The 144179-nt window shown below is 38.4% G+C and overlaps 1 protein-coding gene across 6 annotated transcripts; it reads left to right on the top strand.

The window, feature by feature from the left end:
• Window positions 1–23236: 23236 nt before the first annotated feature.
• WAPL (WAPL cohesin release factor) lies at window positions 23237–119941 on the top strand. 6 transcript variants are annotated; one of them, XM_072628550.1, is made up of 20 exons: window positions 23237–23486; window positions 23944–24014; window positions 25842–26362; window positions 54105–55139; window positions 60391–60509; window positions 82588–82683; window positions 83892–84044; window positions 84363–84499; window positions 86983–87094; window positions 94305–94532; window positions 105199–105310; window positions 106014–106111; window positions 107186–107262; window positions 108128–108303; window positions 108700–108815; window positions 109144–109305; window positions 113082–113289; window positions 114474–114562; window positions 117089–117184; window positions 117530–119941. In XM_072628550.1, exons 2-20 carry the CDS (start codon window positions 24007–24009, stop codon window positions 117593–117595), a joined length of 3609 nt encoding a protein of 1202 aa, XP_072484651.1. In that variant the 5' UTR covers window positions 23237–23486; window positions 23944–24006; the 3' UTR covers window positions 117596–119941. The 6 variants fall into 6 exon arrangements, 5 of the variants coding, with proteins under 5 accessions (XP_072484651.1, XP_072484654.1, XP_072484652.1 ...); XM_072628553.1 differs by lacking the exon at window positions 23944–24014; XM_072628551.1 differs by lacking the exons at window positions 23237–23486; window positions 23944–24014 and adding an exon at window positions 24045–24165.
• The last annotated feature ends 24238 nt before the right edge of the window (window positions 119942–144179 follow it).

The raw sequence follows: 144179 nt of genomic DNA, 5'->3' as shown, positions 1-144179 counted from the left end.
CACTGCCTATGTGTATGTGTATATATGTATATAGAATATATGTATGCACATGTGTGTGTATATGTATATGTCTATATGAGTATGTGTGTATGTGTATACATGTGTATATATATATATATATATATATATATATAATATATATACACATACGTATGCATATACATTCCTTAACCAGTTGATTTTCCTGCCCATTCTTTACCCTTTACATTTCCTACAGGAACCCTTGATATTATACCAGTGCCTCACCTGTGGACTTCTCTTGACCCTAGAAAAATCTCTCTCAAGTCTCTGGTCTTTGACCTATGCTCAGAAAGGGGGGGAAAGTAGGATGGTAGGGTCATAGATTTAGTTCTAAAGGGGGCCTTCAAGGTCAGCTCAACTAACTCCCTCATTTTACAAATGTAGAAACTGAGGCCCAGAAGGGTTGTGACTTTCCTAATGCCTCACAGTGGCAAAGATGGGATTCTAGAGGCAGAGGTGGTAAGGACCTCTTGCCTTGGGCTATGTGGGTGTGAATATCTGCCTCTTCCATAAGGAATCCATTAGTGAATGATTCATAGCGTAGGAAAAGAGTAGATGACCTTACTGTATTTTCATAATGTCTCCAGAAAAAGGAGCAAAAAGGACAAAAAAAGAAAAAGAGTATGTCTTCATTGAACATGTGTTTTACAGACCAGTGAAAAGGGGTGATCCCTCCCCAGTTTTCTCATTAATGAAAACCATCCCCTGGAAGCAGAGAGGCAGTAGCTTTAAACCAACCCCTGTCTTTTAAGGGCGACCTCAATCTTAATGTGTTTTGTTTCTCTAACCAGGTGCCAAATGATCATGTCTATCCTCTATAGCAGGAGTTCTTAACCTTTTCACATAGTGTGCCCCTTGGATGATCTGGTGACACCTATGGACCCCTTCTTAGAATAATGTTTGTTTCCTCCACTCATAGTTGAAGGAAATGTTAAATTTTAGCTAGAGGCTGGTAAAAATAAAGATGTAATTTTTTTCCCCAAACAAGTTCATAGACCCTTTGGGGGCATTCATCAACCTCAGATTACAAAGTTCTATAGGGAAATGGTTTCTAAAATCTCATCAAGTTGATTGGAGCAACTTCAGTGATCACCCTTACACCTAAAGTCCCAAAGGCTAAGCTCCCACTGAACCCACCAACTTGTTAAGAAAACTAACTCCCTTGATTGTCCCCCTACAAATGAACAGAATTAAATTCAGGTTCAAACTTTCTGTGATCTTGTGTTCTGAGATCCCTCTTAGCATCAACATTCTAACCTTCTATGACTCTATCTGTTAAGTTTCTTCCAGCCTACACATTCTACTTTCTTTGTTCCAAGGTCTCTTTCATATCTCTAGGCCTGAATTTATGGAATGGGGGTCTTACATCTCTGTACAGTGGAGAGAAATCCTAAGTATGGTCTCCACTGTTTGGTGCTCTCAGTTCTGGTTTAAAGTCTACAAGCTTCTGGACAATTTTTAGAAGATGGTGGTAGCGGCAGGCAGGCGAGTGCTGATGTTCCTGGGCCAGGGCCGATCTATAGCCACGCGGACAGTCTCAAGCAGTACTTCCAGGAAAGGCAACGAGGGGGGTTCTACCCTAATGTGGAAGATGCTCACTTACTGGATTGCACTCCCCACTGTGGGGGTCAATACACTGAAGTGCTTTAAAAAATCCAAGGATCACCATAAGAAACCCAAGTTCATCCCCTACAGCCACCTCCGAATCCGGACTAAGCTCTTCCCATGGGGAGACGGTAACCACACTCTCTTCCATAACCAAAGAGTCAATCCTCTGCCAAGTGGTTATGAAGATGGCTAAGGAAAGTCTGCACCACTCACTCACTGCACTAGTACTGGGACCCACAGCAGCTACTTCGACCATCACTTTCTCTGTGTGGATCCAGCTATGGAGTTCATTTCCCTTCCTGATGATCTTTCATCATCATGCTTGGTATAGGAGTGGCTTAAGTAAATAGTTCTTACCTTAGACTAAGTTGAAGTGTTGAATTAAAATCAAAACCAAATGTTCAGGAAATTCACACTGATACAGTCTTTTCTGAGCATCAGGGCTGCCCTGTTTAGTGCCTTGGGGTACGGTTTATGCCACTGACAAAGCATTAAGCACTCACATGGCATATATGATGTCAGTGATAAACCTTTTCTCCTTATGCCAGGTTACTCCTTATGTCTGTGGTAGATAAGGGGCTAACAGGGCAAGGAAATGGAAGCTAAGGAACCCAAAAGCCAAGTTCTTGTGACCTCTGCTTCCCTCAAAAGCAAAAGAAGCAGAATGATGTCCAGTTTTACAAATGAAGTATGTCACCTGAGAGGTAAATGTTTTGAGTCCTTCCCTCAACCTTAAGGGAAAAAAATCTACCCCCACAAAATTTCTGTCCTAAAAAACAAACTTGCCCCAAGATGGTAGATTTCATTACGGACTCATCAGACAGCCTTGAAGTTAGTGCTGTGCAAATATCCTTGGGGAATCAAGGCTATAAGTACGATTTTGGTATTTACATATACACCTATCAGGATAAAGGTGGCTAGGTCAGGCTTTATTCACTGATGCATTAGAGGGGGGGGGTCTTAAACTTTAACCTGTAGCCAATAAGGATCAAAAAGGTTACGGATCAGTCAGGAAACCCTGGTTTTGAAAACGAAAGTTTGCAGTAAGCTCAGAAGTGGGAACTATTGGCAGTGCTAGTTAGAGACACTCAGAGCAATCTGAGGAATGATCGGTTCTCAGAAAATCTAAATCCCCTCCATGCTGTCAAGAACTAATCTTTCCGACCTGAAAGGGAGTGAATGCATTGTCATCTATGACCCTGCTGTTGCTCTTAGAATGGAATTTTCTCACTTTCTGCAAGAAAAGCTCCTGGTGTCTGTTCCCTCTAAGCTTATAATTTTTAAATCCACTATGGACCTAATGATGACTTGACTATCCTCTTCACGGAAATCCTGTTCAAAGTTATTCTACTCTGCTCTGGAAATCAGTAAATCTGAATATTTTTATCTTAAAAAAATAAAACAAAATAAAGCAAAAAGCAGTTGTTGAGTGGATTCCCAGTTGTCTTCCTGCCCCACCTCCAACTCCCAGATGCTCAAGTGATCTTTGCATATCTCTTCTCCCATTTAGGGTTGCCTCCTTTTCTTCCTTTGTTCACTTCTCAACTCTTATTTTCAACCTTCTTGCTCAACTGAAATTTCATTCTTCAATGTTAAAAACCATGTCTTATTTGCTAAATCTAATGATTTTTTTCTCAGGACTCACTCTTCTTGAACTCTGACAACCCTTCACTCCAGGATTCTGTCTTCCGTTGGTTTTGGGGATGTTGCCTTTATCTTGGTTTTCTCTTACCTTTTTGGGGAGCTTTCCCTTCATAATTTCATTTGCCAGAATATCATCCAAATCAGGGCTGGAGAAACTGCAGCCTTGAGGCCACCCCTGATTCAAATGCTTTCTCCAAATTATCGATACCCTCAAGGCTCTACCATGAGTCCTCTTTTTGCTCTTGACATACTCTTCTGAACGATCTATCTCTTCTTCCTTTGATCTCTCTCCTCAGCTCTAGACTTACATCAAGTACTTACTGAACACCCCAGTTTGGATGCCGCTTAGGTCATATGGGGCTACAAAGTCAAAACATTTTCCCCCCCCTTAAGCCTCTTCCTCTTCCTGATTTCCCTATTTCTGTTGAGGGCACCCAAAATTCTTCTGACCATACAGATTCTCAACCTCAAAGTCATTCTCTACTGGTCTCTCTCCCCCTATTCAATCAGTTGCCAAGGTCATCCACTGCATTCCTGGCAATCAGTAGACGTCCTGACTTTTGTCCTGTAACTATACTTTGATGACTCTGAGAGAGAGAGGTGCAATTTTGTGCAACTTTGCCTTTTAAATCCAATTCATGGGCAAGTCAAGCCATCACTGGGGATGTCATTGGTCTTCTTCCAAAACAAATGAACAACCATAACAACAAGTCCACACATAAGAGGGGAGGGGAAAGGAACAAGCTTTTTTATAAGTGGTATACTATATGCTAGGTACCATCCCTAAACCTTTTCAAATATTATATCATTTGATAAAGCATATAAGATATATAGTTAAATTTTTTAAAAAAGGTATTGGAGGGGAATACCAACACTGGAAAGAATCAGTTGAGTCTTAAAGACTCTTTGAGTAAGGAAGAAAAATACTCCAGGCCTGGAGAATAGATCGCCTGTAGACCAAGGCAAAGAGTCAGGGGAGAGAATGTGGTATACTAAGAGCAGCAAGAACACTGGTTGAGCTAGACAACACAAGCCAGCATATAATGCATGTATGTGAGGTTAAAAAAAATAAAAACTACATTTCTTCAAACAGACCAAAACTGAAATGAAAAAAAATGAAGCAAAGCTAATTTCCTAGCCTCATTTATTGGGAACTAAGAACTTATGTATGAGGAGCAGAGAAAGAACTGAGGTCATTCTGCCTGATCAAAAGAAAGCTTTGGGCTGGGGAGGGACAGACATGATTATCTATCTAGGGCAGTCCAGGACAAGGAACTACAGAGCCAGAGGGCAGAGGAGATACCAAGTCAGAAGTCTGCTCCACATAAGGGAAAACTTCCTAAACAAGAGCAGTCCCAAAGTGGATTGGGCCACCTCTGTAGAGAGGGAATTTCCAGTTACTGAGAATCTTCAAGTTGAGGCTTGGATGATTTTTTTTTTTCAGGGAAACTGTAGATCATTTCTGCTCAGGTGTGGTTGGACCACGTGACTTCTGAGGTCCCTCCCAGCCGTGAGATTCTGTGAGTCTGTGAAGTGAAAGTCTGACTTCACTGTATGAAAAGACTGATTCCTGTTTATGGAAGTTATCCTTGAAAAAAATATCCTCTTTCACCTAGTTAATGAGTTGCTGGGGTAACAGATCAAAGGGCTAAAGATTGATTAGGGCTTGTACTCAGATAAGGAAGTCAGTGAAACTTGTCTCTTTCAAATTCTCTGCTAGCAGTTGACCCTCTTCCCACAGACATGTGCTGCCTAGAACCATGTCCCCAGAATCCATAGAACTTGGGATCTTTCAAGACCATTGGAAATAACACAGTCTTAACTGTTTACAACAAATTATAGGCACGTGGGCTCTTTGCAAACAAGAGTGTAAATTGAATAAGTGAACAAAATTAAAGATATTGATCATATTAAGGACAATTCTGCTGAAAGGTAAGTATGTGAGTCATTGTTTATTAAAATGGAATTATATGATCCCCATTCCTGGTATACTACCCACCTCCTGAGAGAGAGAGGGAATGCTGTGGGCTCCAGGAGAGTTGGGCCTGTTTTTGCTTTTTTTTTAATAACTCCAGTGCCTGGCATATAGCAGGCACTTAACAAATGCTAACTGCCTGACTGGCTGACCCACTGACTGACTCAGGATGAAGAATGAGACATCTATTCTTGGACATGGTCAATATAAGAATTTGTTTTGCCTCACTATGAGTATTTGTTAACAAAAGTTTTCTTTTCTTTTTCAATGGGTGCGGAGGAAAGAGGAAGAGAGAGAAAATATAGGCTTGTTAACTTTAAAAAGTTTAATAGAATTTGCTCAGTTAAACTTAGCTTTAACTGTACCTAATAGTGGTTCATATATGTTAGAGCCCAGAAGAGAATATAGAAAGAAGGGATAGGAACCAGGGCTCATGACAGGGAGAAGGTCCATAGACACATATACAGAACATGAGGAAGAGAAGCAGATGATACAGTTTGCTGAAGGAAGTCCCTCCAGGAAGAGAGGATCCTTTCTCAGGGTCCTCCCCCACCCCCACCCCTGACCATGCTTGCTGGGGTGGTCTGCAACTCCAGGTTAAGTAGAAAAGATGGATGAGATACTTGAGAAAGAATGAGAGCGTGTAAATGTATACTCAGGCTCTTTTCTGACCCAGGAAAAAAATATACACACACACACACACACACACACACACACACACACACACACACACACACAAACACATATACACACCCCTCCCCAGAAGACAAAATAAAACCCCATCAAACAACGTATCCCCTGTTCTTCAGTTTTATATATTTTTTCAAACTTCAAAACCTGTAGACATTGTCAGCATCCCCTCACCACCTTGCCACGGTAGGCAGGTTATCAGAAGTATTCTTTGTCCTCTTTCTGTTCCAATCTGGCTTCACAAATATTTGTTTCTTCTCTACATAAACAAGCTATCACAAAAAAAATCATTCTAGAACAGGTAGGTTTCTTCTACTGGGACCAGAACGTACTGTGTGTGGCAAGGGCAAGGTCGCCTGTAGGGGGATACTCTGAAGACAGTATTCTGCCAGATTCTGTTCTGGGAACCACATGGTGACCTTGCATTCTTTTACTGGGACTAATCTCTTTTCGTTTTATTTCAAACATGGGCAGGAGAGCTTAGAATTATCGATTCCTGCTGCATCTTTAAAAACAATTTTTTAAACTTAACAAGCATTTGTTTTCTCTCCCTCCCACCCCCAACACTGGGGGGCAGGGAAGAAGCAAGGGAGAAGACAACAAAAACAAGTTTTATAACAAATTCTAACAAATTCCCACATTGGACATGTTCAAAAATGTATCTTGTTCTGCTTATTTGTCCATCCAATCTCTGTCAGTAAGTGGAACTCATTCTTTATCTCTGGAATCACGGTTAGTCATTGCATTGACCTGAGTTCTAAAGTCTTTGAAAAGTGCACATTTTTACAATGTTGTTCCACAACATACTGTCTGGCCTTCTTATTTGCTAACTTTACTCTGCATCATTTCATCCAAGATCTTCTAGGTTTTTCTTAAAAGTGATTGCTTTGTCCTTTCTAACAGTACAATATTATATTGTTATATTTGTGCCCAATACATTGTACCAATTGACTTTTCCCCCGTTTTAACTGGTATCAAATCATTGTGATTCTTACTGCTTTGCAACGTAGTTTGAGATATGATATTGTGAGGGTTCCTTTCTTCTTGCTTTTTTTCATTACATTTCTTGAGAGTCTTGACTTTTTGTTATTCCAGATGAATTTCATTATTACCTTTTCTAGTTTTATAAAGTGGTTTACTGGTAGCTTGATTTATATGGCACTGAATAAGCAAATTAATTTAGGAAGAATTATCATTTTTATTATATTGGCTTAGCCTATCCATGAACAACTAATATTTCTCCAATTATTTAGGTCTGTTTCTCTTACCATTAAAATTGCTTCTTACTTGTATTGACATAGTTCTTCTGTGCATCTTGGTAAAGAGGATGATGACTGAATATTTTATACATTCTGTAGTCATTTTAAATGAAATTTTTCTCTCTCTTCCTGCTGGGTTTTGTTGGTAATACATAACAAATGCTCATTATTTATGTAGATTTATTTTAGGTTATTCAGCTCTGATGAAGTTATTGTTTCAATTAATTTAAGGAATCTCTCAGTACACCGTCATATCATCTGCAAAAAGCTCTAACTTTCTTCTTCCTTTGCCTAGGCTTACTCCCTCAATTGCCTTATCTTATTGCCACAGCTAGCCTTTAAAGCACTCTATCAAACAGGAGTAGTGACAGTGGACATCTCTCCATGCAGTATGTCCTCTGGTTATCCAAGGAACACAGCAGTTGTCTATGGTCAACTGGGTTGGGAAAGAAAAATAGTAGGGTCTTGAGAAAAATTCTACTACCATCTTCCCAAGGCAGCTTCTCTTGACCTTTCCACTTCCTCCTCCTGGATGGCCACCTGAGACTAACATCAGTTTCATATAGCATTCATCTAAAACCTACTATGTATCAGGCACTGTGCTGAGCACTTTACAAGTATTATCTCATTTGTTCCTCACAACAACACTGTAAAGAAGATGCTATTTTTATCCCCATCTTACAGTTGAGGAAACTGAGGCAAACAGAGGTCAAATGACTTGCCCAAGGTCACAGAGCTAGTGAATGTGAGGCTGGATTTGAACTCAGGTCTTCCTGAGTCCAGGTCTAGCACTCTGCACTATGGCCCCATCTAGTTGCCTCTAGATGGATGGGCACCTGAGAATGCTTACTATAACTTGACTCCTCTTTTATAAAAATTTCAGCAAGCAGCATGTCTGGGAAGAAAGCTGGCTTGCTGTCAACCTATCCCTTACCTTTTCTTGCCAAACTGGGAAATCAGAGCATGTCACCAAACAGAGACACTGACACTATGATCACAGGATCATAGGACCTCAGGGTTGGAAAGAGCTGCCGAGTTAATCCTTCCTAAGAAATCCTTGAGCAATAACCATGAAGAATTTCTGCGTAAAAGAATGTGAAGCTGAGCCCTTTGAGGGAAGAAGATTCTGTGCAGCACACTCAGAGAAATTACTCAGTGCTCTGACACTAGGCCCGCAGAGTCCACCAAACCATCTCTGTGAACCAGGAGCCCAGGCTTTGCCTGGCCACCCGGAGGAGTTCCTCCATGCAGGGCTGAATGTCATGGGTTCTCCCTCCTGTGTGCATGGGAGGAACAAACTTCCTTCTCAATTAACTCCCTTGCAAGCACAGTAAATATTTGAGAATTGGAATTTTCTCTACTCTGTGCCAACACCTCTACTTGCTCAAATTCCACCCTTCTTTCCCACAATCTAAGAGAGAGAGTAGACATCAAAGGACACCCACACCTGACCAAGAATCCAGGCTTAAGTATCAGATCTTCATCTAAGTCAGGGATTCTTAACCAGGGGTCCATTACTTGGTTTTTTTGTTTTGTTTTTATACCTCTTCCTGAGTTCAAACCTGGCTTCAGATACTTTCTAGCTGTGTGACCCTGAGCAAGTCACTTAACCCTCTTTGCCTCACTTTCCTCGTCTATAAAATGAGGTAGAGAAGGAAATGGCAAATAGACAGATGTTTTCAGGTGTAGCAAATGTGGTGATTTATTTTGCTGGTCTATGTAGATATGTATCAAGCGCTTTATTTTTCCGGGTTTATTTTACTTGCCCAGTGGGGGAAGGGTTTTTGGAAGGATAGATTAATAAAAGAAGAAAAGGACATCTGTGCTATGATACACCACATTTATTTTCAATATAATGTACTGCAAAGCAGGGTGTTGCTCTGAATGAAAACTCAGGTACTGAACCACACTATCAAAGAGGAACTGTGAATATATCCTGCATCATCTTGCTAGTAAAAATAGACATTACAGCTCTAATAGGGTGGGGCTGTTGTTGATATTACTTATTGGGGAATATTATTACAGTAATACTGTTACTGGGATATTATTATTATTATTGAGGAATATTGTTATTGAGGAATGAGGAATATTTACTGAAAAAAATCATTTAGAAACAGTTTTATTGTCCCTGTCTTACAGATGAGAAACTGAGGCTCGGAGGTTCAGTAGCTACTACTCCAACCCCTTAGGGACATAAGTCCTCTTGCCCAAAGCTACATACCCAATGGCAGGAGCAGGATTTGAACCCATGTCCTCAAACTGATGGGGATGAGATCTGAACCCCTCAAATTAAAAGACCATGTCTTTGGGATCTGGGCCCCAAAAAGGAAAAGCCCTTGGACTTTTCCTTGTGGCCCAGGTCCCTGGCCTTCACCTGGGACAATCAGCCCTTCCTAGTTAATCAAATGCCCTTTCATTGCTGGTATCCGGCCCCACCCAAGATTGCTACTCCCTTAATTCCACCTAGACCCCTTCTCTGTTCCCACAATCTTCTGTATATAAAGTCCATCTTGCCCCCCATTAAATCACTCAGATTCAATCTGACCCACTTGTCAATACAAATGTCACAAATGCTCAGATTCCTTAAGACTCTGGCTAATATGGTGGATTCTTAAAATCTCACCCACCCAATCAGTATTCTAATAAATCTTGTTTTTGGCTGAAAGAAGACTTTCGGGCAGGATCTGTATGTCATTATTTTGGGGTCCCAGCACCCCTAAACCTCAACAAAACCAGTGCAAATCAGGTGCCGTTTCCCCTTTCCCAGGCCGCCTCCTCTCATGTCTGTAACCAGTAAGCTTCCAGGCTGACTAAAACAAAGCCTTCTAACTGCAAATGCAAGGCTCTCTCTGCTCTCCCACTCTGCTCTGGTAGCCCTCAGTTTCCCTGACTGCAGGCTTGCTCCACGTGCACTATCAAGATCTGTCTTTCTCTCGGTCGTCATTTTAACAACATAACCTTTTCAAGAATCATCCTTCTTCTCAGCTGCCAGTTTCCAGGCCTGACTTTGAGCCATTTCTCCTCAGACCTTGCTGGCCAAGAAGGCTGACTGCCAGAGTGGAAGATTGGGTAATCTTTTGGATATTCAGAAATTTCCTTTAAAAAAAAAAACCTCATCTCTGGATATGGGGGATTGAGGTGTAAGAGGAAGGATAATCCAGAGAGGGAACAGTCACAAGAAAACAAATTTCCTGACCTAGAAGGGGATGGTTAAAAGTGGAAGGGGAGAGGGAAGAAAAAGAATTTGATCTAGGAGGATCTCTTAGATACCTGGAAAGTAGCTGAACAAACTTTGACATATTACAAGAGAAATCACGAAAGAGATGATTTCAGAGAATCTTGGGTAGTTATTTTTAGTAATACCAAATACTGTGCATTTAGAAAAAAGAACAGATAGTTCAAAATGGAGACAAGGAAGGCAGTATTGAAATTAAACTGTAGACTTCATTATATAGTAATGCCCTTTTTTGGGTGTTTAAGGTTTTTTAAAGTATTTTTTTAAAGAAACTAATCTATTGATGAAGTGACCTAGAAATGGGTGGGGTTTTTTATTTTTTTTAATTTTTTAAGAAACTAATCTAGTAATGAAGTTGTCAAAGAATGGGAAAAACTGCCATTTCCCCAGCCAGCGACTTTCTGGAACACAAAACTTAGCCTTTGCTCCTAGCACTTGTGTGTGCATGGCTGAAAGAATACCGGACTTGGTGTCTGATCACCGGCTTTCCAGTCCAAATTTTGGCACTAAAAGCTGTATGATTTTGGTCAGGATACCACCTCTCTGACCCTCAGCTTCCTCATCTGTTAAATGGGTAGTTGGGCCAGAGGACTGTCCCAGTCTCTTGAAGTTTATGTCTCTACAAGGATCTGAACCTTTGGACTTAATGGCAGGCGATGGATACTGTTTGCCAGTCCTCTTGAAAAGCCCAGTAAATTTTCTGTAAATTAAATTAAGGCCAAGGTTTCCAGAGAGCCATCTGGCTCTATCTAAGGGGTGTGAAGCTGCTTTAAAGTCTCTCCGGAACTTCAGTCTTTGGGCCACCAGATGGCGATGTTGTCCAATGATCTATGGATGGTGGGGGCAAAGAAGGGAGGGCAGAGAAGGGGGGGGCAATGACTGAGGGCTGAAAGGCACCTTCAAAGCCATCTAGGCCAACACCCTTATTGTATAGATGAGGAAACTGAGGCCCAGATAGTCTAAGTGACTTGTCCAGAGGGAGACTATGACTCATGCCACCATATTGTCTAGGTGTGGTCTCTCCCAATAGGAAGGTAAGCTCCTTGAGAGCAGGTTATCTCCTTTGTTATTTATCCCCAGTTTTAGCACTTGGTCTAGCACAAATTAAGTGCTTAATAAATAGTTTTTCTTTTATTTAATCCTTGTCCTTGGGGTGCCACTTTTTTCACTTTGTATCACTTCATACAAATTTTAAAACTTTTTTTTGGTAACCAGACAACAGCCCTAAAATGAATATTTCATTATGCACATTCCTAAACCAATGGAAGGAAACATTGTGCAAAAGACTACATAAAGGAAGAACACTGAGGAAATTCCTCAATTTGGAGCCTTTAAATCAGCTCACATTCAGTGATTAATAAATATTTGTTGGATGAAGGTTCTGTGAATTGAACTGAGAAAAATTCCTCCTTCGGTGGTCTAATGACTAAAATCTGTTAGTAAAAGACTAGCACTTTGCCAAACTTGCATTTATTTTGATGTACTGTGATTAAGTCTACACCACAGAAACATGGACTAGGAGAGTTGGAAGGGACCTGGAGAGATCTTCTAAGTTCAGTCCTCATTTTACAGATGAGTAAACTGAGGCCACAAAGCTATTAAATAGAAGAGCTGGGACTCCACTTTGGGACCATCTGACTCAAAGCTTTGTGCTTTTCTTGCTATAAGACCTGAATCTTATTGAAACTACAAATGATTATTATCCTTTTTTACAGAAATCCAAACTGAAATCTGATGCATGAATTGGTTGTTTCCTTTTCCCTGAGGGCTGACTCTAGCCTCCTGTCCAATCTTTATGCTGGTGGAAACTATTGATGCAAGCAAGGATGAAATTCATAGTTAATCAGTGAAATGACAAAATCAGTGAAAATAAGAGCACTGTCTTTGTACCAGATGAACACCCAGATCTACCCTGAGCAGATTATTTCTCATAGAAAACATAGGGAGTGGAAGGGGAGGATGCATTTACACAGATAGATCTGGCCTTCAACAAGATATTTCATGGACCCAAATCCTTCGTTTTAAAGATGAGGAAACTGAGACCAGCAAGGTGAAGGGGTTTGGCCAAGTTCACATCCATAGAAGTGGCAGAGCTGGGATCTGACCTCATGTCTCTAAGGGTAAATCCAGCAAACCTGCCACTGCCCTACCAGCAGTGGGAAACCTGCGGCCTCAAGAGCATGTGACCCTCTAGGTCCTCAAGTGCGGTCTTTTGACTGAATTCAAACTTCACAGAACAAATCTCCTTAATAAAAGGATTTGCTCTAGGGTCACTTGCAAAGCTATTAAAGTTTACTTCAATAAATGGTGACTGACACCCTCTGATTTATCACACGCTATGCTAAGGGATTGGGGCATACAAAAATAGTGAGATGCTGCCCCTGTCCTCAAGATGCTCAAGTCTTTTAATGGGAATGAGACAAGTACAATGATCACTGCTATCATCATAATACCCTTTAAGTGAAAATGTCATTTTCCCTGTTGAGGTTTAGGAGTGCTAGGATCCCAAAATAGCATTTTATAGATGAAGAAACTGAGACACCAAGAAGGCAAGTGATTTGTCAGGTAGCTAGGTGATTCAGTGGATAGAGGTGAGGAAGACTGAGTTCAAATCTGGCTTTAGTCACTTCCAAGCTGGGTACCACTGGAAAGGTCACTTAATCTCTCTTCCTTAACCATCTCACCAGGAAAATGTGGATGATAATAATACCACCTACCTCACAAGGTTCTAAGGATCAAATGAGGTAATAAAGTACCTTAGAGTACCTTGCAAACCTATATGTAAGATTTTATTCTTGTTGTGTCTATGTTAGAATTTTAAGTAAGGGATCCGTACTACAAGTCAAGAGCTCCTTCTACTACCATTAGGCGGCACCGGCCCCCCCCCCCCAACCCTACACTCTTAAAGGGACCTCAGAGATCACATGTCCAGATGGAGCTAATCCAATCACCTTTGGAAAGGGCTCTGCTGTCCAGATTGGTAAGAACCCCACCCCCATATCTAAGTGACCCCATAACACCATGTCTGTCTTCTCAGCACATAGTTAATTACTTTCATAAATAAAAAAGGCATTTACTTTTTCATTCATTCATTCATTTATTCATTCATGGCAGGAAGAGAGGAAGAGATAAATGATCTAACCAATATACACTGGTGTACATATGTCCCAAACTAAAGTAGCAGGCCTGGATGGCCTGGTTTTCACCTGGAATAATCCAGTCCTAATCATCCCTTTCATGACTGGCCTCTAACAGCGTTCTAAAGAGGAGGTTTGTGATTCAGCATCTTGATGGACCAGCTGATTGAAAAGGATATTTGACAGACAAAAGTAGCCATATGTGAACTGTTCACTAAAATCCCAGAGAAGGGATATGCTTGAGCCTCCTTCATGGACTGGAGGCAGGCTGTTTTCCTAATGGATGGATCCTTATCTCCCAGATACTCCATTTCAGCTATGGCAAAGGGCAGGCACTGAAGGTTCAGGAGCTAGAGAGGTTGCTGCTGCCTGCCCAGCTAGTCACACCCCTGAATCCCCACCTCCAAACAGGCAGCAGCCACCTCTAAAAGTAGGTCACAGGTGGCTGGCTGCTCTTGGCTGCCAGAGCCTTTGCTGGAGTGGAGCAGGCGCCCTAAGAACTGATGCAGCACAGCAGAGGTGCCCAGAGCTCCTTGGCCCACTTCCTCGAAGCAGGCTCATGGCCCATGGACTCCAAAACGAACAGGCTGCCTCATTTGCCTTGAGCTCTCAGAAGTGCTGGAAAGCAGGCTCTACCCTTAACCTCCTACTCCTGTGGCCACCACAGAAGAGGCCTCAGCACTGTGAACTAGGGCACTAGTTAGTTGGCAGTCCTTGGCATGGAGGCCAACATATGGTGTGCAACCCCATCTAGTCCAGCTTCTCAGTCCCAGACTGTTACTTGGCCATGATCTGTGCCACAATTCCTACCAACCAAACCGAAAGGCATAGAGGATCACTGTGGGGAAATGGGCCTTGCTTCACTGCCCCATCCAGGTTCCCTATTTTGTTCCATGAATATGAAAATATTAGGGACAGCTAAGTGGCATAGTAGATAGAGTGAGGATCTGGGTTCAAATCCTGCCTTAGACACTTGAACCTCTGTATGCCTCAGCTTTCTCATCTGTAAAATGGGGAAAATAATAGCCTCCACTTCCCAGGGTTATTGTGAGAATCAAATGATCCAATACATGTAAAGCACTTTGTAAAAACTCAACATGCCATAAAATTACTAGTTATTATTATAGTTATTGTATATCATATACATATAGACATATTGATGAATCCCTAATTCTACTGTGATACTAAATCCTTCAACCTTTCGGACTCTTACAGTGGGGTGCTTCCATTTTCCCTCTGGAGACTAAGCTTAATCTGTTCTCTGCAGTATGAGAATTTATAACCAATGTATAACCAATGTATAACCAAGCACTCATTAAGTAGCTCTAGGTATCAGCTTCTCATTAGCTGCTAGGAATACAGATAGAAAATTGAGATAGTCCCTACCCTAAAGGAGCTTAAATTCTTGTCAGGTTGAGGGGATGGATGGATAAGCATTTATACAGATCCTACTATGTGCTTGATGGATAGAGCACTGGAGTCAGGAAGATCTGGGTTCAAATTTGGCAATTCGCTTAACCTCTGTCTACCTTAACTTACTGGAGAAAGAAATGGCTAACCATTCCAGTCTCTTTGCTAAGAAAACACAGACAGTATTAGCATGCCATGGTCACAAGGTCTGACCTACAGTTGGACTTGTCTAAATGACTGAACAACAATGTACCAGCACTGCAATAAGTGGGTTTGCATATGTGTGTTTACAAACATCATCTCCATGCTGCAGCTGTGGAAACTAAGGCAAACAGACTAGCCTGAGGTCACACGGATGACCAGTGTCTAAGGCCAAGTCTTCCGGACTTCAGGCTCAGAGTTCCATCCACAATGCCACCAGCTTCCTGTAGTGGGAGAATAAGGGTGGGGGGGGGATGGAGGAAATCATTAAGTAGAGAATAAGCAGAAACTAACTACAGAAGGTTTGGAGGGTACTAACTACTGGGCCAAAGTCTCACTGCCAAGGCATACACTATTCATGACCACAGGGACCCTAGCCAGAGTCTAGGTTTTCACCAGTACACAAGCGTGTACCCATGTATGGGGGAGGGATGAGTGAAAGAGGGTGGCCACAAGTAGGTTTGTCCCACTGAGATTTAAGTCGTCCCCCCTGCCCCGAATTCAGAATTTGTAAATCAACCAAATCCTTCAGCTTGGGGACTTTCATGTTATTGTTCTGAGAGGACTGGCCTCAAGCTGGGAAAATTCACCAGGAGACCTATCTATCATCTTTCAGCCCTGGAGGCCAACACTCATCCATAATGAAACAGTGACCCAGGGAGCAGGATTCTGGAGGGAGGTCTCTCTGTCCAGGGTGCTCATGATACTTGTCGGGCCTGAGTTTGCCTGTGGGGAGGAGCTGGACCAAGAGGCTGCCATGGGGGTGCACAGTGCAAGGGCACGAAGTGGTCGACTGAGAAAGGCCCCCAAGAGACTGTGGCTAGTTGTCAAAGGCCCGAGGTACTGAGTGAGAAGAGAGAAAAAAACAGCAGGTGCCTGTTACGAGCAAGAAAACTTGGCTAGGCTGCTCTTTGAATAGGCGGCCTTGTATGCACACAGACTCCTGCCTGCAAAAAAGGGATGTTCCTGTGAAGGGTGTACAGGCCTCCCAGGACACAACAAACAAAAATCAAAATATTTGACCAGAAGGGCAGTGCAGTTCATAGAACTGGCTATTTAGGGCTGAAATGGGGCCTTAGAGACCACTGGGTCCAAACTCCTGGACCCCTCCCCCCCCTTACAGAAGAGGAAGCAGAAAGGCCATACAGCTAGTAAGTAGCTGAAGTGGGATTTGAGCCCAGCTTTTTCTGACTCCAAATCCCAAACTCACAATCTGAGAGTCCATAGGATTTAAAGCCTAGCAGGGCTAGGAAGTGGCCCTGACCTCATTGGCTGTCCCAAAATGATAGGGATCCCTGACCATAGTCCTCAGGAGAGGTCACCAGGTAAATTCCCTAAATCCTATTTGGATTCTAATGACCAGCCATTGCATTGATGCATCTAGGGACCATTTTCCTCCACACTGCCTCTCCAGCTGGGTCACTAGATCTCTCCGTCACAAAAAAGGCATTAGCTAACATTCAGCCTTATACTATCCTTCACTGAAATAATTCTGTGAGTGAGGTCAAATGAGGAAGAACTTAAGGTTCACAGCAGGGGCTTGACTGGCTTCGGTCATCCAGAAAGCTCTAGGTCGGGGTTCTGAGCCCAATCCAAAGCTCCTTTGGGCAGGAAGCTCCACATGGCGGTTTTTATCAAGAAAGGAGAGGAATGTCTACTGAGCCCTTTGTAAATCTAATGAGCATTTATTTCCTTTGTGGTCCTTGTACAGACACATTCACCACAGAAAAATCTTCTACCATTAAATCAACATACCTGCAACCTGATCATCTTGGCAGAGGAGTCTCCCACATTCAACTGTAGAGCTTGCTTTCACAACAAGGGATGACCTATGAGGTTACCCCCCCAACCTCCCTCATAGTCACCTCCTCTCCCCTCCCCCAGAGTCTGGGAACTTCCTTGAATCTTCCCACTAAATCTGGCAGTCTCAGGAGGTCCATAGGTTTTTCATTACCACTATGCTCAAATCTCTGTTATACTTCCCACCCTTGATCCTATCAAAATCCCATTCTCCAGGCTACTGGCCACTCCCATCAAGATTCCTCCCTAGATTTGATCTTTATTCACCCTAAGGTACTGGTCATTCCCATCAAGACCTTTAGACACCCCAGGCTACTGACCACTACCATTAGGACCAGCCTCCATGAAGGTGCTCAGATTCAATCCAATTCAGACTCTGTCTAGCTGAGATTCTATCTGTCCTGCTTGTTAATACAAACATTATAAATACTTAGGCTCCTAAAGAGTCAACCCAATATGGTGAATCTTTAATAAACTGTTTTATTTTGGCTGAAAGAAGGCTTGAGTCAAATTCATTCGAGCACGACCCAGTGTCAGTATTTTGGGATCCCAGGCACCCTGAACCTCAACATGGCTCCCCTATGGTGTCTCCTCCTCTCCCCTCCCTCATAGTCCAGTACCATAGATTCACCTCCTCTCTCTCCTTTATCACTTCTGCCCTCTACCTCCTGGGGCCTGGATCCTGGCAGTGCCCAGGTTTCCTTTTTGAGTATTTATTCCTATCTGCTTATTCTTGTCTGAAGGATGTCTGAGTTGGACTGGACCAGAGTCCAGTCTATGCCTGAAATGAAAACTCCGAGGGTACCCATGCTTATTAATCTAGAGAATGACTAAATTTAACACCAAATTCAGCACCAATTCTGCCTCTGCCCTCAAGGAGCTTATAGGCTAATAAAAGGGACATGACACCCACTGATGAAGGTATAAAGTGAGGTATAAAGTAACATAAAGTTTGAGGAGTGAAATGTGTCAAGTTCTGGTTAAGCCCAGGGGGTACAAAGAAAATGAAAAAAAAAACAGTTCCTGCTTAGAAGAAGCTTACAATCTAATAGGGGAAAGATAATATGCACATAACTGTAAAAACAAGATGTAATGGAGATAAGTCTCCATTCTGATGGGGAAGACACTATCAGTAAGGGGGATGGGGAAAGGCTTTGTGGAGGCTGCAGCATCTACCAAAAGGGTAGATCTTTTAAAAGATGGGGGAATTCCAGAGATGCGAGAAAGGACGGAGGACAAGGCATTTCAAGCACAGGAAACTGCAAGAACAAAGGAAGAGAGGTAAATATATGTACAGGGAACAGGTCAGCTGGGCTGGAGAGGTAGTGCCCAGAGGGAAATGAGATGAAACCGAAGTTGAAAAGTCATGTGTGACCAGAATGCAGGCCTGGAATGACAAGGCTGGGCATTTTCCTTCAGTAAAAAGAATTCCAGATCACTTGATTTTGTCAGAATTGAAGGGAAATTGATAGCTTTTTTAGGTGAGCAGAGGGAGATTTATAGGTTTTTAAAATGAAAAGATAAATCGTTTGTGATTGTGGGATTAATAAAAAAAAATAGCTTTTTAACATGTGAACTCTATTCCATGTTGTATGGCACCAGACTTTCACTTTTGTTCCCCAAAATAAGATCATGATGCCTTTGACCTCCTGCCTGTAAACTGAAGGCCTTGGGTTGGGTGACTTCTTAGGTGCCTTACAGCTCCAAGGGCATTGGATGGTGGAGCTTGGAGCACTGAATTGGGGAGTTCACAGGGACTTCAAAGGACCTGGCTTAGTTATTTCCTCCCTGTGCCTCAATTTCCTCATCTCTAAAGATGTTAAGAACCCTATGGGGTCTAAATCCCATGGTAATCCTATGCCAGACAAGGGACTTTAAACTTCCTTTGGAAGACAAGAGGGTCTGAGAAAAAGGTCTTACTAAGTGAGGGAATCTAACCAGATCTATTCATAAGGTAAGTCGGGAGCAGCAGGGAGGAGGAACTGAAGGAGGGCAAGTCTGCAGGAAGGCCTGGTAGCTATAGCAATTTTCCAGCAAGGCCTGCACAAAGGTGGTGGCAGAAGAAACAGGAAGATAGGAGGCCAGAGACGTTTCAGGGCTGACAGCCACAGGACTTGGGAAGTGATTGGCTAGAAAAGGAAACAGCACTCAAGGTGAAAGTTCCACTGGGCTTCCTCTGACTCAGTAGCCCAGCCTACTGAATATCCAGGCCTGGAAAGGCCCCAACTTTCAGGGTCTTTCTCTAACACTCCTAGAATCTCAGATGTAAGTATCCTTCTTTGTTAGATCGACTCCCCAACCACATTTTGTCTTTCCTCCACCTACACTTGAGACTAATGAGATAGTAATATACTCCTAAAAGAATGTCTTTGGGAGTTTATTCAAATTTTCATGAAAGGTAAGGTCACTGAGGTATGTTCTAGGGATCCCCACCTTCTGAAATGGGAAAGTAAGAAAAAATCCTCTCTATACCAAGAAAAAGAAATTCACCAAATAACATTTATTATGTACCGACATGCCAGGCACTGCACTAAAAAACCCCACAACACATATGAAGCCACCCAAAATGACCTCCTTCCCCCCCCCCCCCCCCCAGGAAATACTAAACTAAGAATAAGAACAACAAAAGCTTATCAGCTGCTTTCTTACTGATGTCTTTCTTACAGTTTCCAAAAGATTTCTTTATAATCTCATTTCTGGATTTTCTTAACTGAAAATACCAAATTGGGGTCTCCTGGTTTTCTGCTATGCATTTTTTATTGTAAAGCAAAGAGCTTTACAAATCTCTTTTTAAAAAAGGTCCCTTCTGATCCTGAGGCTTTTTTTTTTTAAAAGCCCTTAGCCCACAGGGCACATAGTAAGTATTTAAATGTTTGTTCCTTTGTACTTCTCTCAAGTAACTTTTAAGTTATTTTCCTTTAAAAAGTTCTTACAAATGAAAAATATATTTCTCCTGAACTTCAATTTGTAACCATCTGCTAGATTAAGGGAGGACGACATAAGCAGTACACCTCACAGCCATTATTATTTTCCTCAGGGATATTATCTGAAAGCTATAATCAAAGTGTAATTGTAAATTCACTTGGGACTTTCCTTCTCAAAAGTCTAGTTGGGGGCAGGAGGCACTAACGCTCCTCTGAAGACAGGAAAGGTGGTCTCCTGTAGTATCACATTTTCTAATACAATACAAATACTTTGGCTTGTTTCTAGCCTTATCATTAAGAAAAATTCAATTTCAACAAGTATTTATTGAGTCCTGATGGTGGTGTTTAAAGAGACTGTCCCTATTCTCCAAGTTGCTTAGAATAAATTCTCCTTGGAGAGACAGGCCCCAGACAGGAAAAATCATGGCCCTATTTGGTCCTGCATTTCCAGCTTCTGAAGTTTGTTCACTTGAAATGTAGATGGAAGTGTTTAGGGAAACAAAGAAAATGGAAATTAACCAAAGGAACCCAAAGGCTGCCACAGGGAGGACAGCCAGGTTGTAGTGGGTGTCTTTTGCTTGACCACAGGTCAGTGAAGAGGGCACAAAGGCTCTGGGCAAGTTTATTTTTGTTAAGAAAATCCCAGGACCTAAATGCAGTGTTCATGTTCTAAGTTACCTGGATGAGTGCAGAAATGTGACTGTTACATTTGGGTCGGAATGACAGTAGCTTACAGGAGAGCTCCATTCTCTATACAGAAGTGCTCATTTTAGTTGACATCATTAGTTCAGTATTTTAAAACCGGGAGAAAACAGACACCTGAAAGGGGTCTCGGGAGTGTTTTTGAACTCCAGGGCCTTCCCAACAGCCACTGGGCCTACCCCATAAAGAATTTACATAGTTTTGAATTTAGAGGGTTAACAGCAAGCTTTATATACCTTTGGTAAAAAATCTTGCAATTATCTCCTTGCTCCTTTTGACTTTTTGATCTTAGCTTTTGCTTCTGATGATAATTACCCCTTAATTAGCACCACCACTGTATCATCTAAGTAATTATAGTAAGTGGAGCCTGTACCCCAACAAGTAGTCTTCAAAGAAAATTATAAAATAAGGTCCCACATTGACTTTTTAGAGCAAAACTGGCTCAGATAAAACACTCCTGCAGAGCTATACCCTGAGGAATAGTTTGTATCTAACTTCTATTCAGGACATGCAATAGAGTTGGCTTTTAAAAAGGAAAAATAAAAAAGATACTGTACCCAGAAGTTTAAGGGTACAGGTCAAAAGTTCAGTTACAAGTTATCTATACTTACAATAATGCATCTGTGGTACTTGAATCATTCAACTGCTAAGTAGCATCAATGCCTTGAATAGGAACAGTTTTCTATGGACTCATAATATACTGGCTACATATTGTTTAAACTATTTCTTATGATTTTAGAAGAAAGTCACTTTAAGTACTTCATAAACATAGTCTATTTATAGCTTTAGGCATATGAATGGAAGGACTTAAGGAAAAATGGTAACTAATACCTTATTAATTTCCCAAGTAATTACCTAAAGCTCCATTAAAGCTCCCTCTTGCCCAAGAATAAGGTGACATATAGATGCAGAAGTCATGAATGTGGTTTTATTTTGGTATCTTTATTAAACTTTATGTGGGAAGAGAAATGATATAGTGATAATTAAAAAAAAAACCCATTACATTGTTAAAGTTGTTAGACGGAAAACGCAATCTCATATCATCCATCTCAATTCCCTTATGTCTCAAATGAGCAAACTGAGGCCCAGATCACTAAAACATGTAACTCAAGGTCACCCAGATAGCTACAGGCGAAGGCGGAATTAGAAACCAGGTCTCCTTATGCCCAGATGAGTGCAATTCCACAGTAAAGTACAAGTGGGTCAAATAAATTTAGTTTTCCATTGATGAGGTTTTTGAAGGTTTATACACAAAAAAAGTATCGAGCAAATAATCAATGTGTTTTCACAACGAGTTCCTAAGCATAGAGAATTGGGGGGGGGGAGAGGGGGCAGGAGGGAGAGGGAGAGGGGGGAAGAGAGAGAGAGAGAGGGAGAGGGAGAGGGAGAGGGAGAGACAGAGAGACAGAGACAGAGACAGAGAGAGAGAGAGAGAGAGAGAGAGAGAGAGAGAGAGAGAGAGAGAGAGAAAGAATAGAAAAGAAAACAGATCCAGTTACCTGATCCCCTACGGATCGGTGACATCAGTAGCTGGAAGCTGTCAATTTCCAGAATGACTCACTGGGAGCACTGAGAATTTTCTGATCCTTTAAAATGAAAAGGAAAAGGAAAAAGGTTCTTGGTTGCTTTCTTCCATATAGACTATTCGTAAATGTTTTCGTGCTATCTTCACCAGGCTGCATTTTGTGGCTCATTACGAGGGTCAAGTCAAAAGAGAGGCAGGGAGAGAGGGGCACAAACAGCAGAGACGCCGGGGGGGCGCGGTGGGTAGCCCCCAAGCTCGCTCCAGCACCATGGGCTCCACGAGCCTCTTTGGTAGCTCGGAAGAACCCGGACTGAATGTGCCAGCAGGTGGGCACATTTTGTTCCCCTACCTGACCGAGACCCGGGCCTGAAAGCCGGTGCATCCCAGTCGGAGTTCGCGGGCGCCGCCGGGTCCCCCGGCTGCGGCAGGTCCCTGCAGGGCGAGCCACCGACACCCAGGGCGTCCGCCACGGTCCCAGCCTCTGCACTCCCTCCCCCGGCCGGGAGCTTCCGAGGGCGCTGGGCCCACCCCCGTCCCCGCCTGGCCTCAACCGAGTCCCGGCCCTTCCTCCTACTCACTGCTTCCGAACACGGTGGCTCACCCCCGCCCCCGCCCAGGGAGTGTGGCCGGGAACTACACTTCCCGTCGGCCCTCGCGGCCGAGACCATGGCGGCCCCCGCGCGTGCGGCGCCACGCGCCTGCGCGACGGTTTGTCCGACCGGCGCTGCGATTGGCTGCGGCGGCCGGGGCCGCGCGGGGCCTGTGGGAAGCGCCGTGACGGAGCTGGCGGCTGGGGGAGGAAGGGGGGCGGCCAGCCGGGGAGCGCAAATGGCGTTGAGATGGTTCAGGGCCCTGCTCAAACTCCAGCCCTGACCACTTACCGGGCTAGGAGGCGGCGCAGGCGGGGGCGACGGCGGCGGCGACGGCGGCCCAGCGCGAGGAGCTAGTCATCGCCGGCGACGCGGACGGGGCGGCCTAGGCCCGGGCCGGCGGCGGCGGCAGCGGGGGAAGTTGCGGGGCAGCCGCCGCCGGCGCTCCCCCCCTTCCCCCTCTCCCGCTCCTCCCTTCCCTGCGGGCTCCTTTTGGCCCGGAGCAGACGCCGGCGGCGGCCGGGGCAGCGGCGGCGGCACTCTTCTTCTTCCCCTCCCCCCCCCCGGCCCCCTCTTCCTCGCGCGTCAACCGTCTCCCATCTCGAGCGCGCCAACCCTCCGGCCCCCCCTTCTAACCCCCCCTCGTCCCGCGCGCGCGGGGCCCCAGCGGCCGCCCGGCTTGCGCCGCCCGGGGGCCGCCGGGAAGGTGAGGCGGCGGCGGCGGCCGGAGCTCGGAGTCTCCACCCCGCTCGCTCGGCGCCCAGGGTAAGTGAGGTCCCGTGGCGGCCGCTAGGCCCCGCCCGAGACGGGGACCCGGGAGGGGGCTCGGGGCGCCCGGTGCGACGCGACCCGGAGGAAGTTGGGGGAACGGGCGGGCGAAGAGAAGTGTCTGGATTCTCGCCCGCCCTCCCCCCCACTCCCGGCCCTTTCCGAGAGGCCGCCAAGTCTGGGGCGCCTCCCTCCCTCCCCCCCCCCCCCCCCCAGCGCCTCTCGGTCAAGTGCACGGCGGCCGCCGGCAGCGCACCCGCTTCTGCCCCCGAGAACGGAGGGAGGGGGCACTGTTCTTCGGGCGCCGCCTCGGGGAGGGGACGATGGGAGAGAAGTGTGGAGGCCGGGACCCCCGGAGAAACCTGGGGGGGGCGGACGGGGCGGAGTGGGTATGGGAGGAAGAGCCCCCAGGCGCCGGGGTCACTGAGTGCCCCTTTCTCTCTGGCCCGGACAGGTTGTTGGGAGGAGCTGCCAATGTGTCTGAAGGCCCGAGTGAAAGGTTGAGACCCGCGCGCCTATGCACATGTACGTGAGATGGTGACTGGGAGTTGTCCGCCCACCCTCGGGGTGTCGGGGCGGCCCCGCAGCCTTCGGCGAGCTCTTCCAGCTTAGACCTGAAAAGGCTCCACTCGAGATGAGATTGTCCACGGGGTTCCTGCTTTTGGCAAACTCTCAGGTGTTAACTTTTTAGGTCATGGAGTAGGAAGGGACCTGAGAGGTTTAGTCCAATCCCCTCTTTTGAAAGAGGTGAAACTGAGACCCGCCGAGGTCAGCTGACTTGCTTAAAGCCACAGGAGTAGAAGTAGAAGATTCAAAGCCAAATCCAAGGAATTTCCAGTCCAACAGTCTTCCCCAGTGTGCCATGTTGAGAAATATCCCAAGTATCTACGTATCCTGCACTGAAGAAGTGCACAGTTTTATTTCCATTTTTCTATAGAAATGGCCAAGTTCTCTTGTTTATAGACAAATTGCTTAAATAAAACATTTTGGTTTTATAACGCCTAAGAAAGAAAAACACAAAATTTACCAATAAACTCTATAGCGCAAGGCGATACAGATATCTCCTGTTTCTACTCCCAAAGGTTATAGTAAACGTTAGGAATTTATCATTGGGTTTTATATCTCCTACGGAAAAAATTCCTGCTGAATACTCGAAAAGATCAGTTTGTCAGTGATTCCTAGTACATCCTAGGAAAAAAAAATTTGTGGAGTTCAGTGAAACATGGGGCAAATTCTGATACAAAAAACCATTGTTGTGATATTTCAAAATTAGGGAAAGCTTTTTGCGTGTAGCTTATAGCCCATTTCTTTCAAGCTTATTAATTACAGTACAGTGAAACTATGCCCCTCTAAGAGTCGATTATAATTATTGTTATATTAAAATTTCAGTGATTTCAGTAATGTGAATTTAAAAAAGTTTTCATCACAGTTAAGTGGAAGGGGATTATTAGTGAAAGAATACATGCATGTCATGTACAATATGAAAGAAAGATGAAGTCTTCTCTCCCCCCCTTTTGCTTTGTATATTTTCACCTTGGGTACACAGTGTTCCTCTCTGGTCCTTTCCTCTCTTCTCCCTCCTTCCCCCCAATTGAATGTAAGCTCCTTATGAGTAGAAACCTCTCCTAGTATTCCTTAGACTAGTTGACACATATATTGTTGCGTAGTATTAATCTTTTAGTTAATGTAATCTTATCTTTTTCTGGAGACTTTGCATAAAGATAGAGGTTTCTCCAAACATGTCTTTTCTTCTCTGTTGAGTACATATTTGTCTACTATAAATAAACCTGAATGAATCTGAATCCATGAAGTTTACAGATAAAAAAGTAAAAAGAAAATAAAGTTGTACATTTATAATATGGACCATGGAACTAATGTTAAGGAACTTGACTTGCGCTAGTTTATCAAATACAAAAGCAGTATCTTCAGTCAAACTAAGTTAACATGAGATCCAACATTTTTGAAATTAGCATAGAAGTGTACGTTAGATTCAGTGTGGTACCATATTTTCTTTTTTTGGTCTAAAAAGCAAAAGCTTAGGAATCTATAAATATAGTATGTATGACCTAACATTAACATGTCTGAAAGGTAAATACTACTGAATTACATTTTATTTATGCTTTTCTGTTTTGAAAAGATGAGTGTCTAAAGTTTAAGCTTTTTAATTATTACACTTAAGTAATGTATAAATGAGTACTGTACATTGACTGTTGGTTCAGTTTGGAGCTTTAATGAATTCTGTTATCGTAGGTGGTAAGGTAGTCAGTCATACTTGTTTGGCAACTTAATTTTACATGTGGTGTTTAAATTTTTGGTTACAATATTGGTTATGTTTTCTTGATTTTTCCACAGAGAATATGAAACAGGTGTCAAAATGACATCCAGATTTGGGAAAACATATAGCAGGAAAGGGGGAAATGGCAGCTCTAAATTTGATGAAGTATTTTCCAACAAACGGACCACCCTTAGTACAAAGTGGGGAGAGACTACCTTTATGGCCAAATTAGGCCAAAAGAGGCCTAATTTAAATCCAGATATCCCAGAAATTCCTAAGAAGCCTAAAGTGGAAGATGAAAATTCAGAAGATCCTTTTGGATTTGATAGTGATGAAGAATCTTTACCAGTTTCTTCAAAGAATGTGGCCCAGGCTAAGAGTTCCTCCCAGTTGGAGCCTGGTGAAGCTGCTCATCTGGGTGACTTCACCTCTGTACTTGAAGCTAACAGCTGTATTAGTCAACCAATCACGGAAGACATTATTGTGTCGAGCAAGTGTTTACCTTGTGAGAGTACTTTCCTTGGTTTAAAAGAAAAGAGCACAAACCGAACCTTAGAAGACGGTGAAAACAAAAGTAGTGCAAAACTAATAACTAAAGGTGAGTCTTTATTTCATACTTGGAAGCGTTGGTTATAATTGTCATAGACAGCTCCTTCTAAGTATGCATGCCCTTTACTTTTATTTAATGTAGAATATTGACCTGCTTTAGCCAAAACGTTTGTTTGACTTTGAAAAATGGGGGATAGGTAATAAGACCGCAATAACTGTCAATTTTGTAAATAAATTTCAGAATTTTGAGGAAAACAGTTGCCTTTGAAAAAAGTTTTATTTTTGTAAAATGGATAATCCTTTGCTATGGAACAGCATTTTGTGTGTGCTCCAGATGGCTACCTTTTGGGATATCTGTAAATCAGATAATGTGGACTAGGTTATAATATTTATAAAATACCTTTTTTGTCAAACCTAGTATTTGGTGGGGTTACATGGTTTGGTAGTGACAATAACATGAATTTTAAATTGTGGAATTAGCCCAAGTTTAAAATGTTTAAATAAGCTACAGTTTTGGCTCCAGAAAACAAGTATTAGTCATAATTAATATTTTTGTAGTTTTCTTGAGCATAACTAATTAGTATTTTACTCTGTTTCTTGGTGAGATTTGATTTGGGGCTGAGATTAATAGTTAAGACAGTCAGTGCCCAGGTTATGAAAGAGTATATTCCCAAAGTTCATTTTCAGGTTGGTTATTTTGAAACTTGAAAGATATTTCCTCCCAGGATCAGTGTTATTATCAGTGGCAGTTTGGTTCCTAGATTAACCAGTAAATAGAATTTTATAGGTGGAAAGGACCTAAAGGTTCATCTCATCAACCCTACTGCCCCTACCTTTTGCCCTCTTCTGGAGAGGAAACAAGTACAGAGAGGTTTGTGATTCACAGTTAAATATTCTTGAGTTAACCCATAATGTAGCTGAAATAGTACTAATAGTTACCCCGAGCCTTGTGTGGGGGAGTAAAATACTGAAGACTGGGTGCAGGGTGCAGGTTGCAGTGGTTTGGCAACTCCCATAGTGGCTTAAGGAGAGAATGAGATTATAGCAAGGAGACGAGGAGAGGGCTCCGTTGACTCCCACGTTGTGGAGGTGGGAAGAGAAAGATGCAAGAAGGGTGTTCATTAAGCCACCAACTGTGGGCAGAGCTGTGTTATGTGCCAGAGGAGATGCAGAATTTGGGAGAGGGATATGTATGACATGTACACAGATGTATAATAAAAAGTGCATAAGGGATGTGTAAACAAAGTGCCCTTTGAGGTCTGATCATCAATAATGGTTAGGTTTTCAGGCCAATCTAATTAATTTAGGAAACTTGAAGTCCTTGCCTACAAACATACCCAGGTCTCACACTTAACCTTTTTGACCTGGCTATCCCCTAGGCTTTCATCCTTTCTTCTCCTGTTTGATGCCAGTCTCCTAAAAGGAATGATCTATGTGTGCTGCCTCTACTTCCCTTGCCTTCTAACTCAGACTTTTACAGGTTACTTTTCCTGAGGTTTTCTAGGATCTCTTTGAGTTGGCAGAATATGTTGGTCTTTTCTTTATCTGAATTCCCCTTGACTTGGGCAGCTTTTGCTCCAGTTGACTTTGAATCTTCTCCCTCCTTGATCCATCTTGGCATTTGAGAGACAGTTTTTTTCTACCTCCTTTGTTGGATAGGCCCTAAGAGTGAATATCTTCCTTTTTTCCCCAGGGTTTTCTTCTGGGCTTTTTTCTTCTACATGCTCTTCCTTGGTGATCTGATCTTTTATGTGTTCAGTTACCATGTCCAAATGGTTGTTCCCAAACATGGACATCCAGCCGAATTTCCGAAACTCTAGTCCTACATGTCCAGCTGACTCCTAGACATCTCCATTTGGGTGGCCATTTGACAGTTTAAAGGCACCTTGTCCAAAATAGTTCATTAACTTATCCCCCTTTTCCCCTAACACTCCTGATCAAACTTCCCTAGACCTCTTTAGGGCGCTACTACTCTCTCTTCTCAATAACCCAGGTTTGAAATCTCTGCTATCTTTTGCTGTTACCACTCCCTCACTTTCTGTATTCACCTAGTTGCCAAGTCTCTTTCTTATTCTGTCTCAGTCCTGTCTTAATCTCTTATCTGTCTGGTTTACTTCTAGTCTATCTTCTCTGAAATCATCCTCCATACGCAAAATAATTGTCACTTCCCTACTCGGAAACCTTCTGTGATTGCTGACTTTATCTCCAGGATAAACTATCAAACTGCTCAGCCTGACTTTGAAAACATTACCGGGTCTGTCCTCCATTTCATCCAGTCTGTGTTATGTTTGTTCCCTGAACATTTTGTCCCCTGTCTCTGTGCCTTTGAACAAGCTGTGTTTTCTATGTCTATCATTTCTGAGCTTCAGTGCTGGAGTGCCTTCCTTCTCTGAGGTGTTAGTGTTGTCTCCAATCTATAATTAGCTTGTACTTACATTGTTATCCGTCGGTAGAACATAAGCTTCATGTGGGCAGAGGTTCTTTCTTTTTGTCTTATTTGCAGTGGCTTGTATAGAGTAGAAGCTTAATTATCCCATTTATCTAATTGAGGAATTTTTTCAACTTAGTTGATTGATGAACTAACAACAAGAGGGTCAGAACCTTTGAGAACTACAGGTAATTTCTATGTCATGAGGATTCATCAGAATAGGACTTCAGGGCATTAGAAATTAGTTGCAGTGAGTTATATTTTCCAGGAACTGCATGGGCAGTAACAAGTTCTTTGAATTGCAGGGCAATTATAACATTATTCTATAGGGTTTTCTTCATTCAGACCAATCAAATCATTGGAAAAGGCTCATTCAGACTTATTATTAGTGACTACTGCCCCTGCTGGGAAAGTAGTTAAGTGAATTCAAATTCACTCCTTTGTAAAGGAGTGTATGGTTAGGAACTTGAGGTCAGATCAGTCAGTCAATAAGCTTTTATTATGTGCCAGTCTCTGTCAGGTATTTCAGGTTCCAGACCTTTGTATATGCACAAAGGAGAGGAGGTAGCATATCATTAACATTTATTGAGGAATTGGGCAAATACATAGATAGGAGTTAATTTTTAGACTGAATTTAAAGTGTTTTAGATATTTATTTAATAGTAATTAATTGGATTAACATGAAAAATTCCACTCTCTTCTCTTCCCCTTCTCCCATTTTACTCATAAGAAAACAAAGTTCAGTGACTTGCCCAAGGTTATTCGGTCTGTGAGTCTCTCCTCCCCTGCTGCTGTCTTCTCCCACTCTCCTCAAAGGAAAGAACTCTTGATTCTTTGTCCAATGATCTTTATATTCATTAGCTGCCTGCCTTTTCTTTCAGCTTGGCCAAATTTAAAGTAGACCAAGAAATCAAGACTATACATTATCAGGAAGCACAGGATTTTTCCATCGAACACATTTTGCCAAAAGCAGTAACAAAAAATTATTTTATTAGCATTTTTACGTTGCTAAACTAAATTGATAATTTGTTATTTAAACTGTTTCACAGTAAGTAAACAGTTTGTCCTGCTGCCAGGTAAGAGTCAAAATTAACTTGAATAAGGGACTAATAATGCATTTGTTCTAGATCTGTTAAAGTCTTAAATAATTTTAATGAAAATATCATTTAACAAGTTTTTTTTTAAAGTCAGCTTTAATAATATTGTTTCTGTTTTGTTTGACAATGAAATGAAAGTAATTTAAAGTATAAATGTAACAGTTTAAAAGGCAAATAATATGAATAGATTCACCCTGCTGTAAACTAGATAATTTTTTTCTTGTGAAAGATTTTCTGAAGTAAAGAAAATAAACGTAGAGTTTATATGTGGAGTACGTGGAGTTCTGTAATATGTAGAAGGGATCAATTAATCAACTTCTACTAAATTCCTAGAACTTGCCCAGAACTGTGGGAGATACCAAAGAACTAGCAAGCAGTTCTGTACTTCTAAGGATCTGCCTTGCCTTGCTTTACCCATAGTGTTGAATGACTGCTTGTAAAAAATCAAACTGCTTCCCCAGAAGTTAAATCTTGGTGAACTTTGAGGTGTATTTTGCTTTAAGGATAATTTTGAGAGAGTATTGATTTAAGTTTACTAATTCTTTAAAATAATACTACCACTGTACATTTATATAATGCTTTTATAGTTTTCAGTGTGCTTTTACATGTTGTCTTGTTAAACTATTGTGGAGTTATATAACCCTCTGAAATAAAATGTAGTTTGCTAGCTATCGTGTAGGGGAATTACCAAGTAGGCAGAAGGTTTTGGAAATAACTAGCCCCAGGGTTCTAATTAGAATGTTGGTATGATGGAACCTTCAGATTCCCCACTGAACCCCTGTTACTTGGAACCACAGCTGTTCCTTTCCTTTTCTCTCCTAGTATTCTCTTATCTACCTTTCTCCCCCCAGTCATCTGTTTTTTGCCTTTTTTGTAACCCGTTTTATTTTTTACACATTCCTTCATCCTTACACTTTTCATCTCATATACATTATAACTCCTAACACTAACTGAAACTTGTTGGTCTTTTGAATATGCCACCTTTTTCCAGTATTAGGTGTTCTCATAACTACAAGAGGAAGAGAAGACACCTTCTTGTCCCCTTCTCTCCTTTCCCCCCTGTCACTTTAAAAATCTTTTTCTTTCTGTCACCATTTTTCAACAATCTCCCTTTGTAAGAACATGAACTTATAACTGATTTGTCGATCAAAGTTTAGGACATGCTGCTACCTTTTCTCAATGACTTTAGCACTTAGTTTGCAGCTTTTACTCCATCTCAACTCCAGTCATCATTTATGTTGATGACCTTCCAGCTCTCAAGTTCTCCATCTCCATTCTACCTCACCCTTCTGAGAGGTGGTAGTTATTTATTCTTCACCGTTGCTCCCCAACTACATTGTTAAGATTCTGTTATTGTTCTTGAATCTCATTGTAACCTCTTGTTTCTCAGCTCTTTTGCCTTCATTTCTTTCCCTTCACAGTCTCAACCTTATAGTCAGCTGTTTCAGAGAGGCACTATCTCCTCCCCTCCACTCTCTTGTTCCCCTGTCCTTTTGTTGTTACAGCCCTATTATTCTCCAATCCTGAGTCACTCTCAACATCCCATAAGGAAGGCTCTCTCTGCTCCTTCCTTCAAGCCATTAATATTGCCAGAGTAATTCGCAAAATTAAGTTGACTGAGTCCACTTCAGAATCATACTAACTTCAATCTAAACCCTCATGCAGTATAGCCTTTAGGACATCCCATTTCCTATAAATGGCTGTTCCAAACTTTTCCCTTTGTGTTTAGGCCTTCAATTTTAGCTCTCTGTATCTGTTTTCTTTTCTCAGAATACTTAGGCTATCGGTCAAGTTCATCTTCCCTTAGACAAACTTAAAAACTTCTCTAATTCTCTTCTACCCTCCTTATCTTTTTTTCTGGCCTTAAAGGGAATGAGGTAATCTTTCTCCTTGTCAAGTTTAACCTCTGATTTTTGTGTCCTTGATCACGTCGTCTCCCATCTGCTCCAAAATCTGCTTCTATCCTTTATCTCCACTCCTAATTTTCAGTCTCTGCTCACTTAGACTCCTCATTCTAAATAAAAAAACCAAAAACACCACACACACTTCTTTGAAACTGTCATCTTGCCAGCTATCGTCTTAAATTGTTCCTCCAGGGCCTTCACAGCTACCTTGACTTAGAGTGGCCTCCACAATAGCTTCCCCTTATTTTTTCCTCAAACTCCTACAAGTTGGCTTTCAGAAAGATCTTTTATTTTATTGAAACTTGTATCTCTGAGGGTGCAAGTATCAGCCAGCCCCCTGTGATCTTAGAGGCATTTCATGCTGTTAACAGCTTGATTCTCTTCTTGATTCTTGTCTACCTTCCTAGTCTCTGCTGTTCTTCTGCTGGTCTCATTTGTCCCCTTTGTCTCCTCTCCTAGTTGTAGACAATCCAACAAAGGGTCTATCTGTTCTTATTTCCTTCTATACTTCTTCCTCTTTGCTTCTCTAATCCATGGCATCAATTTAACGTTTCACACCTGAATTCCTCTTGTGAGTTTCTGTCCTGAATTTCAACTCCTCACTAGACAGTATGTCATTGTGGGTAAGGTGGTGATCTTGGAATCAGGAAGATCTCATTTCAAGTCCTAACACACTGCTGTGTGGCTGTCCAACCACTTGGCCTGAGCTTTAGTGTCCTCATTTCTAAAATGGGGTTGAGAAGCATGTATTGTGAGCCTCAAATGATGATCTGTGTAAAGTTCTTTGCAGATTTTTAAAACACTCCATAAGTGTTAGTTTTTACCTCTACTTTTTTTTTTTACCGCAACTAAAACTTAATGTAGCCAGAATTTTAAGTTACCATTCCTCTCATCAACTCCTAAATCAAACAAGCAGCTTAGATTATAATGGGGGAGACAAGTACCTATGAAAATATGTACAGCATAAATATAAAGGTAGGAAATATATGCACAAAGTCATTAAATATAAGGTAGTTTGGGAGGGAAAGCACCAGGAATTTGGGGGAATAAGGAAATTCATACAGAAGATGGTGCTTGGGCTTCATCTTAAAGGAAGAGACTGAAGTAGAGGGAGTGGTGGAGACATGCAGTGGGCAACCAACCTAATGCAAGGAGATGCAGGGTCATTTTTGAGGAACAGAGAAATGGTAAGTTTTGGTTGATTCTAGAGTTCAGACAGGAGAGTAATGTTCAGTCAGGCCGTAAAGATAAATTGGACCCAGATTTTGTGAGACTTTGAAAACTACACAGATGATGTTTTATTTTATCCTAGGAGACACTAGGAAGCCACTGAGTTTCGTAGGGCAGTGACATTGTCAGATTTGTGCTTAAGGAAAACCTTGTTAGCAGTGTGTGGGATGGAGTAGTAAGAGACTTGAGGCAGGAAGACCAGTTAGGAAGGAGGCTATTGCAGTAATCTAGGTGAAAGATAATAAGGACCTAAAGTAAAATGGTAGCTTTACAAACACCAGGTGTGAGAGAACAGAAAAAGGGATTGGATTCAAGATGTATTGTAAAGGTAGAAATGGCAGTATTTTTTCAGCTGATTGGACATGTAGGATGGAGGACAGTTGAGGCTAATGTTAAAATTATAAACACAAAGTATTGGGAGGATGGTCTTCTTCTCTTCACATCTGGATGATTACAATCCTATTAGCTGACCAGACCAGCTTTTAATCTCTTCCTCCAGTTTGTCCTCATACAGTTGCTGAAATAATGTTTCTAATGCAAAGATAAAGTACAAACTCATTAGCCTGGTGTTTGAGGTCTCCACAATCTGTTTTTCAGCCTGTCTTTCAAGCCTTTCTCACTTCTTGTATTCTACATTCCAACCAAGTTGTACTATTAGATCTTACTCCCTAATGTCATTCTCTACCTTCTTTGCTCTATACGTTTGTATTGGTACCTTTTCCCCCACTCCTTCCACATGTTTGTTGAAACTTTTCTTTTCAAGGTCCAGTTCAGGTGTTTCCATTAAAAACCTTTCTTCCAGCTGAAAGCAGTGTTTCCCTCAATTTTTTTGGTAACAATGTCTGCATCCTTCTTTTGGTCTTTAACACATCCTTACCCTTCTACTTCCTTAAATTATAAATTCTTTGAATGTTTTTCATCTTTCTTCCCCCCAGCTTCTGTCTGCTCCTTACCTAAGAGCTCAACTTCTTACCAGGAGTCAAAAACAAAAATCTCCCAAATGAGGATGTACAGAATTAACTATTAGTTTCTACAAAGGAACTACCTAGAACTTAATAACTTTGATCAACTCAGTGACCAACCACAGTTCCCAAGGGGTACATGATGAAACATGCTCACCTCCAGAAAGAGAACTGATAGACCCAGAGTACAGATTGAAGTGTATTTTTTTCCTAATTTTTTCTTACTTTATTTGTGGGGGGGGGGGTTGGGGGGGGAGGCAGAGGGACATGATTGATGCAGAAATTTGTTTTGCATAATATCTATTGATGGGTTTAATTTTTCTTGCCTTCACTATAGATGGGAGAGGGAGAAAATTTGGAACTAAAAATAAAATTGAATTTAAAAAAAATTTGGAGGCAGCATGGTTCTACATAAAAGAGGTCAGAACTCTGCCACTTATTTATTAGCTATGTGACTTGGACAAGTCATTTTACCTGTAGAATCTTGAATCTTTGATGGGATGGATGAAAGTTTTGCTCAATTGGCTTAATTGGAAAGAAGGGTCAGATAGTCAGGAGATGTCTGAATTATCAGGTATTTTGAAAGAAAGTTTTAATACTTTGGAATAATTTACTGCTTAGAAAAAATATTCTAATCTATATTAATGACTATAATAAGGTTTATATGTAATGAGTAATTTTCAAAATATGCTGCTGTTCCCCCCAATAATCTGATTTACACTATTTACTTGACTCAGGTCAAAAGTAAATTCTTCCCCAGCTTAGGAGAAAATTAATGAGAACTTTTATATAATCATTTAAAAATTATGAGTACTTAAGATTTTTAACTTTCTGCGAGGTTTAGATTCATATGAATTGATTTTCTGTCTGAATGGATAACCTGTAAATGAGGGAGGGTAGTCTCAACTTCTCCAGTTCTTTTGTAATGAACTTGTTCCCCTGGAGCTCCAGCATTTTTTTTTTCCTAGAAGCACATGATAGGCATAGATATGCAGTGTATTTCCAACATGCTCAGAGTGGAGCAAGGGATATTATTAAAGAGATCTGAAAAAGATGGGCTGGTCTTGTGGTGAACTTAAAGGATAACATGAATAGTCTGAATGCTTTGTTGGTATGATTTGTAAAATGTCCTACAGGAAGGAAGGTCTCCAATACTTTGGGCACTTCATCCGTGAAAACAGACAGAATGTGGATATTGTTTAGGATATTCAGGAGAAGCTGTGATTGTATTTAATGGGAGGAGGGAATAGATGGGGTCATAGATTTAGAAGTGGAAGGAGCCTTAGAGGTTATCTTGTCTAATGATAAAGGTCAAGGATCCATTGAAGTATAAGGATGTTCTCCCTCAATTCCATCTAGAGTGGAATGTTATTAAGTGCTTGAAGAACTTATAATCCATCTTAAGCTTTTATATGTAGACTTCAGTAAACTTTAAGTTTATGCAAAAGTGTTAATTGAGAAAAACATGTCTTTGACTTGAAAAATAATTATTATAGAATTTCAGGTTTGCAAGGGATCGAAATGGCTATTTAGTCCAGCTACTTGAACAAGCATTCCTACTACAAAATGCCATTTCAGCCTTTGCTTGAAGGTCTTCAGCGAGGGAGAATATATACTTCCTCCTAAGGTGACTCATTGCATTTTGCCATAGCTCTAGATTGCTAGGAAGTTTTTATTTATCAAGAAAACTTTTCTTATAAACCTTTCCAAAAAGTTACATTTTCTTTTAAAAAGATTTAAGTAAAAAACAAAGTAAAATAGCTAAAACAGAAAATCAAAAAGACATCACACAATTTTCCCGAACAGAATTAAAAACATTCAGACTACACTGATGACCAGTTTGATTTACAGCATCCTTCAAATCCAGAACTTCACTTCACTCTTGCATCCTGGCTAGGGACAGAACTGGCATCATGTTCAGAGAGAGAGAGAAGGCCAGTATTGCCAGCAAAATAAACTCTAGACCAGAATTTAATACTGCACCTCTCCTCTTTTTTTGTTAGGAAGTTTTTCCTTATGTTCAATCCAGATTTCCTTTTTTGTGACTTTAAATACCCTCTGAGGCCAAGCTGAACAAATTAGAAAGAGATAGGGTTTTATGACAGTAGTTGAGTAGGTGAGATATTTCAATTCTGCCATTCTTTGAAAGAGATGTAATTTTTTTATTGGAAGTTTTAGCCTCCTTCCCCCCTTTTTTCAAGTAGAGATAAGCATGAATCTACTTTAGTTAACATGACTGTATTTTTAATGTGTAAATGCAAATTAATGTGCTAGCATATGTACTGATTTTGCTTACATTATTACTTCTTTTTCTCAATACCAAATTGGGAACCTGGAAAATTTTGAAGACTGTAATGGAAGTGATTCAAAGATCTGTAATATAGTTGTTGGGTACAACTTACACCAATGCACATGAACACTCCTTTCCCTGCTCTCCCCCCCACACCTGAGTAGGTGGGGGTAGGGGGTCAGCTGTGGCTGAGAATTCTTCCTCTGGCCAATCTAGTTGGTTGTTAGCCTCTCTGAATTTAACCAGTCTTGTAGTTCTGTGACATAGCCTTTAAGAACTCAAGGTCATTAAGCAGTGGTTACTACCAAGTCATTACTCAGATCTTTGCTATCAGGCATCTTTCCTCAACACTCCATTGAAGTTGCTCTTTCAAAGGTGGTCACTGATCTTACCACCATATCTTTGATGCTTTCTTATTCTTTGACTGCCATGACAGCACTTTCTTCTTGACTTATGTTTCATCTCCTAACCCTCCTAATAGTTCTCTTAATAAGCATCTTCCTTCTCTCCCCTCCTGCCATGTTTGCATTCCTTAGAGTTCTGGGAATTGACCTGCTCTTGTCTCTGTTTAACCAACTTGTGACATTTCTACTCTTGGATCCTCTTTCGCATATCTTATCGATTTCTTTGGTCTTGAGTGCCTCTCACTTGGACTACTGGAGTAATAACCCCACTAATCTCTCCAGTGTAGCCTGCATCTTTCCTCTACTGCACACTACTTCCACATAACTCAAGATTTGGTACCTTTTCACCCTAGTAGTGCAGTTTTAGAGATGTGCTAGTTAATATTTTCTTTAGGGGAAGTATAACCAGCCTCTCTTAACTTGATGGTTTCTGTAGGACTTTTCCCTGGCTTATTTTGTGGACACTTACTTAGTCTAGATGGTATTCATACATTGAAAGAATGAATGGTTATGGTACTGTAACTAGTGAGGAAGTATTTACAGAGTTAGAGTCCTTAGACTTTTTAAATAAATGAAACTGTTTGTAATTATAGCATCTCTTCAAAGTATGTCAGAGTTCTTAAAAGTTGGTTCTTTAGTAAGTTAGTAGAGCACACTTTGTTTATATTACTATTAAAATTTACTAGGCAAACTATTGATTATAACAGCTTTCGAATTAATGTCATCTGATAGTTTATGCCTTAAATCAACATATCTTGCAGGGTACACCGAAGTATTTATGATTCTCTAGCACACTTTGTATATGTATGTGCAATGGAATTCCAAAATGAGGCAGTTCAGAAAGGTGGAAGAGCAGCAAAATGAATTTTGGAATTTGAAAATTTTAACATTTATTTAACTAGACTAGTAGCTGACATTTATGGAATCCTTTTTAGATTTTGCTAAAGTGTTTTACTTAAATTATTCATTTGACCTACAGAACAGACTTGTAAAGTGCATGCTCTTGTTGGTATCCCATTTTACAGACCAGGAAACAGAGGCCCAGAGAGACATAAGTGACTTGTCTAGAGTCAAACAGCTGGAAAGTATAAGGGGCCAGAATTGAACTCCAGTGTTCTCACTTCAAATTCAGCCCCGTATCCCATACACAAAATCTGTCCTTAGCTTTTAGCTACCCATGACCGCAAGTAGGGCCTATTTTTCCCCTAACATTTAAAAAAACTGGTCGATGTGGGAGTACTTTCCTTCCTGGATCCAACTTCATTCATTAAATCTTAGATGAGATGAGTTCATTCTTAAAGGCTCCTAATACTAAAAATGTGCTAAGTGTAAGCTTTACCTTACAGCTTGTTGAAATATTTGAGAATATATTGAGCACTCATCAAATAGTTTGTATGTAATAGGATCGTATTTCTGAATAAAATTTTTTTACTTAGGGGATATAGGCTTAAAGCTGGACTTATAAATAGTATCTAGTCTCATCCTCTCATATTTTATAAATGAGGAAACTGAGATCCAAGAAGGATTCTTTTCCAGAGTCTCTGACTCCAAATCATTGTTTTTCACTTTCCGTGCTTTCCACCCAACCCCCTTTAAAAGAAACAAAACAGACCGTATTAGTGAAACTGTTCAGTAGTTTTGCTTTCGTCCACACTTAGTGTCAGTACTCAATTTTTGTGGGGAACAAGCATGCTTAGTTCTTTAATACTGAAAATGCAGTGATCATTTGAAAACTTATCAAGAGGATATTTGTGTGGATGTAATGAATACTTGGAGGAAGCACATTGCCCTAAGCAGGAGGGATCACTAGAGCATTTGACTCCTAATACAACACACTGTTGTCCCTATTTTGCATGAAACGAATACATTGAACTGAAACGAGTATTTTGATTTCTTTTACTGTTACTCCAATATGACTAAAGTTCTTTGTCATTATTGTCATTTATAGTGTCCTCTAGTAAAGTGATTTCTTCCTAAATGTTCTACTGAAATTTATCGAAAACTTGAGAAAATTGAAACTTGAAGCATCTTGACAAAATTGTATATAAGCCAGATTGGGTGAACCAAATCTATGAGTTTGGAACAAAATTATGCTTTCTTCCAACATGTTTCCTCATTTGTAAAATGAGGGGATTGAATTAGATTGTTTCTGAGGTTCTTCCAGCTGTGTGTAAAGTGTCTTATAAACCTTAAAGTCCTATACAAATAAATCTTAGGTATTATACTATGTTTGGTACTTGAGATACTAGCATATGTTAGCGTTTTCAAAAGGTTATTTTTTGCCCGTTGCTTTTGATGTTACTTGTTTCAGTCATGTCTGACTCTTTGTGACTCTATTTGGGGCTTTCTTGGCAAATAGGGTTAAATGACTTGCTCAGTGTTACACAGCTAGTAAGTGTCTGAGGCTGCAATGAACATAGGCTTTGTTGACTGTAGGTCTTCTATCTACCTGCATGACCTAGCTGTTCTTTGATTTAAGAAACCCCCAGAAAATGATTGAAACTTCCATTTAAAGTAATTTTGAAGATTGTTGAGCATGTAAAACCTAGTCTAAAATAGGAACTGTCACTGCTTGAACAAAATATGTGTGCTGGAATAGGTCATATTTTGGTATTTTCCTTTGGTTTCTGAAAATTTTGAAGCAATAGATACTATCCTTTCTACTTAAAAAAGAGACCGTAAGCTTTTCTCATTTTTTTCTAGATGCACAGCTAGGTGGCATAGTGTGCTGGGCCTGGAGTCAGGAAGACCTGAGTTCAAATGTGGCCTCAGACACTTACTAGCTGTGTGATCCTGGGCAAGTCACTTAACCCCATTTACCTCAGTTTCCTCTTCTGTAAAATGAGTTGGAGAAGGAAATGGCAAACTACTCCAGTATCTTTGCCAACCAAGAAAACCCCAAAGGGAGTGATGACGAGTTGGACATGACTGAACACCAATATAGGACAGCAAAACATACTGTTTCTTGATTTCTTTGCCTAGTATTATAAAAGACTTAATAAAAATTGAAAATTGTGTAGAGCACTTAGTTGAATTGCGGGGTGGGAGGGCTGGGGGTCTTTCTCTCACCTGAGCTGGAAGTGCATTGAAAGTGCATAGGCCACTCACCTTAACTCTGATCAGCATGTAGAAGCTCTGACTATTCTGTTTTTCTGACCTGGTCTTATAGGAAGGCTGAGGGCCTTCTGCTCCCAACTAGTCTCCTTGGGGGGTGGGGGTAGGGTGGTATTTAATGCTGACACTAGAAATGGCTTTAGCACTACTAGAGCTCAGAATTCCTTAGCTCAAATTCTCCACTCTCCTCACCATTCCTTCTCCCCAAGCGTGACCATGCCTAACTTAGTAAAATTTTCAGAATAATTTCAGTGGTTATATTTGAGATGATTATTTTTTTTGGTGAGCTAATGTTTAGTTCAGACCTTTTTATGTAATAAATGAGCACATATATTTTGTAAAGTATCCAACACAGAGATATGCATCTTGTGCATAAGTAAGTTTTCCTAGCAAATTGTAGTAGTATGGGACAGTGTTCACAACACTGAATTTTAAGTCTTCTAGAGTGGATTCAAATCCTAGTTCTGCTCTGTGGTCTTGGGTAAATAAGTCAGTGCACCCCTCTGGGTGTTTTTCTTTACCCATAGAATGGTTATGTTCAACCATATAGTTTCTCTGATTCATCCAGCGTCTAAATCTCTGATCCTAAATTTAACCTTTAAGTCCCGAAACATTATGATGGAAACTTTTCTAGAATGTTTTACTCAATTGCACATACTAGTAAACATAGTGTGAGTAATGTAATTTAACCGCATCTTAATAACTAATGGTCATGATTATGAAATTATTTTTCAAAGTGATAATGCATAGATTTCTCTTTATAGTGTCATCTACTCCCCTGACTCCAGGTGTTTCCATCAACAGTGCCTGGAAAGTGCTTCCTCAGCATCTCTGCCTTTTGAAATGCTATTTTTTTCAAGACTTAGCTGATGTTACTTCTCCTATGAAACCTTTTTTTGGGGGGGAGGTGTTTTTTGTTCTTACCCTTTTTTTCGTTGTATTCTTCTACTTCCACTAAATTATAATCTCTGAGGGCAGAAATTGTGTTTTTCATCTTTTTCAAGGGAACAACATCAAGTGTATAGTAGATACTTAACATGTAGTTGTCAAATTAGATTATAACAAAAGGAATAATCAATCCTTAAACAATTAAGAAATAGAGTTGGGAATTTTTGACAAGGAAAGGCATATTCATGGTCAGGCATACAGATACCACGTCTTCCACTGAGGATGCTTTGCAATCCAGTTAATCAGACCAGTTTTTTTTATTATTATAAATGTGCTAGTGATCCTGAGGATTCCTTTAGAATTGAATTTCCCCCTCCTTTTTTAAAGACTTCATAAAAATTTATAGAGTTTTGTTAATTACTTGGGGCATCTCTATAACTCATAGGTGTTCTTCAACTTGAAATTTTCTTTAATTCCGGGTTTGGGGGTTCAGTTAAATGAACTGGTTGCTTGGTTTTATTTTTTTCTTGTTCCTTATTTGTTAATTCAGTTTTATTTTAAGTTCTAAATTCTTTCCCTCTCTGTACCCTTCCATTATCCATTGAGAAGACCAGAAAAACAAAGCCAATTACGTATGCATAGTCATTCAAAACAAATTCCCACATTAGCCATGTCCAAAAAGTTAATTTTGCTTCACTCTTGAATTCATGCACTCTCCCTCTGGATGTGGTCCGAGTGTTTCATCATGAGTCCTTTGAAAGTATGGTTAGTCATTATCAATTCCCAAGACTTTTAAAGTTGAATATCTTTACAATATGAATACACATCATCTCAGGGGTTAGGGGTGTGGTGTCTCATCTGGAGAATTCATGTAAAAATTTTTGGCCCTCTTTTTTGTGCTAGAGAAGATCTGAATTTTTTTCTTTTTTTTTATTGGTTGTTTACAGTACCTTACTGTAAAATATAGATTAGGTTTTTGGTCAGAAGTTATATGTAGGTCAGTGTTAAATAAAAACACTAGCCTTTGTGTGTTTCCTGGCTTTCACATTCTTTTCTCAAATTTTAACTTCTTACTTATTTTAACTTTAAAAAAGAAATTGTGTATATTTATTTTATTTAAAGATATTATACAATACTAAACATATATTTTGTGCGTTTCTGAGTTTCTAAACTTTTTCTGTTTTCTAAACTGGCTGTTTGCTGTTGTTTGTTTGTATGTTGTCAGTGGCTTCCATAAAATTCACCAAAATTTCCATTTGATTTCTGATACTGACCCACAATATATCAGAAACTTGATGGGGAAAGTCACAATATGGAAGGAGTAAACTGTACATTCATATCCCATAACTGGTTCAACTCTTCCTCAGTTCATAGGCATCCCCTCACTTTCCAATTCTTTGCTACCACAGAAAAAGCTGCTATAAATATTTTTGTGCATATCAGTCCTTTTCCTCTTTCTTTGATCTCTTTAGTTGCCCTACTTAATTATTCTGTATTGTAAAAAAGATCTGTCAAGTGAGAATTTACTTAACTGAAAGAATGCCTGCTTTTTCTACCACATTTAAAAAAATCTCTTTGGGGATACATCTCCGTGGTTAGAAAAAGTCTTAACCAGCTAAGCTTTTAACTTAAACACTTTTAATATCCAGTATCCTTTGTTTATTTATACTTCTTCAACATTAGGAGTGTTGGTATGTGAAAGCTTATATTATAGATCATCTTTAAACAGATTGTAAGGATAATTTTTATATAGCTCTGTAATTGAATTTAATCTGACAAGAATATTTAAAAGACTTCATTTTTTTAGATAAAGTGTTTCAATACTAATTTGTTATCAATTCACAATGTTCTCTGACATTAGTCAATTTTTTTTAATTTGTTTATTTAACTTTTAACATTCATTTTCACAAAATTTTGGGTTCCAAATTTTCTCCCCATTTGTCCCCTCCCCCCAACCCCAAAACACCGAGCATTCTAACTGCCCCTATCACCAATCTGCCCTCTCTTCTATCATCTCTCCCTTCCCTTGTCCCCAACTTCTCTTTTGTCCTGTAGGGCCAGATAACTTTCCATACGCCTTTACCTGTATTTCTTATTTCCTAGTAGCAAGAACAGTACTCAACAGTTGTTCCTATAACTTTGAGTTCCAACTTCTCTTCATCCCTCCCTCCCCACCTATTCACTTTGGAAGGCAAGCAATTCAATATAGGCCATGTCTGTGTAGTTTTGCAAATGACTTCCATAATAGTCGTGTTGTGTAAGACTAACTATATTCCCCTCCATCCTATCCTGCCCCCCCATTGCTTCTATCCTCTCTTTTGATCCTGTCCCTCCCCAAGAGTGTTGACTTCAAATTGTTCCCTCCTCCCATTGCCTTCCCTTCCATCATCCCCCCCACCCTGGTTATCCCGTTCTCCCCACTTTCCTGTATTGTAAGATAGGTTTTCATACCAAAATGAGTGTGCATTTTATTCCTTCCTTTAGTGGAATGTGATGTGAGTAAACTTCATGTTTTTCTCTCATCTCCCCTCTTTTTCCCTCCACTAAAAAGTCTTTTGCTTGCCTCTTTTATGAGGGATAATTTGCCCCATTCTATTTCTCCCTTTCTCCTCCCAATATATTTCTCTCTCACCCCTTAATTTCATTTTTTTTAAGATATGATCCCATCCTCTTCGATTGATTCTGTGCATTCTGTCTCTATGTGTGTGTGCCATGTGCATGTGTGTGTGTGTGTGTGTGTGTGTAATCCCACCCACTACCCAGATACTGAAAAGTTTCAAGAGTTACAAATATTGTCTTTCCATGTAGGAATGTAAACAGTTCAACTTTACTAAGTCCCTTATGACTTCTCTTTACTGTTTACTTTTTCATGCTTCTCTTCATTCTTGTGTTTGAAAGTCAGATTTTCTTTTCAGCTCTGGTCTTTTCATCAAGAATGCTTGAAAGTCCTCTATTTTATTGAAAGACCATTTTTTCCCCTGAAGTATTATACTCAGTTTTGCTGGGTAGGTGATTCTTGGTTTTAATTCTAGTTCCTTTGACTTCTGGAATATCCTATTCCATGCCCTTCGATCCCTTAATGTAGAAGCTGCTAGATCTTGTGTTATCCTGATTGTATTTCCACAATACTTGAATTGTTTCTTTCTAGCTGCTTGCAATATTTTCTCCTTGACCTGGGAACTCTGGAATTTGGCCACAATGTTCCTAGGAGTTTCTCTTTTTGGATCTCTTTCAGGAGGGGATCTGTGGATTCTTTCAATATTTATTTTGCCCTCTGGTTCTAGAATCTCAGGGCAGTTTTCCTTGATAATTTCATGAAAGATGATGTCTAGGCTCTGTTTTTGATCATGGCTTTCAGGTAGGCCCATAATTTTTAAATTGTCTCTCCTGGATCTATTTTCCAGCTCAGTTGTTTTTCCAATGAGATATTTCACATTATCTTCCATTTTCTCATTCTTTTGGTTTTGTTTTGTGATTTCTTGGTTTCTCATAAAGTCATTAGCCTCCATCTGTTCCATTCTAATTTTGAAAGAACTATTTTCTTCAGTGAGCTTTTGAACCTCCTTTTCCATTTGGCTAATTCTGCTTTTGAAAGCATTCTTCTCCTCATTGGCTTTTTGAACCTCTTTTGCCAATTGAGTTAGCCTATTTTTCAAGGTGTTATTTTCTTCAGCATGTTTTTGGGTCTCCTTTAGCAAGATGTTGACCTGCTTTTCATGCTTTTCTTGCATCTCTCATTTCTCTTCCCAGTTTTTCCTCCACCTCTCTAACTTGATTCTCAGAATCCTTTTTGAGTTCTTCCGTGGCCTGAGCCCATTGAATATTTGTTTTGCCTGTTTGGGATACAGAAGCCTTGATTTCTATGTCTTTCCCTGATGGTAAGCATTGTTCTTCCTCATCAAAAAGTAAGGGAGGAGATATATGTTCACCAAGAAAGTAGCTTTCTATGGTCTTATTTTTTTCCCTTTTCTGGGCATTTTCCCAGTAGATTATTTGACTTCTGAGTGTCCTCTCCACACCCACCTTGCCTCCAGATCCACCTAGACTCCACCCAGCCAGGGCTTGGGGTCTGAGATTCAAATGCTGCTTCCCAGCCTTAGGGCTTTGGCGGGGTGGGGCTGCTATTCAGTGTGAGATTAAGTCCAGTTGCTCAGGTGGGGGCAGGGCTGCCTCACAGGGCTCAGTTCCCTCAGGGGGTTTATGCAGAGACCTTCAACAATGGATCGGAGCTCCTGCCTGCTTTGGGAGCCCTTGTCTGCTGCTGCTTCCACTGCTGCCTCCCGAAGGGGCCTGAGTTATGGGGACACCCCACTCTCCTCTCCTTGAACTGAAAAGCCCCTCTCACTGACCTTTGCCACCTGTGGGTGGAGGGACCTGCGTGGCTGCTGGAGATTCTGTCCCTGAAGCCTGCTTGGATCTGCTCCCCTCAGTGCCTCTCCTTGCAGCCAGGGCAGGCTGGGCTCTGCTCCAGGTCCGGTGGGACCTTTTGCGTCGGTTTTTCAGGGCTCTCTGGAACGGAAATCTCCTCCACTCCACTGTTGTGTGGCTTCTGCTGCTCCAGAATTTGTTGGGAGTTCTTCTTTACAGGTATTTTATGGGCTGTGGGTTTGGAGCTAGTATATGTGTATCTTTCTACTCCTCCATCTTGGCTCCTCCCGACATTAGTCAATTTTGCTAATGTAGCAGTATTGGAATTTGAGACCCTTTTCCTTCAGATTTAATATTCTTAAAGCCAGGTGAGAAAAGAAATTCCAAGTCTTGACCAAAAAAAAAAACCCACTCAATTTCTGTTTTACTTGATATTTTTATTTTTAGCAAGGCATCACCACCCTCCCAATTCTTAATTTAAATCCTTTTCTGACGATTTTCCTTCATCTATGGCGTATTTTCCTTGAAAGGAGGAAGAGTTTTGATGATTGTGGGGTAAGTCTAGAGTAAGTCTGAGAAATTTGTGTCTTTACCCATCAGACCAGACAGAGTCACTAAAGATATCTGAATAACATGGTAAGAATCTTTTCTTTAAATGGTGATTTTGGCAGTCCTGTGGCTTGATGGGTTGATCAGTGAGGAGTAAATTGCCAAGTGAGCTTGACTGGGATTCCTAACAAGATATTAAAAGGACAGTTAGTGAACATGACAGGGTTACTTGATTGTAGATAAAGGAATTGATGAATTCACCTAGATTTTGAAAGTCTTTCATACTATCTTTTGTGAACTAGATGAAGAGGTCTGGGCTGGATGATAGTGCATTTAAGTAGATTTGGAAGAGGTTAAGCAACCAGGCGTAGGAGGTGGTCATTAATAATTCAGTGTCAGCTTGAAAGGGAGGTGTCTAGTGCTAGTGCTTTAAGAATCTGCCCTTGTACTTGATCTGTTGAATACTGTTATCAGTGACATAGATGAATGAGATGGCATGCTTAGAGAGTAACAGGAAGGAATAGTTAATATATGAATAGCAGAATTATCCAGGATCCAAAATGATCTCAACAGGCCAGGATGATGGAGCAAATCTAATAGAATAACATTTACTAGAGATAAATTTAGTCTTATCCTTAGATTCACAAGTCACCTTTACAAGTACAAATGTAGAGGTGTCTAGAGCCATTGTCTGAAAAAAGTTGCATGGATTTTGTTGAGTTATAAGAGTAGGTAGGGTGATACAGCAGAAAAGCTAATATATACTTAATGGTACTTTTAAGAAGCCTATAACATCCAGAATCAGGGAGGTGCGATTCTTGCTCTATTCTGTCCTAGTCAGATCACATCTATGGTGTGATTTAGGTCTGTGGTCTATATTTTATGAAGGGCATTGATTAACTTGAGAATGTCCAGAGGACAGAAATCAGAATGGTAAAAGACCTTAAGACCATGCCATGTAAGGACCAATTAAGGAACTTGGGATGTTTAGCTTGGAGAAGAGTAACAAGATTATTCTCTTCAAATATCCAAAAGCCTATAATGAGGAAGAAAGAATTAGATTTTTTTTTTCTGCTTGACTCCAAGAAGCAAAACAATGGGAGGGAAATGGTAGGATCATAAATTTATGCTTGATATAGGAAATCCTGGCAGTTTGAGCTATCACAAAGTGGAATGGCCCACCTGGGAAAGTACTGTGATTGATTCCCTTTGTTAGCAGTCTTGTAAGGGAAAAGTAGTTTTCAGGTGTGTTACAGAGAGAATTACTGTTCAGGTATAGGCTGGACTCTGTGGCGTCCATGGTCCCTTCTAATTCTGGGATTTTCTGATTCTGTGAACTCACTCTTGAAGGTTTGAAGAAGTTTATGTAAATAAAGTATGAGGGGAGTGGAGAAAGGAAGGATGGAGAGAAAAACAAGATGTTTGTTTCCATTCAGAGAACCCGGATTTGAATCCGTATGAGTGAGATAGTGGTTTTTGAGGGGGGAAGGTGCTAACAATTAAATGGAGGAGGGTAGTAATCAGGATAAGCTTTCTGTAGGAGGTTGGCACTTGATGCTTAAAGGAAACTTCTTAAGAGTTTTCTTTTCTTTAAAGCAGAGCTAAGAGAGTCTATTCTAGATACAGGGGGCAGCCTGGGCAAAAAGTCACAGAGGGAGGAGACAGAATGGTATTTATGAGGAACAGCTAGGGGGCCATTTGGCCTGGATTAAAGAATGGGTGAAGGAAAATCATGGGCCCTAAGCCTGAAGAGAGGCAGAGATGGTGCCAGAGATGAAAGGCATCTGTGTTTGATCCTAGAAGGAGGGAGGGTCACTGTCTTCCTTTTTTCCATGCCTCTTGCTCTTCTGGTTATAAGTGGCAGAGCCAGTATTTCAACCTCAAGCCCTTTGACTTGAAACCCAGCAGGCTGTTTTTTCCTCCGTGCTGTGCTGTGATGCAGAGTTATGTTGTCATAAGAAGCGATGACCATGAAGACTACAGGGAGCCAGGAGAAGACTTAGATGAATGGATGCAAAATGAAGTCTGCAGAACCAGGAAAATAACACATAGCATAAAGTGGAAAGCACAATAGCAAAAATTAAAAGTCAATACTCGATATTAAAAAATGACACAAGTTTGACCCTAAAGATGAGGTTTGAGAATATGTTTACTTCTCTTCTTGTGGAAGTGGGAGGCTGTTAATATAGAACACTGAGCGAGATGTTGGACTTTGGTGGATATGTGGTTAGTTTTGCTAAACTTTTTTTTGAATTTCTGTTTTGTTCTGTTTTGTCCCCTAGGAGGGGAGTAGGTATGGTTATATTAGGAAATAAAAATGGCATAAAAACAATGTAATCTAAACAAAAATTAGAATGTTAACCCTCAAAATACATTTTAGTATATGAGTAGTGCTAAGGATGGTGGGTTTTTTTTTCTTAATGGATACAATGCAAAGCTCTTTACCCCGGAATGTGGTTGATTAGATAGGTGCTAATAGAATTTGCCTGAACCCTGATTTTTATGAGCAGATGGACCTGACATTTAGGAACAAAGACTATTTCCTCATTTCCTGGCATTAGGGCTTGCTTAAAATATAATTTGTAACACCATATTGTTCTGAATATGACTTGTATCCTAAATATAAAATTGCTTTAAAATCTAATTCATTGAGGATTTATTAAGCATGTACTAATGTATAAAGTGTTCTGGGCACTGTGGATTCAAAGACAAAAATTCAAAGTTAAAAAATAATCTCTGACCTCAAGAATATTACATTGTATTGGGGAGAATTACAACATATAAAAAGGTGTATATAGGTCAGGTATGTGTGTGTTTGTGTACACAGAGTGCTGACAACTAGAATTATAGGGAAAGCCTTGTAGGACATAGCACATGAGCTAAAGCCTTGAATAATAATAATAATAAAATTGTTTAGACAAGCTGTATTTCATTTGGGGATGCAGGAGTGGAAGGGGAAGCGGGTAGAGAAATGGCCAGTACAAATTAGGACAGTTTTGGCTAAAAGGGAAATACTATTCATTGAGATTTGAGAGGTAAACTGGTGCCAGATTGTAAAGAATTTTAAGTGTTGAGCTGAGGACTTTGTATTTTAACCTGAAGGCAACAGGGAACCACTGGAGAGATTCTTGAGCAGCGCTTGTGGTCAGATTTGTAGTTTATAAAAATTTTGACACTTTGTGAAGAAGGGAAAGCTTGGAACTACAATTAGTAGGTTATTGCAATAGTCCAGATTAGAGGTGATGAGAGTCCATCCTGAGGTAGTGGTCTGTAGAATAGAAAGATAAATGTGAGATTATAGAGATATTATTAAATTTTGACTATAGTCAGCTTTATTGCAATCCAGATTTGCTGGTGGTGTGTGGCCTACATTTGGGCAAATGTGACGAGGAGCATTTGACTTGTACTCCTCTACCTTTTTCTGTATGTCTTTTTTAAGGTACTCACTGTTCTTATGCTACCCCAAGGATAGGGAACCTGCAGCTTCAAGGCCACATATGGCCCTCTAGGTCCTGAAGTGTGGTCCTTTGACTAAATCCAAACTTCACAGAACAAATGCCCTTAATAAAAGGATTTGTTCTGTAAAACTTGGACTCTGTCAAAAGGCTGCACCCAAGGACCTAGAAAGCCACATGTGACCTGGGCCGTAGGTTCCCCACCCCTGTGCTATCCTGTATGTACATATTTTTATTAATAAGAGTTAAATTGAAGAAGGGAGAGGAAATGAGATATAGGATAGACTTGATGATGTGGTAAGGTAATAAAGATTTTGGACTTGCATGCCTTTGAAAGGAATAAGGAAGGAAAGGGGAAAAGGATGATTGAGAGGGCAATCTACTGCAGAAAAATGGGAGGTACATTTAGAGGGATTGGCTTTTGGCAAAGAAAAGGGTATCCTTTGTCAGAGGATGGATGGAGAATTGGATTTTAAAGAAGTTTTATATTTAGGATGCAAAACTCCCTCCCACTGTAGAATAAGAGGAAAACAAGCTGAACAAATCCCTACTAATTCATTTATAAATAGCCACCATTGGTTAGGGGAGGCATATTAGCTTTGTCTTGGGGTCCCCCATAGGATCAGCTTTTTCTTCCTTTTTTACAACAAATACTTATTTTCTTCTGATGCCAAATTTAACTGATTTTCTTATAAGTGCTGTTTTATTGGTAGAAGAGTTTCAGCTGTCACTGCAGCGTTTCTTTGTATGTGTCATTTTTATGCTGGAGGATTATATAGAACTATGTTTTAATTTATGAATTGTTGATTTTTTTTGTCTTAAATATGTTTTGTCAAGAATTTTTCCATTTACATTTTTGTTTTTGTTCTTAAAAAATCTGTTTTAATGTCATTTGTTTTTACATCACATTCATTTCCAATATCTCTCCTCCCTCCCCTTCTTAGCAAACCATATCTTTTAACAAAGAATGAGAAAGAAAAAAAAGTAGCTCAGCAAAACCAACCAACATATGTAACATACATGAGAATGTATGCAATAGTAATCCAGAGAATCACACCTCTGCAGTGTTCTCAGCAGTTTTCCAGGGCTACCATTAGTCAATCAGTATGTTAATTTTTTGTTGTTCTTGTTTTAAGTTCATAAAAATCTTCCTATGTTTGTCTGAAGTCTTCATATTTATCATTTTTTATGGCACATTCCCTTAATGTGCCACAGTTTATGTAGCATGCCATCTGTCAGTCATTCTATTCTCCCTTCTTTCTCAAGGAGTTCAGCATCTAATTTGCCCTTTCTTTTCTGCAAACCAGTCCTTATACTTGAGGACTTTTCATTTGTTCACATAGATGCTCCCTCACACTCCATAAATCTTCCATTTCTTAACATATCTTATCATCTCCTGTCATTGCCTTCCATTCCTTCTAACCCTCTGCTTTGCCTTCATTGAGACCATTGCCTGACAAAGGCTGTAACTTTCCTCTCTAACTTATAACCCAGTAGCCATTTCAACTCTACACTGTCTTATAGTCTTAAATCCCTTGCCGCTTGTCTTGTCCCTTTTGCCAAACTTCAGTCTTCGATTACTCCTACCATCTTATATTCCTTGCCCCCTATTCACAAACCACAGAATGAGGCTAGAAGAACTTGTAATTATACCAACTGGGTACATAACAAATTGAAGTTATCCAAGCTCAACTAGACCCTTAACTACAACAGAGCTGTCCTTTAATTCCTCCCTAATGACTTCCCTATCTCATCTCCCAAAGAAGATATTCCAAACCTTTCATACTTTTAGCTCCACCCCCAACCCCCTTACTTTACTGAAAAAAAAAATTGAATCCATTCGCCATCAACTCCACTTCTATTCTTTTCATTGAAAAAACATATCTGCCACTCACTCACCCTTACCCCATCCTCTGGCAGAGGTTGCCTTTCTCATTGCCAGAGCCTGCCCCTCCATTCTGTCCTCTCCCATTTTTTTCTCCAGCAGGTTGCCCTGTCAAGTCATCCTTTTTCCCTTCCCTTCCTTCCACCTGCCCCTTTCCTTCCTTACTCCTTTCAATCTTGTCCAGGTCCAAAACCTTTATTACCTTACCATACCCCACATCAAGCTCTCATCTCCTCTCCCTTTCTCAACTAAATTCTAGTTTAAAAAAAAAAAAAGGTTTTTAATTAATTTTTTCCTTAACACTTTACTATCACCACAGTATTGAGTGTATTCCTTCTCTCCCCCCTAACCTTCTCTATCAGTAAACACCCCGACATATACGGGATGGGGGGCCTGATATCACAGATTCTTAGAGATGCATTTATAAAAGGAAAGGCAACTTTTGAGGGGTCAGCAGTCACTTTAATTAGTTCAACCAAATGCTTCCAAACGTACCTTTTTGTCTTTTATGTTTCCAAAGCTACCAAGCCTCTTATCTATTTAACAGAGAAAATACAGAGAAATAGCACCCAAACAGGCTGCTCTTTACTGCCTGAATCAAAGCAATATTCTTGTACACTTTAACTTTACATACATTGCTGAATCAAGAGAGCCTTTACATGGGGCGGCGGGGGGGGGGGGGGGGGGGGGGGGGGGGGGGGGGAGAAGGTAACCTCCCAATATATGTAAAATGAAGATTCCTGATTGGCTCAGTCAGTAGACATGAAACCTACATGACTCAGCACAGCTGTAAACTATCACAGTTCAAAGGTGATTGAACCTTCAGGTGCTCACAATTTAGCCTGAGCCTGGAAAACAACTCCAAACAAACAAATCCCACTTTGCTTGCTGTTACACCTTCCCATGTGACAGTATCAGTTTTTGGGGGAAGAAAAAAAAATTCAGCACAATTGGCTAATATTGAAAAAGTCTGAAAACATGCACCCAGTGTGTAACACCTATGAACTTCCTACCTCCACAGAAGGGTAGGTTGGAGGTGTTGTCACATATCTCTTCATTTGAGTTTCAGTTGATCTTTATATTTTAATTGTATTGACTTCTGATTTTTCTGATTTGCTAATCTTTTCATTTGCCTTGTAGTTACTATGTATATTATTTTCTTGGCTCTGCCATCCTATAAGTGACTCTGCCACTCTATATCAGTGCATATAGATCCTTCCATGTTTCTCTGTATTCATCTGCATCATTTCTTGTTTAGTCGGGTTTTTTTGAACTTGTATCTGACTTTTTGTGACCCTATTTGTGATTTTCTTGCAAAGATAATGGAATGGTTTGCCATTTCCTTTTCCAGCTCATTTTACAGATGAGGAAACTGAGACAAACAAGGTTAAGTGACTTGCTGAAGGTCACACAGCTAATAAGTACCTAATGCCAAATTTGAAAGATGAGTCATACTCCAAGTCTGGCCCTCTATCCAACGTTTGATTACATTTATGTACCATAGTTTGTTCAGCCATTCCTCAATAGATGGATTGAGGAATTTTTACTTTGTTTCCAATTCTTAGCTATCACAAAAAGTACTGCTATCATGTTTTGGAGTTTATGGGGATTTTTTTCTAACAGTAGCAGTCTTGGGTTATGAACCTCATAATGCAGTCTCTGGTTCAAAGGGTATGGATATTTTAGTTATTTTATTTGCATAATTCCAGATTGCTTTCCTTAATGCCTGTACCCTTTCACAGCTCCACCAACAATGTATTTGTGTGTATATTTTTCCACAACTGATCCAACTTCCTGAAATCCTTTGGCAGGCCTCAGGTTGTGCTGGCCTGATCTAGAACATGCTTCCAAACTGTAGGTTTCCCAAGGTTCTATCCTGGGCACTCTTCTCCTTCATTGCTTTCACTGCTTTCTTGATAGCTTCATCATCTCTTAACTATCACCAATATACAAATGACTCCGGGAGGTATATATCTAGCCCCAGGTTTCCACATCATCAGTTGCTTTTTGAACCTTTCAGAGATGTCCTGGAGGCATCTTAATTTAATTAAGTGCACATCTGATCATGCTTCTCTGTTTTGATTTCAAAGCCCTATGAAGCTTAGTCCCAATTTATCTTTACAGCATCTTTGGGCATTACTCCCTTTGCCATACTGAAACATCCACAGAGATTTTGGCCTTTTCCTTGTTCTTCAAACGTGACACCGTGTTTCCTGTCTCTGTGCTTTTGCTTTGGTGATCACTTCATTTCTGAAGGCATTTCCTCCTTATCTTTCCTTATAGAGACTTTTTCTTCCTTAATTCAAAATTATTTTCCAATTATGGTTGAATAATTCACAACTCTACCAATAGTACTATTTTACGAGCTTTCATATTTTTCATATTTGTTAATAGACTACAATTCTTTTGTGAATTGTTTGTTCATATCCTTTATCTGTTGGTAAATTTACCTATTCACCTCTTTATTCCAAACCAATAGTCGCTGCCTGCCCTGTACCATAATTTCCCTCTCCTTCTTCTCTCCCTAATCCCCCATCCTAATACACAGAAGAGAAGAGGGTATATGCATTTTCTGTACTAGGGCCCCTTCACTTTAAAAGGGAGAGGAAGAATGTGATTTATATTAGTTTTCTCTATTTTCCTTCATTGTTGGAGATTCTTTTTTTAAAACCTTAGGGAACTTTACCAAAGCATAAAAAAGATGAGCAGATATTCAGTAATGCCTAGAAATGTACAGATTGGTAAATTGAGGTCAGTGTAGTGCATATAGGACCCATTTGTTGAAAGTAATATTGTTAATTTATAAGAGGAAGATAACTTTGTGTGGGGAGATTTCTGTTCTCATTCTGTTCCAAAATAAAACTCAAGCCTTTAAGTTTTGCTAAATATTAGTATTTGAGATTATGTGGAAGTTGTGCTGATTGTTAAATCAGATATGAATTTAACAGCTTGAAGATATATGATAAACAGGAATTTTTTTATTCTTTGTATCTCTAGCATCTAGCAAGGCACTTGGCATACGTGGTAAGTCTTTGATAAATTTGTGATTGAAAGTAAAAGGTGATTTAAATCTTAAGCTGAGGATGCTTGAACTTTTTGATAAAATATTAAATTTCTTTGGAAGTATCTCGAATTTTATCATCTTTTCATAAATATTCTGGTAATCGTTCCTGCTAATATTTCATGTCCATTAATTTTTACCGTTTTCGTTTTACAGAAAAAGTACAGAATTTTAATGACAATGAAAAGAACAGTCACTTTATGTACAAACATACTGAAAGTGGTAATAAACAATCCAACCCTGAAACTACAGCCATTTCTGGATACAAAGTTGAAGTCAAGGATTCATATGATACTTGGGATTCTCAAATTGGGAAAAGGTCAGACTCTCCATCAGAAATGTCCCATACCAAGGTATCCCTACGAACTGGTTTATATGAATGGGATGATGTTGCAGATAATAGATCAGGAGATTATATTTTAAGTTTGGATAGCGATCATCATTTAGAGATAAAGAATAAAGAGGAGTGTCCAGGTAAAGATGAAATGGGAAATCTACAAGAAGCCATTAATGAAGACCTTCTGCAAAGTGTTCTCAGGCCAAGCAACTGCAGGACGTATTGTAGGTCCAGTAAAGCAAAATCATCACAAGGGGCATCACACTTTGATAAGCTAATGGATGGCACCAGTCAGTCTTTAGCCAAAGCAAATAATGAATCAAATCAAGATGGTCTGAATCCTTTTCGGAAAGTTGGTGTAACCAGTTTCAGAGGGACAGTAGGACGGACTAGAGACTACACTGTTCTGCATCCGTCTTGCTTGTCAGTTTGTAATGTCACCATTCAGGATACAATGGAGCGGAGCATGGATGAATTCACTGCAGCAGCTCCTACGGACTTGGGTGAAGCTGGCCGCTTGAGAAAGAAGACAGATATAGCTACCACCAAGACCACCAGTAGACATCGACCTAGCAATACCAAATCCAAAAAGGATGTTAAACTTGAATTTTTTGGATTTGAAGACAATGATGAGGCAAAGGTTGATGAAGGAGGTTCTGGAAGTTCTAATTACAAAATTAAATATTTTGGATTTGATGATCTCAGTGAAAGTGAGGATGAGGATGATGATGACTGGCAAGTAGAAAGAAAAGCAAGCAAAAAAAGAACTAAATCAGCACCATCAGTCTCCTTTCAACCTCCCACAGAAAGCAATGATAATTATTCGCAGGATAACCAATCTAATGCAAATCCAGGTAAGTGACTTTTTAAAATGAATACTAATATTAGAGGTTTAAATTATTTATAGACTGCAAATTGAGTAAGTGTTTTGCAAAATATTTAAGCACTATATGTGGCTGCTAACATTAGAACAATTTACACCCTTTTTAAAAAACTTTTTCCTATCTGAATATGGACTTTAGTAATTTTTTTAATTTTTGGTCTGAACCTATAATTTTTCCTGTGGGGAAACTTCATAGGGAGAACTCCCTCCACCAGTATAGATGAGCCCATCTTATGAATGTTGATGCAGAGTTACCCAAAACAATGAGAGTTTAAAAGACCTGCCCAGGGTTACACAGGAGTTGTGTGTCAGGCAGGTTCACCTAGATCTTCTTGACTCAGCCTGACTCTTTGTCCATTATGCCTATCTTGAGCTCCATTGAAGACTCTTTACAAATATAAATATTTTTACACCCAAAATGACGGAAGCATTTTAATGGGCAGTTCTGAATTGGGGGAGACCACTTAAAAATTGGAAAAATTTTTCTAGGTTTTTGTTTTTCATTCTACCATTAGTATTAAAAATTTTAAGTGAGAAAAAATCTTAAATGTGTATTTCAGTGTTTACCCTTTCTCTTTGGATAGACTGATTCAACTTGATTCAGTTGTGTTCAACTCTAGGTTACTTTATGGGTTTTCTTGGCAATGCTGGAGTGCTTAGCCATTTCTTTCTCCATTGTGTCCTCATTTTACAGATGAGGAACTGAGGCAAATAGAAGTTAAGTGATTTGCCCAGGTTACACAGCTGGTAAGTGTCTGAAGCCAGATTTGAACTCAGGAAGATGAGTTTTCCTGACTAGTTCCTGGTGCTCTAGTCACTATGGTACCACCTAACTGCCTTAGCTTCAGCTAGTGGCTATTGGCATTGAATACTGGAAGACTTTTTAACTTGGATTCTACCTTCTGAGTTAAGCTGTTGATTTTCAGTGAAAAAAACATGCTCCTCCCTGCCAGTCTCCTCCCCTTCCTATATAAAACGCTCAAACCATTCTTGGTTGCTCCGGCTTTTTTTTTTTTTAACCTAGTGATCTTATTCTACTATTTGTTTATAATTCATATTGAATGTTCTTTTGGTTGTGTAGTATATAGGAAAACATGACTTTAGGATGTTGACCCCCAAAGACCTTAATGACTTTTTCACAGATTTTATTACATACAACTCAGAACACAAACCAACCAAAAAAATTCCCAGTATATGTACAAGGTCCAGTAATTACAGAATATGAGATCTGGAGGGGACCATGTTAATCTAATTTAGTTCAACTCATATCTAAAAGGAATTCCCACTAAATCATACCCAATAACTATTCTGTCTAGCCTCTGCTTGACATCCCCTGAGGAAGGTGAACTCAGCACTTTCTGAGGTAACCCATATCACTTTCGGATGAATTTAATTGTTATTAAGCCCAAGATGTCTGCAGCTTTTACCCATTGCTCCCCATTCTGACCTGTAGGACCAAATACAAGTCTAAACCCTTTAGATACTTTTAAATGGCTATAATACCCCCCCCCCCCTCAGTCTTAGGCTAAACATCCCCATTTTCTTTAGTCTATTTTTATGTGAAATAGACTCAAGGACTCCATGCCTGCTGATTGCTCTCTTAGACCCTCTATAATTGATCAGCAACTTACTTAAAATTGTGTCCAAAACTGAACACAGTACTCTAGGTGAGATCTGACCAGGACATCTGGAAATGATGCCTCTCTTAAGGCAACCCAAGGTTGTATTAACTTTTTTGGCTTCCACTTTGCATCACACTACAGATTTACTGAGCTTGCAGTCCACTAAAAACTTAGTGCTTTTCAAGACTGCTTCTGTCTGACCTCTCCCACCTTATACTTGTAGAGATGATATTTTGGTTTTCAGAATAAAACTTTACATTTATCCCTTTTGGATTTTATTTTATTAGATTCATCCCACTGTTCTAGCCAGTTAAGATTTTTTTGGATCTTGGCTTAGTCCATAGCATTAGCTACCTCCACACTTGGTCATCTGCCGATCTGGTATGAACTTGCCATTTCTGTCTTGATTTAGGTGATTGATAAAAATGTAGTATAGGGCCAAGCACAGATAACTGTGATTCTTCACTGGAAACCTCCTGCCACATTGCTGTTGAGTCATTAATTACTATTTGAATGTACTAGCTATTAAGCTGGTTCTAAATCCATCTGATTATGTTATTGTCTAATCTACACCTCCACAAGAATATTATGAGCTAATTTAGCCAAAATTTTGCTAAAATCTATGTCCAGTTATTCTAGTGTGACCTGTTCTTGGTAAAGCCATGCTGGCTCTTACCAATACTTCCCTATCTAGATGTTCACAAACTATCTCTTTAATAGTCTGTTCTATTTGGCTTGTATTTACAGATACTTTTCTCTTCCCTTTTAGAAAATTGGAGCATTTGCCCTTCTCCATTCTTATGGTACCTTTTCTGTTTTCCGTACCTTTCCTATATCTTTAACTGTGACTCAGAAGTCACATCTGCCTCTTCTTTTTGGACCTGAGGATGTAATTTAGCTTAGGTGATTTGAATTTATCAAAGGCAGCTAGGTGCTTTCTCAGCTTGGCATGGAAATTAGTCCAGGTTCTTTGCAACTGTGCAAATATAGTGTAAGCTTTGGTATGCCATAATAAAACTGGAACACTTCCTGCCAAGAGATTTTCTCTTGAAAGACCAGCCTATCTTGCATTAGGAGAAAGTTATTAGGGGATTATCATTTTTCATCTTCTGCAACTCATGAGGAAAAAGAGGACCGTATTTGGATTTTAATACAGTCAATAAATATTAAGTATCTACTATGTGCCAGGCATTGTGCCTAAAGGTCTGGAAATCCAAAGTTAAATAACAGTTTTTGCTTTCAAGGAGTTTATATTCTAATAAGAGAGACAGCATATAAAAATGATGTACACACAAGGTAGGTAGGATAAATTGGAGATAATCAGCAGAGGGAAGGCACTAGAATTATGAGGAATTGGGAAAAGCTTCTCATAGAAAGTGTGATTTTAGCTATGACTTCAAGAAAACCAAAAGTGAAGATGAGGAGGGAAAGCATTCCATGTGTAGCTATATGGTGGCCAGCCCATGAAAATTCATTGAGTCACAAATGGTGTGTTCTGTATGAAGAACAGCTAGGAAGCTTGTGTCACTGGATGATAGTGTGCTGGAGGGCTAAGCAATGTGTAAGAAAATTGTAAAGAGGGGGCCAGGCTATGATGGGTTTAAAAGCCAAACAAGATTTTATATTGGCTCCTAGAGGTGATAGGCAATCAGTGGAATGACATGATGAGAAGACTTGGGCTTCAGGAAGATTATTTTGACTGAGTAGAAGGTGAACTGGAGTAAGTCAGGGAGACTAGACATACTTGAGAATCTACAATATTGCCTCAGATGATCCTCCCCTCCCTTGCCTTCCTCTGCCCTCCCCTGCTCTGCCCTGCCCTCCTCTCTTCATTCCCTGAACCTTAAACCTAGTGTACTCTGAAGCTCAGACACCAAGGGGCCTCTGCCCCCTGCCCAAAGGCTGTCTTCTGGACACTCCTGGCTTCAGAGTGATTATCAGTAGTAATTGTTGCTGTTTCCCTCCCAGCCTGATGTCTTTCCTTTTGTTGCTTCATTAAAGGGGCCATGCTCTAACTAATTCTTAAAGAGGCCTATTACAGTGAATGGGCATTACCTCATCCTAAGTGTGTACCTGCAAAGACCTTGACTTAAAGGGCCCAAGGTCTCCCAGTGCATCCTGGGTCATCTCCAGTCAACCTGATGAATATCTGGTCACTAGATTCAGATGGCTCTGGAGGAGAAGTGAGGCTGATGACCTGCACAGCCCTCCCTCACTCAAAACAAATCCAAGTGCAAGTCATGTCATCATTTATCTGATAGTACGATCTTCTTCAATGAAGGATGAACACAACAACAACATTAGTTAAGGATTCTTCACAGTAAAAATAAGCATTTTGTCAAAATTCATAGGATCATGGATCTAGAGCTGGAAGTGACTTCAGAGACCATGTAGTCTAATCTTTACAATTTACAGATGAGGAAGCTGAAGGATGAGTGCCTTGGGTATACTAGGCAGTAATCATGGCATAGGATTTAGTTTAACCTAGGTCCTCTGACTATATAACTAATGCCCTTTCCACTGTACCTTACTGGCTCTCTTGTCTCATCTTTATTATTAGTTTTGTAAGACTAAATGTAGTGGTTCATCGGGCACACTTGCCAGAGTGGCTTATGGACCCTATAAACTTGACCATAACAAAACATGTTCACAGATTTTTCAGGGTTAGGGCCGAGTAAATTAGCAGTTTAATTTTTCTGCTTTTCAAAAATGGTTTTCATTTTTAAAGAAAGAAAAAAACCCACTTTTTCAACATTGGTATTTCTAGCCTATGTTGTATATCTGTGCATGGGGTTTAGAGTGCTATAGTAAATAGAAAGCCCATTTACTTTGTAGCCAGAAAGACCTGGAGATAAGTCGCTTAGTGCTCAGCAGTGTATCAGGTAGCTCAGTAAGACTAGGAATTGCAGATTGGTAGATAAAATTTCCTCCATCCAGCACACCCTGGTCCTTCTCTTTCCCTTGCAGAGTTTGTATAATGTTGTATAGTGCAAATACAGACATAAATGCCTATGTTGATACCTTTGTTTGAGAATTCCCCTCAGTACAGATAGAACAAACCCAAACCCTCTAGTCTGAAATTTAGTAAGTTTAGTTTTCAGGAGTTGCTGTGGTCTTGGAGATTGGGAGATGGTAAGGAGAGAATTTTATATATGCTGTATTTTGACCTTCCTGACTCTCAGTATTCTATCCACTATGTTATGCTTTTTCTTTAGAGATTTAAAATGAAATCCTTGTGTTTTTTTGGGAGGATAAGCCTCCTTGGGCTCAAGTTGCTTTGTGTTTTTTCTTTTAAGAGGTAGAAAAATCGAGCACTGCTAGATCAAAATGTTTTTTACTTTGTTAGATATGGTCATAGTATCCCGTGTATTTGCTTAATTGTTTTTCTAACAAGGAAGGGTTAAGTCTGAATATTTTTGTTTTTCTTTTTCTTGGCAATGACTAAAAATAAATGTGATGCCTTGCATCAATATCCATGTATAATAAAAACCACTTATATACATTTCTTTCTCTGTCTTCATATTTCTTCAGTAATTATTTTATTTAGTAGATAATTAAGTTAAACTGGTAGAATTTGCTGGTTGTGAATTACCATTGCAGATCTTTTGGACTTTTCAGAGGATTCACCTGGTGTGCCTGGAAACATAAAGAAGACTACAAATAAACAAGGAGATAAATCAAAGGAAAACACTAGGAAGATTTTTAGTGGTCCCAAACGAGTAAGTACTATTGGCAATTTTGTTTATTCTTTGAAGTCTCCCCCACCTCCTCTTTTTGCTTTGCGTTTTAAAGAAAAAGTTTAGCTCTCTAAGAAGCTTATCATGTTATTACATAAAATGTTTTGCATATGGTTCCTACAGATATGACAAAATTTTTAAACTAGAGAAGCAGTTTTTTCTTTAAAATTTTTAATGAACTTTTGATTTCAACTTAGAGAAGTTAAAATTTGTGACTTTTTTTTCCCCTTTCGAGTTTTCTCTTCTGGTGTACACTGAAACCTATCTATGATGTGTTCTAAAGCAGTGAATGTATTTGTTTGTTTGAAATACTGCATTATAATGGAATTTCACTTAAAATTTTTATTATTGCTGAATGGATTAGAGTGTGTTGAATCAAATTTTGATTTAGCTAAGCCAAGTATTCTTGGGCATGTGGAATATTCTGAGCAAAAATATTCAGTGTTTTAATGAATAAATTACGTTACTATATTTTCTTTTCTAATTTAATTCATTTTAGTGTACACTGAAACCTGTCTGTGATGTGTTCTAAAGCACTAAATGGATATGTTTGTTTGAAATACTTCATTATAATGGAATTTCACTTAAAATTTTTATTATTGCTGAATGGATTAGAGAGAACAGCATTATAGTGAACCATTAGTGAAGATTAACATTTATAATATGTAACATCTATATATTAACAACTAATCTGGATGTCAGCCATGACTGTTGGATGATTCTTGATTTCTTTTATAGTAGGGCAAAACTGGAAGTAATTTAGGTGAAAGAGAATCAAGACTAGAATGAGGATAATCACAGTGAAGTAAGAAGTGTATTTCTCTTTGGAAAAGGATTGTGAGCTTGAAGAGAGATTGAAGATGAGAATGAGTAGGGAAATTCTTAAAGGGTTTTTGACATCAGGGACAGAAATGTCATAAAAATGGGAAGAGGTAGTACCTTATCCTTGGAGAGACTTGGAGTTAGGACTTAATAGAGACTGGAGGGATAGACAAGGGTGAAAAATTAGGAGATTAGAGGGAGTGAGAAGAGAATTAGTATGAGTAATATGATGGATAATATTGTCACTTGTGGTCAGGTCTGGGTACACAGAAGCTTAATAAATGCTTTCCTGATTGGTATCTGAATGGCTCCATTTGAAGGGGGTGGGTATTTGTTTGATATTTACTAATTGACCTTTTCAGGGGCTCCATCTATGGAGTATCTTGTTTCTTTCTCTCTTCCAGTAATTTTTGCATTTTTGTTCATTCCTAGGAAAATGTCAGGATAAAAACTAATTCATAATGGTCACAGCAAGTTTAAGAATTGTATTTCATTTATCATTTCTAAAGGTGTAAGGAAAAGAAAGCCTTTCCTTGATTACAGCAAATGAAAATATTTGCTGTCCCAATGTAAAGGACTTGTGGAATTCAAGCATTTTCATTTAATTAGTTTGTTAATTTTTCTTCCTTGCTCTGTACTTTAGAAATGCATTTGTTTCTAGAGTGATTCATATTTCAAATTATGAACGACATACTGGTTTTTTCACTGTCCTGTATACTATACCCAGGAAACATTACTTATCTCATAATCCAAGATCTGTGAGGTGAGACTTCTTTTAACAAGCTTGTGACCCTGACTGGGAAGGTGTAGCACCAATGTGTCTATGAATATGCCAGCACAGTTCTGAATCACAAAATAGTCTGTTGACTCTCCACATTTAAGGCAGAATCAAAAACATTTATTCAAACACCAGAAAACCAAATCCATCATAGCAACAAAGAAATCCGTCATAGTAACCAAGAAGTCTATACACATTATCAGGCCTTCCCACAAATGATCACCCTCAAGCAAATTGCCCTTCCCTCACCCACAACCAGCTGCATGTTTCCTCTCTCCCTCTCCCTCCTTCCCTGATCTGACTAGTCTGACCACCTTCCTCTCAGCTCTGCTCTAACTCCACCTGTTTCTGTTCCACCCTTCCTGCTCTCTACCCCCTCAGCAAGCTCCTCCCACTATATGCTTCATATGACTCAAACTCATGTGACTCAGGTTTCCAAGTGACCTGCTTAAATCCTATTAAGGCCTATTGGTGGGAAAGATCTTGCCATTTAAATTACTATTACAGAAGGGAAAGCTCTGTGACTAGGGGTTTCCCTGCTGTAATATGGCATCTTCCAAAGAAAACTTTTAAGTTAGAAGAGGGTTGAGATTAATAAGAAGTTGTTTTAAATTAAATACTGAGTTTTTAAAAATAGCAACTTTAGCACAGCTATGGGGATAGGAGAAAGCATAGAAAATTTCTTGGAATGGAATAAAAGGACAAATCAAAACTGGAACCTATTTTAAAGATAACAGTCCTTTTTTTCTTTTTAGTCTATATTGAATCTCAAAGATAACTTTGGGGTGCAAGGATGATGAAATGGGTTACTCTTTCAGACCCTGTATCTAGAGGTCTTTGAGCTTCAGAATAAATCTCTCAAAAGCTAGTCAATAGGAAACTTGAGTATAATGTAATTTAGGCATATTCATGACACTGCCATTGTGATTTCGAATTATTTTAAACACTAGCTTTGATTGTAGACTTGCTCCATTAGTTTAAAAACTGAAGTGTGACAAGAAAGCTCTTTAGCTTTGTGTGAAGTCCCATCCTGTCCTTCACCCAGAATAAGCTATTTCTCTAATTTGTATAATGAGTTCTAGAACTGATGTGGGTGTGGAGAATAGTTATCATCATTTTATCCATTTCAAACTCACTGCTCTGAGAGAAAAAATTTGCCGAGGGAAGTTGGAATATCCATAGTATAACATCTTTTTCTCTGTCATATTCGCTCTTGTGTTGCTGTTCATGTTTACTCCCCACTTTACATTCCTACCCTGTATTCCACTTTCTACCATGCTTTTTGTTTGTTTTTTCTATTGGATGAATGATTCTGTAATAGATGTCATTTGAAAGACAGAATTGTTCATTATAAGGAATTTTGCTTTACAGGCAACATTTAGAAAAACGTATTCAAGTCCTCATTAGAAAACCTTTTCTTATTTGAATTTTAGGAACAACATGGTATAATGGAAAGCACTATAAAGATTAAAAATGAAGAAAACTGAATTTTAGTCTTAGTTTTGCCACTAATGATCTACGTAGCTTGAAACAAATCATTTATTTTTCTGGGTATGCTCATGGAAAGTGAGGATGACTGAATAGTCACTTTTCTTGTTTAGGTCTCTTCCATTTCTAAAATTTTGATCTTTCTGCCTTTATACCTGATTATGTTCTTATTACATACTATTTTATATTTTGGAAGCTCACTACTAAAGCTTAATAATGGGATTTTACTATAATTTTACCCAGATCAGAAAAGTATTCTTCACTGTTTTGTTTACCATGATTTGTATTCAGCCACTTGCAAATGTAAATAATCTTTTCTCTACAGACCATCTATGGTCTAACATGGATAAAAATGGTCATTAAGACTGACTGCTAAATGTCATGCCCATGAATGAAAACAGCTCCTAAGATAGTGTCCTTTTGACTTTTGTTGTATTGACCTGAGAGTACCTAAATTTACATTTGTAATTATATATTGAAGTTATTGAAAAACCTTAAAAAACCTTAAACCTTTGACTCTTAGGAGATAGAAACACTGACCTCAGTTTCCTTTTTCTCCTTTTGCTATCTTAATAATAACTTCAGGAGAGAATAAGATTGGAAAATGAAAGTTTCAGCAAGATTTTACTCTTCAGTGAGTAAGGATGTTTTAGTAAGGAGTCCAGATTAGGAGACATTCCTTCTATGCAGTACTTGGGTACTTGGGTTTGTAAAAAGGCTAAATTTAAAAATTTTAGAACTAAAAAAAATAAAAATTTCTTTGTCTTTCAAACATTATTACTTAAATATAAAATGTGAATAACTAGATCAATACTACATGGTATTTGGGGAACTTGACACTGAACATTTTTTTCAGGTTGTAGTTTTTAATTGTGTTTTAAGGGGACTGAATAGGTTAACTGATTTGACAGGTTTTTTTTTTCTATGTATCTTTTTTTAACTATTAAAATAATCTTAAATATGTTTGAATCACTCTGCTTCTAAAAGGGCAAATAGTAAAATGTCTCTGTAGAGACTTAAGCACCGCAGGCTTAAGAGTATTGGGGTATTGCTGTTGTATATAGTTATTCTCACTTGACTTTGTTCTAGCCTTGATTGTGATTATGATTCAATTTTGTAACTGTTTTACCAAACTGTGATTTAGGTCTTGGTTTACATCAGGAATGGAAAAACAGTTGTTCCTTCCCAAGATGTTCAGAGAATAGTTAGACTTTGAATCTCTGATTGTATCAATCTTATAGTTTTAAAAGTAGAAGTAAACCAGGGCTGAACTGTGTTAGAGTCTTGTTTCCTTCCTATCCACCTTCTTGTAGCGTTTAGTGACTGTTACTTACCAGGCAACCCAGAATTTTGTGTGCCTTTTTAGTTTTGTGAGGTAGCACATTTTGAAGTATATCTCAAATGTTGTATTTATGTCCTTTTCACTATGAAAACTAGATTGAGCCTCAGTTTTTCTCTTTGTAAATTAGGGGTAATGACACTTGAGCTATCTAACCACCAGGACTGTTTTAAGCAAGTACTTTTTAAGCCTTTAAATGTCACATAAATGTGAGCTGTTGGTTATTGATCTGGACACAGCAAACTTTACACAAAAAGTAATTTTTTATAACTGTCCACAAGATATATTGGAAGTAACTTGGTTGTTCTGTCATTATAGAATTATGAAATTATAGGATATTTTAGAGAGGATAGCCAGTCTATAACTTTTCAGTTTATTTTGTTCCCTTATCAAGTTTGATTTAATATTTTTCTTTCCATACTTAAAAATGCCCCTAATCTCCCAAATTCCAAGTTCTTGCTTCACAGTATCATGTTAGCTTTATATTATTTGACATTCAGAAAAAGGGGTTTAGGAGCATATTATATATAATTCTAATCAACAAACACACCACAAGACTAGCTGTTATAACTGTGAAGGTGTTATAATAGATAATTCTGTTGTATCTAAATTTTTTAGTTCTTTATTTCAGAAGTGATAGTTCTTCAAAGGTAATAATAGTCCATTAGGTCAATATTTTTTAATAGCTCTTCTAACTTCTGAAGTGAGCTTTAATGGGATGTTTAATTTTTTTTTTTTAAGTAAGTGTCCTTCTGCCAGTCTGTTTTGGATTTGTTGGGTCATTTTGAAGCTATAGCTCTACTTTTTAAAAGACTAGACCTTAAGTAAATGTCCCTTTAAAATGAATCCTAGGTGATGCATAGAGATTTCATGTTGAATTACTTGTTCATGTTGAATTATCAAATGTAATGAGACAATTTCTAATTATGAAAGTAGCAAAGATTTTTTGCTTCTCTAAAGAGTCAAATAAAAAGTAAGGACATGTTAATGTACTATGTATAGTCATTGATGATTGCATATTCTTAGCACCATATGTTTATTCATATAGAGGAGAGGTACTACTGTGCATCTTTGAGTCATACTGAAATAAAACCCTACAAAGGTGGATTGTAGCATGTAGCTTCCCATTAAATATGACTCTTCACTCAGGGGTTTGCACCTTATATGAATAGAGTCATAAGTAGTGTTACATTCAGTACTTTGTCACCTTTGGTTTAGAAATATTAAAGAATTGCAATAGAAACAGTCCAGGTTCCTCCAAAGATGTAGAGAGTGTGTGTGTGTGTGTGTGTGTGTGTGTGTGTGTGTCAAACAAAATATATCTGTTGGGTACTTTAGGAAGCAGTGTGGAAGGAATATAAAGAAAAATAAGAAAGCTTGGAGAGATTCTTAAATTTTGAAGTATTGTTTTCATAAGTCAGATGTAAATTGTACTAAGCTATAAAAATCCACAGTACCATAGTACTAAAAATAAATAAAATCAGTAAAACTTATGATAACATCTCTCTAAGGACAATTTCATTAAGTTTTTGATTTTTATGTTTTTCTATTGAGGTTGTCACACAGTCAGGGGTCCAGTTCAATTCAGCAGTTTCCTTTTTTCTTGCCCAAAATAACTATTAATTTCTTGTAAATAATCATGTGTTACATAGTTTGCCAGGTTCCTTTTGGTGCCTCCTTGTTGTATTCTTCCATAAGATAACCACAGGCAGCTAGGTGGTGCAGTGGACAGAGCACCAGTGCAGGAGTAAGGAGGACCTGAGTTCAAATTTCCTCTCAGATACTTGACACTTAGTAGCTGTGTGATCTTGGGCAAGTCACTTAACCCCAATTGCCTCATCCTGGGTCATCTCCAGTCATCCTGAGGAATATCTGGTCACTGGATTCAGATGGCTCTGGAGGAGAAGTGAGGCTGGTGACCTGCACAGCCCTCCCTCACTCAAAACAAAGTCAAGTGCAAGTCATGTCATTATTTCTCTGATGGCATGGTCTTCTGTGGCAACGAAGGACAAACACACACAAGATAACCTTTTAAATTATTGAAAGAAAATACTGGGGTTTTTTTTGTCCTTAATATTCTGTGTTGCTGTTCTTTACAATCCTTAAAGGATCAGTGGTTTCATTGGTTTGGAGTCTTCCTTTACCAATGCAGATGGCAGTTGCTGTACACTTTAATGAATGTTTTCTCAAATTGCTGTGAAAAATGTGAATTGGTTGACTGAACCTTCCTGCTTTTGAGGTGATTTTTGGAGAATTTGTGTCACCAAAGACATGGATATGGCTTTCCAGTGGAGAAAATGCTGTTTTAACATTACTAGTCTTTGTTGATTAATGTAAAGAGCCTATCAAATCTTAAAAGTTATATAAATGTCATTGATTATTTACTAGTTACTTAGTTTAATCTCAAACATAAAACAACTGTGAATTAGATTTTGTCTTGTTCTCTTAACAAGCAACTCTACATCCACCCCTACTGTATCCTATTCTTCTGTCTGTTTAGTAGGCATGAAAGAAATGCTTCCTTTCTCACTTTCAGTCTTTTGCTTGAAATCCAAATTTCTGGCTGCCAGGTCCAGGCCATGCTAATAAATATTAGGATAAATCTTGGAGGGCAAAAGCCAGGAAAATCAGTCCTTTCTTGCAACCTTGGTTTTGGCAGTCTGGAAGAAAAGCTGTCAGAATCAGATGTCCCCAAAGTGCTATTATTACATGCCCAGTACCCAGTCATCTAGATGATAAATCAATGCCACCATCTGCCTACAAATATGGAACCCAATAGTGAAGATCTAGAGTATGCAACTGTATAGCTAATAAAATTAACTAATGGTAGAAATTGGGTGGATGGATTAATTACCACTGTAAAGTTAAGATTTTTTGTGCTGCTATCCATAGGATACAAAGTAGGGGAAGAGAGTTGTACTAATGACAGCAAACTGAGGGTTGCAATCAAATTCAGCTTTCTTTGTTTTTCTTTGGTGGCTATTGGGGCCATAAGTAAAAGGCAGTTCTAGTGTTTGTGGGTCTTGATGCTTATTTCCCATTTTGATATCTTCTCTAGAAGGAATCATGGAATTGGAAGTTAGAAAACTGAGGATGATATCACCTATGATTCCTTTATAATGAAGGCCAATCCAGGAAGTAAAGGCTCAAAGCTCAACTAGGGGAACTGGAGTGAAGTTGGCATTATGAGTGACATGGGATATTCTTTTCCCCTGTTACTTTTTCCCCCTAACTCCAATGTGGCCATCAATTACTTTCTGTCTGCTTTATATATCTCAATTTGAAGTTTAGTTATCTGCCACTTCCCACCTCAGACTAAGCCCTTGGAAGACAGGGATGGTTTTTACATTCCACTGTCTCTCCGCATGTGGTATAGGGAGCATTTAGTAAATACTGGTGGATTTTTGCTGGAAGATGAGATGTCTCATCATCACTTGGAAAACCAAGTAGATTTTAAGCTGGCAGAAATGTTGACCAAGACTAATAAGTTAAAATTATATAAAGAGGTATTGCTCAGGAGAAGAAAACACTTCTAAAAATTAGAGTTGTTAGAATATAAAATGATACGCTTCAGGAGGTAATGGGTCCCAGTAACTAGATTGTTTCAAGCAGAGGTTGAATTATTGCTAACATGTCAAATGAAGCATTTCTTAAGAACAGAGGAATGTAATGGAATAATTTTTACTATGCTACGTCCTGTTCAAACAGTAGATTATTATGTGCCATTCCAACCTTCAGATTTGAGGAAGGACTAAGAAGCTGTTAAAATGACCAGAGGACATGCCATTATGCCCTATCTCTTGCCCTAATCTCTGGCCTTCTTCTAAAGATGCTATAAAACTTGCTGATTGATCTGCCTGCAGTAAATCTCCTTCTTCTTAAGTTGATTCTCCACTCAGTTGTCAGAGTCATCTTGTGGATCTGACCATGTTCTTCTCCTCCTTCCCCTAACTCCAGTGACTGTCACCTCCAGGAGCATAACCTCCCCTCTCTTACAATCTTGGATCTAGGTACACTGGTCTCCTTGTTATTCTTGGAACAATGCACTCCCATCTCCCAACTCCAGGCATTTTTACTAGCTGGCCCCCATGTATGGAATTCTCTTTCTCCTCATCTCTGCCTTCTAGCTTCCTCCAAGTCCCAGCCAAAATTTCACAACATCTGTAGGATGTCTTTCCCAAACCTTCTTAATTCTAGTTTCTTCCCTTAGTTGATTATTGCCAATTTATCCTACCTGGTTAGTTCTGAGCTCATAGCAGAAATTTACATCCCTGTACAGTGCACAGTGCCTGGCACATAGTAGGCACTTAATAAATGTTTGACTGACAAAGGAGGAAAAACAAGATAATGAAGGGATTTCAAAACATTCCACACTAAGATCTGTTTGAAGGACCTGGTGTAATGTTGAAGTTGGAAAGGAGAATTTGGGGGAGATGTGAAAGCTCTGAGTATTTGAAGGGCTGTCATTTGGTGAAAGAATTTGATTTAATGGCCCTGAACACATCTGAGAGGTATAATACTAAATCAGTGCCAGATAACAAAGTGATTGGAAGAAGTTTTGAACACTTCCTGATGGAAAGGAAGATGGAAAGAATAATAATGATAGCCAGAGCTTATATTGTGCTTAAGGTTTGCAAAGTGCTTACATATATGATCTCATTTGATTCTTACAACAGCCCTAGGAGGTGTAGGAGCTTTTATTATCTCCATTTTACAGATGAGGGAAACTGATGTCGGACAAGTTAAATAACTTAACCTGGATTGTATAGCTAAGAATTGTCTGAGGCTAGATTTGATTCAGGTCTTTGATTCCAAGCCTTGAAACCCATCAACTGTGCCACTTCTGCCTAAAAGATGTGAGGTGATGAGAGCCCACACTGAGATTGTGGCAGAGGAGAGAAGGGGGCGTACATGAGAGATAGATAAAATGGACAGATCTTACAACAGATTGTAGGTCTAATGGTTCAAAATTTTGTGTAGGAGTCAGCCTAGGAGTTAATGGGAAGCTCTTAAGAATGAAATTTTGCAGACTCAGAGAATATTGATGAGGAAAATCATTTGTCTAAAGAGATCAGGAGAAAGTATTAATGTTACCTGGGAATAGTGTCAGGAATGCTCAAGTTTGGAATGAACTGGGGTGAGGGAGGAACTTTTAGCTTACATTGAGGGGGGAAAAGGTGTGGGGATCTAAGAGGTATGGGATAGGTCTCTTAAAGTGGATGGGATGTAATAATGGCCAACACAGAGTAGGCAGAGCTCAACTCTTTTATTTCCTCTGCCAAGGGGAATGATTTTTTGGACTTTGTAAGGAAATCCTCGAAATCCTTTGTAGTTTTAGACCTTTTAAAATATAGTGAAATTGCTTTGGGAAGTTTTCCCTTTACTGGAGATCCTTGAGACAGAGATTGGATGAAAGGGAAACAGGACATGGAATAGAAAGGAAATTTAAATAGGGGTTTGAACTACACAGTCTCTGAAGTTCCTTCTAACTCAGAGAATTAGTGATTTTCCTGAGAGCATCAAGGTGTAATGAAAAAAAAATTTGAATGATAGAAATCTAGGAGCCTGAACTGATCTGCATAAAAAATTAGATTCAAATTTTAATAAAGTCTCTGGGCCTTAGTTGTCCCTGAATAATGCATATTGAGCTGGCCGATCTCTAAGGTCATTTTTAAATCTAAAATGAGAACAAAATAATTTTATTTTATTGTATATTTAGATACATTACAATTAATCAACATGACAGTTTTACCAAGTCATATCAAATATTATTGTCTCTTTTAAATATAAGTAGAGAATTGGTTTAAAGAGTTAAAAATTTCAAATATTTAATGAAACCTTCTAAAACCCTAGAATACTGTAGCTTACTGGGAAGAAATGTTAATTATTATACCGCTAGCTGATCAAGTTATAAGCATTTAGTGAACTTTATTATATTTCTGGCAATTGGCCATTTATGTGCCATTAAGTCATACAGGATGCACATAAAGTGTGTTTCTGGTTATCCAAAATCCAAACATTTAGAAAACAAAAATAACCAGATTTTCCCCTCTGTCCACCATGTTTAGTTTCAGCATTAAATTTATTTTATTGTATTGAATATTTAATAAGCTGAAAGTGTTTGGTATTTAGAGTGTAAAAATACAAAAGATCTGAATCTTTCAATCCAGTTAAGGAAACATTGAGTGCCTTTCATGTACAAGGTACTGAGCTACTCTGAGAGATTCAAAGATAAATATAGTACAGACCTCTTTTTCTCAAGGAGCTTATACCTTGATCCCCCATTGCTGATTCTCGACTATTCTTTTAACCTTCAGTGACCTTTCCTCTCTCCAAGATTATTTCTTAATCCATCTGTATCACCTACTCCCTGTCCTTGTTTTTGACTGTTCTACATTGTCTCAACTTTCAGTTTAAATACCCAGTTCATTCACTTCATTTCCACTTAAATCAGTGTAATGACATCAACTACTTTCCACCTCTTTGGCTTTTTACTCTTGTTTCTTTTTGTCCCATGCATGCACCTTGCAGTCCTCTTTACATCCCCTCACAGTAGTGTGCTGCTCGCTCCTCTTCCCCCCTCCTCCATACAGAAAGCTTAGCCACAGAGTCTCACATTTTAGTACATACCTATTTGCTTCTGTAGAATCCTTATCCCTTTTGTTCCTGTAAGATGGGGAGAACTAAGAGAAAGACTCAAGGAGGCCAAGCAAAGAGATTTCAAGAAAGCAGTTGGTCAACAGCATAAAATGCTGTAGACCAAAAAAAATCCACTAGATTTTTTTCAGTAATTACAGTATGAGAAGTAGGTTGTTGTAGTAAGAAGAACCCTAGATTTTGAGTTACAATCTAAATTCTAATCCTAGTGATGTTTAAAAGCAACAGTTAACTCTTATGTGCTTGTATAGTATTTTTGTGGAGGAAGAAAAGGGAGGGAAAGGTTCTCCTTTTGTTCCTCCTTTTCTTATACTTTATTATATCTCTGTCCTTAAGTACTCATGATGTCGAATTAAAGCATAGTTAATTTTTTTTCCTCCGGTTTAATATAGTTTAATGTAGCTATATTTTTGTATAAAATTTATGTGCCCTGTTTAACAAGTTTAACTTGTATTTTTTTCCTCAATTCATTCCTGCCCCAGAAATAATTGGTTGATTTATTAGCAGAGTATCCTTTGGAATCTTTGAAATATCCTAAGCTAATTAACACACATACTTAGCTAGCATTAAGAACTGGCTCATTTCCATCGTGACTTCGAACTACACTTATTTCTCTCCATGACTTGCCTTGAGATTACCTTGTATTAATGTTGTTTTCAGTTTTCGACTGTCCTTTATTTGGCTTGCATTCTAATCCTCATTATGGGCCAGTTGAGGTTGGAGTAATCTATTTTTTCCCTTCTTCCACCTGCATGTTAATACCACTTGAACTCTTCCTTTTGTGTTTCTTTTGGCTTCCATTATTGTACATATATCCATATTCATAGACTACTTTTTATTCTTTTGAGAAGTGTTTATTGAATTTCTAATATGTGCTAGGAACTGCCTTAAAAGAGCAGTTCACATATATGGGTTTTTAAAATCAGCTGTTATTGTTTTGCTACAGTACAAATAACAAACCTACTTTGGAGGAATGTGTGTTTCATTTATCATTTCTCTAGTTCCTTTAGTTATGACCTTATTCAGCACCTTGTCTAAGTATAGAGTACTGTTCCAGGAAATAATAAGTTTAGATAAGACGTGTTATCTGCCTTCTCAGAATTAACAGGTTTTTGAAGAGAATCTTTCCCTCCATAGTGCTAATGAAACAAGCCTCTAAAGTTTTCTTTTTTCTTCAACATAATTAACTGCTGTTCTTTTTATGTTGAATATTTTCAGTATATCTCATGTCAGTGTCTTTCATTTTTGTTTTGTTTTGTTTATTTAATATCATTGAGTCAAGATAAGCTGCCAAGTGGCAATTTAGAAATATATATGCATGGAACTTTGGGAGGTTAAAATTAATATCACTTGTAAAAGCATAGAGTTTGAAGGAACTCTGGAGATGGATGATCCAAATCTACTATAATCTTCTAATTTAGTAGGTAGAAACATAAAGTTTTTGAGAGTTTGATTTGCTCAAGGTAAATAGTTGACACTGTTTTGAGATTTTTAAAGACTGCGCTATTTTAATGAAATAATTGATAATCCTTTCTGTTTGGAAGCCTTCTCAAATCAAACTGTTTGCATATTATATGTTATCTATTTAGAAGTTTTAAGTAAATACCTCTTGTTATAAAAATACCATCCATCAAACTTATTCTCTCTGGCAGACACATGAGAGAAAAATTTTCACTACTTTCTTTAGAAAATTCAAAATTCTGCCTTCAGTAATGAGATCTATATCCTGAGGCTCAAGCTCTCCCCAGAGTTTCTCTCTGTCATCATCACTTGCTTCTTGGACATTTTGAACTTGACATCCCAGAGACATCATATGCAGTATGTCCAAAACAACTCATCTCCCTAATCCTGACCTTCTTCCACACTTGATTGTTTCCTGTCAAAAGCATACCATTCTTCAGTCTTCATGATCCTTGACTACTCACTTTTCCTCACCTTAATATTCATCTATCAGTTGTCAAATCTTGCTGCTTCTACGTGCATAGCAATGCGAGGCATTCTGCCTCTGATCTCTCCTCACTGAGCTATCATCTTAGTTCTCCTTGAGGAGTTCCTCTTCCCTTCAGACTCAAATGCCACCTTCAAGAATCAAAGAATGAAGGAAGAAATCAAAAAACACTCCCTGTGTGCTAGGTATTCTGTACTAAATGTTGTGAATGTAAATAAAAGAAAATAAGATTTCCTACCCATGTGGAGGAATACAGTACATACATACATACAGGGCATAAGCAAGGAGGTATGGTTTAGTGGTGTTTGTTGAGAAACAACATGGAGTCATGAATTTAGGCAAGGAAAGACAAAAGCTTACCTGTGTGTGTGCGAGCTGCTCCAAAGGTAGAGTCCGTATTTCTAGTGGGAGAGGGATGGATGGATAGATAGATAATTAATTAACCACTTATTAAGTGTTGGGCATAGAAATTAATACTCTTAAAGTGCTAACAATCTAGTGGGGGACTGGAAGAGTTGCTGAAAAGAACATGGGTGGAGGTGATAATATAAAAGTCAAGAGGGAAGTAGGGAAGAAAGTGAAAATGGCTGGTCTGGACATTTCCTTAAATAAAATACTGCCTTCCCTTCTCCCCATTACTTTCTATTGATCTATTTGGTATTTGTGTTTATTCTCTTTATAGTTTGTACATTCTTATATTTGCCTTTGTTCTTCTCTATTAAAAGGTAAGCTCCTTATGAGTAGGTTATGTTTATTTATATTTGCACATTTTCTAGCACATAGTAGGTGCTTAGTGAAAGCTTGGTGATTGGTTTTCCTAAATAGGAAAAAAAATTAAGTCTGCAAACCATAGACTAGTGAGGTTGACTTCGATCCTGGCTAAACTGTAGGTCTTATCATAATAGAGTGGCTAGTGAATATTTAGAAAAGGAAGCTATTGGGATCACAGAGACCAGGCTGCCTTCATTAGGAAGCTTCATTTCCTTTTTCTGATAGGGTTACAAAAATTTTATATTAGAGGAACTGCACAACATAGTTTTTACCTAGATTTTCACAAATCATTTGATGTAGTATTTTGTGCATTTCTTTTCAGTGAGATGGAGGAATGCAAACTGAATGATAGTCTAATGAGATTCAGAACTGATTGGACTCCAAATCATCATTGATGGCCCTTTGTCAGCTTAGAAGAAGGTCTCTTAATAGTGTGCCCTGTAGCATTTTTACCAGTGGCTTGAGGGAAGGCATGGGTTGCCCACCTCATAAAGTTGGAAGTGATAGCTCTCATTCTGGGTGACAGAGTCAGGACTACTAGGCTTGAACTTTGAACTGAATGAAATAAGGCAAAATTTAATTAAACTGTGGGTCACCAGTGGAAAAAGTTTAAGAAACCCTGATCTCGATCAACATAAAATTGCATATTTGGGTTAAAAAATATTCTTCACAAAAAGAAAATAATAGTTCACATTTGTTTATTACTTTTAAGTTTTCAGAGTGCTTCATATTCATTACTGAATTTCATTTGATCTTCAAAATCCTTTCTCTCTGTAAGGTGGATGCAGCAACTATCTCCATTTTATAGGAGAATCAGCTGATGTAGCTTTAGTGACTTGCTTAGGGTTATGTAACCAGTAATTGTCAGAGACACATTTAAAACCCCCATCTTCCTGATTCTTAAAAGTCCAGTTCTAGAGTCATTATGCCATGCTTTTCCTCTAATTGGATGAGAGAAACATATCTTTCCAGTATATCTTAAAGATATTTGATGATTTTATTGAATTGCTAGCCCAATATGTCAGTGGCCTGATAGGGAAGTCAGGAAAGCAAATGCCAGAATAAAGGGGCACATGTAGTAGTCTCTGTGTGCCCTTTCCTCCTTAGCAGAATATATGTAGTTTTGTGTTTAGCATTGGACACCACATTTCACAGGAAGGACATTGATAAATTACTGTGAGGGGGTATCCAAGGAGGATGATTAATTGGTAAAGAGCTTCAAGTTAATGCCTTAAGAGGATGGGTTGAAGGAACTAGAATGGTTTAATCCATTTCTGAGGAGACTTAGAAGGGATGTGAGAGCTGTACTTGAAGGGCTGACATGTGGAAGAAAGGGTTTGCCTAGTTCTATTCAACTCTACAATATAGAACGAAGAGGAATGTGTGAAGGCTGCAGAAAGGCAAATTTAGATCATATAGGGGAAAATGTGGTCCTGACAATTAGTGATCTCAGTGTAGATTCTCTGGAAGATCTGCTGAGGCTTCCTGGGGAGGAAATAGGGGTCCTTTACTTAACTCTTTAAGAAAAGACTGAAGATTTCTTGGGCATATAAAGAAGATAATTTTCAAATGAAAATTGAAGTCGATAGCTCCTGAGGGTTTTTCAACTCTGAGAAGGCTTGATTCTGTGACAGTTGTATGAGATTCACAGGCTACCTTTTTCTTTTAAAATTTTATAAAATATTTTTAAAGTATTTCTTAATAGTGAAATGAAATAAGAAATCACCTGCCATTAAAGTTATTGTGAATCAAACTGTAAATATGGTTGTGATTCAAACAGTGGCCTTCAGCCTTTGGCAATTGTTAGAATCAAGTTTCATCTAGCTCATTGTCTGGAAATTTGCGTTATATATTTTCTGTATCTACACCAAATGCTGTCAAGTGCTTTTGTGTCATGGTATGATTCTTACTGTATGCAATTCTCATTATTTACGGATTGCATATTTGAGAATTTGCATGCTCACTAAAATTTATACTCACAGTATTTTTGTGGTTATTTGAGGAGATATTCAGAGCAACAAAAAATTTTGAGTCCCCAAAGTGCATAATGCCAGTTGAGGTTGAACAAGGTGATTCTCTGTCTTCTTGTTTCAGCTCTCATACTGTAAACAAATTTCCTTTTCACCTCCTGTATAGTGCCGTGCTTTTCACATTTTTGTGTTTTTTGTTTCTGATTTCACTCATTAAAATGACTCCCAAGGGTAGTGCTGAAATGCAGTTTAGTGTTCTTAGACACAAGAACGCTGTGATGTGCCTTCTAAATTTGCTAGATAAGCTTCCTTCAAGCATGAGTTATAATGCTTTTGGCTATGAGTTCAGTGTTAATGAATCAGCGTTATGATACGTCCAGGAAAAAGGGAGGGGAAATTCACTGATAACTACGTGAGGCCACTCCAGAAACTGCTAAAGTAAATGTGACCAGAGGCTTACAAGAACCTCAAGGAACACTGGTTCAGTATTCCTAATTCATTGTTCACAGTGACTTTGCATAGCCTAACTACTGTGAATGACGAGAATTGGCTATTCATTTGTTAGATTTCCTGTAGTGTTTTCTTTAGTTCATATGTATTTACACTTGTCTGATTATGTAGAAATTTAGCATCATTGTTGTTTAGTTCATCTGCTGTCATGTTATGCTGTATCTTAAAAAAGGATATAGATTTTATTTCTTAAATAGTGACTGAGAATATTGGGTTGAAAAACTGGACTGGGCAGAAATATTTCAAGAATATGACATAGCTTTTTAAAATGTATTTTCCTTAGCTTTTTCTTGGCCTTTTCTTGGTATCAGATTCTGAGAGAGTTTGATACCCAACAATTAGCCTTTCAGAAAATTGCATGAGGAAAAAATGTAAGAATCTTAGAATCCTTTAATCTCAGAATTGGAAGAGAACTCAGCAGACCAATCGTCACCCTAGAAATCCCTTCAGCAACATCTTCGATAAATGTTTTCCACTTCCAGTATGATGGGAAACTCCTATAATCCCTCTTCCATATGATAGCCCCTCAAATTCTTGAAGACAGTTATTAGTCTTATCTCCTGTCTTCTCCAGGTTAAACATCTCTTGACCTTTGGATGGTATGTCCTTGAATCTTCTCATCATCCTTTTCCCCTCCAAATATAGGGTCATAAGATTTAGTTTTGGAAGAGGGGTCCGAGCAATAATATAGTCCAGCCTTCTCATTTTGTAGGTAAGCAAACATGACAAACCCTAGAAAGACTATAACATCTCCATTTAAGCAGGTGATAATGGACAGAACTTGATTTCAAACTCAGCTCTTTAGATTGTGAAAACAAATGTTCTTTCCAGTTTTATCTTTTCGTGTGGTCTGACCCAACAAAATATGGTGGTTATAGTAGTTTTTCTTCTAATTTCACTGCTCTTAGAAATCTAGCTCATATTCTTTTTTTTTTGCTCCCACACCACACTGAAGATTTATTAAGTTTGTGCCATAACCTCATTCTCATTAACTGTTGTCTAATTGTACTTTTCTCTATTCCCCAGTTCTGTGCTTTTGCATTTGATTTTTTTGAACACATATATAGGACTTTTTCTTTATTATAAGATCCTAAGTTTAGAGTTCGGAAGACCCTGAGAAGACATCTTGTCAGCCATTTTACAGAAGAGGAAGTAGGCCAAGAGAAAGGAAGTTTTTTATCATTTTAAATCCTGTCTGTTATTCAGCATCTTAGCTTTCTTCCTTGTTTGCTATAAATTTGAAATACATTTCATCTATGCCTTCATATTATAGGTCATAAATAGGTGTGGATAGGGCTGAAGTTGAACCCTTATGATATTTAAGATGTTGCTCAAGATTGATGTTGGTGTTTGAGTCTAGTTGTTTAGCTAGTTTAAGCTAACCTTATTGCAGTATTATTTATCCTACATCTCTATCTTGTTTATAAGGCATAGTTAGTTACAGAGCTAAAAGTAACTATTAATTATGAAACTTACTTAATCTGGTTCCCTGAAATTTTGCTTGGGGTTAGTGACCATAGCATATGTGTTCTCTTGCTGTCTCTCTTTGTTTCTCTCTCTTGTGCACACATACAAGCACACAAATGCACATCACACATATGCATATATTATAAATGTTTGTGTATCACAATTTAAGATTTGGAAGGCACCATCTAATAATGCAGCCTATAACTGAAAGAAATCACAGCCTTTCCTTCAGTATCTAAGGAAGAAGAACCTACCACCACTGAAGACAGGCAGTTGCACTTTTGTACCCTTCTAATGCTTAGAAGTGTTTCTTGACCTGAAACCTAAATTGACCTTCTTTATAACTTTCACCCATAGTTCCTCATTTTGCTTTATAGGGCAAGTCAGAATAAGTCTAATCCTTTCTCTAAAAGAAAACTCTTCAAACATTTGAACAGATATCTTATCACCAAGTCTATCTCTCTGTCTGTCTGGTCGTTTCCCTCACACCCCTGCCTTCTCTCTCCAGATATTCATATATGGTTGTTGTCTGGATAGATCACAGATGCATATAAGGAGGAAAGCTATTCTTTTTTGGCTAGATCTGGGATCTTTGGTGTGAGTATTCTTCCCAAAGATGTGTGTTGCAAGTCATCTACCACTTTCCCACCTATCAAATTACCATCCATGTCCTTCAGTAAATTCTCAATATAAGATGTACTCAACATACTAGTCCTTACTCTTGTGGTTTTAACCATTTATTGATGTGCTTGCTTCATTGTTGCTCCATGACAGACCCATCTTCTTTCCAGTCATGTGTTCATTGTATCTTTTATACTGTATCACATGTGCAAATAAAATAGTATGAAAACATGTGTCCTGTGCTTCTTTTGGGGGGATTAGAGGGACACAAATTAGTGTTGAGGTGTTAGAGAATTTTCGATTTATCATTTGTGAAGGAAAATTAGATTTAATGGTGGGTCTTAATTATTTAAGTTTAAATATGTTAGTGGAAATGTTATTATAAGACTCAACTAATTTTTGTGGTTAATGAGGATTTTTTTTTAAAAACTCAAAATAAATCTGCATATGGTTTATTTTAAATTCTGACACTAATAACATGATGTCTATCATTCATCATTTCTGTAGAGATTAAACCCTATATTAAGCAAGTAAGACTTGGAACTACTGTTAAAGGGAAAGTTATATAAAAGTTTAAAATGATTAGGCTATTCAGTATATTCACAATATGTTCCTCCTTCTTACATGTACATGTTAGGTTGCATTTAAGTGTTTGATGTCTGAAGAGAAAATAACTTAGAAGCAAATAACTTTAGAAAGAAGTGTTTCAGTTTACAAATTGACACGGTTAACTGTAACTGAAGCTAATTTAAGCCTTGAGAATTTTAAATTTTTTTACTGTTTTTGGGCAGAATTCATTTTTAAAATGTTAAAATGAGCAGACACAGTGTTGTATAAACACAGTTAATGCAATTATAAAAGAAAGTGATTCTTCATAATTTTGAAAATTTTTTAATGAAGCACCAACTATAAGAATAGTCATTATCTAACTTTAGAGTTACCTTAGATTATATAGATAGTCCTTGATGACTTTACTACCCATGTTGAATGATAGTAGTTTATAGTTTCTTGCATTTCTTAATATCAATTACTGTATCCTCAATTCCAGCCACTTACCAACAGGACTACACCCTGGATGTTGAGTTGACTCTAAATTTTATCAATTCTTAAGATCTCAAATTCTGAAATTAAGCCTGGCTAACAATCTCTTATTCTACCCCCCCCCCCCCCCCCCACTCATGCGGTATCCTCACTCCAGCTGAGCTTATTTGCTCTCATTGCAATCTCTCTTCCTCTATTCTTCAACCCTGCACAATGTGGCTCCCTGCCAGATTCTACTGAAATTGCTCTTGCCAAAGTTACTAATGATTTCTTGGTTGTCAAATCAAATGACCTCTCCTTATTCCTCATTCTCCTTGAGGTCTCTGTAGCCTTTGACACTATTAATCACTCTTTCCTCCATAATACTCTCTTTTCTCTAGGTTTTCAGGATACCACTCTCTCTTGGTTCTTACCTTACCTTACCTTACCTGTCTGACCCCACCTTCTTCGTCTCCTTTGCTGGATCCTTATCCATGTTCCATCCTCTAAACGTGGGTTTCTCTCAGACTTCTGTACTGGATCCTCTTCTCTACTCCCTCTGTGCTATTTTACTTGGTGATTTCATCAGCTTCCCTGGACTTAATTACAATTTTTTGCTGGCAGTTTTCAAATCTGCCTTTCTTGTCCCATTCTCTCTGCTGACCTCCAATCTTGGATCTTCAGCTGCCTATCTGATATCTTGAACTAGATGTCTAGTAGACTTATTAAAACTCAACATGTCCAAAAAACCCCAGAACGCTTTCTCTCCCCCCCCCCCCCCCCCCCCACCTGTCCTCTGCCTACCTTCCCTCTTACTGTAGAGGGTAACACCATCTTCCAAGTCTCTCAGGCACACAACCCAGGAGTTATCCTGAATTCCTTACTCTCAGTCTCACCCTCCCATCCCCCATCCAAGCTACTGTAAAGGTCTAACAATTCACCTTTGCAGCATCTCCTGAATATGTTCCCTTCTCTCTGTGACACTGCTACCACTATAATGCAGGCCCTCATCACCTCACACGTTGACTACCACAATAACCTGCTAGTGAGTTCTGCCTGCCTCGAGTCTCTCCCCATTCCATTCCACCCCTCCATTCAAACACTAAAATGATTTTCTTAAAGCACAGGTCTGACCATATCAACTCTCTATTCAGTAAACTCCAGTGCCTTCCTATTGCGTCCAGGAGCAAATACAGAATGTTCTGTTTGGTATCGAAAGCTCTTCATACCCTAGCCTCCTTTTATCTTTCCAGTCTTTTTGCACCTTAACTTCCCAACATGTACTCTTTGATCCAGTGACATTGGCCCCCTTGCTGTTCCATAAACATGATGCTCTGACTCTGAGCTCCAGGCTTTTAAATTTCCACCTGAAATCCCACATTTCCTAAACCATCTTAATTTTAGTACTTTCCCTCTTTTAGTTATTTCCTATCAATCCTTTAGATAGCTTACTTTGTATATGTTGGTTTGCATATTGTCTCCTTTATTAGATTGTGAACTCTTGAGGGCAGAGAGTGTCTTTTGTCAGGTTTTATATCCTCTAGCACTTAGCACATGCCTGGTACTTGACAAGCACTTAATAAATGTTTATTGAAGAAATGATCCTTCTAATTTTTTCGTTTAACCTTCTGATTTTGTTTGGCTCCCTAAAGGGTCTGGCCCCATGTCGTAGTCTTTTCACCCACCAAATCTACCCTGCCTTTCCCTAGGTGATTCTGACCATCCGCAGCTTGGGCTCCATGGTTACCCAGTCATTAAAGTGTCTTGATCAGATCTACTCTGTGAGTGTGTGTGTTTTAGTCATAGCTATCTTAAAGTATACTGAGGATGCTCATATGCAAGAGATATTAATGACTTATGCTAAGTATTTGACCTCAAAGAGCAGATATGTGGAAGTTGTAGAGAAGTAGGTTTGTACCTAATGCGGGGAGGGCCTTCCTAATGATTAGAGTTATCTAAAATTGGAAGGGACTGGCTTGAGACAGGTCAGGATTCCCCTTCATTGAGATTCTCTGAGGAGAAGATGAAAGGTTACTTGTTGTGTACTTGATAGAGGTTGCATCTTCTCAGAGACACAGGTTGGACTTAGCCCCTGAGGTCCCTTTTAACCTTGAGTTACTGTGATTCTCCTTCGATTGCTAGTGATCTCATCTATCCCCTTTTCCCAGTGCTATCATTCTAGGTCAGAACCTTATCTATATTTGTAATTTATTTTCTGATCACATAATATGCAAACTAAAGCTTTTGTTTGCAGGACTAAATCACAGTACAGTGCTCATTCTGCTTCCTGAACTATTACAATACCTACCAAACTGGTTTGTCTACTTCTAGTCTCTCCTCCAAATCCAATTTGTCCTGTATACAACTCTGATCCTGTCATTTCCCTTATATAACACCTACTATCCAGCCTTCTTACACTTCTCCTTTTTAAAGTACTCACCCTTAATCTGAACCAACATATAACTGTTTAACAAACACATCTTTTTTCCCCCCCCTTAACTAAATTCTAAGCTTGTTGAGGGCAAGGACAGTTTCTTTACTGACCTTTGTATTTCAGTAAATTATTGTTGAATCATGAAACTGCATGTGACTCCATAACATGTACTACATGTAACATGTACTACACAGTAACATGAAAACATCATGAGTTTTTCTTGCTTCGTTTTTAGTCACCTACAAAAGCTGTGTATAATGCTAGACATTGGAACCATCCAGAATCAGAAGAACTCCCTGCCCCACCAGTATTGAAAACTCAGAGTGTCGCAGTAAGTAGTCAATATTTCTTAATCTTTGTGTTCGTCTTAAATAGTGGCAGGACTGCCTCAAATTATATCAATGTTTTATGAGAAATAAAAGAGAAGTCTAAATTTTTAAAAAAAAATTTAGGAAGCTGTAGTATAATTCATCGAAGTCTGAAAAAATGTAGACATAATCATAGGAAACTTCTAAGAGTTAATGAGTACTTTTTTCTTGGTTGAGTGCCATCTTAAATTATTTTCATAGTCTGAAGTTTCTAATGAATTAACTATTCATTTGAATTTATTATATGTGTTTACATTTAATCCCACCATCATTGATTCCATTGAATTCCTCTGATATTGTGGGAATATTGGATTAGGGTATTGTGGAAAAACCCTGGAGATACTAAATGTCTCTCCAAATTGTACAGCTTTTATTTGTAATACCAGGAGTATTATTGAATCAATCAGACAAGCCTTTCAGATATGAAATGTTATTATATTATCAAGAATTAAATAATTTAAATTGAGGCATTTTTTTTCTACTTACTGGAGTTTTGCACTAATTTTTTGATAGTACTATCTTCCACATGGTAAATAATGCTTCCTACATCTCAGTAATAGTGGCCTAATTCCAACCTTTTTTTGAAGTTGAAATCTATTTACAAAGGACTATGTTGATAATTATTTTGTTCAGAAAGAATAATGTATGTGTTCCCTATCCACGAATATTTCTACATTTGTAGCAAAATTCCAGGTATTCAGAATTCTTGAAATATGCATTCTTCATAGTTGCCATATCTGGCTGAGGTTGTGGTTTTTTTTTTGTTTTTTTTTTTAAATAGGTGTTATCTTTTCCCCTTCCTTTCAGCTTTCACTTCTTGATACAGTTGATATGTCTTTCTGTAGCAACTCCTTTTTATCCCTTCTAATTTGCTACTTCTAATCTGTTATGGGCTTGGAAACCAAATAACCCAAATCATTAAAATTCTGTATAAGACTAAATAGGTTCTGAGTTTAAGGGCCGTTCATTAGTAAAGTGCATGAGCTTTACTTTAGTGCATGGACTTCATAACATCTGTTTTAGCTGCTCAGAGGCCTTTTTTGCTTCCTGTTTCTCTGCTGTGTTCCAGATGGGTGAGAGTGCCGGATAACTAAGTTCCGGATAAGTGTGGTGTTACTCTATATGTATGTACATGCTTAGAACAGCTAATTTAATACCTTTTTATTAATAGGTGAGGCTTTCTTCAAAGGAGGCAATTCAGAGAGATGATGGAGTTTTTAAGGCTCCTGCACCACCACCCAAAGTAATAAAAACTGTGACGATACCTACTCAACCCTACCAAGAAATAGTAACTGCATTGAAATGTAGGAAAGAAGACAAAGAAGTAAGCAGATGTGTATATTTTATTTTAGATGAGGGATTTTTGGATATAGATATTCATTGGCCTTATTTTTATCAGAAATACTGATTTGGTACCCTGAATAGAAGCAATCATGAAACATGTAACAAAAATAAACTTGTCCTTCATCCTTCAGTATTATAAAATATTTGTTTTCTGCTTTTGAAGTATATTATAAATCAATTTATAAAGAATTCTCAAAGTAACATTATGCAAAAATATTTAAATCCTGTGATTGTATTGTTATAAAATTCCTGTTTCATGGTTGCAAAGGATCAACATCACTGAATTATTTTCTTCCAGTTGTACACTGTTGTTCAGCATGTGAAGCACTTCAACGATGTAGTGGAATTTGGTGAAAATCAGGAGTTCACTGATGATATTGAGTATTTGTTAAGTGGCTTAAAGAGCACACAGCCTCTAAACACACGTTGCCTTAGGTAAGATTTTTATTTTCATATTACTAACTTATGCATCACATTATATATATTTAGGTGACAAATATTCTAGGGAAAAAAGCCTTTTTTTCCTTCAGAGTTGTCTAGTAGAATTTTATAGATTAAGGATAATAGGGAAAGTTTTCCTTTTTAGAGCTACAGGCTTCTGACCAATTAGTTTATTAAGGGTAAGTTAAGATAAAAATATACTGCTTCCAGTTTATCTCTGCAACTAATTACTGTGTGATTTTGATAATACGGGGACAAAGGAGGAGAAAGAATGCTAAAACCTTCAAATTCTAAAATTCTACAATGGAGTTTAAGCACTAGAGATAGATTGTTGATAATCTGGATTTTTATTTACAAAGTGTGCTCTGACGATAGCAAGTAGCCTGCTAAATTAAGTTAAATTGAAGGGTCAAGAGTTAACTCTTCAGATCTTGTCTCTAACACTGCTTAGTTGTGGGATTGTGAGTAAATAATTTAACCTGAGCCTCAATTTCTTCATCTGTAAAATAGGAATAATGCCTGTGTTAACTACCTTCACAGTGTTAACATGAAGATAAAATGAGGTGGATAAAACATACATAAATGTCAGCTATTCAGACATGAATTTTCAAAGCAGAACTAATCACTTGGCTTTGATGTTAGCTTAAAAGTAAAATAAATCAATTAATATTGCAATTCATAGATAAATGACTATCAGGTTAGGTAGAACATTCTTCATGATGGTGGTAAAAAGTACACCATATATAATCTTCTGTATTGGAATATTGTTCAAATAACATAATGATCCACATTTTGAAATTTAAAACCCATTAATTTAAAACATTTCCATTGATTATTCCAACATGGGGGGAAGGGAGATGTAATGGAGTAACTGACTTTTTCTTTGACTGACTAGCAATGAATTAAATACACAAAGCCCAATGTAGGCTTGTTGTAAGTATAAAACTTCTAGTGATTAGAGCAGTCTCAAAGTGAAATGATGCTATCCCTTGGAGGTTCCCTCTCATTGGAGCTATTGAAGCAGAGAATGAATGGCAGTACTTGTTAGGGGTGATGTAAGAAGAATTGTTGATCAGGTTCTACTTGTTTAGACTTAGAGGGCTTTGGATATTCTTTGATTTTGTATTCTCCTGCCTCAGCAGTTTTCCCTCTAACTTACCAGTGGCAGAGGCTAAAAGGCAGCTGGTCTTTGTAACCACACAGCTTTACTCTAATAGTGTACATTGATTCTGGGGTCCAGCTAGAAACATGCACGGAGTACACCTGACATCAGATCCTCAAACTGCCTGGGGAAGGAAACCCAGCATTAATTAAGGGCCTAGTTTAACTTTTGGGCAAGGTCAGGGATATTGCTACTGGAGAAATTTTGGCATTATTGATTGATACAAGGCCAGAATTGGACTATAGGAAAGCTATAGCTAGTATTAGAATCAAATCCATTAAGTCTTTTTGTTTCTGTAATTAGCCTATCCCATTAGGCAAAATAGTGGAATCTGGCTGGCATTGACAGTGGCAAAATATAGTGCAATACTCATTCCTGCTAAACTTTACCCATATGTGAACTAAATGTCTATGACTTAATTTCTCCCTGAAATTCATAAGTTTAGGGAATAGCTAAAGCAAATTGCAATCATCTTGTCTCATCAAACATTTTATTATTAGTTGTGTTTTTCTTCCACCTGGATACAAGTATATCTTTAACTTAATTTAGCATTGTAAGTTAGGAAAGATCTATTATGCACATAGTAAGTGCTTAATAAATGATTTATTTAGTGTGAAGAGGTGAGGCTACCTCTTATTATTTCTTCCTCCCTCCATAAAAATGCAACTTCTTGATATACATTTTGGAAAGGAATAATAAGTTCAGAAAGTTATAAAAGGAGGGAGATGGTAGTCATGGACCATATGCTAGCCCATTCTTCATAAGACTTTCCTTCCTCCAAGCCAAATACCATATCTTCTAAAATGATAATCTACCTTTGATACCACCATTCCTTGATTGACTTCTCAGTTAGCCTGACTTCCTTAGTTTTCCCAGCCTTTGGAGAAATAAGAACTCTTCCCATAACTTCAGTTGAAGCATAGGGTTTAAAGAAATTATTCACACCCACCCACCCCCGCAAAAAAAAAAAAATAGATATTGTCCTAATTACAAGTGATATATGGTGTCTGTAGCACAGAATGTTGGGTTTGTAATTAGGAAGACCTAGGCAGGTCATTTAACCTAAGAAAAGTAAAGGTCCTTCAACTAATGTAATCATAAGGAGGGGTGGGTAGCATATCGATAACAAGATACAAACTATAAATGGCTTAAGACAACCAGCTTTTTGTGAGCATAATGTTCTTTAATTTTGCACTGTTCAGTTTCGCTTAATTTGGTTATAATTGGTAAAGCTTTGCTTGGCTAAAGTGACTTTAAAATATTTACTAAATCAAAAATTAATACTGTTTGCTCAACATGACTTATTTTCTTACAGTGTTATTAGCTTGGCCACTAAATGCGCCATGCCTGGTTTCCGAATGCACCTGAGAGCACATGGGATGGTAGCCATGGTTTTTAAAACACTGGATGATTCACAACACCACCAGGTATTTTAATTTTCTGGGTTCTGACATCTTTAAGGTTGTTTTGTTTCTTTGTTTTTTAACAAACATTTTTAAATTTTCAGTTCCAAATTTTTTGCTTCCCTTTGTAGCTTCTCATAGAAACCTTTATTTCTTGGAATTATATTTATTATACTTATCTAATATTGAAAATATTGAACTTGATACCTCTAGAAGATTTCTTTTTAAAAAAAATATATTTTGTGTACTGAAAATGTTTTCTGACCTAAGTATGTTTTCCTAAGCTGTGTTTAATATTTAATGCTTAATTCTATAAGCTCTGTACTTGTCATGATTGGTAAGTTCTATTGAGAAACCCCTATCTTCTAATGCAATTAGATGCTATTAGTGTAGAGAACTATTGGTCTGGAAAGTAGTCCTAGTGAGTGAATGTGTTACGAGAAAAGAGAATTGTTAAATGCAAGTAGGAAACAGGGGTGCATTGATCAGTCCTAGACAAAGCTGTACATACAAGCAATAATAGAATTCTTCCTATCCTTTCATATGCTATATTATATATGAAGCCTACTGGCCTTGTAGAGTTGACAACATCGGTGTAGTTAAATTTGTATTAGCCATCATGCTAGAATATACTGGTATGCTTTATTACCATAGTAATACATTAGTAGTAGCTAATTAAATCTTTCACTTAGAATCTTTCAAGTTTATCATAGTTACTACCCTATAGTTTTTGCTATGCAAGACTTGAATTGCAAAAGATAAGATTATATACTAACCTTTGGCATAACTTGGAAGCTCATTTTTGTAATAAGCCCCTATTTTTCTGCTTGATTACTGACTCCTTTGCCAAAAAAATATAGTTTAAAAAAAAATAGGGATTGAATTTTGGTTAATTGAGTTGTGCCTTCTGAGGTGGTTACTTTGTTCAAAAAGTTATATTAAATACTTTGGAAAATTTGATTAAAGACCAAAGCAATTCTGATAAGATCAAGAAATAATGAGGCATATATGTGTGCGTGCACACACACATATACACACGTAAGTAGACTGCTATATTCATAAGACAAAATTAGGAGATAAGAGGGTATGCCATAGTAAGTGGTCAGAGGGACAGGTTTGAAATCAGAAACTTGAGTTTGAATCTCACTTCTGCATTAGCTGTGTGACCACATTCAGGTCACATAATCTGTTAATTGAGATAATGTATAAAGCACTTTGCAGACCTTAAAACACTGTATAAATTTTTCATTTAGAAGTTTATTCACTTCGCTTGTTTTTAGAACATGGTGTGTTCTACAGAGGTGTACTCAAAACAGTCTCAAAACAACATATTAACATTGTTCATGTTAAATCACATTTTAATCTGATTAGAGCCTACTCTGGAGCTACACTATGTGTCTGGTGTGGTGGAAAGAATGCTAGATTTAGAGCTTAGAAGATCTAAATTCAAGTCTTTTGTCGTTTCACTGGTTACCTAGACGATCTCATAAAAATTAGTCATTTCCCCCTCTCTAACCATCATTTATCTCATCTATAAAATAGGGGTGTTAGTAATTGGGACTACCTCTTATAAAACATATTAATTATGTAAGCCATTATTGTTGTTTTAAGTCTAACTCATATATAGAAGGAGCAAGGGGAAAAGTAAAGGTGTAACTTAGATGTAAGATAGATTCTATATTTTATATGTTAAGACTTGAATGAGTAGCAGTGGTGATGTATGAAAAGAATTGTGGATTTGGAATCAGAGGTCCTGTGTTCAAATCCTAGACCTTCCATTAACTCAATTTGTTACCTCCAGGGCAAGTCACTTTTCCCTGGGCCTGAGTTTCCTCAGCTATGAAGAATGAGGTGGTTAATCTTTGTAGTCTATCCCAGCTCTGAATTCTCTCACCTAAGTAGCCTAGAAGAAAATCATGTCAGCTAGTAGAAAAATAACAGGGTGATGGGGATGTGGGGGAGATTGGGACATTATTCCAAATGAGTAATTTCAGGACATAGAAAAAGCTGTATTATAAAAGTTGATTGCTGAATAGAGGGGCCAACTTTGGAATCAGGAAGTACAAGTTACTTAACCTTAGTGACCCATCAGACACTTCTGTAAGATTATTAATTACAAAAGAATTGCTAGTCTGCTTCATTGGAAGGAGTTTCTTGACCTCCATAGAGTTCCCTGTATTGATAAAATCATAGATTTAAGCCTTAACAAAAATGTTTTTGTTTTATAGAAAGTGTTAAAGCTTTAGTGTAATTGTTTTTACTCAAGTACTCAAAACATATATATACCATACACATTCCCCAACTACCCTTCCCAGAGAACTATCCCTTATAACAAAGAAGGGAAGAAAACTGCTCAGTAAAACCAACAGATTGAAACAGTCTGACATTATATTGTGTTCCACACTCATAGGCACTTGCCACTACCCCATTCATCTTCAAAAAAAGGTGGCAATATGCTTCCTTATATTTCTTCTTTGGATCCAAGCTTGGTCATTTAAATTTTGCAGCATTTAGTTTAGATTGTTTTGGTGGCAGTGGTGTTTTGTTTTTCATTTATAGTGTTGTGATGTATGTTGTTTTCCTAGTTCTGTTTGCTTCACTTTAAAACAGTTCATTTGAGTTTTTCCATGTTTCTATTTTGATTATTTCTTTTAGATAATAGTAATATGTCTTTATATTCATATGGTGTATCTTGGTTAGACCTTCCCTAATCAATGAACCAACATTTTATTACTAGTTCTTTACTACTAGAAAAAGTGCTGCTTTTGACTCATTATATTGGGATGTGTTTTTGTGTGTGTGTGTGTGTGTGTGTGTGTGTGTAAAGTGTCAGTGTAAAAATATGGGCAGCCATGCACATAAATACATACATGTTTGTTCATTGTCCCAACTAAATTGTAAGATTCTTGAGGATAGAGCCTGTCTTACATACCCCAAAGCACCTGGAACAGAGCCATACACACAATCCAGACATTTATTGAATTTTTGTGGAATGTGAAAATACTGGGCAGGTTGAAGACAAGAAATTGTTTGGAAATTTGCAAAGCCTATTATGTTCTCTCATATGACATATCCTTTCAAGCCCATTTAACTGATGCATGTATCTTCACTCTTTGTTCCCCTCCCTGCCAGCAACAACAACAAAAGTTAATACTATGCCTGTTTAAGTGTACTCAAGTTAGTTACTTTGAAATGGAGTCATTTGGACAGATTCACTTTAAGAGCTTAAACTGTTTCAACACCAGTTAGGACTGAAAATGGTCAGTCGTTATATTAGCTAACTTTAACGTGGACACATTTCTTCTGTGTTTTTTAATCTATATTGTATTTGTGTGTCATGTTTTTTATTTATATAATAATGGTGCATAACCATTTTGCAGTCTGTCATCAGACTGCCTTGAAGTTTCTATTTTAATTTATCAGTGCAGTAATTTCCTATCCCTGTCTATATGGCACTTGGGGTTAAGAATGGTGGTTGGGAATAGGTAACATCTCAAATACAGAGTTTGGTAATTAATACATAAGATAAATGAATCATTAGCCTTAGTGAAGGTCTCCTTCTAAAACCATAGAATATGTATTTGTCAGAATGTGCCAGGTATATAAGATCAGTGACTTTTGAGATATTTTTTCTTTAGTTTACATAAATCTGATCATGTTTAAATTAAGTCCAAATGCTTTTATTTCATTTAGCCAAGTACTAAATATCTCTCCTATATGCTAGTTACTGTACTTGACACCAAATAGAATAGGCTCGGAAATGGGAGTTAGAATGTAATCTGTGAGGAACAGAAAGAAGGCAAATGTGGCTGAATTCCAGAATGTGAGAGGGAGACTAAATGACCAACAAGCCTGGAAAGATAGGTTGGCAAAAGGACTTTAAAAACTAAATGGGAATTTGTGTTTTATCCTAGAGGCCTAGGAAGCTGCTAGAGTGGGTTGGGGTAAGGGAATAACATGCTTACATGCTTGACAGGTCTGTTCTTAAGGAAAATTATTTTGATGAGAAGGTACAGTAACTTGATGCATTGAAACCAATTAAGAAACGGTTGCAATAAATTTAGGCAGGAGATGATAGATGCCTGAGTTAAGGTGGGAGTTGTGTGAATAAAGAGAAAGGCCCAAGTTTAGAAGATATGGAGGTGATACAATAATTGGATGTAAGGTGAAGAAGAGTAAGACATCAGGATTAATAATGCCTAGGAGACTGGAAGAATGGTGGTGCTTTTGACAGAAATAGAGAAGTATGTAAGAGGGGCAAGTTTGGGCATATGCAAGAGATGTTTCAGAGGTAAAATCTACTTAGTGATTGTTTGGATATGAGGAAGGAGAGAGTAAAGAGTTAGATGATGCTTAGCTTGAAAGCGCAGGTGACTGGAAGGGTAGTAGTGCCTTGGAACTAATAGGCAGTAATGAATTTAGTTTTGGACCTGCTAAATTTAAGTTGTCTACAGAATATCTATTTTTAGATGTTCATAGACAGATATGAGAGATTGGAGGTTAATAGAGAGGTTAGACTGGATAAAGAAATCTTAGAATCATCTGGATAAAGATGATAACTAAATTCGAGTGCCAATGTATTACTAAGAGAAATATTATACAGAAAGAAGAGGGCTTAAGACAGAACCTTGGGTGAAACTCATTGAAGATCCAGCAAAGGAAACTGAGGGGTGGTTAGACAGCTAGGAAGAGAATAAGGAAAGAACATTGTTTGAAAACCCTGAAGTTGAGAGTATCAGGGAGAAGAGGGTGATCAACTGTGTCAGAGACTGCAGAGAGGTCAAGAAGAATAAAGATGGAGAAAAGGCCCTTGTTGGTCTTCTGCCTCAAGTCTCTCCATACTCCCCTATCCTTCACTCAGCTGCTAAAGATATCTCCCTAAAGTTCAAGTCTGACCATCATCTTGCTGCTACTCAGTGAACTCTAACTGGCTCCCTTTCACTTTTGGGATCCCATATAAAATCTGGGCATTCAGAGTGCTTCATAAGCACCACCACCCCAGTCTTTTACACTTCACACTTCCCCAATCCTGTCCCGACAAATTCTGCTGTCTCCATTGACACTGGCCTCCTCCCACTTAATAAAGCTAGACAGCCCATCTCCCAACAATGGGCATTTTCACTGTCTATCTTTCCTCCTGCGAATGCTTTCCATTTTCATCTCTGCCTCCTGGCCTCCCTACATTACTTTCAGTCCTAGCTAAAATACTGCCTTTTATTAGAAGCCTTACCTCTTCCCCTTAATTCTTATGCCTTCCCTTTTGATTTACTCTGTATGTAGTATTTTTTATATAGTTTATATATTGTCTCGTCCTTAGTCTTTGAGCTCTTGGAGAGCAGAGACCATCTTTTGCCTTTGTACCTTCAGCTCTTAGCATGGTACCTGGCCCAAAGTCGGCACATAATAAAAGTTCATTTTATTAACTGACTGAACTTGGCAGTTTAAGAGATTGTTGGTAACTTAGGAGAGAATACTTTCAGTGTAATAATGAGTACAGAAGCCAAATTGCTAAGGCTTAAGGAGTGGAGGCATAGATTGTAGATAACCTTTTCAAGACCTTTAACCTTAACCTTCCTCCTTAAGGAGGAAAAACACAGACAGCAGTATTAGAGAATTAATGGATCAAGTGGGGGGGCGGTGTTACTTGTTTGTTTAAAGGATGGGAGAGACATGTGAGTGGGGATAATAGAAGGGATAGTATTCGAGAAATTGGAGTTGCGGTGTTACATGTGCATATATAAGGGTTTACATTGGAAAAGAGAAGGACTACCTCTTCATTTAAGACTAGGATGGAAGAAATTATGTAAATGATGTGAAATGAGGAAGGAGCTCTTGGCAGATTGCTTGTTTTCTTCTTTTTTAATGAAATGAGGTATGAGGTATAAGGTTCTCAGCTGAATGGGGAGGAATATCCTTAGAAGGTTTTAGAAGGGATGAAAAGTTTGGAAAGGGCACTATGATGAATGAGATAGATGGATGTCCAAGGGTTGCCTTGCCACCATGAGGGCCCAGTTGACATATAACCAATTTATAATGGCCCTATTCAGCAGTTTCTTAATTTAAAGGTTCATTAGGAAAGAAAAATGCCTTGATTCAGTGAAGGCCTGGCTGAAGTTGGATGTTATGAATTTATAATGTAACAAATCATCAGTCAGGTTGTATGACTTCCTCCAATAACTACGTTTGGGTAGTAGAGGAGGAGTCAGGTGGTGGGAATGAACTAGAGGTGAATTTTAACAAGAGATGCTGAGCTGTGGGACCACAACTCAAGAGATTCAAGAGTGGAAGACAGCGTAGAGGGAGTTTAACTGGCTAACTATTATAAGGTCAAGGTTGGAGGGAAACGAAGTCAGACCAGGGATAAGGAAAATACTGTTTGGTGGGAGGAATTGGTTCTCTGTATGAGGACAAAGAATTAATTTGTAAAGGGGGAGACAGGAAGACATGGGGAGAGACTGAATGGTAGACACTTATGGGTTACAGTAATATCCAGTTTGTAACCATCTCTTTTTGTTTTTGAGGTGGAGTGAAGGAGTAGGTTGAGAGACTTTACTGACAGTTTGAGGAAACATCTATATTGATATTTAAGTTCCCTAGGTTCCCTAGGTAAAAGGGCAGGAGAAGACTGATGAGCTAGAAATGAATTCCTTGGGAAAGGAGGGAGAATGACTTGGGGACAGGTGTACTATAGCCACAGTATTTGACCTCAAATTATATATGGATGTAAACAAAATTGTTACTTTTCAAATTTATCAAATGTATTTGTATAAGTGAAAACAGGTGGACATATATGCAAAAGTTTAATTAAGAGTTAAGCATTTTAGTATTTTGAAATATGATTTATCTTATCCAGGGTATAAAAGTAATTTAATAATTTTAATTTAATAAAGATGAAAATGTAGTTTGTTTTTCCAAATAATATTTAGCAGGAAAATGTTTGTTTTTCCAAACATTGAACCCCAAATGGTCAAGCAACAATTTAACTAAACTTTCCATACTTCCAGTGAAGAAACCATATAACCTTTTGCATACTGAAGAACTTCCAAGATCACTGCAATAAAAATTCTGGTAACTTAAGGCAGTAAAATTAATCATTATTACACATAAATCAGTTCAGTCTTTGTAGTATTTTCAGAATATTGACATATTTAGGACTTTTGCCTCATTTGCTCAGAATTTGACTTCCTACTTGAAACCTTTATCTTTTCTTTTTCTTTTTTCTTTTTTTTTAAAGAATTTGTCCCTTTGTACAGCAGCTCTTATGTACATACTAAGTAGAGACCGTTTGAACATGGATCTTGATAGAGCTAGTCTAGATCTTATGATTCGACTTCTGGAGCTGGAACAAGATGCTTCATCATCGAAGCTACTGAATGAAAAGGACATGAACAAAATTAAAGAAAAAATCCGGCGACTCTGTGAAACTGTGCACAACAAACACCTTGATTTGGAAAATATTACGGTAGGTCTTGCTTAAAACTATATTTACATCTTGTGAACTGACATCCTACATAGAGAAATTGTTTGTAGTTCTTACTAATGATGACTATTTACCACATTGAACTTTTCCCCCATTTCTTTTATATTAATAGTAAGACTAAGTGGAAAGAGCACAGATACTAGGGTGAGGGAGTCAAGATGTGTGTTGTGTTATTGTTTCTGCTGTTAATTGGCTTTGTGATATTTGGTAAGTAGTTTTTGCTCACTGGACTTTGGTTTGCCCACTTCAACAAAGAATGAGTTTAATAATAGATATCTAAGGTTCCTTCCCCACGCAGATTATTAGGATGCTTTTGTCCTTACTCCACTCCTTAATATACTTTAAATAGGACTTTTTTTTACCATAGTACTTCTGTGGTATGTAGTGCAAACAGAACTAATGCTCTTGTTAACATATGCTGTATTTGTAGTTGTAACCACATGTAAGTTATTTTACCTCTGTGTAAGTTGTTTAAAGAAATGTAATGCTCTGTTGAAGTCACAGTTTTTCATAACCTTTTGTAATATTGCACTCATCTGTTATAAGTAATAATAGCTAGTATTTATATAGTGCTTTAAGGTTTCTAAAATGTTTTTTAAACATTGCCTCATCTTTTTTTCACAACAACTCTGGGAAGTAAGTACCCTAATTGTCCCTTTTGTATAGTTGAGAGAACAGGGGCAGATATAGGTTAAATGACTACCAGAAGCACAAAGCTAATAAATTTCTGAGGCTGTATTTGAACTCAGGTCTTCCTGATTCCTGGGCCAATAATCTATTTCCTGTACCATACAACAGCCACTCATAGAAACTAAGCAATCTAAAGGATATTCACAATATTATAGTGATAATTTACTCACAACATAAAATGAGCACATAGCTGCTATGTACTAGGATATACTCTTCATCTCTAGTCCCATTATATTTAATTGTGATAAAACTGTACTTTTAAAGAATAGTCACTTAGATTTATTTCAAGGTATTTTTATAATTGATTTAGAAGTAGAAAAAATTTTCTATGTTTTTCTTTGATGAATTTCAGATTATTTAACTTGGACTAAAGTTCAGTTTAGAAAATATACTCATTTTTTCACTTAGGTTAAGTCAGTGCCTTGAAGTCTTGGTATAAACAATTGGGTTGGGAAATGTATAGTTCAAATAAGAACTTACTCTGGTAGTTGCCAGAAACGTTTAAATTAGTAGAAATAGGGAAAAGAGGCTAAACAGTATATTCATTGCTCTATATATACCATATCCTTGTTTAAAGTTTTATACTTTTGATCATTAAAGTTCTTGTGATATATTTTTAAGTGGTAGCTATAGCTTCTTTTTGTATAATTTATGGTTCCTATTACCATTTCCTTCCCTCCTCCCCTCCTTTAAATTTTATTTTCATTTATCAGGCTTTTTTTTTTTTTTTAACTCTCCTTGCCCCCACTGGAAAAGTAAAAGAAAAGCAAGACCCTGGTAACAATATGTGTGGTTAGTAATAATAATGATAGAATAGCTAGCACTTACAGTGCTTTAAAGTTTCTTTAAAAAACAAAAACTTTACAGGTACTATCTCATTTGATCCTCAAAAGGCCATGTGAGGTAGGTGCTATTATTATCCCTATTTTACAGATGAGGATACTGAGGCTGAGAGTGGTTAAGTGACTTGCCTAGGGTAATTCCCACATTGACCACCTCCAAAAAATAATAATGTCTCATTCTGCACCCTGAATTCATCACCTCTTTGTCAAGAGGTGGGTAGCATGCTTCATCATCAGCTCTCTGGAATTTTGGTTGGTCACTGAGTTGATCAAAATTCTTATCTTTTCAAATTGTTTCTTTATAGTGGCATTGTTATAGTTTAAGTTGTTCTCCTAGTTCTGCTTACTGTGCTCTCATCAGTTCATGTGAGTCTTCCCAGGTTTCATTAAAACATCTTCATTTTTATGGCATAATAATAATCCATTACATTCACATTTTTATTCAAGTATTACACATTCGTTAGGTATGCACTTTATTTCTAGCTCTTTGTCCCTACAAAAAATATATATTTTTGTACCAAAAAAAAAATCCTTTTCCTCTTTTTTTGATCTTTTTGGGTAGGGACCTAGTTAGACCTATTGCTAGGTAAGCAGTTTGATAACTTTGAGGGTATAGTTCCAAATTCATATCCCCTTCTTTTCATATAATACAAATCCCATCTCTTACGCTTTTTTTCCCCCTAAACTACCAACATTGATGATCTGTAACATCTATCTTTCATATAAGACCCCCAACTTAAGCTGTAAAGAATAAAACAAACACCTATTCTACTGAATGCCTAAATATTTAGTAGAGCGACCTCAATGAGTGACCTCGTTAGACACCCCAAGTGAGAAAGGAAAACAGTGTTCACCTTTTCTGGACCCTTGTATTCTTTATTAGCATTGCATTTTAAGACTGTAATAAGCCCATTGATTGATACCTTCCCAGCTTTTTGTTCTTTGCACAGATGTGGAAAGTAATAGTCCCTGTCTCTTGGGCCTGCTTTGTCAGCACTCCATTGATACAAATGCAGAGAACTTTAGAATTAGATGATTGAAGAGATTTCAAACAACCATTCAGCTCAGGCCAAACTAGAACAGGTGTTTTCCCTAGGCCCAGAAGTTTGGAAGGTATTGTGTTGGGGCAGATGTATGACTTGGTGGTCTTCCATCTTACTGGAAGGCTAGTAAGTAATGACTCCCATTACAGTCAGCCATGTCAGATCCTTCCACCCTCTCCTCCATGGGTATCTTAGTATCCCAGGCAGGGGGAAAGATACTCTTCTGCTGTTCTTCGCCAGTCTAGTTGGGGTTTTGCGTGGTCCTAGATTCCTTGCAATTGGGGTTCCTGTGGCTTTAAGTTAAAACTTTTTGCCATTTTCATTGACTTCCTGGGTCCCTGCCAACTTAATGATGTTCTTCTTAAAATGTGGAACCCAGGGCAACAAAAAATGAGTATTATCATTCTTCTGGACACTACGACATCTCTGAGATTTCATTACTTTTTTGGCTGTAATATCACACTGTTGACTTATATTCAGCTCATAGCTTACTAAAACCCTCAGATCTTTTCCAGTGGAGTATTGCCCTACCATTCTGAACCTGCAAACTAGATTCTTAATAAAATGATTTGTTCTGTGAAGTTTGGATTCTATCAAAGGACCACACTTGAGGACCTAGAGGACCGCATGTGTCCTTGAGGCTACAGGTTTCCCACCCCTAGTGTAGGTCAATCACAGATTCTTGAGATGATCTATTGAGCATCTTCCAAGTTTATAGAACCATTAATGGTCATTTTTGGGGGTCTTAAAGCCATTCCAGATCTATCTAGTTGTACTCTTCCTACACCCCATCTCTTCCATCCTTTCCATAATAATAGCATGGGAGACTTTATCAAATTCTTTGTCTATAGCATTCCCTTGATCTGCAGATTTAGTAGCTCTTTCCTTCTAAGCATTGTTTTGGACTGTACTACTTCAGAGGCTCTAATGTCCAACTTGGAACTGGACAAGAATGTCTGACTTTGGAATAGGGAATGTACCTCATATCTGGTAGGGCATATAGCCCTTTGGAGGATATAATGAGCAGGCTGTAACTCAGTTTTTTTCTTTATTTACTTTTAGTTTTCAACATTCATTTCCACAAGATTTTGAGTTCCAAATTTTCTCCCCATCTCTCCCCTCCCTGCACCCCAAAACACTATGCATTCTGATTACTCCTTCCCCCATTTCCTCTATTTTCTTGTAGAGCAAGATAGATTTCTGTACCCCATTACTTGTATTTCTTATTTCCCAGTTGCATGTAAAAAACAATGTTTAGCATTCGTTTTTAAAACTTTGAGTTCCAACTTCTCCCTCCCTCCCTCCCCACCCATTGCCACTGAGAAGGCCGCCACTGAGAAGGCAAGCAATTCAGTATAGGTTATACGTGGGTAGTTATGCAAAAGACTTCCGAAAAAGTCATGTTGTGAAAGACTATCCTGCCCCTCATTTATTCTGTTCTCTTTTGACCTTGTCCCTCCCCAAAAATGTTTACTTCTGATTAACCCCTCCGACCATTTTATCATCCCTCCTTTCCTGTAGTGTAAAATAGATTTTCACACCAAATTGAGTGTGCATGTTATTCCCTCCTTAAGCCAAATGTGATGAGAGTAAGTTTCACTTTTTTCCTCTTATCTCCCCTTTTCCCCCTCCATTGAAAAAGCTTTTTCTTGCCTCTTTTATGAGAGATAATTTACCCCATTCCATTTCTCCCTTTCACCTCCCAATATATTCCTCTCTCACCCCTAATTTTTTTTTTTAAATATCATCTCTTCTTATTCACCTCACCCTCAGCCCTCTGTCTATAAGTATATGATCTTTCAAACTACCCAAATACTGAGAATATTCTTAAGGGTTATAAATATTCTCTTTCCATGTAGAAATAAGTCCCTTATGATTTCTCTTTCCTATTTACCTCTTCATGTTTCTCTTGATTCTTGTGTTTGAAAGTCAAATTTTCTATTCAGCTCTGTTCTTTTCATCAAGAATGCTTGAAAGCCCTCTATTTCATTGAATGACCATTTTTTCCCCTGAAGTATTATACTCAGTGTTGCTGGGTAGGTGATTCTTGGTTTTCACCCTGGCTCCTTCGAGTTCTGGAATATCATATTCCAAGCCCTTAGATCCCTTAATGTAGAAGCTGCTAGATCTTGTGTTATCCTGGTTGTATTTCCATAATACTCGAATTGTTTCTTTCTGCTGCTTGCAGTATTTTGTCCTTGACCTGGGAAGTCTTGAATTTGGCTACAGTATTCCTAGGAGTTTTTCTTTGGGGATCTCTTTCAGGAGGTGATCAATGGAGTCTTTCAATATTTCTTTTACCCTCTGGTTCTAGACTATCAGGGCAGTTTTCTTTGATAATTTCATGAAAGATGATGTCTAGGCTCTTTTTTTGGTCATGGCTTTCAGGTAGTCCCATAATTTTTAGATTGTCTCTCCTGGACCAATTTTCCACGTCAGTTGTTTTTCCAGAGAAATATTTCATGTTGTCTCCTGTTCTTGTAACTCAGTTTTATAATGTAAAATGTGAACCGAATTTGAGAAATAAACTAAAAATTTTTAGCCCCTTTTCCAACCAGTATTTCTTTAGTACCTGCCATGTTAAAGGCATTCTTTAGGATCAGCCACCGTGTGACTGAGGATGAGGATCATGTCTTTGTTCACTACAACATCTAGCAGTTCTGGATTGGAAGAGAGTAATACTGGTTTAAGATACTATAGGAATCTCAGGGCAAAAGTGAACCTGTTTCCAGACTTGCAAAGTACAGGTTCTGACTTTATGAATTCCCATGTTAATGACCTACTCTGTGTCATGCCAATTTCAAAAATTAATGTTGAGTGTTTCCTAGTTTACAAGTAGTCTCAAAGAGGAGCCTGAGAACAGATCAAAACTAAGGCTATTGTGGCCAAATAGAGACTTCTGCTCAGCATGATGTCTTCTTATGCCCCTGTCAAATAAATTCTATTAGTATGACTGTAAAATGGTAAGAAAAGCTTTCAAACTTTGCTGTAAATATTGATTAAAATAAACTTGCTTAAATATACAGAGTAAAGCAATATAACGTTACATTTCGGCAAAAACCTCATTGATGAAAAATTAACTTTAAATCTCAGTTACTATTGTTAATCTTGCTTACCTGCTTAAAATTTCTGCGTAAATGAGATTTCCAGGTTCTAACCAATATTTATAGATGAGAAAGCTGGGACTTAGTCTTTGTCTCATTTTATAATAGTAAAAATTCCTAATCAGCCGATTATATGGCACTATACCAATCAGAAGAACAGGAATTTCTTTAGATCATTCATGTAGAAATATTTTCTCCCATTCCCTTTCCCTATTTGTCTTCCTCTTCCCTCCTTTCCTTCTTCTCCCTTTGTTATATAGATAAATGTAGATTATATGGATATTTTTCCAAAGAAGGAATTCCAAAGAAAGTGTCATTCTCTAATGAACTTAGATTTGACCAGAATGCTACATCTTGTACTGATGCAGCAATTTTAGAAATATAGGGCAATCATATATGTCTTCAATTTCTACAGGGCAAACATCAGAAATTAAACAATTTAAGGTGTCTATAAATACATATTTTCCCTAGAAACTAAATATCCTATAGAGTGCAACCTTTATGAATTAACAAAATAAATTTGTACTTAATAAATCCATTGGTCTGTTGAATATTAAATGAAGAAGTAGGAATTTTAGGTCTCTTGCTGAATAGCTTTGGAAAGCTATCCAAATTTTCTGTACCTCTCTTTTTAAAATGATGTGGTTTATCTAGAATATTTTTTAACTTTTTCTTGACTTGCTAAAAGGTAAATGCGGGAGGAGAAGTGATGATACCTATTTCTCATTCTTAAAGCTACTTTAATAATTAAATATGAACAAAACTTTGACACTCCCTCTTGTGGTTGTTTGAAAAATTAATTTTGGCCGTTTGGTCCAGAGATCATGATGCTAACAATGAAACTTTATACCATAGCTTTTCCTATTTTGTCACACACACACACACACACACACACACACACACACACACACACACACACACCCTCTTTAGATTTAAGTAGATAGAATTTTTTTTTGTCTTTAATATTTTTTCCAATTACTTATGAAAACAATTTTTTACATTCTTTTATAATTTTTTTTTGAGTTCCAAACTCTCTTCCTTTCTTCCATCCTTCCTCATTGAGAAGACAAGCAATTTGATATCAGTTATACATGTGCAGTTATGGAAAACATTTCTATATTGGTCATGTTGTAAAAGAAAACACAGGCAAAAAAAGTATGCCTCAATTTGCATTCAGACTCCCATCTGTTCTTTCTCTGGAGGTGGATAGCATTTTTCAAAAGTCCTTCAGAATTGTCTTAAATCATTGTATTGCTGAGAATAGTTAAGTGATTTGCAGTTGACCATTGTACAATATTGCTCTGTACAATATTGTACTGTGTACAGTGTTCTGGTTCTGCTCACTTAATTTTTCATCAGTTCATTTAAGTCCAAGTTTTTCTGAAAGCACCCTATTTTTCATTTAAAGCACAATAGTGTTCTCTCACAATCAGATACCACAACATGTTCAGCCCTTCCCCAATTGATGGGCATCCCCTCAATTTCTAGGTTTTTGCCAGCACAAAAAGAGCTGCTTTTCCTTTTTAATTATTTTTGGGAGACAGACCTAGTAGTGATGTTGTTCGGTCAAAGGGTATGATTGCCCTTTGTGCATAGTTCCAAATTGGTCTCCAGAATGGTGGGATCAGTTTTACAACTCCATCAAGAGTGCATTAGTGTTCCAATTTTCCCATACTCCCTCTAGCATTTGTCATTTTCCTTTTCTGTCATATTAGCCAATCTGATAGATGTGAGGTGGTGCCTCAAAGTTGTTTAATTTGCATTTTTTTAATCAATAGTGATTTAGAGCATTTTTTCACATGACTATAGATAGCTTTAATTTTTTCACCTGAAACTGCCTGTTTCTATCCTTTGACCATTTATCAATTGAGGAATGACTTCTAATAAATTTGACTCAGTTCTCTATGTATTTGAGAAATGAGGGGCCTTTATCAGAAAATTGCTGTAAAAATTGTTTCCTAACTTTCTGTTTTCCTTCTAATCTTGACTGCATTGGTTTTGTTTCTGCAAAATCTTTTTAATGCAATGTAATCAAAATTATCCATTTTGCCTCTCATGATGTTCCCTATCTCTTGTTTGTTCACAAATTCTTCAGTTTTCCATAGATCTGACAGGTAAAATATTCTTTGTTCTCTTCATTTGCTTATGGTATCACCCTTTATGGTTAAATCATGTACTCTACTATTTGCTTCCATTTTATAAACAAGTGTATTCCATTCACATTCAGAGTTGTGATTACTGTTTCCTTTTATCCTACTTTTTTCCCCTTGCTAACCCTTCCCTTTCTCTCCTCTAATCTTGTCCCTCCTCAAAAGTGTTTTTCTTATGGCTATTGCCTCCCCAAGTCCACCGTCCTTTTCATTAGTCTCTCTCCTTCTCTTGTCCTCCCCTCCTTCTTCCCTTTTGGGTATATTGTCTTCGAGCTGGTTCCAATGAGAATAAAGTTCAGGTTTTGACTACCACACTCCCTTTTTCCCCTCCCTTTTACACCTCTTTTATGTGATGTAATTTACCTCATTCTAACTTTCCTTTCTCTCTTCTCCCAGTGTGTCTCTCTCATCCCTTTATTTTGGGGGGGATATCTTCCCATCATAGTCAACTCATACCTGTGCCTTCTCTCTATGTACACTCCCAACTCCCCTAGTAATGAGAAAGTTCATAGGAGTTACAAGTATCATCTTCCCATATAGGAATGTAAACAGTTTAACATTATTGAATCCTTTAAAATTTTTCTTTCCTTTTTTTCCTGTTTATTCTTCTTTTAGGTCTTGTGTGTGAAAGTCATATTTTCTTTTCAGTTCTAGTCTTTTTATCAGGAATGCTTAGCAGTCCTCTCACATTAAAATGCCCATCCCACCCCCCCCAAAAAAGGTTAGAATCAGCTTTGGTGCGTAAGTTATTCATGGTTATAATCCTAGCTCCTTTGCCTTCCCAAATATCACATTCTAAGTCTCCAATCCTTTAATGTACAAGCAGCTACATCATCTATTATCTGACTACAGCTCCACAATATTTGAATTGTTTGTTTTTTATTGTTCGCAATATTTTCTCCTTGACCTGGGAGCTCTGGAATTTGGCTATAATGGAAGTTCATTTTGGAATCTCAGGATGTGATCAGTGGATTCTTTCCATTTCTACTTTACCCCTGTGGTTCTACAATATCAGGACAGTTTTCTAAATATCTCTCCTTGGTCTGTTTTCCAGGTCAGTTGTTTTACCAGTGAGATATTTCACATTTTCTTCGATTTTTTTTGCCATCCTTTTAATTTTGTTTTATTGTTTCCTGATGTTTTATGGAGTTATTAGTTTCCCCCAGTTCTAAGTTTTAAGGAATCATTTTCTTTGGTGAACTTTTGTATCTTCTTTTCCATTCAATCAATTCTGCTTTTTAAGGAGTTTTCTCCTCTTAATGAATTTTTTGTGCATGTTTTACCATTTGGCTTATTCTGGTTTTTAAAAGTGTTAATTTCTTCAGTATTTTTTTTCGTGCCTCTTTTACCAAGGTGTTGACTCATTTTTCATTTTCTTGTATCACTCTCTCATTTCCTCCCCCCAGTTTTTCCTCTGCCCTCCCTTATTTGATTTCTAAAATCCTATTTGAACTCATTCAGGAATTCCTTTTGGACCTAAGGATTTTTTATTAATTTTTAGGAAATTTAATTCAGATCAGGTTTCATAAACTTTTGAGAGCACAGACTCATACACCTAGGGCAAGAAGGTTACTGAGAGTGGTCTCATCAGACCCCCTAATTTTACAGATGAAGCTCAACCAAAAATCCAGATAGATTAGGTGAGTTTCCAGAGGGTCACCAAGTAGTGTAATTCAGAGGCCTGATCTGAGCTCAGGTCTTCTGGCTCCAGACATAGTACTGTTTCTATTGTACCTTGTCTTTGTACTTCAGCAGACTAGTTAATGTCATCTGCTACTGGAACCCATTTTTGAGACTTTTCATATAACCCTTTTAAACATTGTCTTCTCCTGAGTCTGTGTTTTGCTCTTTCCTGTCACCGTTGTAACTTTCTGTGGCCAAGTTTGTTGTTGTTGTTTGCTCATTTTTCTAGCCTATTTCTCGATTTAACTTTGGACTCTGCTCCTGGGATGGAGGTGGCATTGTCCCAAGCTTTAGATTTTTTCTGCTGTTGTTTTCAGAGCTAATTCTGATGATCTGTAAGTTTTCTTTTCTTCCTGGCCTGTGTGATCTGTGAGATCACAAGCACTCTCTTCCTTGCTGGAACTGTCCAGAGTCCCCATTCCTGTTTGTGCTCTTTCTTACCCTGGTACTGTGACCCAGAACTGCATATGGGAAATGCAATAAAGTCCTGCTCCCAGTGCCAGCAAAGATTCCCCTAGAAGCTCCTACTCACCAGTTTTCTGACCACCTTATGTTCTCTGAGCTAACAGCCAGCATTTGCCTGGACTGCTTTCCACTCTCACCCCAGTGAAGACAGACCTTTTCTGCTAATGTTCTAAAGTTGTCTTGGGCTGGAAAATTGTTTCACCCCATCCTTTGGTTGGTTCTGCTGCTTCAGAATTTGTTTCAAGGCATTTTTTTTAGCATTGTTTCAAGGGGAATTTGGGTGAGCTCAGGTGAGTTTCAGTCTTTACTCCATTTTTTATCTGTCCATGAGTAGATAGAATTTTATATTTAGTAATGATAGCAACTTTAGTAGCAGATGAGTATATTTTCAAAAGGAGGGGGAAAACAGATAAAATGTGCATGAGAAAAAAAATTTTTTGTGGTAACTTGTAATTAATAAATACAAACAAATGTTCATACAGAATCAGTTTTTTTCTTTTTCTTTCATTAAGCCTTTTCCTATATCATTCATTCTGTTTAACATTAGTAACATTTTATTGTGTCATTTCATGCAAATGTTATCTTGAAATTATTTTGATCTATGTCAATAACATTATATATGAGAGTTGTTGCTAAAGTATTGTGCATTAATTGTAAATTCTGATTTTCAGACAGGGCATTTAGCAATGGAGACATTATTGTCCCTTACTTCAAAGAGAGCAGGAGACTGGTTTAAAGAAGAATTGCGCCTTTTGGGTGGTCTTGATCATATTGTAGATAAAGGTATGCTAGGCGTAAATTTCTTGTAGCATTTAAAATTTTAATTAGGATCTACAAAGGAATGTGTTCTCACATTCTGTAAAGAACATGTTTATTATGATACTAACCCAGAAGATTAAATGGCTTTTTTTATGTTGTCAATTTGAAAAGCCCACTTACTACATCATTTACCTGTGGTTTGTTGTTTTTTTAATCTCATAATTAGAAAATAATACAAATTTTCATCCTGTTGCAATGAAAAATATATAAGTAATTATAGTCTATGCATGTTTCATCTTTTAAATGGAGCTACTATCTGGCCCTGCAACCAAAAATGATATGTTTGAATGATGTTTTCCTGCTTACGTTTTCTTGCTTATGTTTTGATTTTGTAAAAATATGATGTGCTTATGTAAGCTAGGATTAGGAGTTTTGGGGAGTATACCTTTCAAAATTCTCTTTTCCTCTATTCCCTATGCCTCCTGCCCTCTGACCCAAAACAATTTTAGTATAGCATGAAATTTGTTTAAAACCAGTATCTCTTAGACCCTTTTACAAGGACTTTGACTTCTGGTCCAGCAAAGTAGTTATAAGGTGACCTCACAGATAATCCAGGGATAATGTTAGAGAAACACCAGTATTTATTAGTAATATGAATATGCCTTAAATGTGTAAGTTTTAGAAGCCTATATTTTCATAACACGTCTTTTTCCTATTTTTTTTATAGTAAAAGAATGTGTGGATCATTTAAGTAGTGATGGAGATGAAGAGAAACTGGTAGCTTCATTATGGGGAGCAGAAAGATGTTTACGGGTTTTAGAGAGTGTAAGTATAAGTTGATTATTTTAGGAGAAATTTTGGGGATGATATCTTTTAATAACTATGCTTATGATCTTTTTATATGTAAATACATAAAATTAGTTCTCTTTGCTACAAGGATTTTATTTTTATTTCCAAAAATTTGTCAAGTAACTAATTGGCAGTACATTAAACGAATGTTTAATTGTGGGTTATGTTATGTTGTGGTCCCAAGTAGTAAGTATGTATAGCTTTGTTTTAAATACCATCGGTCTGACTACTAGGCAATGTTGTTGTAGTAGAAAGGGCACTAGATTTAGAGTCAGAGGACCTGAATATAAAGTACCACTCCAATCCTTATCATCTCCAGTCAGTTACTTCTCTTTAGACCTTAGTTTCCTCCTATGAACCAGGACATTAAACATCTTCAAACTTCATGTGATATGAGCAAATGGGAAGAACATGGAAATGGAGTCAGAATGTGAGCTTTGTGCCAAGCTTGCTATTTACAATCATTTGAATCTCAAGCAAGTTATTTGCTCACCCTGGACCTTAGTTTTCTCATTTCTAAAATTGGAGGATTAAATCAAATGGCTTCACAGGTTCCTATGAACATTTGTGCTGAGTGGTATCATTTTCTGTCTGCCTTACTTGAAATTGGGTCAGAATGTTTGTTTTAAAATAACTTTCTTTGAATTGAACAATTATTGATATTAAAAATAAGTAAGTTTCCCGTGTATGGACCCAGTGTGATCCTTTTAAAGTATGTCCGTTGAATAACACTGTGGGTTATTCCAAAAGTGGTTTATTCTCCTGATTGTTTTACTTGATTACTTTCTAACCAACTTAATGTGGGCACAGCACCTCACACATCATAGGTACACTCAGACTTAGTAAATGGGCTTTATGAGAGTTAAACTGAACTTTTATTGTATTTCTGTAGTTAAACAAATAACATTAATTCAGTTTAACATCCATTGTAGATTGGAAATTGTTATTAGGGAAGATAGGTGTCAACAAATTCTTCTGTCCACCTACACAAATACACAGCAAAATCAAGTCTGTAATACTTTATTAAGTGATATATTTTTCCCTATTTAGGTAACAGTGCATAACCCAGAGAATCAAAGCTACTTGATAGCATATAAAGATTCACAGCTTATTGTTTCATCAGCAAAGTAAGTCCTAAAATAAACAGAAGACAGAACTTCTTAAATGAGAAATTGTGGTATGAAAGAATAAATTATATTGTTTTGTTGTTTTGGTAATTTATTCTCTTAAAATCAAACTCAGCAAATGCACTGGTAGGGTAAAACCTCTGCTGACTGTTCTTGTGTCCCACTTTGTTGCCATTGTTTGGGTGGAATTCAGATCAAATGCTATATGTACACATATATTCAAGAGACTGGTTTCACCTCCATAATTGTGCTTTGTAAGCAAGGATGAACTGGGAAATAATCTAACTTGTTAGGAAATAAAGGTTAGAGAGTCTTTCTTAGAATATAGTGGAATGGATTAACATCCTTCTTTCTTCTAGTCTGATTCTGTACCTTAGGAAATATGCCTGCTTGTGTGAAATATATACAGTACTAGAGACATGTTTGATAAAATTCTTGCTATCTGCCAGGGCTCATAGTTGAATAAAATGTATTATCAAGACAGTGGCTACAATATATCCCAAAGGATATTTTTATTCTTCTTGGGAGGGGCTGGGGTGTGTCATACTTTGAACTGAGTGTTGAATCTGTAAGGTAGGCTTAAGAGTACTTGTGGGAGATATGGTGAGATAGGTCAAGAAGAAATAATTCTTGAAAGCAAGGAATTAGACATATGAACCATGTAAAGAAGGGTCAGACTATGATAAGATGACGACTTTTACTGTCCACAGGGGGATCTGAAAAATTATTTAAATTTAAGGTAAACCACAAAGTGGAACATGGGGAGCAAATAGAGATCTGTGTTTGTAAGAAATTTGAAGGTATAAATAATTTTAAAACATTAAAGTGAAATGATTTGTATGATAGCTAATGTTTTTCTTCTCAGAGCATTACAACATTGTGAAGAATTGATACAACGATATAACCGTGCAGAAAATAGCATGTGTTTGCCTGACAGTAAGCCTCTCCCTCACCAGAATGTAACTAACCATGTGGGTAAAGCAGTACAGGACTGCATGAGGGCCATCATTGGTGTGTTACTCAATTTAACTAATGATAATGGTAAGTAGTTTTTTCTAAATGTTTCTTAATTACAGTATACTATACTGCATTTTGCAGAAAAAGCAAACTATTTTCAAAACTATTTAACTTCTTCATTTACACAGGGATGATGTACCACGGAATAATCAATCGATAATTATCTTATGATTAATTACTAGTTATTCTAGAAATAAGGGGATTTTCAGAACTAATCCAGAAGATGCAGCAGGAATTAGCATCGGTGGTTAATGTCTCATGTTCATTGTTTTGAGTATGAAAGAAAGAGCATTACGTTTTAAAACTTCTTTTAGAGATACCCTTGCATCCTAATTTTTAGTATCCATTTTTAAAATGTTGATGTATCATTTGTATAAAGGAATGGATGACTAATAATCTATACTTGCAAAATTCTTTCAGAATGGGGCAGTACCAAAACAGGTGAACAAGATGGTTTGATTGGCACAGCAATGAATTGTGTGCTTCAGGTTCCAAAGTTCCTACCTCAAGAACAAAGATTTGATATCCGAGTGCTGGTAAGATGAAATTCCATTTTTAAAAACAGAGAAAATTAGTGGAGGAAAAAAAGTTCCTCTTAGAAGTCTTGTATCAGTGAAAGGCAGCACTGATATTCTTTATGTTAGAATTTGAATGTGCTTCTGAAAAAAAAAATTTCCTAAAAACCAAAAGGTAATGAAATATGGACCTAAATTTTGGGCATAATTCATTTTGGTATTTGAGAAAGATAAAACAGTTGGGGTGGCAAGATAATGATTGCAATTGTGCTAAATAAAATAGAAATAAAAGAATGCCTAGACTTTAGGTTTATTTCTCTTTGTTTAAGGAAAACTTTTGTTTTTGTAGGGCTTGGGTCTACTAATAAATCTAGTAGAATATAGTGCTCGGAATCGGCACTGTCTGGTCAATATGGAAACATCAAGCTCTTTTGACTCCTTCTGTGCTGGAGAAGGAGATGATAGTTTAAGGATAGATGGACAGATTCATGCAGTTCAGGCTTTAGTACAGGTAAGTAACAACTTCAAATTACAAAGGAGATCTTGTCAATAGTTTCTATTACAATGAATAAATTTCCATGCTAGACCTTAATTCCTGCATTTGTTGCACATTTAAGCATTTTGTGGACTCGAAGCATGTATATCTATCTGTCATGTTTTTTCACTTTTAAATGCTATTTTTTGCAGTTGACCTGTTCTTATAAATGGAACAGCTTTGAGCTAAAGTGTACAATATAGTTGGTTTGAACTAATGCCAGTTTTGATTTAAATGTGGTTTTGAGGAGTTTCATTCTCTGTGGGCTAGTCACAACCTGCTATGTTATTAATAGGCATGTGTGGTGGAAAGAACCACCATCTATAAAGTCTGATGATGTTGGTTTACATCCCAGCTCTGCTTAGTCATTAGCTTTGTGATCCTGGGAAAGATATTTCCTCTCTGTAGGAAATATTACTGAGGATCAGTAATCCTCATCTACAGTGTTCCATCTCTAAATTCAGTGTGTGTGTGTAGGGGGGTGTGTTTTGGTCATAAGGCAATATTGAATAAGAAAATTTCAATGACTCATGAAATGCTTTAACCACTGTAAGCCTATGACCTAAAAATGTTGGGTTAGTATTTTTTTCTATATAAAAAGCATTGTTTTTTATAGTTAATTTTTTTTTTTTTGTATTTCCTTAGTGGATGATCTGTAATGACTGAATGATTCCCCCAAAGACAGTAAACGGTTATTAAATACCTTATATATGCCATGTTCTCCGATAGACACTGACAGAAGAAATAGAATATCTTGACCTGCTCTCCACAAAACCTGTTACTTATCCCCTAAGAGTATGGCTAAATTATGTTGTTGTTTCTTAACCTAGTTTAACCTGAGAGAAGATGGAAGCCTTTTCCTTCTTTCTTCTGCCCTGCAACTTGGAAATAGCACATAACCTATTCCTTAGATCTCTTTTAGGAGCTTGCTCATAACCACTATAGGATAAAATAGCAACTTTATTGAGAAAGGTCTTACCAGTTTTTCCTGGTGTTTCCCCACTTGCCCATCAATAGCCCTCTTAGAGTAATAAGCAAAATCCAGAAATCTAGTCCTTGTTTTCCCTGACAGGTAGCAAAGGCCAGTAGGTGTGAATTAGATCTTTCCATGCAAAGTAACTTATGGATTAGTCGAAAGGTCATCTCGGATCATTCCTTTACAAAGGAATAAAACTAGTATGGTTATCCATCTATTTCTCCCTTCTTCCATCCCTCGCCCCTAAATGCTTAAAACATTTTGTTCTAAATTCAAATAAGAAATACAGCGCAATGAGATTTCAGCTTTAAAATTGTTACATTGCAGATTCTTGTAGTCAGATCTGAACTTCATAAGAAATTGACATTGATTTTTGAATATCATGGTGGTCTTTAACCACTTTTTAGGAAATGCCATTTGTACCATGATTATATCCAAATATCTTTAATTTTTTCATTCAGAACTTTTGGTTCTTTATTTTTAATAACGTTTTCCTTTTTAAGGCTGGAGTCAGACTGAATTTTTAAAATGCACCTAAAAGATTTAGAATAAATATGAACTTGTTTTATGAGCCTTTTTAAAAAAAAAAGTACATTGCAAAGAGTATTGTTTACTCTGTGTTATTTACACATAGGACTTAATACCCATAAGGCATTTCTTCCCAGGTGATTCCCTGAATAAGGCTCACAAGTCACAGCATGGTATGGAAAAAGCACTGGACTAGGATTTAGAAGACCTGAGTTCATGTGCCAGCTCTGCCACTTACTAGCTGCGTGACGTTGGGCAAGTCACTCTGAGCCTCGGCTTTTTTCATCTGTCATATGATTCCTGTTATAATAATTCCTTCCCTTACCTACCTCACAGAATTGTGAGGATTAAATGAAGTGACCTAAAAGCATTTAGCAGTAAGGGAGGCTATATAAACTTGTAGATGTTATTGAGTAACAATTAGTTAGCATAGGCTATTTGAGATGATACTAGTAGGCTCCCCAGCTCAGGTATTCATTTTCTTATAAACACCAAGCAGTTTAAATGGAAGCAGTTAGTTGCCCTTCATTTGCAGTATTCTCTAGATTACGGAGATCCCCCAAATCTCCTGTCCTCCCCTACATAATCTGTTTTGCTCTAACTATAAATTAATCTGAATCTCTTTGTTTTCAGGCTTATTACCCAATCTTCATGTCCTCTAAAAAGTTTGGTGGTACTATACAGGAAATTAAGTAGTACTTCCTATTGTGTGTCCTAAAATAAGCCATTTCGTTGTCAAAAATTATTATTTTTTTACTTCTATTTTTCCAGGATTGGGTTTAAATGTCCTTTTTCTCCCTCTACAACTCTTCCTGGATTTATAAACTATCTTTCCAGTTTGTGGAGTTCTGATTTCCTTAGTGTCTTCTCACATGGAAGCTAATCTCATCGTTTGGTTAGTTTAGTTGATTTTAACATTTCTAGTTCTGTTCTTTCTTAAGATTTGATGACCAGAGCTGCATGTGATTTTACATCATTTTATACATGTGAGGGCTACAGGATACTGTTTTTTTTCCCCTTGTTTCTAGTACCCTTGTTATATAATTTTTTTCAGCATTAAGTGCATTGGAGAAAATTTTAGAAAAATCTACAACCATTTCTAGGTCCCTTCCCTATGTGACAGCTCATAGCTCAGGAACCATCATCCATAAACAATTGGGGCTTCTCCCCCACTGCCCTCCAAGTACTTTAAACTTGTTCAAGTGATAATTTGTCTTTTTTGCATGCTTACAGATCCTTTTAAGTTCTTCCTATAATTTATGTCCTTTGGTTTGATATTTAACCTTAAATGGATATTTAATCCTAAATTTAAAAATCATGAGATCTGAGTTCTAATCCTAGCTCTGACTAGCATGTTATGGCAGTTCCAAGAGAGCCACTACCTTTAGTTCAGGCTTGGTGCCCTTTTTAATATCTTTTTATTTGTGTATTTCCTTTTTCAAACCATTGATAAAAGTATAAATGAGATTGAACCCCAGGATAAACTAATGCTTCTCCATTAAAATCTCTGTCCCTTCCCCTTTTTTCCTGCCTTCAAACCAGTTCTTTGTCATGTAAAAAAAAATTAAATTTAAAAAAAAACAAAACAGTTTCAATCCTACCAGTAATCAATGTATTTGTGTAAACCAATCTTTGGTATGAGGAGCAACACCTAAATAAAAGCTATCCACTGTTTTTTCCTTGTCTGCATATTTATTCCCTCAAAAAATTCCCATAACTTTGTCAAGAATAACTTCCCTGTAAAGAAGACATGTTGTCTTCCTACAGCAGGTTGCCATTTTCTAAGAATTTGATAATCCTTCTCTTGTCCTATCCCATTTATTTCATCAGATCTAGGCTTACTTTTCTAATGCCTATCATGCCTTTTTTTCAAAATTCTAATTTATCTTGCCCTGTTTTCATAAAGTTATTTGTGACCTTTCAGACTTGCAACAACAAAAATTCATTGGTTTTCAAAAATGACGTTTTTTAAAAAGTGATTTTTGAGGACAAATGATTGTTGTTGTAATATGGTAGACTGTATACAAAGTATGGACGCTTTATGCTATTTTTGGGATGGGAGATTTGTTTTGATTGTTATGTAGCAAGAAGGCAAAGGAAAGTATCGATGTCATTATCTTTTTTCACCACTTATCATTTTCATGAAATTACTTTTTATTTTTAAAAATAGGAAGTCCCTTAAATGCATGTATATACATATATGCTAAGTATGATCTGTTTTTGACTAATTCTAAACTATTTTAATTAGTTATTCCTCGAGCGTGAGCGAGCAGCCCAGTTGGCTGAAAGCCAGACAGATGAACTGATCAAGGAAGCTCCCACTGCTCAGCATGATAAAAGTGGAGAATGGCAAGAAACAAGTGGAGAGATACAGTGGGTTTCTGCTGAAAAGACAGATGGTACTGAAGAAAAAGATAAGAAGGAAGAGGATGATGAAGAACTTGACCTCAATAAAGGTCTGTTTGATGTTTTGAGAGGGGTGAATAAGAAACAGGAATCTACCTGCCTTTAGAGGTTAAATTGATTTTTTTCCAGGTATATACAGGTTTATTTTAATCTTTCCCCATTGCTATTCTCTTTTGAAACTTAATTGTCTATTCAACTCAATATTCCCACACATTTACATGGAACTTTACAATGTATACTACACTATATCTAGCATATAGTATCTATCCATACTACATCTAGCGTTATATTTGATATTTACAACAACTTTGTGGTATAGGACATGGAAGATGGTAGCCCCACTTTTTTCTAGAAGTAGGGAAATTAAGGCTAAAAATATAGGTCACGTATTGAGAATCCTAATGTGGCATATTCATTCTGTAGCTTTCTGTTATAATTGAATTCTCCAAGGAGTTATGAGTTAATGTAATAACTTGGTATTGCAACATTAGAGTTTGCAATATTTGCCTCGCTGCTTTTTTTTTTTTTTTTTTGAGAAAACATTTATGTACTTAGGGGAAAGAGCAGCAAGACATCTTGTTACATAGAAATTTAAAAATCATGAGGTCTGAGTTCTAATCCAAGCTCTGACTAGCATGTTATGCCAGTTCCAAGAGAGCCTCTACCTTTAGTTTGGGCTTGGTGCCCTTTCATAAATACTTTGTCATGTTTACTCTTTACTCCTACTGTATCTGTTGCCAATTCATACTGGCTTCTAGAGTTTAATTAAGGTTAAGTTCTAATCTGTCTCCTTTTGGTACACACAAATATTTTCCTTGGGCCTCATTTTTTTCCATCTATAGAATGAAGGGATTTGATTAGTAGATAACCTCCAAAGTTTCCCCCAGCTCTAAAAATCTGATCCTTTTATTGTGGTCTCCTTATTTTGAAATAAGATCCATCCTCATAATCTCAGGGGGCAGTGAAATAACCAGTGACAAAATATGGAGATAATTCCTGACGTAATTCTCTTAGATTCTGTTACTCAAGGCCATGCATTTATAGGGTTATGTTCCATTTTCAGAGTTGATGTACAAAATGTAGTTCCTTTTAGGAGCTGTGAGGCGTACAACAGTTGTTTTTTTTTTTAAAAAACTGGAGGAAAATAAGGTACTTAGATACTATAATAATAAAATAAATTTTTTTTTTAATCCAAGGTACTATTGTCAAATTACCTTTAAATACTTATTTTCAGCCCTTCAGCATGCTGGCAAGCATATGGAAGACTGCATTGTGGCCTCATATACAGCACTGCTTCTTGGCTGTCTCTGCCAGGAGAGTCCAGTAAGTTACAAAGTTCAATTTACCATGGTAGAATTGTAAAATTATTTTTGGACTGGCAATTTTTATGCATTTTATGTCAGTTTCAATTTCTTTTTCTTTTTTTTTTTTTTTTTTTTTGGTCATTTCATAGGGACATAAAAAAGCCCAGAGATAATTTAGTTTGTCAACTATTTGAGTCTCCTTTCTTTGTAGTCTAGGCAAACTTTGTCCCATTGGTGTAATTTTATTTAAAAATACTTTGTTAGATTGTTCCTGTTTCTCTTGTAAAAGTAGTTTTTGGATCACTGTTTAACAGTGTGAGTCATTTTTAATTCATGGAGTATGAGGAATCATGTGGAATATAAAAAGGACTAGAGAATGAGTCATGGAGCTTTTAGAATCATGTAGTATATGAAATGACTCAAAAAAAAACCTAGCTAGAATATATCAGAAGTGGGCCTTGAACCATGGTCTTCTTCACCTGAGGATGACTCTGCCCACTGATAGCCGATGATCAGTTAGAGTCAAGCCCAGCTTTTTTTGACCAATGTTGAGCAGACTTGTCTGCATAGGGCAGCAGGTGAGAGTGGGTGTCAAGATGGGAGGAGAAGGTGTTTGTTTTGTGTGATTTTTTTTTTAATGCGTTCCGAAGTATGGAAAAGATTATACTTAAAAGTCAAAAGGATTCTAATCCAGATCACAAGCAGAAAGATTTAGAAGGGTATTTAGAAGGTAATTGCAGAGAAAATATTGTTTGCATGAATCTTATTTTCCTAATTGACAATACTGAAAATTTTAAGAGTTATCCTTATTGAATTCTGTTTCTTAAAACTCTTTCTCCATTCAATCATCAAGTCATATTCTTATCTTTCGTATCATTTAGTTCCTTTCCATATGCACTATCAACACCAAGCTAGATTCTTGTCACCTCAAATGTGGATTACTACAATAATAGCGTTCTGGCTTCCCTCTTGTTTCCCCTAACTCTCATCCCCTTCAGGAATAGCAGGGGTGAAATTATGTCCTACCCCAGACTCAGTAGCTCTCCATGAATTCACCTCAGTGCTTAATAGAACAAACTTTAAAATAAGCTATGCCTAGTATTTGGGGTCCTCTTATTCTGTCCTTTTTGCCTGATAATCTCTCAAACAACAAAACTGCTAAAACCAGACCTGCTTCACTCAAAGCTCTCTTTTATTCTGTTGTATTTTTTGCCTTCTTGCCTTTCTAAGTCCTAGCCCATCATACTACTACCTGAAAACTCTAGCTTTATGCCTGTATCTTGGTAATTATTTTTAGTGTCCAGTATTATCTAATTATTTTATATGGGACTATCATCTCTGCAAAATCATAAGCTTCTTAAACTGAGGAACTGTGCCTCTTGTTTTCTTTTTGTATCTCACCTGGTGATTAGGTACTTGGTATTTACTGAATTGGATAATCTCTCTCCACTGAATTAAGAGGTCATTGGTTTGTTGTTGGCAAAAGATTTGGGGGCCATAAGGAGAAGAATGTAGATGCAGTGAATGTTGACCTAAGTAAGAGATGAACAGAATTGCATGGAAATATAGTACATGTTGGCTGAACACAGTAATGTTTTTATTTTCTGCCAGATAATTGATCAACATTTACTAAGCCCCTACTGTGTGCCAGGCAGGCAACTAGGTAGCACAGAAGATAAGAGCACTGGGCCTGGAGTCAGGAAGGCCTGAAGTCAAATCCAGGCTCAAATACTTATTAACTGGGCAAGTCACTTCACTTCTGCCTGCCTCTGTTCACTCAACTATAAAATGGAGGGTGGGTGGGACAGGAGGTACTGGCAAATCACTTCAGTATTTTTGCCAAGAAAACCCTGAATGGGGTCACCAAGAGTTAGAAACAGTTGAGCAACAATAACATGTACTGGTGTTGTGCATGATGCTAGGAATACAAAATTGGAAGAAGTTCTCAAGGTCTTTTATAAATGCTGACTTTTTTTACCTGTTAACCAAGCCCCATTATTTAATCTTAAGACATTGTCCTAATTGTAGAATAAAAGAACAAGTTAAAAATTTCAGAGACAGGGCAGAGAAGTGATGTGACCTCAGACCTTTACACTTCTGTTCTGACATTGTCAGGTTTGGAGAAACTTCTTAATAATCACCCTAACTCAGAGCACTTATTTGTAACTAAATGTAATATCTTATGACATTAAGACTAAGGTTAGGTGCATCCTCATTCCTAGTACCGTATCTCAGAATCCCAGGTTAGTATTGGTTACCTCTGAAAAGATTTGTTCCTCTAGTTTTCACAGTTCTCTCTTCCCCAAGGGTCTGGATTCTGATGAGCCACAAACCTGTGTACCAACTTCTTTTTCCTTTTTTAATCTGTCAGCATAACATCTGTCTTTTGGGGGCTGTTTTTCATTTCCTAGAAATCCTAAGCTGACTATGTAGCAAGGATTTTGAATGTATGCACAGGTCATGTATAAAAACTTAAACAAAACATAATTTTATTTTTTATGTGCAGATACTTGTAAGTATTTGTCAAATTGAAATGTTTCCACAGATCAATGTGACTACTGTGAGGGGGTACTTACCTGAAGGGGACTTTTCAATAATGACTGAAATGCTCAAAAAATTTCTCAGTTTCATGAATCTTACCGTAAGTAGCATATGTTTAAAAGTATGTTTTTCTTCTTTCTTTCTTAGAATGTTATGTGCTTTTTAATACTTATTTTGTTGGTGCAGACTAAAATACTGACTACTATGGTGGGGAACTAGGGGCAAATACAAAGTTATCCTTTATTTTAGACTAATTGTATGAATTTTTCATCTTGTGGAATTCTAGAACTCTGCACCTTAGAATATTCATTTTTCTCATTGGGGTATCATTTTGAGGTTGGGTTGCCTAATTTGCAGTTTTCAGCATGTTAAGTATGAAGAAACTAAAACTTTGAATACTTACTTTCATTCAAATCTTTTGTTTCTGTTACTTTCTTGCCCACAGTGTGCTGTTGGAACCACAGGCCAGAAATCTATCTCTAGGGTGATTGAATACTTGGAACACTGCTAGATACTTCATTTCCGCTGCGGGCACTCACTCATACCAGAGCCATCCTTAGACAAAGGAAGAAGTCATGAAAGAAGTCCTTGAAGATACACCAAGAGCATTCATCTGTGTCATTCGTGTTCGGATTTTAAAGCTACTACCTGGTCTCTTAATCATGAATTCTACATTTTGCTAAATGACAGTTACTACATCAATCTGCAACTATCAAAAATGAGGGGGGAAAGGTTCTGATGAAAACATTAGGCTCTTAATGATGTAGTGCAGTATTTAAATGTCCATATTTTGGCAGGATTTACCCTTGCTCCCCTTCTTTTCTTGCTTTGTCCTGGCAAGTCTAAAGGCAAGAAAACTTGCTGCTGATAATGCAACTGCTGTGTATGTTGAGCCACTGTTGTCATGCCAGCCAGGTGCAAAAGCAGCTTTGCTACTGAGGTATCAAACAGGTGTTCGAGTACATTCTGGACAGCAGCATAGCTCCTTAAGTCTCATTTGCTTTTGCTTTTTTGTTGAATGAATCCAAAATCATAAAATAAAGCTTTTATGTAATTTTGTGATTTTTAACTACTGTCTATATTTAAAATTTGTTGGAATCCAAAGAGGCAAGAATTGGATAGTTTATTTTTTTACTCTTGGCCAGGTTCAAGTTGTTGGACTATTTTTCATTTCTAAGAACATCCTAAACCATAGAAAATTACATACCATAAAATGTCATAGATCTAGACGGCATGCAAGAAAATAAGCAATCCAACAGTTTGAAAGGGAATATTATATGAAAATGCAGTAACTCTAAATGTTGTGCCCTGTTAAGGATAAAATGAAATATCAGTCCCAGGGTAGTTTACACTTAATTGTAGGTTAAAAAAAAAAAATCTTTGAAACACTGTTTTGTTTCAAGGGCGGACTCTAGATATATTTTATAATGCGCAGTACAGTAGATATAAAGAAGCTAAAACACCAATGTGGAATTCATGTTTCCAGATAACATTTCTATTAGTATATTCTTCTATAGAATGGCAAAATCAAATGCATAAACATAAAGCCTTAAATTGCTGATTTAGAGATCTTTTGTCCAAAGTCTAATTCATAGCAAAGCATGTTTGAATACTTTCATCGAACACAAAATCTCAGAAAATGCATTTTACATATTTCAGTTTGGAACATGGCAGTGATTTCTTGCTTTCATTTTTATTCAGACCAATAAAACTTGGTAACTTTTTTTTCCTTTTAAATTAAGCTGGTCTCAAATATTTGCAGGCTTTCCAGAGATCTATTTCATCAACATTTTTTAAATACCTGTATAGGTAATTATATCATGTTTCTTCATTGGATTTATAAAACTTGAAGCCATAAAAAAAATATGAGTTCGGTGTGTATTGGGGAAAATAGCTAAAAGTCTAATCTTTTACCATTTAGACTTTGTTATTTCCTTGTATAAAGTTACAAATCTCTGCTCTTGTATCAGTGCCAGCTGTAATTATTTTTAATACAGTGGCTGCCTTCTATGTCTTCCTATTTTTGATAATGCAGATTGTTGGGGATTCTATAAGGAAGTAACTGATTAGAGGCAAATCCTTTTTGCTTGTTTCTTATTTTTCCTCCCTTTTCTCATCTAAGAACACATGCCAGTGTAACTTTGAAACAATGAGGTCATGTTTGCCCTGAATATCAGAAATTGACAACGAATTGGTTTAAAATATGTATATGAGTAAATGATGTTCACAGATAAATCAGCTAGATACATTTTGCCTTTTTTTTATTATTAATTTTAGAATAATGTTTTTTTCATTGATCTTTGGATTTCAGAAAACAGATGTAGGCTAAAGTAACTAGTGGCAGATGGTAAGAAATAATGAAGAAAATCAGGGCTAACTCTTTCTCTGTTACACTGGTAATCGTTTTGAATGGGAATTGATTTACCTCAGTGTTTAACAGTTTTTTTGTTTTTTTTTTTTATAATAACCAATTGTCAAGCACTGATAGAGATGCAGAATTGGATGGGGGGAGTAGGGCGAAGTGGTCACCTTTGAACTGCAGTGCATTTGTGTGTTTGGAACCCTCAGAGAACTCTGCATTCAAGGGTCCTTGAGGCTGACTTGCAAATTAACTAAAATTTTAAAGTAACTTTTTTTCCATTGTAAATATTTCTGTAAATATTATCAATTGGAAATTAGAACAGTAGAGTACTTTTCTGAATCCAATCCTATTTTTATTTTATACAGTATTTCTCAGCTGTGATCTTTGGAGCAAAAGCCAACGGCAGGAAAAAATAGTTTGTACCAGTTTCATGAAGTATGTCTTTGGGTTTTTGTAAATAATTTTAACTCAAATAAAATTGCTACTTTCAATATACATGTAGTCTTCAGTATAATGTCTATCTCTATAGTATTTTTTGATAAGGTTTGAACATTTATTTTATGTAACATGGGCCATCCACTGAAACCATATTCCCATTCTCACCGTTCTCCCTATGTTGAAAAATTTTGTATTTTAGTTTTAGAGAGAATTGTTTCTAAAATTTTTTTTTTAAATTTCTTTCTTAAAAATTAAAATGTATTCCCAAGGAATGCAGTTAATTTCAGCCCAGGTGATTTTCTTTACTAATTTGTTTATCATAATCATATTCTGTTGCATGACTGGTTACAATTTAGGTGTCCTCTAGGAAATCACAAAGCCCCAAACCTCTATTATTTTCTCAGAAAGGAGACAGAATCTATACTGTCTATTCCTAGAAACAGAAGAAGTTTGTGGAACAAATCCTTTTTTTCTTTTTTAAAATTTTTAAAATTTAAAATTTAAGTAAGTATGAGAGTGGAGTTTTAGGCTCTCCCAGTCTGGTCAACAGCCTACAAAAGTTTGACTGTGCAATTAATAATAGGGATCTATTATGTTGTCTACAGAAAATCCACTCAAAGCAGTTTTTGAAATTAAAAAAATACTCTCTTTTCTGCTTACTTTTTACTTTTCAGAATCTGGAGAAAAATTAATATTTTGTAATTTGCAAGTCAACAGAGTTGTATTTTTCAATTCTTACCTCAATACATATATGAATAGCTTTCACACAGTGGGTAATATACATTTTAAACAGATTGTTGAAATTCTAAAGTGATTGCATTTAAGGCCACTATATAGAAACCTCAATCAAAGTGTATCTTAAAGGACAATAACCTATTTTGCAGTTTTAAACACATTGCCCTGATGTCAAACATTGGGTGGGCAAAGATAGTTCCTTAAATTTAAATTGAACATAATCTACAAACTTCAGTTTGGGGATCCAATTAAACTTGGAGTAATTATCCACTTCTAAAATGAGTGAAGGGATCACTTGAAGAAATGCTGGGGCTGGGATCTTTCTTCAGTTCCTGCCCCTCCTTTTCTTTCTCTTGTCTCAATAGACATACTATACCAAGTAGGATGTTTTGGTTTTTTTTTAACAAATGGATAGACTAAAGGAATCTAACCTTGCATGTAGTTTAACACTTCTTCACAAGTTTATTTTTCTCTGAGTAAGATTACCTCCCTGAAAAACCATGAATCTGTTTTTTACTATTAAAAACAAAAAACCGTGTTCTGAGCATTTGGGGGTTTTTTGGAGTAATCAAAACCTAGATAACAGAAATTTACCCTTCAAGGTTTGTTGAGTTTTACAGGTGGCTGTGTTTGAGATGATGTATGTTGTTTAGTTATTCTGACTTTCCTCTTGGCTGTTACATCTGGCAGCATGTCTTTGGTAGTTATTTTGCTCTCATCACTCAAATTTACACAGTTCTAGAAATTTTCAGAATGCTTTTCTTGAATGTGTTCAGGTGGATAATGTATCATTAAACCCATTTTGAAAATGTTGCAACAAGCTTAGTAACTTGTCCTTCAGACATGCAACTGAACACTCAGAGATAAGTAACTATCCCAGGTTTCTCCTATTAACAAAGGAACTTGGCAAAGTGGCTTATTACCTGTATAATGCAAAGGAAGGCAGTAATCATCATCTTTAAAATCAATGTTGCTAGTTACGTTAGATTCAAATTTATTTGTATTTTTTGTGCTTGCTTTGAGTCCTCCTGTGCTTCTGAATTCTTGGTGTTTGTCTTCTCATTAAATGAAGCACAGTTTAGCCTCTCCTCATTAGTGGGCATCCAGTTCTCAGCTACCACAAAAGCTTCTTCTGTGATAGATGACACCTGATTTTTTGGGGGTATCCACATAGCAGCATGTCTAGGTCGGAGGCTAGATGTCCTGGTATAATTCCAAATTGTTTTCCAGAATGATTGAATCAGTTCTAGCCTACAGTGTAAAGCAGTGTGTTCATGTGCTTGTCTTTGTGAAGCTTCTCTTTTTACTCATTCATTGCGTGTGAAGTAAAAATTATTACACTACCAACTCTACGCACCAAATTGTGCCAAGTGTTTAGGGGAACACAAAGATGAAATCAGACTTTGCCTGAGATAAAGCATACACAGACAGCCATAATACAAGTTGAAGTACGATAGAGTTTATAGGAGAGTTCAACCAGTGTGACTTGAGATTTGGGTGCATAACGGAGGCTGAAGGCTCTGAGCAGGTCTGTTCATTTGTATTTTGCCAGAGCTGTTACAGGTGAATTAAGGGAGAGACAGTGGAAGGGCAGGTAGTTGGAAAGGCCATTTCAATGATCCAGATGGGAGGGGTGGAAAAGGGAGTGAAAGGGGTAAAGTGAAGTGCTTTGGTATAAGTGCAGTGCTAAGCAAATGAGAGAAGTGTGGGTTATCGAGTGAAGGGTTTTAGAAAGTTTCTTAAGAGAAAGGCATTTCAAGGACCTCTGAGATTGTGGCTTAGTGACTTCAGGTAAGATGTTGGAGAAGCAGCGCTCTGAGGAGCTAAGGAACTGAATGTAGATGCACTGTATAGACCTTAGTTTAAACCTTGCTTTCCTTGGGATCTTGAGCGTCGCTGTGCTTCAGTTCCCTCATATGTAAGATGAGATGACCGTACTTGAAAGTATTTGTAGCTATATAAATGTTATTCCTTAAATGCTGACAGTAAGTCATTCTGTATTCATCATACTCTTTTTCTTGTTGTGAACCTAGTGTTAATCAGGAGGAATGGAGTGTGTTGAATTGATTTTGGAAATTTTAAAGCTATCTTTCTGACCATTGTCAAAGCTTGTCTTTCTAAATATTAACATTTTATCAGTGTTGCTATATGGTAGCACTACTCTCAGAAGAACCGAAAGTGAGCATCAGAGGCCATAGGGAAGGCATATGGTTAGAATGAGCAGGTTGTAACATGAAATCAACAAGGACTCCAAAGAACCAGTCTAGATGTTCTTGAAGCATTTTATGATAGGAATGGGAGAAGGAATTGACATTACACCATACTACCTTATATCAGAGGTAAACAAGGCATTCTCCAAATGAAACCAGTATTCCAGTAGTAGTGCCCCAAATGTAATTTTAGATCATTTTTCCTTAAAAAAAAGTCAACATATTGTAGAGTTCTTACCAAGAAAGGGGGAAAGGGTGATCCTTTGAACTTAAATTTTTAAAAATATTTTGATAACTATATTTCAATGATTGGTTTCCTTTGAATTTGATGCATTTCTAGAAAATTATTCTGGTGGGGGGTGCGGTTCATAGACTTTACACAGACTGGTTGCCCAAGGTGTCATGACAAACAACAATTAAAGGAGCCTCTAGGATTTGTGATTAGAGAGCCTAGTAGTTGCTACCTGTGTAAGTGACCTTGAGCAAGTTGCTTAACTCATACCTTCAGTTTCTTCATCTTTACTTGTACCTTTTCTTGGTAGCACTCTGTGATGACCATACCCCTCAAACATAAGTATTCTACTAATTGGATTCATAACTCTGAAATTCCTTTTTGCTTCGGCCCTCTTCAACCTATTCGTAGCCTCATCTTGACTTCCAGTCCCAGGATCCCTCAAGTTCTCCCAGACTCAGTTCCTGTTCATTTTCTTCCCCTCTCCGTTTTGACCTTAGAGTTAACCCATTAAATTATACACACTAAATGCTCAAATACCACCCACTTTTTATATATCACTAGCTCATAGCTTGCCAACTAGAAATTCCAAATCTCTGTCACAACTGAATCTCTTACAATTCTGTTATCTAATCTCAGCTGGGCCCCCCTGTGCTGCTTTTGAACATTCTTATCCTTTCCTAATTAACTCAATATCATTCCCCTTAGCTCCTATTCCAAAACCCATTTTTCGTAAGGGATAGAGGAGGACTAGAGTGAAAGCATAAACAGGAGAGAAAATAAGAATGTTGTATGTGCAAACACAGTAAAAAAGCAAGGGAGGGAAGAAGCCTTCTCTTAGCATCTACCACTGTCCTAAGCCATGTGTTCCTCATAACAACTCTTCAAGGTGGAGGCTATTATCCTCATTTTACACTATTTTTACATTTTACACCAGCTATTAAGTGTCTGAGGTCAGATTTGAGTTTGGGTCTCACTGACTGCGCTCAGTCCCCTCTCTACTGGGCTGCCAGCAGCCTCAGAGGACAAAGTGAGGCTGGTGACCTTGCACAGCCCCTCCCTCCCTCAAAACAAAGTCCAGTGAAAGTCATGTCATCATTTCTCTGATGCCATAGAAGGATGAACACAACCCAGCAAGCAGCCCCAGACATATACCTAGATAATGTGCTTGGAAGGTCAGACTTGAGCAAGTGTGAAGGACTACAGAATGGAAGTGTGTGATTCCCGTTAGAGTCACCAGGGGCTGCCCCTGCAACTTCTCTCCAGGACTAGGAAAGATCTCTCTAAGACTGAATCAGATGTCTGTTGTCAGTTGACATTTTCCTTTTAGACTCATCATACAAAGAAGAGTAACATACTACACTTTGATATGCAAAACATCTTAGAAATAATGCTCTTTATCCTCTCAGCCACCACTTATCACCACTTTCCTCCAAAGACTTGGTTGTTTTGGGGTTTTTTTTATGACGCTTGATATTTCCTGTTTTCCCGATTGCCCACTCATTATTGCTTTGCCAAATCTTACCAATTCTTATCTATCAACAAGCATTTTAATTGCCTTCTATGTACCAAGTGATTGGAAGAAAAAACACAAAAGTGGAATAGTCCTTGCTCCCAAAAGGCTTACATTCTAGGAAGGAATCATTAGATGCATATACAGGTATATTCAAACATGTGCTGGGGAACTCCAGGTGAGTTTCCTAAGAAGCCTTTCTTATAGTGCCAAAAATAACACTCCTCAGCTTGGCACTGAAAATACTTTTGAATCCAGCCTACCTGTCTAGTTTTACTGCACATAGCTGCCTGTCACCCCTATGTTCCTGCTGTGCCATTTCCTGTTTCAGCACTCCCATCTATTGACCTCCAAGACTGTCCCAGCCACTTTCTCCTTCAAGGCTCAGTTCTTGTGGCACTTCCAATGGGTAGCCTTTCTTCATGCCTCTGGTTATTTGTACTCTCACATTACTAGGTACAAGCTTGTCTGTCTACATCCTGCATCCTCCTGTAGAATATAAAATTTCTTGAAGGCAGGAGCTTTTTTTTGATCTTTGTATATCACAGTGCCTTAAACACCCATAGGTGTTCAATTAAGTCCCTGTTGGATTGAATGGTGTCTGCAATCTCTTCCAGCTTTGAATTCTATAATCTTAGGACACAGTATTACTCTACAGAGGGCAATGCCAATAGCAGAAAAAGGTGACTCTCTAAGAGACCTCTGGAACTTTAGTGAAAATTGATAGGGATAAGAGCTTGGGAAAAGTCCAGACAAGGTCTAGAATATTGATAGTCATTTTCATTGACATATTTCAATGAATACTGGATTTGGAGCTGGAGATGGTTCTGATTTGTGCCTTGCATGATGATGATGCTGAGTAAGGGTAAAAAATGGATCGGCTGAGCTAGATTGCTGAAAGAGGACACAGACCAGGCTAGTGGACCACAACTTGTAATAAAATAATTGGGCTTTGTCTTTCACTTATTTCTGGGTTTTAGGTTGACTAGAAAGAAATATGAACTCTTGTATTTATCCTCACATTCACTTTAGTCATCTCTTTTAAATCTGCTGAGAAGCAAGAGAAGGGAGGCCTTTGTTATATTATAGATAATAATTCATAATAACACATTTTGATGGCATCCAGAAATTTATGCAATGTTTTCCCTACAACATTCCTTCCAAGTATCAAGTATGAGTGTTCATGATCCCCATTACCCAGATGAGATTTAGAAGTTAAGTCGCTCAACCAGGGTTAACAGCCACATTGCACCTCTGACGTCAGTGAAGTTAAACAAGCATCCAGCTGAAGTGAGTGAGTATTCCTGAAGTTGTTGCTATGACTTTGTAATAGGACCCCAGGACTGAAATGTACCAAACGTCATCAAGTCTGCGTGCTCCCCTGGCATTTTGCGGATGATGGCAGTTAAGTGACTTGCATAGGGTTGTACAGCTAGTGAGTGTCAGAAGCAGACTCTGCACCCAGGGCTTCCTGACTTGTAGTTCACTGTGTTGTGCTACTCCCAAAAAGATAGATCCCAGTTTGAAGAAGGATGAAATAGAAGTCATTCAAGGTAGGCCCTCCAAAGAGACTTAGGAGGAGTGGTCTTGTCACGAAATCCATCGTTAAACTATCTAATGTTTGAGTGTAACATTAAAAACCCCACGGTCATGTGTTGAGGCTTTCTCTCTACCTCAATTCTTTAGCAAGGCTAACCACAGAAGAAAAAAGTCACCCCATTCTGAGTCCCCTATTCTCAAATGACATATTAACAAGTGTCTGCCCCTCCTTTTAATTACAACCGCCAATCCCATGGAAAGCCAGAGAGTTTGTTTTGCAGACTAGCTGCCTAATTATTTTTCTTCATACACTATTGTGGTGATGTATCCTGTTAAGAGGCACTTTGATAAACTGTTGGTGCTGTGAATTGGTGCAGTCATTCTGGAAAGTAATTTGGAAGCCTTCCCATAAAGTTAATAAACTCTGTGAACTCTTTTTGATCCAAGCAAGATCACTACTAGGCCTAAACCCCAAAGAAAGGAAAAGGACCCTGGCCCATCAACTGAGGAATGACTGAATAAATTATGGTATAGGAATATAATGGAATATTGTTGTGCTATAAGAAATAATGGAGACAGTTTCAGAGAAAACCTGAGAAAACTTGTATGAATTGATGGAGAGTGCAGTGAACCAAAATAGAACAATTTATACCATAAGGACACCGTAAGAACAAAAAAATTTTGAAAGGCTTAAGAACTCTGATTGACTCATTGATCAGACATGATTCTGGAGGACCATGATGAAGAATGCTATCTTCCCTCTGGCAAATGGCAGACTAAATACGCAGAATGAGACACAATTTTGAAAATGGCCAGCATAGGAATTTGTGTTATTTAACCATGCATATGTTAGAGTACAGCAACATTAATATGGTACTATGACCCAGGCACTGTGCGGATCACCTTACAATCGCAACCCTGGGAGGTTGGTGCTGTTTTCTCCACATTTACAGATAAGAAAACTGAGACAAAGAGGTTAAGTGACTTCCCCAGGGTCACACAGTGCAGAAGTATGAGGTCAGATTTAAACTTAGATCTTCCTGACTCCAAACCCAGTGCTCTATCCAGTGTGTACCACCCAGCTAACATATTTGTTACAGGGTTTTCTTTTCCTTTTTCTTTTTTTCAATGAGGAGGGAGGTGGAAGGGAGAGGAAAGAAATTATTGTTAATTGATAAAAATGTAATTAGAACAAGTAACAAAGATAAATGGCCAGTACAAAAGGCCACTTACGGGCGAAGCCAAGATGGCGGAGTAGAAAGACGCACATACACATAGCTCCGAACCCACAACTCACAGAACGGCTAGAGGGGACCAACTCACTGTGAATTCTGCACCCAGAGGCCACGGAATATTGGAGCAAGGGAGATTTCTGTTCCGGAGAGACCTGCAAACCTCTCGCGGGGGGTCCTTCGCGCTGCGGACTGGAAGCTGAGTGCAGCCCTGCAGCGGCCGCGACACCGTGAGGAAAAGATCCGAGCGGGCTGGGGACGGGACCTCCAGCAGCCACGCGGGTCCCTGCACCCACAGAGGGACCTGCAAACCTCTCGCAAAAGGTCCGTCGCGCTGCAGACGCAGAGCCCAGCCCAGACCTGCAGCGGCCGTGGCTCCCAGAGGTACAGATCCGAGCAGGCCTCAGGGACAGGATCTCCAGCGGCGGCACAAGCCCCCCCACCCACAGGTGACGAGGGTCGGTGAAAGAGTCTCTTTGGCAGGTCGAGAGGGGAGTGAGGTGCCCCCATGGCTCGGGGCCCCCCCGGGAGATAGAAGCTGAGAGGCGGCTGCAGACAGGGGCTCCCCAAGCAGGCGGGAGCCTGGATCCATTGTGGAAGGTCTGTGCATAAACCCCCTGAGGGAACAGAGCCTGAGAGGCGGCCCTGCCCCGAACTGACCATCTGAACTTAATTCTCACACTGAATAGCAGCCCTGCCCCCGCCAAAAGCCCTAAGGCGGGAAGCAGCATTTGAATCTCAGTCCCCAAACGCTGGCTGGGAGGACCAGGAGGCGAGGTGGGTGTGAGGAGAATATTCAGAGGTCACACCACTGGCTGGGAAGAATGCCCAGAAAAGGGAAAAGAAATAAAACTATTGAAGGGTACTTTCTCGGAGAAAAGACACTTCCTCGCTTCCTTTCTGATGAGGAAGAACAATGCTTACCATCAGGCAAAGACACAGAAATCAAGGATTCTGTGTCCCAGCCCACCCAATGGGCTCAGGCCATGGAAGAGCTCAAAAAGAATTTTGAAAATCAAGTTAGAGAGGTGGAGGAAAAACAGGGAAGAGAAATGAGAGGGATGAAAGAGAAGCATGAAAAGCAGATCAGCTCCCTGCTAAAGGAGAACCAAAAAAATGTTGAAGAAATTAACACCTTGAAAACTAGCCTAACTCAATTGGCAAAAGAGGTTCAAAAGGCCAATGAGGAGAAGAATGCTTTCAAAAGCAGAATTAGCCAAATGGAAAAGGAGATGCAAAAGCTCACTGAAGAAAATAGATCTTTCAAAACTGGAATGGCACAGATGGATGCTAAGGACTTTATGAGAAAGACAGATATCACAGAACATAGCGTGAAGATTCGAAAAATGGAAGATAATGTGAAATATCTTATTGGAAAAACAACTGACCTGGAAAATAGAATCAGGAGAGACAATGTAAAAATTCTGGGACTACCTGAAAACCATGATCAAAAGAAGAGCCTAGACATCATCTTCCATGAAATTATCAAGGAAAACTGCCCTGAGATTCTAGAACCAGAGGGCAAAATAAATATTCAAGGAATCCGCAGAACACCGCATGAAAGAGATCCAAAAAGAGAAACTCCTAGGAGCATTGTGGCCAAATTCCAGAATTCCCAGGTGAAAGAGAAAATATTGCAAGCAGCTAGAAAGAAACAATTCAAGTATTGTGGAAATACAATCAGGATAACACAAGATCTAGCACCCTCTACATTAAGGGATCGAAGGGAATGGAATAGGATATTCCAGAAGTCAAAGGAACTAGGACTAAAACCCAGAATCACCTACCCAGCAAAACTGAGTATAATACTTCAGGAGAAAAAATGGTCTTTCAATGAAATAGAGGATTTTCAAATTTTCTTGATGAAAAGACCAGAGCTGAAAAGAAAATTTGACTTTCTAACACAAGAATGAAGAGAACCATGAAAAGGTGAACAGCAAAGAGAAGTCAGAAGGGACTTACTAAAGTTGAACTGTTTACATTCCTACATGGAAAGACAATATTTGTAACTCTTGAAACATTTCAGTATCTGGGCACTGGGTGGGAGTACACACACACACACATGCACACATGCACACATACATAGAGACAGAGTGCACAGAGTGAATTGAAGAGGATGGGATCATATCTTAAAAAAAAAAATGAAATCAAGCAGTGAGAGAGAAATATTGGGAGGAGAAAGGGAGAAGTTGAATGGGGCAAATTATCTCTCATAAAAGAGGCAAGCAAAAGACTTATTAGTGGAGGGATAAAGAGGGGAGGCAAGAGAAAAACATGAGGTCTACTCTCATCACATTCCACCAAAGGAAAGAATAAAATGCACACTCATTTTGATAGGAAAACCTATCTCATAATACAGGAGAGTGGGGGACAGGGGCACAAGCAGGGTGGGGGGGAGGATGGAGGGGAGGGCATGGGGAGGAGAATGCAATCCGAGGTCGACACTCATGGGGAGGGAAAGGATCATAAGAGAATAGAAGTAATGGGGGACAGGATAGGATGGAGGGAAATATAGTTAGTCCTATACAATACAACTAGTATGGAAATCATTTGCAAAACTACACAGATTTGGCCTATATTGAATTACTTGTCTTCCAAGGGGAAGGGGTGGAGAGGGAGGGAGCTAAAGATGTTGGAACTCAAAGTGTTAGCATCAAATGTAATGTTCTTACCACTGGGAAATAAGAAATACAGGTTAAGGGGTCAAGAAAGCTATCTGGCCCTACAGGACAAAAGAGAAGACGGAGACAAGGGCAGGGAGGGAGGATAGAAGGGAGAGCAGATTGGTCACAGGGGCAATTAGAATGCTTGGGTTTGGGGGGGGAGGGGATAAAAGGGGAGAAAATTTGTAACCCAAAATTTTGTGAAAATAAATGTTAAAAGTTAAATAAAATAAAAATAAAAAATAAAAATAAATAAATTTAAAAAAAGGCCACTTACTTTACAGAGAGATTTTCTCCATGAGCCAACTAGTGTTTCTCTGCCATGGCTTATAATATCCCTAAGACATCTGCTATGGAAATTGAGGTTTTGAAAAATCAGGAAATAGACAATTTTCCATTGTCTTTGAAATGGGTATGGGTCCTTTGTGCCATAACAAAAGAAAGTAATTGTGTACATGATCTATATTCTGACCACATTTTAACAACTATTTAAGTCTTTTAGTATGCTAGGCCCTAGAGAGGAATATACTTAAGTAAGGAGCAAACTGTAGTGGGAGGACAGGACACAGGATCATGAACCTACTAGGAAGGAGGTAACTGAGCTGTCCTTTCTGCTCTAGACATCAAATGGAGGTCATTCTCTTGAAGAATGGTGTTTCTCAGATTGGTAACATAGCTAGTATCTGATTGGGGTATCCTGGAGAAATTGCTTAACTTTTTTTTGAACCTAGTCATGGTCTCTAACTTAGTTTTGTCAGAGTTTGGCATACTTCCTCCACTAACATCCTCCAAAGGCTCTGCAAGCCACAAGGTCTGAGTCCTCCTGCCATTGTGTTAGTCATCCAAGAACCAGGCTGAGAGAGAAGGGTCAAGGAGCTGGTCACCCGGAAGTTAACCACTACCCAATCAGTTGTGCATAGATTTCCTTGCACTATCCTAGCACTTGGCACTGTTCCTGGAGCATAGTAGATGCTTTATAAATTGATTTCATTTGATGAGGAAAGTCAAGTATAAAAAATGACATCCAAGTTCTCCTAGGCAGTAAATAAATGGCATGGCTTATGGAATTTAGTGTATTGAACTGAAGCAAAATATCTTTGGGGAGGGCAGGGTTTAGACATCTTGTCATCAACATCATAATTTTAAATAACTTTTAGCCTGTATGTGCTATGGAGAATTACCACCTCCCTTCATACTGCAGAAAGTTAAAGGTCCAGGGTCAAGTGATCATAACAGAAATATAGTAGGCATAATTTAAAGTCAGGAGACAGCATGGGATAGTTGGTAGAACATACGCTGCCTTTGGAGTCCATAAGGCCTGTGTTCAAGACGTGACTCTGGCCCATGCTGGTGGCTTTGAGCAAGCAGTTTACCTCTCAGAGAGCCAGGCAGTTCTTAAAGACTGTAAGTTGTAGAGGAAGTACCCATCTGAAGTGTGAAAGTGGAAAAGACACCTCTCCCTCACCCTATCCCCTACCCCAGTGGGGAAATCACAGGCCTCGTTTAAATACTGATAATAGATGCCATTTACATGGTGAGTTAAGGTGCATAAAGCACTTTACAAATATCTCATCTGAATCCTCACAACAAGCCTGGGAGGTAGGGGTTATTATCTCCATTTTATAGATTTCTACTGCCGAGCTGTCAAAAGTTTATCCATTTATCCACTTGTGGCAAATGTCTTGCTAAATTCCCTGATTCAATTAAATTTAGTTATAAACTTAATAGCAGCTAACACCTCTGAGTGGGATAGGTTTAGTGAAGACTTCTCAGATTGTAATTCTTCTCCCAGGGGTGAGGTAAGACTGAGAGGCTCAAGGTTACTATATTTTTAGAACAGAATAATTCCATATAAGGATATAAAACTGTGTAATACATTAAGGTCTCAATGATTGGATAAAGTTTACCTAATTCTTCAATATCTTCATTTCAAAAGGGATTGGTTAGATTTCATGTCTAGAATGTAAGATCATATTCTCAGCTAATGAGAATAATGGTCAGTGGGGGGGGAGGGACTTGCGTTAGGGTCTATATAAATCACTGCCTTTTCTTTGTCTTCGGCTTTCCTACTCCTACAGGTTAGCCCCGCTTCTCGAGAATCGAATAAATCTCTTTTCTGTCATCACTTTGAGAGGCCTCTGAGTAATTGATTTATGTAGGGACCTGAGCCATCCCACACACCTCTAAAACAGTTTTTGGGGGGGAGCTCTTGGTGAGGGACTTCCACTGCCAAAGTAGGTTGGTCCCTTCTCTGTCATGGGCTTAAAAAGTAGCCTGAACACTAAAAATTAAACAATAATATGTCACAAATTATATTGTATTTTAAGGTTTGTAAAGTGCTTTACAATTATTCTCACAACAACCCTGGGAGGTATGTGCTTCATTATCATCCTTTTACATTTGAGGAAACTGAGGCAAACTGGGGTCAAGTGGCTTGCCCAAGATCACACAGCTAAGAAGTATCTGAGGCCACATTTGAACCCTGGTCTTCCTGACTTCAGCCCCAGTGCTGTGTGCACTATTACCACATTGCCAAAATGTGGCAGAGGGGACTTGAATCATGACTTCCTGATCTGAGGCTGGTTTTCTATCCATGCCACATATCCAATCTTCTGCCAAGTGTTGTCATGACTACCGTGTGGGATAGCATGCCCCCCCCCCCCCCCTACTCAAATTGACTGCTCAGAGGTGTCTCAGAGTAAAAACAGAAAATCTCCTTTATTAGGTTCTTGAGAAGCGGGTGGTCCCTTCACCAGTAAAGCTGGAGTTGGGAGGCGCCTTACAGAAGCAGAATGGTAATTTATCTAGACCCTGACATGGAAATCCCCCTCCCACTGCTGACCATTATTCTCATTGGCTGAGAAGGAAGGTCTTACATTCTAGGTGTGAAATCTAAGCAATCCCTTTTGGAACCCGGTTCAAATTTCCCACTCCTGGACCCTTACAAATCCTGCGAAAATACATGTCTTTATATGTAAATTAGGCATTGAAAATATATGCAAATGAAGCATTGACGACTCATGCAAATTGGGCATTGAGAACTTATGCAAATTGAGTGGACCTATGTGAGGACTGTGTGCTCATATGCAAATTAGGTGTTGAGGAATTAGTGAGTCATAACCAATCATTGATCCTAACCCACTATATAGCCTTATATGGAAATCACCTGACTCTGGGGGAATCGAAACCTGGGCCTAAGGTCTCTTTTACTCTAGGGAGAAGACTCCATATCCCTGAGACATCTTCACTAAATCTGTTCCCATTCACTACCTTTTTATATCTTTTGTGTAAGTCCCCTTATTTCTGCTCACACATCCGTCCATACTGGAGTAGCACACAGAGCCTGGTGCACTCTCCGAAGCTGCCCTGACTGGTCACAGTGAACCAGTGTGGCAGCCTAGATGTCTTGTCCTGAAAGCAGGGGAGTTGACTCTTCATCCACCAACTCTGCACACATTTGGCAGTAAACTCGGTGGGGTGAATGCTTTCTAGTAACCATTCCCTATCCTGTACCTTCAACTTCCTTTGACATCTGGTCTTCCTGCACAAGACTGTAAGCTGCTTGAGGACAGAAGCTTTCTTTCAGCTTGTAACTGTATCCTTTGAGCTTAGCATAGTGTCTTAGCATAGTGCTTACACAGTAAGCACTAAATGCTTTTGACTGCTTAATGGAAAGCAATAAATGGAACCATAGAGGCTCCTATAAATGTCTATAGAATCATATGGAGTGAGGTAATCCTAAACTTTCCATATTGCTGGTTTCATCCAGGTCACTGGTCATATACTTCTTTCAAAACCATGTTTCCTAGACACACAGAGACATTATATATATACATATATATGTATATATATATATATATTTTTTGTAGAGCCTTTATGTACTCAGTAAATTGGTAGAAGCCTATTATTACTCTGTGAGGTGTAGGAGATGTGAGTGCATTAAAAAAAATTGTGCTTGCCTTCCACAAACCCTCTAGTTGAGAGATAGTAGCAATGGGGGGGGGGGGGGAGCGGGGCGGGGCATGAGGAGTGGTGCATCAGAGAAGGGGTCATTAGTATTTGGAACTTGTGGTGTTCCCACCTGGCTGCCTTCATTCACCACCATGCCCCCAGGAACCTCATCATTGGGAAAATTCACCATCCTACAAGATGGAATCAGCCCCAGTACTCACACCTTATCATTACCCTCTTCTCCTCTGATTGGAGGGTGGATTTATGAACTCCTCAAAAACTATTTAAGGGAGGGGTGTGTGTTCGTCCTTTGTTGCTGAAGAAGACCATGTCACCAGAGAAATAATGACATGACTTGCACTTGACTTTGTTTTGTGTGAGAGAGAGCTGTGCGGGTCACCAGCCTCACTTCTCCTCCAGAGCCATCTGAATCCAGTGATCAGATACTCATCAGGATGACTGGAGATGACCCAGGATGAGGCAATTGGGGTTAAGTGACTTGCCCCAGGTCACACAGCTAATGAGTGTCAAGTGTCTGAGGTGAGATTTGAATTCAGGTCCTCCTGATTCCTGCACTGGTACTCTATCCACTGCACCACCTTGCTGCCCTAAGGGAGGTGGGGCATGCATCTGCTATGTGCCAGAACTCTGCTAAGTACTTTGACAAATTTCCCACCTGATCCTCACAACCCTGCCACGTAGATCACATTATTTTCATCTCCATTTTACAGCCAAGGAAACGGAGACAAATTGGGTAACTTACCCAGGGTCACGCAGCTAAATTTGAACTAAGGTCTTCTTGATTCCAGACTCAGTGTTCTATCTACTCTGCTTGTCTGCACAAGACAAATCTCATTTCCCACCTGACTGCAATACCAAAGTCATTGTGTACTTCATGCATTTTGGACTCTGTTGTCCAATGCCTATTACCCATTTGTCTGTGCCCATCTTGTGGCAGAGCATTCTGAGCTCGTATTGGTCTGATCAGCCACAGTCGGACACAGTATACTATCATGGTGATGTCATTTTGGTCCTCTTCAAAGATGAAGGACAACAACCAATTGACTACTGACTATTGTGTTAAGCTTTAAAGGAATTCAAAGAGATGGAAGCAAGGAGGGACTGCATTTCAGGCATGAGGGATGGCCAATTCAAGGCAAAGGCATGGAGTAGTTGTATCACTTATGATATATCCAGTTTGGTTGGTGAGTAGAGTACTTATATAGGAGAATTAGGAATGATAAGCCTATAAACACAGGCTAGAGGCAGTTTTGAAAGGGCTTCAAATTCCAAACAATGTTTTTTTATCCTAAAGACTATAGGGAGCTGCTGGGGCTCTTTGAAGAAAGGAGTGACCTGGCCAGAACTCTGCTTTAGGAAAAGCAATAGTGTGGATATGGATTGGAGAGGGGAGAAACAGGAGGCAGAGAGACCATAGACTGTCTCAATGGTCTGAGCAAGAAGTGAGGAGGAACTGAAGGCAGACTGATGACTGTCTGAGTAGAGAGAAGACAGATGGCGGAGGTTATGGAGGTAGAATTGAAAAGACTTGACAGTTGATTGGATATGGAAGAAGAGACAAAGAGAAAAAGAGGAGAGAGAGAGTCAAATGACCCAAGGTTTTGACCCTGAATGACTGGAAAGATGGCAGAAATTTCAGTGGGAATAGGGAAATTGAAAAGAAAGCTGGATTTGGGGAAAAGATAACAAATTCTTGCTTTGGACAAGGTGAGTTAGAGCTATCTATAGGATATCTACTTGGAAATATCCAATAGACAGCTGGTTACCTGGGACTAGAACTCAGGAGACTAAGGATACACATATTGATCTGAAGGTTATCTGTACTCATGGTAATTGAATTCATGGGAACTGATGATGTCATAAAGAGAAAGGTTGTAGAGAGAGAAAAGATGAGAGCCCATGATAGGGCCTGGGAAATCCTCATGATTAGGGCCAAATCACAGGAAAGGAGACTGAGGAGAGGCCTGACAGAGAACGTTGTCAGAAGAAAAGAGAGGCTGCAGTCTGCAGGAGAAGAGTAATCCACAGTGTCCCATGCTGCCCAGAGACCAGATGTAGCCTATGAAGCCAAACAGGGGAAAATGGCTGATTTTGTTTTCCCCTCCTTTAGCTTCAAGTGACCCTGAGTCTTCAGTCAAGAGCAGAGGGCTGCTGGAGGTGGGAAGGAGGAGGGAAGTAAAAGCCCCCCTAGAGCAAGCAGCATCCCTGAGAGTCTGGAAGAGGGTCCAGGAAAAGGCTCGAGACCATTAGCAGTTGTTCTTCCTCCTTATTCCCACGCCTGGAGGAAGAATAAGGAGAATCTCAGGGTTCTTGGAAGCTGCCCACAGTGGCTTTCATAGCTGCTGATTTTGAATACTATCTAGACTAAAAACTAAATTCCTTCCTTCCTTCCTTCCTTCCTTCCTTCCTTCCTTCCTTCCTTCCTTCCTTCCTTCTTTCCTTCCTTCCTTCCTTCCATCCTTCTTTCCTTCCTTCCTTCCCTCCCTCCTTCCTTCCCTCCCTCCTTCCTTCCTTCCTTCTCCTTCCTTCCTTCCTTCCTTCCTTCCCTCCCTCCTTCCTTCCCTCCTTCCTTCCTTCCTTCCTTCCTTCCTTCCTTCCTTCCTTCCTTCCTTCCTTCCTTCCTTCCTTCCTTCTTTCCTTCCTTCCCTCCCTCCTTCCTTCCTTCCTTCCTTCCTTCCTTCCTTCCTTCCTTCCTTCCTTCCTTCCTTCCTTCCTTCCTCCCTCCCTCCCTTCCTTCCTTCCTTCCTTCCTTCCTTCCTTCCTTCCTTCCTTCCTTCCTTCCTTTCCTCCCTCACTCTGTGCTGAGCACTGGAAGCTACAATACTGTAATAAGATCATAAATCTATCATGTACTTGGAGTATGATCTCATACTGGAATCTTCTTTGGTATTTATGAGGAAGGAAACTGGTTTCTTAACTACTGGGAGAAATTAATCTTTAAAAGAGAAAAAAATTAAAGACAAAATATTACTTTGGGATCTTTATATGCTACTGATACACTGCCTTTTCCTAATCAGGTCAGAGGCCCCTTAAAAAGGACCATGATTTTCTCTTTACAAAACCCAAACCTAAGCACTGGGAGATTGGTTATAAAAGAAACATGGACCTAATTTCTAGAGCTTCTAGCATGAAAGAACAAATGCTTGCAAGCTGAGCTACTTTTATAGAATTCTTAACTGCCTCTCAAGGGAGCCACACCTGGAGCTGGCTATTCCAAAGCAATCATCTACAAAAGAGAAAACACTGAGCCCTCTTGACATAATAAAAATCAGTAAGTTCATTTTGGAGTATGAGGTATCTCCACTCCATTAGAAAAAATAAATTCAGCCTAATAATGTCTCTGCTACAGTGTATTATTTACCTTTCTGATTTATCAAAGCCCTGCTGGGCAGTTTATCCCATCAAATCTGATTTCTTCTCTGGATCCGCTTACTCAAATTCAGCTCACTTTCTGATTAAAAAAAAAAGAGAGAGAAATGATATAAAAATGGAGTGGACCAGTTTAAGCTGCTCCACAAGTTCCCTTGAGCGCTGAATTCAATTTTTTTCTGCAAATTTTTTTAAAACCATTACTGTTCAGACACTGTGACAAGTGCTGAAGATACCAAGACAAGGATGAAAAAGTCCCTTTTTCAAGTCTATTGAGGCATGGGAAGGGGTTGAACAATATGAACCCTAATCAGGATGGAGAAAGGGATGTTCTTGTCTGCAGCAGTCCAGCTCCTTTTGGTCTTGGGCCTCCCACCCAATCCCACAATAGCAATGTACAACTTTTATCTGCTCCCACTGGACATCTCTGAGAGTTCATGGAAACTAGTACCACCTCCCTGGAGCAGAAGACTCCTCCTTTTACACCAGCTCATTTATGTGGATGAACATCTACCAGTTTTCCACCTTGGGCAACTCCTAGCACTCTCTGGTGAAGAGATGATGCATTGTAGGTAAAGATCATCAGATATCAGTCAAAGAAGCATAGCTCCCGCTGGATATCTTGCCATCTGCCCTGTCCCTGTTTCCTTCTCTCCATCTGAATAGCACATCTGGACCTGAACTTCCAGAGACCAGGGACTTAATTCACTCAGCTTTGGGACTTTAGCTTGGCGATTAGCCATGCTGATGGGCAAGAGCGAACTCCCCATGTGCAGTATATCTAAGCATCCCTAGATATCTTCATGTCTTCTGTGCCCTGAGCACATTCCCATTCCTCTTCCTATCTTTTTTTGAGAACAGCATTCAAATCTGTACTATCTGAAAAGGTCCTGACAACAGAGCATCCTGTGGTTCCACAGATCATTCCTGTAACTCCTGAGACCAAATTCTCCCTGGCTACCACCATTTCACTGTATGTGACTTTATATATATATACATAAATTTATATATATATATACATGTGCAGATATTCATATACATATGTATATACACATAAAATATATTTAATCTGTTTGCATATGTAAATATGTATACTATATAGAGTATTCATGTATGCATATGTCTTCTGTTATTAAAATATAAAATTATTGGAGGCAGATTCTTTCCCACTTTTTTGTATTTGTATCTCCAGTGCCTAACAGTACCTGATACATTATAGATACTTTATAGATGCTATTTCATTTTATCAATCAAATATTTCTTAAGTTATTCACTAGATGCCAAGCCCTTGAGCTAGGCTGAGGTTGCACACATAAAGAATGAAACAAGCCCTCCTTTCAGGGAACTTAGAGTCTATAGGTGAGAAGGATCACAGAATGACTGCTTCTCCAGTGGGAGCTTCCAGTGCCCACACTTTGTGGCATGTGTTTCCAGCTCTTCACTCAAAATGAAAGGGTCTTGTTTTCATTACATAAAGTGAATGTGTGGTAGTTGCAGGGGGCGCTGAGCATAATGGTTTGTTTTTCCCAGTGAAATCTGTCCAAACTCTCATCTGCCTAGTGGTAAAAGTGACCAAGAAGTCTTAGCTGCAATGCAAACACCCCCAGAAAGATCCGGGCACCTGAAGCAGCCTTGCCTGGTTCATCAAAGAGATATTCCTTCCTTTCCTCAACCTTGATGCCATGAGGAAAATTAAGTCAATCTGAAGTTCTTTATGTGGTATAAGGGCACATGGAGAAAGAGAAAAAATTGTCCTCCATAGAAATACAAGTGTGAAAATCTACTCCCAAAAGACAGACATCAGTGTTATGAATAATTTACTATTTACAGAGGAAAGAAAGTCTATTAACTTCATTCAATTTGGATTAGATTCTCTCCAGTGACCCCTTGAAGTGGGATTCCAGGAATCAAAGAGACATTAATCCTATAATCTAAAATGTAATTAGGTCTGGAAGGCCTTTTCCATGGGAAAGGTATATAATTTCTGTCTGTTGTTCCATGCATTCACCACCTTAGCCCCTCTTCCCAGGAAAGATGGGAACTCATTTTAAGCAGGGTGACCCAGGCTGGATTAGGGCCCCCAGAGGTGGGGGTTTAATAGGGAGAATGATTACAAGGGCCTGTTCTTTTTTTTTTTTTTAATGTTCTACAATCACTACCATAAAACTTAGATTTTTACCCCCCCCCCCACCTACTCCCTACCACCTCTCTCCCTCCCCAAGATGGCATACAATTCTATCTAGGATCTACATATAGTTTCCTATTGAATACGTTTTCACTATAGTCATGCTATGTAGACAAACTAAAATAAACAGAAGAAATCATATAACAAATCAAAACATAATGCACACACACACACATGATCTGCTACATTCTGCGAATGAATTCTATAGTTCTTTCTCTGAGTGTGGAAGGCATTTTGCCTTAGAAGACCATTAGGAATTTTTTTTTTTTTTAAGTTCTTGTGTTACTACAAAGTTCTAAGTCTACCAGAAAAATCTCTCACACATTGTGGTTGTTGCTGTGCACAAAATTCTCCTGGTTCTGCTCCTTTCACTCAGCATCAGATCATATAAGTCCTTCCAGGCCTCTCTGAAGTTTTCTTGTTCATCATTTCTTATGGCACAACAGTATTCCATTACATTCATATACCATAACTTATTCAGCCATTCCCCAATTGATGGGCATCCCCTTGATTTCCAGTTTTTGGCCACCACAAAGAGAGCTGCTATAAATATTTTTGTACATGTGGGACTCTTTCCCACTTTTATGATCTCTTGGGGATACAGTCCTAGTAGCGATATTGCTGGGTCAAAGAGTATGCACATTTTTGTAGCCCTTTGGGCATAGTTCCAAACCACTCTCCAGAATGACTAGATCAGCTCACAGCTCCACCAACAATGAATCAGTGTTCCAACTCTCCCACATCCTCTCCAACATTTATCATCTTCCTGTTCTGTCATGTTTGCCAATCTTATAAGTATGATGTGGTACCTCAGAGTTGTTTTGATTTGCATCTCTCTAATCAAAAGTGATTTAGAGCATTTTTTCATATGATTATAGATATCTTTAATTTCTTCCTCTGAAAATTGCCTGTTCATATTCTTTGACCATTTATCAATTGGGGAAGGGCCTGTTCTTTAGATTCCTGATGACCTCTGAAGTCTCATCATGGCCTAGAGGTGATCCTGGGCTCTCAACAATTGACTGAAAAGGCTTAGCAGATGAGCCCCAGTATGGACTGTGTGTCTGGTATTTGAGGATCAATCTAGCAAAGAGGTTTATCACATGAGTTTTGGCTAGTGAGGGGCAATTGGTTTTGTCCACAGCAACTCATTCACCCATTTAGAATGGGGGCTGGAGTGAAAAAAAAACAACACAATGATAACTCATATTTATATAACATGTCAAAGTTTCCAAAGCACTTTATATTGCGTTATTGCATTCAGTCCTCACAACAACCCTTTAAAGCAGGTACTATTATTATTATCCCCATTTTATATATAAGGAAACTGAGACTCAGAGAGTTTCAACATACTCACTGAGAGTCATATAGCTAGTAAATTGCTTAAGGTGGGACTGGAATAGGGGCCTCTTGAAGCCAAGATTATCAATCTATCTGATAAAGATGAGAGTGCTGGACTTGGAGTCAGGAAATCTGAGTTCAAATCATGCTCTTCAGACACTTATGCGCTGTTTGACCTGGGTGACTCACTTGGCCTGGAAGAGTCTCTGTTTACTCCTCTGTAAAATGGGGATAATAGTATTTGCACTAACTGCTTTACAGGGTTCTTGTGAGGCAAGAGTTTTGTGAGCTAACAGCACCTTGTAGAGAGGAGTTTGGGGTTGTCATAACTAGGTGTTGGAAAGGTGGTGATCTGTAAAAATGCAGGCAGCATCTGAAAGAATCACTGACACATTTAAGTGTTTGGAACAGTCAGTCCTTGAAACAAATCAGTCCTGCCCCAGAGTCAATTCACTGATTTACAAGAATGAAGATGTTTCTGAACTCAAATCGCGCAGTGCCTGTGGGGTCTAGAGGACTTGGGATGCCCAACACAAAGCAAGGGTCTTGATTCAGATTGTCTCCAAACTGATGATCCTGATCTGGGAGAATGCCTGTCTGTCTTGGTGATCCAAGGTACTTACTTGAATGTTGCAGTTTCTGGAAAGATATGCCTTGCCAAGTGTTGACTCAGATCTGATCTCACCTTCATAGCCAAGGGGCAATTGGGGGACTTCCAATGGTTTTGTAATTAGGCTGTTCCCCAAAGTGAATCTTGTCCTTTGGCTCTTTGCTGAGCAACATGGGCCATGTCAAGATGGCCTCCTTGACTGGTCAGACTAAGCACAAAATGGCTTCTGGGAGAAGTACTAGCATGAGGAGGCTACTGGAACTGAAAGGACTAAGAAAGTCTAAGTCCTTCTCTGATTGATCAGGAGATCTGCACCTTATATCTCAGAGATAATAACAACAACTAGTGTTTCTAAAAAGCTTTAAAGTTTGTGAAGTACTTTACAAATATTATCCTCACAATAATTCTGTAAGTTAGGTGCTATTATTATCCTCATTTTTCAAATGAGGAAACTGAGGCTGGTATGTGACTTGCCCGAAGTTATACAACTAATAAGAATCTGAAATCAAATTTGAACTCAAATCTTCTTAGTTTCAGGTTCAGTGATTCATCTACAGCACTACCCAGCAGCCATAGATGAAAGTAAAATACCTTTTCAGTAGTCCCCAAAAATTGTCTTTTAGTTTCAATAGATATAATGCATTTAATGGATTATTATTTGATGTTTATGTATGTGTCAATATGTGCTTATTCCTTTTTGTGTTTTAAGGTGGAAGAAAAAGTCCACTATTCTATTCACGTACACCTTTTCTAGAAGGGAATTTGTTAGACATTTTTTTGGGGGGAGAAGGAAACCTCCACTGAGTCGTATCTAAGCTTGATGTTAGAGATTTCCCCAGAGGTACTCTGGGGGTTGGCAACAAGTCAGAGACAAAAACTGACTCTCTTTGGAGTAAAAACCCCTCGATGAACCTGATTCTTGGGAGACCAGAGTCAAAACCCCTTGTCGGAAGGGTCAGATCCCATTCTCTCTCTCCCTCTACCCTTCTACCTGCTTCTCTCTTCCCTGTCATTTTCCCTACAGCTTTCTATTTTTTCTTCCTTCCTTCCTTCCTTCCTTCCTTCCTTCCTTCCTTCCTTCCTTCCTTCCTTCCTTCCCTCCTTCCTTCCTTCCTTCCTTCCTTCCTTCCCTCCTTCCTTCCCTCCTTCCTTCCTTCCTTCCTTCCTTCCTTCCTTCCTTCCTTCCTTCCTTCCTTCCTTCCTTCCTTCCTTCCTTCCTTCCTTCTTCTCTTTTCCCTTCTTTCTCTCTCTCCCTACTTCTTTCATCTTTTCTCTTTCTCTCTCCCTTTCTCTCTTACATTGCTCTATCCCTTCCTCCTTATAAGCAATGATAATGTATAAAGTATTACATAAAATTCAGTGCAAGGTACCCTTTTTGTCACCATGGTCAGCAACAGAGATGCTCTTTAAAAAGGTGCTCCTCTTAGTCAGAGGAGAGAAACAGTGGGGTGGAAGTCAATTAGCCAGTCAACAAACACTTAGTAAGTCCTTACTGCATGTCAGGCATAGTGCTAAATGTTGGGAATATGACAACAAGCAAAAAGAAAGATACCCCAATTGATAAATGGTCAAAGGATATGAACAGGCAATTTTCAGAGGAAGAGGTTAAGGCTATCTATAATCATATGAAAAAATGCTCTAAATCACTATTGGTTAGAGAGATGCAAATCAAAACAACTCTGAGGTACCACATCACACCTATAAGATTGGCAAACATGACAGAACAAGAAAATGATAAATGCTGGAGAGGATGTGGGAGAGTTGGAACACTAATTCATTGTTGGTGGAGCTGTGAGCGCATCCAACCATTCTGGAGAGCAATTTGGAACTATGCCCAAAGGGCTACAAAAATGTGCATACCCTTTGACCCAGCAATATCGCTACTAGGACTATATCCCCAAGAGATCATAAAAATGGGAAAGGGTCCCACATGTACAAAAATATTTATAGCAGCACTCTATGTAGTTGCCAAAAACTGGAAGTCAAGGGGATGTCCATCAGTTGGGGAATGGCTGAATAAATTATGGTATATGAATGTAATGGAGTACTATTGTTCCATAAGAAATGATGAACAAGAAGACTTCAGAGAGGCCTGGAAGGACTTATATGACCTGATGCTGAGTGAAAGGAGCAGAACCAGGAGAACTTTATGCACAGCAACAACCACAGTGTGTGAGAGTTTTTTCTGGTAGACTTAGATTTTTGTAATAACACAAGAACTTCTTACCAAAAAAAAAAAAAAAATCCCAATGGAGGATCTCAAGGCAAAATGCCTGCCACACTCAGAGAGAGAAATATGGAAGTCACTCACATATTGTAGCAGATCATGTTTGTGTATGTGTATGTGTTTGTGTATCATGATCTGATTTGTTATACGATTTCTTTCATTTATCTTAGTCTGACTACATAGCATGACTATAGTGAAAATATACTCAATAGGAAAGTATATGTAGAATCTATACAGAATTGTATGCAGTCGTGGGGAGGGAGGGAGGGAGTGGGGGGTAGGTGGGGGGGATAAAATCACAATTGTATGGCAGTGATTGTTAAACATTACAAAATAAAAAAAAAAAAGTTTAAAAAAAAAAAAAAAAAGAAAGAAAGATAGCTCCTGTCCCAAGGGGCTTGTGTTCCAATAGGGAAGACATCACTCAAAGAGGGAGGGAAAGAAGGTACCTGGCCTGAAGAGTGTGA

The sequence above is a fragment of the Notamacropus eugenii genome, chromosome 1 (genome assembly GCF_028372415.1).
Source record: "Notamacropus eugenii isolate mMacEug1 chromosome 1, mMacEug1.pri_v2, whole genome shotgun sequence".
Classification (NCBI taxonomy): domain Eukaryota; kingdom Metazoa; phylum Chordata; class Mammalia; order Diprotodontia; family Macropodidae; genus Notamacropus; species Notamacropus eugenii.
This window is presented reverse-complemented; position numbering and strand designations above follow the sequence as displayed.

Excerpts from the sequence above, each read along its gene's own strand:
- WAPL (XM_072628550.1), top strand. Across the intron at positions 26,363-54,104 it reads TGCAAAACTAATAACTAAAG|AAAAAGTACAGAATTTTAAT; the intron begins GTGAGTCTTTAT and ends TTCGTTTTACAG. Across the intron at positions 82,684-83,891 it reads TGAAAACTCAGAGTGTCGCA|GTGAGGCTTTCTTCAAAGGA; the intron begins GTAAGTAGTCAA and ends TTTTATTAATAG.